The sequence below is a fragment of the Rattus rattus genome, chromosome 1, assembly GCF_011064425.1.
Source record: "Rattus rattus isolate New Zealand chromosome 1, Rrattus_CSIRO_v1, whole genome shotgun sequence".
Classification (NCBI taxonomy): domain Eukaryota; kingdom Metazoa; phylum Chordata; class Mammalia; order Rodentia; family Muridae; genus Rattus; species Rattus rattus.
In genome coordinates this window covers 186,528,143-186,647,791 of record NC_046154.1, presented here as the reverse complement: position 1 = coordinate 186,647,791, position 119,649 = coordinate 186,528,143, and the positions used below count along the sequence as shown (strand labels likewise).

General features: G+C 44.5%; 1 protein-coding gene and 1 pseudogene across 1 annotated transcript; both read right to left on the bottom strand.

The window, feature by feature from the left end:
- Positions 1-16,708: 16,708 nt before the first annotated feature.
- Pawr (pro-apoptotic WT1 regulator) lies at positions 16,709-96,356 on the bottom strand. The gene is made up of 7 exons (XM_032912196.1): positions 96,182-96,356; positions 95,135-95,693; positions 45,447-45,578; positions 37,475-37,509; positions 21,937-22,084; positions 19,269-19,373; positions 16,709-17,847 (listed from the first exon to the last, which is right to left on the bottom strand). The coding sequence occupies exons 2-7, from the start codon at positions 95,624-95,626 to the stop codon at positions 17,761-17,763; spliced, it is 999 nt and encodes a 332-aa protein (XP_032768087.1). The 5' UTR covers positions 95,627-95,693; positions 96,182-96,356; the 3' UTR covers positions 16,709-17,760.
- On the bottom strand, positions 32,559-33,240 carry LOC116908803 (annotated as a pseudogene).
- Positions 96,357-119,649: the final 23,293 nt, after the last annotated feature.

Below are 119,649 nucleotides of genomic sequence, written 5' to 3'. Positions count from 1 at the left end.
TAGACAAACCTACTGATTCGAAGAGTGTTAACGACATACACGTCTGTTACATGGCTTAGAGAGTGAGTGTTACACTCTTGAGAGTTTCAGGAGGTAAGCGCAAGGGATGCGATGAATAGAGAATAAAGACGCATCTTTGTGAATTATTTTTATAGCCGGTGGGACAAAACTGAAATAAGGAACAGTTGACTTACAAACACGGAAGAGGTGGGGAAGGGAACTCCATCGGCAGGGCAAGACTCGTCGAAGAAGCAGCACATATACTCGTGAGCTCGCATGAGCGTGCGAATGCACACGAGTACACACACGTGTGCACACACACACACACACACACACACACATAAATTAAAAAGGAAAGCCTAGTCACTTAAAGAGGATTTAGACACACTCCTTCCACGTTAGGAAGAAGCGTTCCAAAGGCAGCCTGGAGGGCTGGGGGTACTCCTCAGAGCAACTGCACCCGACTAGTGCAGGTAAGGTCCCATGTTCAGAGTTCTCTAAGAAAGCACCGGGTAAAAAAACCTCCACCTACCACATCACAGATGCTGGTCCAGTCATTCAAAAGTCGATGGTCTCTTAGCCCTGACAGACTCTTAAGTCTTCTTGGAGCTCTGGGCTTGTTCCCGTTGTGCCTATCACTAATTATTTAAACTTACTGTAAACAGACATAGACATTCACTTAAACATTGCTTTGGATATCTTAACACAGTGTCCTTCCTCAAGACAGTAGAATTTAAATGACTGATTTTTCAAACTCCAGGTGCCTAAGGCATTGCCAGAATTTGTTAAAAGGACGGGCTGTTTAGTGTCTCACTCCAGAAAATGTTAGTTCATGTGCCAGAGTGACTAAACATTTATTAAGGACCTTACAGGTATTTAATGTCCCTCTGTAGATAAAGAAATAAGAGACATGGGTGTACAGCAGCATTGCAAAATTAATAATAATGGATGCTGCAGGTTTTCTAATGAAAATGCACCAGATGTGGAACTCATAGCTATTCCCCTTTGCTCACAGATGATCCTGCCCTGCCCTTCCCCTCGCACAGTAGTTCTGGAGTCCACAGAAAGGGTAGAACTCAAGTTCTCAAGAAAGAATGTCTGGCTTTATTTCTAGAAAGCATGTTCTGATTTAAGGGTTAGCCTTTCTTTAAGCCTGCCTGCCTGCCTGCCTGCCTGCCTGCCTGCCTTCCTTCCTTCCTTCCTTCCTTCCTTCCTTCCTTCCTTCCTTCCTTCCTTCCTTCCTTCCTTCCCCTCCCCTCTCTCTGAGGCAGGATTTCACTAAGTAGCCATGACTGGTCTGGAACTCACAGAGGTCCGCCTGCCTCGGCCTCCTGAGTGCTGGCATTTAAAGCCTGTACCACCATCCCCAGCTAATTGAACATTTAGTTGTTTTGGGTTTTTTTGTTTGCTTTTGTTTTTTAATTTGCTTGTTTGATGTGTACATTGGTGTTTTGCCTACACATCTATTGTGTGACAGTGTCAGGTCCCCAGGAATTAAGAGTTATAGACAGTTGTAAGCTGCCATGTGGGTAGTGGGAATTGAACATGAATCCTTTGGAAGAGCAGCCATTACTCTTAGCTGCTGAGTCCTCTCTCCAGCTTAAATATTTAGGGTTTTTAAATAGGAAATACATATATATATATATATATATATATATAAAATATTTCCTATAGAAAACACAAAAACACACACATATACACATATATAATATTTCCTATAGAAAACACAGAAACACACACACATACATAAGCTAGGGGAGGTTGGACTGAGACCCATTATTCAGCCGAGGATGACCTAGAACTCATGATCTTTTTGCTTCTACCTGCTGACTGCTGGGATTACAGGCGGCTGGCACTAGGATTCCTGGTTTATGTGGTTAAGGGGTTAGACATCCTACCAACTAAGCTATACCCCTAGCCCAGAAACAGTTGTCCACAGCAGTGGCTCAGCTGGCCCCTTAAATCTGTTCAAAGAGCTGTCCAGCTGTCACATTAAAATTCCCTTAGTTGGCGATCCCTTTCCATTCTAATTGAAGCCCCAAGTATTTTTTTTTTCAGTTTGAAATATTGCATGCCTGTTTTCCCAATAATTTCACTCACCAAGGATGGTGGAAGTCTTATTACTTGTGAATTTAAAAGAGATTAAATTTTATTATATCTCACAAAAATCAGAAGTCCATCACACTTGAGATGAACAGGGCTAGTGTGTAACTCAACTATATTCATTAGCTGTGTAAAGCAGGTGCGGAAAATGGACAACATGGAATCCGGAGTGTTTAAGAGAAAAATACAGGGCTGGAGAGATGGCTCAGGGTTTAAGAGCACTGACTGCTCTTCCAGAGGTCCTGAGTTCAATTCCCAGCAACCACATGGTGGCTCACAACCATCTATAATGAGATCTGATGCTTTCTTCTGGTGTGTCTGAAGACAGCTACAGTGTACTCACAAACATAAATAAATCTTTAAGAGAGAGAGAGAGAGAGAGAGAGAGAAAGAGAGAGAGAGAGAGAGAGAGAGAGAGAGAGAGAAATACAGCACAGAGGATATAGCCTGTGTCTGATTTCAATAGTGCAAAATCCCCATACCACTTAGATCCATTTTCTAGGTCACAGGGCAAACACTACTTTCAAACTTGTCCAATTGAGCAGGAAATACATTTTGTTCTGAACTTTTTTATGTATTGTGTGGCCTTCTGCACGGAGGACAGATCTTTCCTTGTGCCAAACTTCCGCCATTGTTTTTCTTGTACTTGTCCATAAAACAATAAAGAGCTGTTGGCTATACGGGAGCAAGCCGGTCGGGAACCCTGCCTTGCTTTGATCTGCTATCAGAGCACACTGGTCACCAGGGAGGGACAGACAAACCAACAAAAAGCTGCAAGAAGAGAAAGAAACTGTCTTGCTACCCTCATGGATCCAGGCTAACGCACAGCCGCTTGGCTAACGACACAGTCCCAGAAAATGTTTGCTCCATAGCCCAGGCAGAGAGACCTCTCAAGAGTGTAATGGACCCAGATCGTACCTGGGGGATCTGTGGGGAAGAAGTATAAGGTAAAAGGGGGTGAGGGGCTGGGAAATGTGCAAGTTAATTAGCTGGGGGCTCTTTCTTTTTAAGGGTCATTTTCCTTTATTCCAGATTTTCTTCAGTTGTGTCAAGCAGCTACAGTTCCCCAGTGCTGGTGGAGACAGCTGTGCCAAAGTATACTGTGCGCTTTCCCAGCCAAGTTCTGATTTACTTCCGTTGAGGTTTTGTTTATTTGTTTGCCTTTTTGTTGTTTTGTGTTTGTTTTGTTTTGGTTTTGGTTTTTTTTTGAGATAGGGTTTCTCTGTGTAGCCCCGGCTGTCCTGGAACTCATTCTGTAGATCAGACTGGCCTCAAACTCAGAGAGATCTGCTTGGCTTGCCCGTCTCCAGAGTGCTGGGATTAAAGACCTGAGCCACTCTTTGGCTCCTGTTCTAAGGACAGACTTTTCCTAGCAAAGCAGAAACACAAGCCCAAATGGCCATCTTATATTTAATGCACAAGCCTCCTCATAACCATTTTCATTTCTGGAGAAAGTGACACTGTACTATCTTCAACTTCTCTATCGGTACGACCCACACAAGGATGTTACAGAGACAACTTAATTTCTTTCTTCACATTGAAGATGAAACTGTAAGTCACCTTGTGCAAAGTCACACCGCTGAAGTGGATTTGGATTCAAGTGGGTCTGAACAGGAAGTTGGTACCCAAGGTGAGTGACGTAAACTAGGACCACCCTTCACTAAGTAGCACTGAGACACCACATGGCAGCTTATTAGAAACTGTCTTTTTCTCAGTCTTCCTGTCTAACTAATACAGATCCTAGCCGAGATTTTCAGTGCTTGCTCGAAAGCCAGATCCTTACGAATTCTCTTTCAGTGGTTCTCACGTGAAAGAGAGAGGGATAAGGGGTGTTGGCGGGTGGGGCAAAGACAGAGCGAGAATAATCTCAGGTGTCATTCATTAGACTCAGGAGGTCCAATCCCCTTGTATCCACCTGTCATCTCCAGGTGACCCAGGTGACAGGTATATTGATGCAAGGAAGGGAGGAGGGACTTTCATACTCACAGAAACACTGCTCCCAATGGGAACAAATCTAAGCCAGTTTCAGAAAAGGCAATGGATTCAAAGGATAAAAGCCAATTTCCACTGCTTAGCGATACTTTTTAAAAGTATCCTTAAGTATTTTTATAATATTTATAAGTATCGTTAAATCTTTAACTCTCTTTAAACAGGCTACACTGCACTCTAAACTCATTATGTACACCAGGATGGCCTCGAACTCACTGAGATTCACAAGTGTCTGCCATGACAGTGCTGGGATTAAAGGTATTTTCTGAACCTGGCAGAAAACAGGATTTGGTTTTATTATCACATGACTTTTGAAGGCATATGACTTTTGAAGGTGACCACCCCCCATCCCCACCCCGGCCCTTAGCTTTCATTCCTCAGCTTCAAAGAGAGTCATGCCTTTAGTTTTGAAGATGTTATAACCGGATCCCTTTAAAACCAGGAAGAGAACTTTTGTAAGTCTCCCAAGAAAAGGAAACAGTTAAGAGTTTTGGTTGTTTTCACAAGATTCTAAGTTTGTAAGTAAATCCCAAGAACTTCATCTAAAGTTTTCAAATATGTTCTCCCCTCTCAAATCCCTAAAAAACCCTTAGACAATAATGATAACATAATAAAGTATCCACCATGCTCAGTTACAAAAGGAAGAGAGCAAAGGGATAGTTTCAACAGTGGCCAGGGGATTTTGGAAGTGACCAGATATGGAAGGTTTGTCAAGTACAGTCCTTGGTTGTCCTGGGTTCTACTTCAGTTGCAAAGCTCAAACGGTAAGAAAATGCACAAGAAACGCCTTTCCTTTACCACAGTGGCTGTGGGAATATTGTGAACTATATGAACACAGAAATTTGGAAGCTCATTACAAAATTAAGAACATCCTGAAACTACCCCGGCTCTTGAGATGGTCAGAATGTACTAGAAACTGTGGGACTCTGACCTCTACTGAGGCCTTAAAAGCAGCAGCCATTAAAAAACGAGACATCTGGGCAAAAGTAAAAAGTCACACCACAAACTAAATTAGTTGGAAACATGATTTTGTTTTCCAAATCCCTGCTCACTCCTACTTTCTCAGGAACGGGGACATCCGTGTCATGTCCCCACATTACGGCCATCAGCACAATTCTTACAGCACAGATCCAGAACAAGTATTAATGTCGGCTCAATAGTGAGCTCAGTGCTCACCATTTGGAAAGGACCCAAGGATTCATTTTTGAGGAACAACCTCCCCTTATCCCCAGGTGAGGACTCTTTCACTGACTCAGTAAGTTATAAAATGGCGTGAGCTAGGAACTGTTTGTTTGTTTACCAAACGCCTGCTCACTCCTAGTTTCTCAGGATTGGGGCATGTTCAGGCACTGTTGTTCACATGTAGTCCTGAGATTGACAATAAGTGTCTTCCTCAACTCTTTTCTACGTATTCTAGAGTCCGTTCTCTCACTGAACTTGGAGTTCAATGGTTGAGCTAGGCAGACCTGCCTCAAGCTTCCAGAGATCCTCTTCCTTCTGCCTCCCCAGGTACGCATCCGCATGCTGGGCAGGCTTACAATTCCCCCTCACCACCACCACCACCACCACCACCACCACCACCACCACCACCACCACCTCCACCACCAGATAGGGTTCTCTGTATATTCCTGGCTGTCCTGGAACTCACTCTGTAGACCATGTGGACCTCAGATTTCTATGCTTTCATGATAGTTTTTCTTTTTCTTTAAACGATAGTTTTATTTTCTATATGCCTTGATGTCTTTCCATATGTAACTAACTTAGTTGTCTATACATTTTACATAGTTACGTGGCTACCTCCTAACTTGCACACGATTTTATAAAGTGCTTTTAACAATCCACAACAAATGAACAAACAATCCTCGATGTTCATGACCAGTCTCTTGACGCTTGCAATACTCTGGGGTAGATACACATCTCCAAATAAAAATCAAGCTAAGTCTAAGAACGAGAAAATAAAGCAAAGCTGCCCCCAAGCAAACAAAAACGATTTACCTTCATTTTAAAAATGTATAGTAAAAGTACAAGTTAGAGAATGTTTCAGTATCTTGTGGATTTCACAGTGAAGAACATTACCATCACCTGGTAACGTGACCCCTGAGACGGCCAACGAGGCTTTCATTCTCTACAAAAGACGTAGTTCTTGATGCCACATCCTCAAATGGGAATGTACAGGATGAAACTGAACCAGCCAATGCCAGAAAGCACTGGCTAGAACTGGAATGATAACGGAGTCCACTTGAAAGCTGCCAGGGGCTCAGCATCAGACAATTTGGACATTAAAATGACCACAGCTGGTTAAAGCACAAAACCATATAAAACAGACTCGTGACTTAACCTCTGATGGCTGCCAAGACTCCGGTCCAAGATTATAAAACTGATAAATAACGGGGCTGGAGAGATGCCTCTGTGTTTAAGAACATTGACTGCTTTTTCCAAAGGACCGGGGTTTGATTCCCAGCACCCTCACGGAGGCTCACAACCATCTCATTGCAGGGATCAGATGCCCTCCTCTGGCACATGAGAGCACCTGGCACACAACTGGTGTGTGGGCATATAGGTAGACAAAACACCCATATACATAAAATAAAAATAATTTTTCTAAATAAAAGATTTGACAAGCTCTTATCTTGTTCTATTTTGGGAAGTCGACTAGCATGTGCATACACACACACACACACACACACACACACACTTTTTTTTCTGTTATTTTTTTGTTTGTTTGTCGACAGTCTCACTAAGCAGTCCAGGCTAGTCTCGAGACCAGGATCCCCCACCCACTCTCTTCAGTACTGTGAGTATAGGCAGGTGCCATGATGTTGAGCTGAAAACTCCTTCTTAAAAGAGTTCCACCTTCTGCCAGAGTAGCAAATAAGATGTTAGCACTCAGAACGCAGAGGAAGCAGGGATCACTGTGAGTTCCCAGTCAGTGAGAGCTGTATAGTGTGTCTCCCACACCTACTCCCTTAAAAAATGCAACTGCTAGAGTAAATAGAAGGACAGAATTGGAAAACAATCGCTTCACAAAACTTAATAACCACGTGTTTCCTGAAAACATTGGGTTTGGGCTGGGCCTAAGGGTGAGTCCTGTAATCCAGGCTGCTGGGGTAGGCTGAGGAAGAATTGCTACTTAAAAGCTTGCCAAGGATTTCCAGGCCATCCTGTGCAACTTGCTTACATATCCTAGGCCTCAGGTTCAGTTCCAAGAAAGGCAGGAAGGAAGGAAAAGAGAAGGGGAGGGAGGGAGAGAGAAAGGGAGGGAGGGTAGATTAATGAAGAATTTAAAACAGATCAACCGAACTAGTAGCGTTTGAATAAACAGTATATTATGGAAAGACAAGCAGACGTTATGGCTTCTCATGTGACTCAGTGGGAATTGCATGGAATCGACTCAGTCTGATAAAGACTACCTCCATCAACTTACCGAAAATAGAGGTCGTCAGAGGGATCTGTTAAGTAGTACCATAAAGATTCAAACAGTCAAATCCTAGGTGTGGGGAATTCTATGAAGCAAATTCTCCAACCTCTTTCACTTAATACGGGCCATTACATAAGATGTAGGACTAATTAACAGGTTAAAAAAGACTTAGTTATGCCACGTGCCATGGATGATTCTCAAAATAGACCCTTACCAGAGTAATTCCCTTCAGTACCTAGAGGACATCTGAACACACAATATTCGATTGCAGGGCAGCCCATGACAATGAAGTTGTCAGACGCCAGCTTTGAGGTGTGTGACTGAGGGAAGGATCACTTTCCTCAGAATTCAGTATGGACTTCGGCTGGGAGCAGGTTTCTCACAGACAATCAAAACCAGAGCAGAAGTCAACAACAGGTTACTGTGAAAGACTCGGGCTCGACAGCAAGCATCTTTAGCTGGAGGACTCTTCATCAACTTTAAGAACGAGACTGCAGAATAACCCTTCCTAACATGGTCTCTCTCCTCTTCACCAGGTGGCCTCTGACAGCTTCGTCCCCTCTAGCTCCCTCCTCATTTTATGAGGAGAGCTTTCTTCTAGTAAAGCTGGTGTGACCGTTTCTCTGAAAACCCCACCAAAAATATGTACTAAAATACATACTCAGTGCCATGACAGTGCCATGGTTATTATTATTATTTTTTAAGTGATTACTGTAGGAGAGGCATTGGAAACTATTTGTAGTTAACTGAGACTTTAAAACACCACAGGAAAAGTGGGTTCAACTGTAAAAATGAGTGATATATTGAGATTTCTTGTACTTTTGTGCGTGCTGTGCCTAGAGGAAGAGGTGAGCGCTCTTGAAAACTGCTCGGGATGTGTACAGGAAGGGGCATCTAAGAAATAAACGATCCCAGCCAGGAGGAGCCAGAGACATAAAGAACTGAGTGTAATTTACAGCCTGGATTAGCCCTTGGAACGAGCTCGTACACATTCCAGCGAAACAATGAAGAAACGGGAGCTGAGTAATTTATTAAAATGGTTCATGAACAATGAGATTACTAATGTTAAGGAGCAACATGGGAGAGACAGGACATTTAGGAATTCTCTGTACTACTTAATTCTGTGAAGCTAAACATGTCCTAAAGCTGTGTTTATTATTATTATTATTATTATTATTATTATTATTATTATTATATTGTTATTATTATTATTACTACTATTAAATCTTATTTGCTGGTGGTAGAATAAATGCTTAATGCCAGAACTCACAGGCAGATCTCTGTGAGTTCAATGCCATCGTGATCGAGATGAGTTTCAGACTAGCCAGTGATTAAACAGAGTTAAGACCCTCTGGAAATGTTAAGAAGAATTTAAAAATAAAAAAATTAAAATCTTATTTAAAACTACCACTCTTAAGAAACTAATGGTCCAACTGAAGTGTTTCTCTGTACTCATTGGAATGCCAACTGGGACAGCAATCAGCCATTCCCTAGAAAGTGCCATTTGATTTTCTGAACTCCCAAGAAAATTTGAAAACTTTAGACTCCCGGAGAACCCCTACAGTGTCTGCAATGAAAATGCAGAACCAAACCCAAAACCCAGCACCCAGGAAACACATATTTCTTTGTTCCGATACAAACATGTGATTGTTACTAAGCCAGGAAATAACCCTTAAGAAAAGAGAACCAAGATTCTGTTGTCTGATTTCTTGGACTGGTGGATAACAGCTGAGTTCCCGAGATAATAATACTCCGGGAATGGGGTGTGTTGAGCTGCCAGTGCCCTTGTGAGGAGGAACCTACTGATACTGTCGTTTATCAATGAAAGCAGCAAAGAAAAGACCAACACTCACATAGTACTCTCTAGACAATATGCCTACAACAAAAAGAGATAGGAAAATCTTTGCAGTGATGTGGTTAAAATAGCAGCAAAGTTCAGTGGTTTAAAGCTTTCACCCTCCTGGATTACCTGAAGGCTTTGTTAGACAAATAACCCTCGGAGTTTCTGACTCAGGTGTTGGGTGGGGCCAACGACTTTTGTGTTCCTATTAGGTTCCTAAATGAAGCTGATGCTGTGTCCCGTGAGAAACACTGAGAAAACAGGCCAAACAATTTGTAGGGCACTGATTACAGTCCCATAGTCCACGAGTGGGCGGATCCCAAAGTCCTGTAGTCAAATGCAGGAGCTTTATGGCGTTTGGGACCTGCGGTCCGAGCGAGCGAGCATGCTCCTCCGAGCGAGCATGCTCCCAGGGTTTTGAAGAACCAAACAAAACAATCCCTGAAGCCTGGAATGCACTGTGAGGGCACACATGTCTCCGGAGTCATCGGAAACTGAAGCATATAGATCTGGACAGGGAGACAAGCGTTCCGAGGCAGCCTGCGAGCCACCAGCGTGTTTTTAGCGCATTTTTATTCTCTTTTATTAATTTCACAAAGATGTCCGCTGACCTCGCTGGTTTCTGTTTGGTGAGTCTGAACCTGAGTGACGTCATACTTTCTATTACTATAGCTGTTCACCGTCCTTGGACATCTGCTCCCAGAAACTTCCATGCCCCACGGAAGGCTAAGCCTTGCAGCTCACTCTAATAGCAGCTAATGAGTGTTTTCTTAGGAAAGGCGATTTTCTGATTCTTCTGTGTGGATTCCTTTACCTCTGACAGACAGCTTTGCTGACACGTTTCCACTACAAAAACAGTGAAAGAAGCCTGATACCCTCCTATTCATTTTTCTCAACAATTTCCTTCTATAAAGTTAAAACGCCCACCGACGGCAACGTCTACCTTTGGTTAACCACAGGATATAGTTCAGATTTTAAAGGAAGACAAACATGTCTTTGGCTGGAAGCCTGCTACATAAATTGTGCTGTCTATGTCCCGCCGTATGTCCCAGTAAGGAAAGCTACGGACTACTGAGGTGATACAAGCAAGCAACAGCATATTTTAACATGAAAAACAGACATCAGAATAGCTTTTTTATGACTATAAAATAAAAGCTCAATTTTCCTTTTTTTTTTTTTTAAACTGGCTTATAATTTTTTCAAGCTGTAACCCTAACATAAAGAGTGCCTTTCCCTTTGCTTAAAGGCGTTATTAACAACTGTGGGTCAGCTCGCTGCCAGAGTACTCATCCGTATGAGGTACACACATGCACACGCACACACACACACTCGCACACACGCGCACGCACACACATACACGACTCAGAAATCTTCTATGACAGTCAAAGTATATTTAGTCCAAGATTAAGAAAAAAAGTTTTGTTTTCTTTTAGCTTCCTTTTTAGCCTGCTGGCCATAAAAAGTAAAAGCCTGTAAAAGACATTATAACCAGTCCCATGTGTTTGACATGAAGGTCAATTTTTCAGAAAGATGACTAAAAATAAAGTGTGAAGAATCAAAGAAAGTAAAGAAAGGCAGGGCATTAGAGAACTGAGGGGGTCTCAGCTGAGCACTGACCGTGTGTGTGTGTGTGTGTGTGTGTGTGTGTGTGTGTGCACGCATGCACACACAAACACTAACTCTCAAACTAGAAAGCCTGGAGTTTTGGTGAAATCTAAGATAAGGGTTTTCATTTCAATTAAGATTATGAGAGCTTTGAATTTGGAGGAGGGCAGAAGGGTATACGGGAGAGTTTGGTGGGGGGAAGGGAAGGGAAGTTGTAATTATAATCTCAAAAAAAATCGATATCTTGCAAAACTTCTTCATTGGGCATGCTAATAGAGGAACACCTTCTTAGACAAGGATGACATTAGCAAGACTCTAATAAGGATTCCTGCGCACTTGCTCGAGATGTGCCCTGGCGTTACTGAGATTAAGTAGAGTCCTCCAGGAGAGAAGGCTGACGAGCTGTGCAGGTGCCCCAAGAATGGGCACCTTCGCCAAAAGGTTATGTAAACCATTTGCTGAAAAGAAACAAAGACAAGATTTTTACATCCCCAAACCCTATTATCCGTTTTAAGCTACTTAAGATCTAAAAGTCTTTGAACACCATTAGGTCGGGTTGATAACAGTTCCAACTCTAAAAAATCGTTTTCATAGTCTTAGAACACAAAGATGTTTTCCAGCCACACTTAACCTACATGCATCTTTAGTTAAAACAAAACAAAACCACTCTGCACTCCATAGTCAACAAAATACCCCCCGACCAAAAAAACCACTACCATTAATATAGCCCGATGTTTTGGTTTTTTTTTTCCAAGACAGGGTTTCTCTGGTGTAGCCCTGGCTATCCTAGAACTCATTCTGTAGACCAGGCTGTCCTTGAAGTCAGAGTCACCTGACCCTTCCAAGTGCTGGGATTAAAGGCATTCGCCACCACTGTCCAGCTGTATCCTACTCTGAACCCTACGTTTTTATTTCTGAAAGCATCATTTCTTCTTAAATAATATACTGAGGGGTTGGGGATTTAGCTCAGTGGTAGAGCACTTGCCTAGCAAGCGCAAGGCCCTGGGTTCGGTCCCCAGCTCCGAAAAATAGAAAAAGAAAAAAAATACTGAAAATAATAAAGGTTTTTGAAGCATCACCATTGTTTCCACATGAGATGATCAGAATATCCCTTTAAGAACAAACAAACAACAACGACAAAACTACAAGAAAGGATTCTGTGGGGAATATAGAAGGGGAAAGAGCCCGTGTTGAAAAGGAGATGAAAATGTCTTTTTTATTGAGGATTCATACTATCATAAGCAAAGCTCACTATAAAACTGAATGCTATATTGAGCTGTGATGGAAATCCACACAATAGGAAGGACCACAGTTTTTTACATGACGCCGTGTTCAATTACTTAATCCAGACAATCTCACTAATATTTGGGTTCAGAACTACGTGATCAGAGTCAAGCAGTCAGTCATAGCTGTCTTATGATTTCCGCTTGGAGTGATGACCACTTGCTTCTTAAGATTAGAGAAAGAAAATAAGGCGAGAATAAAACCCTCATAGAGGGATGCCAATTTTTTTTTATAAGAGTTGACCAAGACAAAAAAACACTTAATTTGGTATGCAGAGAAGAAACAAGATGAAACAGTGCAATCAATCAATGTCCACAGAATGACTGTCGTTAACATTTTAATTACCAGAGTGACTGCCAACAGGTGACCTGGAGGTTAGACACCCGATGGACTACTCAAAAACAAACCAGTAATTAGCATTGCTTACAGAGATGCTAATTTGAATATAACCAACAATTTCATTTGCATATAACCAACAACTGTGTATGTGACATGCATTGAATCCTTTTCATTTTATTACATTTCTCTCTCTCCCTCTCCTTGCTTTTCAAGACAGGATTTCTCTGTGTACCCTCGCTGTACTGGAACTCACCATGTAGAGCAGGCTGGCCTCGAACTCACTGAGACCTGTCATTGCCTCCTGAGCGGTGAGATTAAAGGCACCTCCTGGGCTTTAATGCATTTCTTAATGCATAATTACATAAAAACACAGCAAGAGACCCTCCAGCATCCCATAGTTCGCTCCCCTTGCTGCTCAGAAACGTTGCCACAAATGGAACAGCAGCTAGTAACTGGACCTAACAGACAACGGCTGCAGAGTGGCAAAACCATTCAGCCATTCAGATTCAACAGACTGGCCAGAGCTGTGCTTCACACTGCTGACTCACACCGAGTGGGCTGTGAACGCTGCTAAATGGACAAGTTAGCGGATGTCCACTTAAGTGTCCGATGGAAACAGGGGCGAGGATCCAGAACAAGCAGACTCATGTCACTATTTTAGTTTCAGTCAGGGTAAACATAACGAACGTGTTAGGAAATATAGCTAAGCAAAAACCAACCCAAAAGTCCCACAAAGCTGAGGCAGGAGGATGATGACTTTGAAGCTGACCTGGATGACAATGTCTCAAACCAGGTTGGGCTGTAGGTACCGTTTAAAAAAATTCGAAGCAAAATGAAACAGACTCTAGTATTCCTGAATAATGGTTCGAGTCTTACGTTTAGTGTGTGTGTGTGTGTGTGCGTGTGCACATTACACATGTATGTATAAGTCAGAGGACGGGTTTCTGGAGTTTGCAGTCTAGGGTTTGTCAGTCAGGAGGAAGTACTTACTTACTAGGTAGGTCAAAGCAAGCACCCCTTCAAGTCTTTAAGCATAGGACCAAACGATCACCACCTCCACAGCAGAGAAGTGTGTGGCACGGAGGGAGGAAGCCTGCACCTCTGGCAGGGACTGACCAGCAAACTTAGCATCCATTAAGGTTCTATTTTCAGTTTAGTGGAACAAAACAGTACCACACCGTGATTTTCAGGTAAGGATCTTAAGTTAAAATTCTCCTGTGGAAGCCACACAGAGCTCAGTCAGTGGCTCAGCACCTGTGACAGTCTCAGTAACAATAATTCTAATTTAAAGGTTAGAACAGGAGGCTTTAGATCCAGCACAAAAGCACACACCAGGGTTAGTTCACAGGCAGATGTGGCTGCTCCAACACCAATCTTATCTTAACACTTGGATCTGGTTCTTTCCCATTTTACAGGTTTCCTCTGACGCAAAGCTGGTACACCTGGGGTCATGCAATGCAAGGAAAACATATATCGCACGGCTAAATCCCAGAGGAAATTAATTAAAAACCATGAATAGTTAAGACAGTGCCACTTCACTTGCCGGCCGTCGCTGCAACTTACTAAGTGTCACCGGCTAGGAGAGGGCAGGGAGGGGGACCTGCCACTGTACCAGCAGCCAAAGTTGTTCAGGTTATCAGATCAGCCATCGGATCCAGGGTCTGTTCAATGTCTGTTACGTGTGTCTTGTGTTAAACGTGCTGATGCTTTGACTCCGCTGACTGGTGCATTTTCAACACACGAAGAAATGGACTCAAACGTTCACATCTTAATTTCTAATTTAAAAAGTCCAGATTACTCCAGAAAACGGACCAATGCCACTGAGGTAGTTTTTCGTTGTTGTTGCTCTTAAATCTTAAGAATGCATTCTATCACTAATTTCTAAAAATTACTACAGGGTAAAAAGACTAGATTGCTTCACTATCTGGCTGGCGTTGAATTTCTACATCTGAAACTACTTGATCAGGTAAAGCAGTGCTAATCTATTATTCAACGTCTCTCAGATTACTTGAGCACACACAGCCCAGCTCCCTTCCTTCCTAACGCAAGCTCATTACAACAAAACTACCAGGAAACCCGGAACGAAATCAACATGGCAATCTTCAGTTAACTCTTGTCAGCATCCTGAAGGTAGGCTGCGCTCATTCAGTGGTAACAAAGTTATTGTTTTAGAAGTGTCCCAAACCTATCAGGACGTTGGGTATGCTTTATTATGTCACAAACTACCAGGAGATATGAGAACTATTAACAGAACTACATTTCACAAATCGTTGTACTTCAGAGACACCAGTCACGTTGTCCAGATCCTCACACACAGACCTTATCTGTTAAGGCCTTCCCTGAGCATTTATTAGTTTCTCACTTTTGAGGAACTGGGAGCTCTAGACTGGGCTAGCTCAAAACTCATGCTCTTACTGCCTCTGCATTGTGAGTTATGGCGTTACAGGGGTGAACCCCTGGGGCTGGCTCTAAATCCCAACTGATGAGTAAAACCTGCTATTAGGGTTGTTTAACATGTCTATAAAGTTTAATTTAAGAATACATTTAAAAAGGGAATTGTAGTAGATCGTATTTTTTTTCAACAGTGTGTAGAAATCTGTGTGTGAAATGAATACAGACTTTAAGGAGTTGGGGGAAGGGCTCTAATAAAATACTCCACTGGGGTTGGGGATTTAGCTCAGCGGTAGAGCACTTGCCTAGCAAGCGCAAGGCCCTGGGTTCGGTCCCCAGCTCCGAAAAAAAAGAAAAAAAAAATACTCCACTTAACTACCACGCTCCTGTGTTCTGCCTAAGTTAAGTGCACCTGCTAGTATTGTTACAACAGAAAAAAACGTGTCGAAAATGTGTCATTAACTGACTTGCACAAAGGTCGAAGTAGTTCAGTTTTTAAAGAACGTTCACAGCTGATGTAATTTCTTTTAAAGTGAAGTTAAAAGTCGTGCCTTTATGTACAAATTAAAAAAATACAAACTATTATCATTGAATTAACATACTAATGTATTCTAGGTGTCTTAGGGTTTTACTGCTGTGAAGAGACACCGTGACCAAGGCAAGTCTTATAAGGACATTTAACTGGGGCTGGCTTACAGGTTCAGAGGTTCAGTCCATTATCATCAAGGCAGGAACATGGCAGCATCCAGGCAGGCATGGCGCAGGTAGAGCTGAGAGCTCTACATCTTCACCCGAAGCCTGCTAGCAGAATACTGGCTTCGAGGCAGCTAGGATAAGGGTCTTAAAGCCCACGCCCACAGTGACGTACTTCCTCCATCAAGGCCACACCTCCTCCAATAAGTCCACACCTCCAAATAGTGCCACTCCTGAGCCAAGTGTAGACAAACTATCACACTAGGGTTGTCTATTGACCCTCTATAGGTAAGCAAGGAATAAGGCAATGGGGCTATTTCTGTCATATACCTAATCATGACCAAAGAGATGAGTTCCTCATAGCTCAGGGTACTGAGGGCGCCTGGCACAGTACCTTGATGGGTGTGCAGCAGATCACGGTTGGGGAGGCCTGGTGAATGGCTAAGTTAAAGGGGAAATGCGGGAAATTGAGTTCGAGCTCTAGTGACTTCAATGGGAAATACAGACAGAAAGCTACAGCAGCCGCTGACTCAGCAGCTGAGAGGCTGGAAAGCAAGCAAGGTCTAAACCATGACTCCCCAGGAGGTACGCGGGGAACCCTGTTTCTGTTCCTCAAGTGATTCCGATAAATGCTCAATCCCGGAACTTCTAACGTGAGGAGCAGGGAAGACACTTGGGGAGAGTGAACACACTTCTGGAAGACGTCCTCAATGTGTATCACTACTCCACACTTCCCACGACTACTTCCCTAGTTTCCCAACAGTGGGTCAATGAATGGGTTTGGGAGTGGAGTAAACCCGCTGGGAGGCCTCCTATTCTGAATGCCGATTGGCTGTCAGTATGTCCGCCAGAACTCCACCTACCCAGGCTGGAGATCAGTTATCCGATCTCTCAGTGGTAGAGTACTTACTTGCTGGGTTCAGTTCCCAGCACCATTAAAGAGGGATGAAAAAGGAAAGAGATTGGAGGACAGGGCATCCATGTGTTGAGAAAGGAGGAGGATTCTTAGATGAAAATACGACGCAAAACTACCCTAAATACCAAGAATATTTAATAGAAGACAACTTTATTTTATAAATCTTCAAATATGGTTGCTTTAAAATCTTCAGTGTTAGGGTTATGGGATGATTCTCTATTGACAAAAAGCATCCCAGGGTGTCTCCAACTCAGGAATTGGCTGAGATATCTGTGTTATCTCTGCTTACACACGCTGACGTATGTGTACATATTTTAAGTGTGGAAAATTTTTTTAGTTCTGATTTTTGAAGCACATGCTATTCACAGCATCAATTTTCTTCTTCAATACTGAAATTGTACAAAATTGAGGCCTGAAGGATAAACAACTTTTTAAATATCCCATTATTTACTAGTAAACCCTAGAGCAATAAAAAAAAAAGAATGATAGTACCTACATAAGAAACTATACATTAACTGTTTTTCAGAAGTTATTGAAATTTTTTTCAATATTCAAACACAAAATAGTAATTTTTCACTTACTATAACACAGTTCAAGTATTCTCTTAAGTTTATATTTAGCCAACTAGAACATATGAAATAACTGCAAAATAGCTTTCCTTTGAACGATTACTGCTATACAAAGTAGTGTATCTGTTACCACTCAGAATCAGGAGAGCCCGTGGGAGGACGAGACGGCAGACACGTCTTTATGAGTAGGCATTAGCACACGGAAGGCGCACGCATTAGTAATAGGGCATCTGTAGGCAACTCCCCCAAGGATTTGAATTCATGTAAACAAAGACTATGCATCTTCCTTTAGGGAGGATATGTGCTAACATAGATAAAACATATGCAAATGGCTGCTACTTCGAACCATATATTATCTGAGTATCACACAGAACCAAGAGGCATCACCTATCATTTTAATAGCTAAAGATGTTAACTTCTATGTGAAAGACGGGGATTTACACTTTTTAAAAACTAGTAATGAGAAAGAGTAAATTTTGAGGAGAAGAGCTCCACGTGTTTTCTAGAAATAAATATACAGTTCTCTCAGCGCACGGAATCACGGGCGCCTTCGCCATGACATTCATCAGCGGTTCAAAAGCAGGTTTCCCACACCGAGGCAGCCTTGCGTCTTCTACCTTGTCAGCTGCCCTACAACTTTCAAAAGAGTTTTATTTTCCTGCTTTAGTTGCTCGTTTTCGTCTTCCATGTCATCGAGGTCCTGGAGGGTACGGAGAAAATACCAGGTTAAGACTACTGAAAACTCCAGCAAAGCTGACGTAAAGCACAAAGATAACTCATTTACCCTATGGTCTCTGAAGTGGTAAGATCAAAAATTACATGGAATGCGCCCTATCATCACGTGAATGGGCGATTCTCCTGAAATCTGTTTCCTAAAAAAACAAACCAAACAGTACACACACACACACACACACACACACACACACACACACACACATCGGGTGGGGTTGCCCTACATTAAATTTCTAGCAACAAATAAATACATAGGCATATAGTTAGTACTAAAACCAGAGTAAGCGTTCGTTATGAGGAATGTCACCTGAAGGAAAAAGCAGGCATGGATAGATTATCTTTGCAGTTCCAACCTGACGAAGTCTACCTCAAGGGCAGCACTGTCGTGAGCTTACACTTTGAAGCTGGACTGTCAGGTATATGACTGAAACTTTAGCACAGTCAGAAATAGTCACAGAATGAATGATGCTAAGAAAGAGATCTGTTTAAACTATTCATTTAAATTAAATGATAAAATATAATCGTGTGTCATCACCAAACTGTATACTTGATAAAGAATCCTAAAATTTAAAGTGTTAACACACAGTCATGAATCATTACTAAATTATAAACTTGGGAAGAGGTTTTTTTCTGATTATTTTTAATGCTCTCGGTGTCTGAGACAGCACAACCATATCATGAGCATCACAAATATTTGCCCGGCCTCTTGAACTGAATTCAGCACAAACAGAGACTTGCTTATACTAGGATCAAGATGACAGATTACAAAAGACCCAAGTCAAACACTGGCTCGGGCAATGACTACATCTACCTGGAGCAAGTTAAACAGGGACCCCCGTCCTCATCTATAACATGCAGTTGCTGCCTTTGAACTGCATCAGAAGAGGCTGGCGTGCGATGAAGCCCCCCGTTCAGTGTAGCATATGGGATCAACCCGTGGCACTGCACAACCAAGGTAGGCCCTTTACCATTTAATTATTCTGTGGTTTGCAGTTAGGATGGGATAAGGGGACTCAGCCTTTTCTTTCTGAAGGACAAAATCTTGTAAAAAGCAGAACAATGGGGTCTTTAATCACCACAATCTCCTTAGTAGATGCTTCTGGCTTCAGGCAGGAAGTAATTCTAGGCATGAACTGAAAAAGGAAAGGCTCCAAACCCAACAGGACAGAGCGAGGGCCTGCAACCCAGAGCCGGGGATGTCCTAAGAACCATTTGAAGAAGCGTGGAAAATACAATGCTTACGAAACGGCGGGATAGGCCTCACCATCAGTGACCATCTCTTAACCAAAGAGCAAACCACACAGGCAATGAACACGCTCACCACCTTTGCATGCTTCCGTCCAGTGACCAAAGAGAGAAACCCAGGGACTGAAATACAGGAACACTTACTCTATTTAACAAATCAATCTCTTCCTTGAGTTTTCCAATCATTTCTTCTTTATCTTGCATCAGCCTCGTAAGTCGAAGGTTTTCTTGCCTTTCTCTCAAGACTTCCTAGAGAATAAATTACAAAGCATCATCAGGGAACCGGCTGATTATAGTATTTCAAAATGGCGGACACCTGTCAATAACAGAGCAAGACTCCAGACATGAGCAAAGCCCCTTTCAGCCGTATCTGACACTGGAGACATGACAGTGATGATGACAGAGACAGACAGACAGACAGACAGACACACACAGACCAACTTTGTAAAGGAAGAAGAGGAGAACACACAATTTTTTTAAATAGCAAAATTGCAAAATTTTTGTGAATTATACAGGAAAAGGTGTAATTTTTCTGCTGTTGTGGTTTTCCTTTAAAAGAGATGCTATGTACTGGGCATGGTGGGCCATACTTAGTGTCAAAGTTGGGAGTCTTTGCCTCAGGGCAAAGGATCCCTTGAACTTAGGAGTTCAAAGCTAACAAGAGCACCATAAACAAGATCCTGTCGAAACAATTTTAGAGGAAGAAGCATTTTCTGTAGTGGTGTAGCCATTGATAACCCAATGAAGCTCACTCTGACAGTCCAGAAGTGGGAAGAGTTGGGAAGAGAATTCATGGAAGTGGCCGGGGAAGATGACGGTGAACACAAGGGAAACACAGTATCCACATACATGAAGTGTCATGAGGTCTGCTAGTATATTTAATTAATATATTTTAATAAAAGGAATCACCTAGGAGATTAATAAAGCACATTCCATGGAACCAGAGAGAGAGAGAGAGAGAGAGAGAGAGAGAGAGAGAGAGAGAGAGAAGGAAGTTTAGAAGTAGAGGCTTGCTTCACTTTGCTCGCTGACAGCCAGGAGGCAAGCATCTCTCCCTTCACGGCCCTGCTTCAGCAAGGACAAGAAACGACAGGGCTGGCCGGTAACAGCTGCAATTCTAAAACTGTGAGTCACAAAAAGAAAAAAAAAATCATCAAAAGAAAAAGAAAACAGCAATAAACCCCCGCAAAGTATCTTCCTCAAAGGACAGACAGACCTAGACTATACTGTACTAAGGGAATGTAGTCTCATAAAGACAGAAGTCGAACCTTCTCTCTCATTCACAGACCCCAGCTTTAAATGAATGGAAACAGGAGTGTGAGAGTTGGCCTAGGTTATAAAACTAGGTATCAGACCACTGGAGAGCAGGAGGTGTTACAAAAGTAGGGGACGATGCCATGTGAAAAGATGAGAAAGCTGAGAAGATACTGGGGTTGGGAGGGTACAAGGGAGAAGGGGGAAGAAAAGTGAGAAAAAAAGGAGGGGGTGCTAGAGAGATGGTTCGATGGCTCAATGGTTAAGAGCACTGACTGCTCTACCAGAGGTCCTGAGTTCAATTCCCAGCAACCACATGGTGGCTCACAACCATCTGTAATGAGATCTGATGTCCTCTTCTGGTGTGTCTGAGGACAGCTAGTGTACTCACATACATAAAATAAATAAATCTTTAAAAAAAGAAAAAAAAACCCAAATTTTGATTGCAACATGCCATAATGAAACATGATGCTTTGTAAGGTAATAAAAATGTTTTTTAATTAAAAGCATAAGTCATTATTTAGAAGTTTTGAATTCAGGGTCTCTAGCTTGTTGTTTTGCACACCTATGATCCTATCCTCGTGAGGAGGAGGCAGGCAGATCAGAGATCCACCATCATCTTCAGTTAACTGGACTGTCTGAGACACAGGACTGTCTCCATAAAGCTACAAAAGATGCAAACTCCGGGGCCTCCTGGGGGAGCTGGCGAGGTATCTAGTAGCACTTGCTTCTCTCCCGTCCTCAGAGAAAGCAGCCGGCTATCCAAAGCCATCAAAGGCTGCCTGTCAGCTCCTCTGGAAGACTTGTTGAAAACTAATAATGCGTATTCACTAAGCCTTCAAATTTAAATAATGATTCTGATCAGAAACAGGGGTTAATGCTTAAAAGCAACCTAAATATCACCGATGTGTAAGCAGCAAGTCAAACTAGATAAGTCTCAAAGTAATCTTTGTATCACAGGAAATAAGGTCCATTCTGTAAAACAGGACAGATTCCAACCAAATAGGTTAGCACCATTACCAGTTTCAGATGCGTGTCCTCGGGACACGCCTCAGCTCTGTGGCTCCTAATTTTACTGCAGTGTTCATTGAGCTGCTGTCAGGACATCTGTGATATGTGTATCCTATTCTTACATGAAGGCAGTTCAAGCTCCAAACCCTGGCCTCACTGAGAATGGCTGTAAGGAACAATATGTTCAGATGATGGAGCGCACAGCACAGGCTGACAGTGCAAACATCTAAGCACTCAGAAACCGCTCCTCCCACCACAAGGAAGACTCGATGGAACAGGAGCGGCTACTGAATCAATGTCAAGGACTTGGCTCAATCCTGAAGTTCTGCCACCACAAGTGGACTGAAAAGCACTGAGGAAGTGGGGGGGACCCAATCACCAGGACCTAGGAGCTAACACACACAGTGAGGAGTCCAAGTAGCTCCTGGAGTAGAACCCGATGTCTCCTGCCTGGGTGCCCCACCTCTCTTTCTGGGCCGATGCCATGAAACTGAGAGAAGAATGCTAAAGTGTGCTAATGCTATTTTGAATAATTCACAATTCGTACCTTCTCAAGATCTTCAATTCTCTTTTCCAGGGAGCTACTTGAAGCGAAGCTAGCAGGCGCACTGGCATCTCTGTTGTGTCTACTGAAGCCACTTCTATCTGTTCGGGGATATCTATTTGAGATTTCTTCTTCTGGGGCACTGGTTGTGCTGTAGAAATAGAAGTGAATATTATATAAACCTTCCTGACACCCTAAAAGAAAAAAATGGCAAGGCTATTTCCTCTTTAGCCTGATCAATGACTCCCTGAGGACACAGGGCGTCTGTTTACAGCTGTGAATTTACTCCTCAGTCTAACACAACGGGGGAGAAAGTATAAAGGCACACGAATTCTCCCAGCTAATTCCCGGGTGACTGTTAGACAGGCACTGTTCTGGGTGCTGACGCCGACAGCAGCCACAAACTCCAGCTGTCCTTCAACAGGTGTGCCACCAAGATCGATACTGGGGACCGGGACAGAATGGATCTGCTGGACGGCTGCGGTGACGTTAACTTCTCTTTATTTTTTCTTCTTAAGAATGTTTTTACAGTCAGGCTAAGGTGGCACACACCTTTAAGCCCAGCACTAGGGAGGCAGAAATCTGAGTTTGAGGTCAGTCTGGTCTACAGAGAAACGCTGTTTTCAAACAAGCAAACAAATAAGAAAATGAAAATGAAATTGTCTTTTACTTCAGAGTTCAATGTCTCATTAAATTCTAAAACATAAAAAACATCAAAAATGTAATTTTTAGGGAAAAAAAGTAAAGAACTGCATAAAGTTGCGTACTTCCAACTGACAGTCTGCACAGGCAACTGCTTCTACTCTGACGCCTTTTCAACCAGCAATTTCTCAAAATGAAACACTACCTCACAGCTGATTAACAGCACGGTCAATATTTACAGTGTTCGATGTAACAGGTGTTGCTCTGCTCTCTGAGTATCAATAAAATTACCCCCAAACTTTATGGCTTCAGATAACACACACTCATCAACTCAAAGTTTCTGCTGTTCTGGAATTTAGAGGCAGCTTAGGGGGTAATTAAGACCGTGGGTCTCTTGTGAGCTGTTTGTCAAAATGTTGGCCATTGCTACAGTCGTCTGTGAAGGCTTGACTGACCTGGAGAGTCTGCCTCTAAGTCCATTGGAGTATCTGTGAGTAAAAACACTCAGTGCCTCCCTGCTGTAGGCCAGAGGCCTCAATTCCTCCTAACATGGATCCTTCTAGTAGGCTTCTTAATCCGTGGCAGCAGGCTTCCGGAGAGACCGAGATTTTGGAAGCAGGCCAGAGGCTGTAGTGTCTCCACACCACAGTCTCAAGGTAGCATGCCACCACACCTGCGTCCTTTTGCTATACATTTGATCAGCCTGGTGAGGGGGTTACAGAAAGCTTAAGTAACCAGGAGGAAGGGCTCGTGGGGGCATCTGGGGACTCATCTACAGTAGATGACCCTAGTACATCTACAGTGAAACAGTTTGTTTTGATAGCACTTAGAAACTAGTCTCGTAAAAGCAGGCTGACAAAAAATATTTTAAAGCAACCTCAGGAAGCTCAGGATACTCACTTAAAAAAAAAAAAAAAATTAACCGACCCAGGCAGTGATAGCGCATGCCTTTAGTCCCGGCATGTGTGAGGCAGTGGTAGGCAGATTCTGTGAGTTTGAGGCCAGCATGGTCTACAGAGTAAGTTCCAGGACAGCTGGGGCTACACAAGAAACCCTGTCTCAAACAAACAAATAAACAAACCAAAAAAAACAAAAAACAAAACAAAAACAAAAAAAACCCCAAACAACAAAAAAACAAATACAAAAACAACAGAAACAAAACAAACTTTCGATCTTCCATAAGTAGCCACCTGAAATATTTTATATGCAAAATAACTGTAAAATCTAAAGTAGCTGTGATAGTTTGAATGTAACTGGTCCCCACAGACCCATAGGGAGAGGCACTATTAGGAGGTGTGGCCTCGTTAGAGGAAGTGAGTCCTTGTGGAGGCAGGCTCTGAGGTCTCATGCCCGGTGACAGTCCCTTTCTACTGCCTGTGGATGAAGATGTAGCACTCTCAGCTCCTTCTCCAGCACCGTGTCTGCCTGGACATCCTCCCACCACCACGGCAACAATGGGCTGAACGTCTGTGATGTAACCAAGCCCCCAGTTAAATGGTTTCTTTCAAGAGTTCTGGTCATGGTGTCTCTTCACTGTGGTGAGGGGAAAAATGGGCTCCTGACTTAGGAAGTTCCCAGTCAGATCTTTTCTTCTTATCTGGTCTTACGGGATCTATGGCAATTTTCAAACACGCAATACCATGGCAACCACCTAGTTCATTGATTGTGCTAATTTTATTATGGGCCCACAAAGGCAAGCTAAAGAACTTCACTGCATAACTGCTACTTTTTGTTGTTCTTCTTCTTTGACCTTACCTGCCACTGAAAAACATCTGACATTCTTTCACAAAATTTTGCAGAAAAAGTTAAGATGATTAAAAAAAGAGAAATGGGGGATGATGATGATGATGTGTGTGTGTGTGTGTGTGTCTGTGTCTGTGTGTGTGGAGGGGGGTTGGGGAGTGCTAGCTAACAGTCAAGTAAATGTAAGGCACATATTTATAGAGCTGGCCACCAAACTTCTTTCTTATCTTGCAAAAACGCCCGAAGTTCACCTGAAGTTCAAATACTTCTAACTGAAATTTTCCCTTTGAAAGCCAACATATAACCACTTAGCATACAAGAGTCGATTAGCCCGACTGATAAGATCAAACCAAGCTAACTTTTTTTTCTTCAGGAATTTCAGACTTAAAGCATTAGTGTTTAGTCCTCCAAGCCTTGAGTGAGCTACTGTGACTGCGGCGGATGGAGTTCAGCTGACACAGCAAGGCGAAAGGCTCTACGGCTCACACTCTGACGTAAACTCCCGGGTCTTTCAAGCGTGGCTGCTTCGTTATTATCAGAGTGCATTATTGCGAGAGCAAGGCGGGACAGCAAACTACACGCAGCCCTTTAAAACGCAGCTCTTTACAGCAAGTTGTGTTTATCTGCAATGAAGCTAAAAGTAACTTGTTCCTTGTGTCAGTAACCAGTGTGTTCCCCATTCTATGCAAGTTCTTATCTGTCTGACAGTCTTTCCACAGCTCTCGTACTAATCTACACACTACGCAGATCTGACCAGTCTATACCCTATGCACAGATGGGACTAGGGTGATGAATGCCAAGTATAGGGACCAGAGGACAAGCTTAAGTGTCATTCCTTAAGCGCTGTCACAAACATTCACTCACTCGTTCATTCATTCACAGACAGTCTCACTAGACAGACCATGCTGAGTTTGTTGGTCATCTCCAGGATCTCCCTGCCTCTGCTCCCACAGCACGGGGATTACAAAGGCTGGCTCAGGCTACCAAGGCTGAATATTTTTACATGGGCTCTGAAGATTAAACTCAGGTCCTTGAAATTTAGGGCAGAGCCATCTCCTCCAGCCCTGTTCCGTTTTAAAGCAATTTGAAGTGGAACCCGGTAAGAGACTCAAGGAGTACTAATCAGTGATTACGATCATCGTAAACGTCTGCTTATGCTGAGGCCAAATGTGTTTCCTCAGTCACTTTGTTCGGAACACATTTATGACATGCATTCAGATACCACATAAATTTTAATGCTCACACTGTTCCGTTAGCCAAGCTTCTTCCAGAACGATGTACTATGAACTTCGCCCCTCTATAGCATCATGGCTAAACCCTGAACTCAGCTACACTGAGGAATAACGTTTCTCAACCACACTGGTGTAGACGCATCCCGGACGTCTCTGGAATGACCTTAACTGTTACCACTCAATTTTCTACTGGTGTCACAATTAGAAAAACGTGTGCCCATATTTTAAGACATCCAGTCAAACCTGCCTTGTTGTTAGTAAGTTAGAATTCAAGATAAATATAAATTCCCTAAGATTTAGGGAACATTTTAAAAAGCAGAAACTTAGGATAATGAAAATGAACATTTTTGGAGTCCCGAGTGACTGGCACAAACATGCCATGTGCTCTAACAACCTCCCTACGCCTGACAAACATGCAGCTTCCACAGTCTTGTGCCCATCTATACACTATGCAGATGTGACCGGTCTATACCCCACACACAGATGTGTCCACTAGCCATGGACCTGGACACATGACCACAGAAAGGCAGCTTGGGAATGCGAAAGGCTCCCTCTAGAATTCTTCACTTAGGTTGTCATGGATTACAACAAACTGTCCAGGGCCATGCCCCAGCGCCCCAGTGCCCCAGCGGCACTCAGCGCACTCCGCTACAGTGTTTAAACTTACATTCAGAAGAATGAGGTACACATACAGGAATCAGAGTGCAGAGAGCAGCTGAGAAGCAGGGTAGCCCAATAAGGCTAAAACATAAATGTGAACAGAAGATAAGATAAGAGGACAGAAAAGCAAGCAGGAAACCTGAAAGCTATTTTATAGAATTCAAACTAATCCAAACTCAAAAGTCTCCAGTGTTCTAATGGCAAACTCATCTTGGAATGTGTGTTTGTTTACTCGCTATTTTGTGGGATTTATGATGATCATATAAAGTAGTATTAACTGTGTTGCCAAAATATAGTATACAAAGGCTTGAAAAAACCTCCCAAACTGTTTTATTTGTGCTACAATATTCGTTCTTACAGGAAATGACTATTTAAATTTTAAAAAACCTTTAAAAATCGTGCATATGCTTCACTCTTCCTGAAGATCTATTTTAATAACTCATGATACAGAAACTCAGAGAAGGATCTATTTGTATATTTGTTTTTAATGGCTATCACAGAGATGTAAAATCTGGACGATGTCTAAGAAGCTTACTTAAAATCTGGAAATCGTGTTTAGTTTATGAGAACAGATCTGACTCTGTGTATCTTACTCTTCAACAACCACGTGGTCATTTTTGCACTTTGGTCATGTTTTCCCTGTAAAGTTCCTGACCACAGCCTTCACCTATTTTGTGATCATTCGTTAAACTAGGTAATTTATAAACTCATTAAGCAGTCTTAATTTCAATGTTGTGCGACAGGGACAAAGCGGACAAAGAATATTGCTTTCCAGACACTTCAGTGTGGAGTGGCCACCGGGTAAGGTGTTCAAGAAGGAATGCCTAACTAAGCAGGCCCAGCGCTGGCTGCTCAACTGCCGCCACTGATCCCCACCCCCACCCGCAGACCAAAAGTTAAATATGACCCAGACAGGAGAGCGAGCGCTGTACTCCGGGCTCCTCAAGGAGGCTGAGATTGGAGGCCCTACCTGGGCCCTGGAGTTGGAAGCCAGCCTAGCCAGCTTAGTGAAACATCATCTCAAAGCAATAAACAAACAAATGTATTGAAAGTAGATAGTAATAATGAAATGTATTGAAAGGAGATAGTAATAATGGACACCTGCACCCTGACAGATAAGCTTACACAAGCCCTCACTTAGGAAATCACCGACTTGGACTCACACGTAAGGAAGACCGGTGACTCGAGAGGCTAGTGGGTCTCAGGGGATTAGAGGCCAGTCTGCTCTACAGAGCGAGCTCCAGGACAGCCAGGGCTACTGAGAGAAACCATTTCTAGGAAGGGAAAACTACCTGGGAATATAGTGGGAGCTGGGAATGTAGTGCAGAAGTAGAGCCCTTGCCTCACCCATGTATGGCCCTAAGTTCAATGTGTAGCATCTAAAACAAGTAAGGGGAATGGGAAGCCATTAAAGCAGGAGAGGGAATAGAACTCCTTTTACCAAACACACTATAGACTGACAAAGACAGCACATGGCCAGCAGTTAGGTTAGGCTGCTGGCCTAACTGGCCTAACACCCAAGAGGATGTGGTGGTGGTGGTGGTGGTGGTGGTGATGGCGGCACATTGAATAGACTTCAGTTCATCTCAGTCAGGGCTGCAGAGCCAGGTGAGATAATGAGAGGAAAAATGAGTAAGAAAGCAGTTGTAGCCGGAGGCCCCAGTTCTCAGTGCCAGAGTCTCGCTGGCTTCAGCAAGAGTAAGCATGCATGTTTACCACTGACGGCTACTGTTCAACTCCTACTTTTGAACGTGCTGAGCTTAGCATGCTTCTCGGGTATCTAAAGTAACAGCTGCTGGTTACTTTTCCCTAGCACAAGAGAGAGAAGAGAAAGTAAATAAATTCTGAGAGTTGATTACTAATCAATGTGCTGAATACAGAGAAAGACAAAGAACCCCGAGACAGGAAGAAAGCCAAGGCAGGGCTGGATCGACGAAGTCACGCCACGGTACAGAAAAGCAGTGTCCTTTAGACACTTTAAAAGCCCACATTCTCTGAAGCGACCACAGACATCAGGTAGAAATGGTAACTTAAAACACTAAACTTATCAGTTTCATTTGCTCATAGAACAAGTTTCAAAGAATGTGCTCGAAAGGGAAGGAAGATCTTTGAACGAAGGCAGCTAGCACTGTCCTCCTCACAGGGAAATCAACACCTCAGGGGGAGTGACAGAAAGACAGGGCAGGACCTCAGTGAGAGACAACATGGAGACCTGGATGGCATCACCTAGCACGTAGAGTACACTATAAATGTGACTCCAAAGCAGGAGTGACTCCATGGTTCTCCACCACTGCTCTGAGCTGCAGGGCCAGTTCTGCACAGCCCCTGGACGTCCACATGATCCCCGGTGGCTGCCCTGGGATGTTCCACGTTCTCTAGTGGTAATGAGTCAGACATCAACACAGACCGCAGCTGCTTCTTTGCCTCAGACCCAGACACGGCCCTCAGGGGCAGCTAGGGCTGGGACTTGGAGGAGGTTTGGTCTATTGCTATGTATTGTAATGCTAAATTCTATTCCCCAAAGTCTAGGAGGAATGACTTCTCCAGTTTACAAGCCTTTGTTGTGCAAACCTTGCTTCTTGATTTAAAACTACTGGGTAAATAAAACTGGCTAGAGCCAATTACTGGAGGGTAGACATAGGCAGGTTTAGAGTGACCTGCTGGGAGGAGGACAGACCAGAGAAAGAGGAAGAAGAAAAATGAAGGAGAAGCTGACCGTGTGGGGAGATAGACCAGGAGCACATGGTCAGGAGAGACAGCAAAGGAGTACACTGCTGGAGAGGGATAGCCAGGCCTGCAGTTAGAAGAGTAAATTAGGAGTGACCCACCCTCACCCGCCCCCACCCAAAACCAAAGAAAATAAGCACAGTCACTTTTATTTGTAAGCTAGTGGGGGATAAGCTTAACTTGTTTGTACTACAATTTGGCTACAATAGGGACCTCACCCGTGGCAGGGCTGGCCACTCACAGCAGGCTCCTCCTCTCCACCCTGAATCTCTCTTCATAAGGTTCAAGCTGTTCCACTTCTCTCTCTCTCCCTTCTGTCCACCACACACTCACACATTGTGGTGGCTCCTGCTGCAGGCTGGCCACAGGTTGACAGGCCCTGGGTGACATCCTCTGATAAGTAGGTGCCCACAGCCCGCCTGTGGTGTGCATCAGAGGGCAGGCCTGTGAGTGGCATGACCGTCTGCCCATCTGTCTTCCTCCTCCTGTGCTGCACTGTGTGGTAGGCAGCTCCACCCTGAGCTGAGGGGTGGAGGGCAAGTCTGTCGGTGTCCACACCACGTGGCACGGTGGAATATAGGTCTCTGTCTATCTTCCTCCTCCTGTCCTGCACTGCCTGGATTTGATTTCTGTGTGTCCCAGGCATAAGGCAGCGTTGGCCACCAAGCCAGGCCTCAAGCTAGAAAGGACAAAGGACTGGCAACTGCTCTGCCTCTGACCAATATAAGCACCACCACCACCACGTGGTCTCTGCCCATTGCTAGGGGGATCACCATGACTTCTGATCACTGCTGCTCTGCATCCTGAAGCATTACAGATCACAGTGACCGAGAGCTTGGTGCCATCAGCGTTTACTTCTGCAGTGACAGAGGGATGGGTCCCTCCATCGCCCTCTTTCTCAGCATCATGGCTACTGCCACTACTACCAACACTCGCTTTTGCATGCCCCTCTGCAAACAGCATCCCAGCCTTGCAGCTTGCCTTTCAGCAGGGCCTGTGTCCCCACAGTCCTGGAGCCCATGCCTCCACAAATACCTGCAGTTAAGACAGCCCAGGCAATGACGACTATAACAGAAAAAGACTCATGTAGAGGCTACACTGATAACCAAAGCCATGGCATCTGTCTAAAATGACCCCCAAATTCATATAAAGGAAAACATCTCCCTCTGGAGAACCTACTACATAAAATTGAAAGGAGGCAGCACAGCAGCTGGACAGGCAACACGGGAACACAGAAGGCACGGAAACATAAGGGAGTATACAGAGACCCTCTTGTGTACTGTGTGGAAGCATTGCCTGTCAATAAAAAGCTGCCAGCCTATTAGCTTAAGCAGGAAGAAGGAGGTGGGAGTTCCAGCAGGGAGAGAGAATTCTGGGATAGAGTCAGGCATGGAAAGAGATTCACTCCAAATGTTGATGGAGACAGTCACTTGAAACTAAGAAGAGGAAACTAGTCACATGGCACTCGCAGAATAGAATGGATTAAATAAGCTGTGAGCTGGCCAGGGAACGAGCCCAAGCTGAGGGCCTAGGCATTTACTCATGAACTAACTCAGTCTCAGAGGTGTTATTGTGGAGAACAAAGAGGCTGGGTTGGAAAGCTCACGGTTATAAGGGAACACATATCTGATAGAACAACTGAATAACCCTAGAACAGCAGTTCTCAACCTGTGGGTCATAACCCCTTGAGGTTGAAGGACTCTTTCACAGGAGTCGCATTTCAGAATCCTGCATACCAGATATTTTCATTATGATTCATAACAGTAGCAAAACCACAGTTATGGAGTAGCAATGAAATAATTTTGTGTGTGTGTGTGTATGTGTGTGTGTGCGTGTGTGTACACATGCATGAAACCATCAAAGAACTCTGATCAATAAAAAAAGAAAGAAAATGCAGCATAGCCACATAAGAGTGCATTACTCAGGACTGGAGAGATGGCTCAGTGGTTAAGAGCTCTGACTGCTCTTCCAGAGGTCCAGGGTTCAATTCCCAGCAACCACATGGTGGCTCACAACCATCTGTAATGGGATCTAATGCCCTCTTCTGGTGTGTCTGAAGACAGCGACAGTGTCTCATATACATAAAATAAATAATAAATAATTTTGAAAAAAAAGTGTATTACTCAGTGTAAGAAAAACAAACGTGTGTCCTTTGTGGAGAAATGAAAGATACATTAGGTAAAAGGCACAGTAAGCTGGTACAAAGGTTGATCTCAGTGATCATAGGAGAACAGAGATCTAGGAAGGGGAAAGGATATGAAGGTTACATAATGGATACAGAATATAGTCACACAGAAGTATTTGCTAGGATGTTCCTGATGATAGCATGGGAATTCAGTCCACAATAGTTTATGATATACTTTGAGTTCAGAGAATCCTAAGTAGGCAGAGGATAAACATAAGGGATGGACATTCCAAGGGCTCTAATTTATTATACTATGCACATGCAGTAAATTATTACATGACTATAAATATGAGCAAATAAACATCAATTAAAAATGACAAAAGCAAGAAGTTTCACTGATTAGCTGTAAGACCCTCGAACGTTAGGAATGTCAATACATAAATAAAACCCTATGCATGTGTGAAGGCAAAGCCTGACTGCTGAAAGTGAAGTCCGACCTTTGGCCCCATACACAGTAGGTCAGAAAGAGTGGGCCATAATCATTCAGGGCCATGTTACTTCATTTTGCTGCCCAATTTAGCTCTTTATCCTAAAACAGAATTGTTTTCCGTAGGCTGGCTATGCACAATGGAAAATATTCAGGATAAAAAACTGTTTCATGAACTCTAAAAGTTTGTGATGTTCTAGTTAGGAATGTTAACACAAACCTAAGATCCAATGAGAAAACTGTCTGCTCTCAGCCACAGGGATATTAAGTATGATGTTCAGTAAAGAGAAAATAATAAGCAATATTATCGTAGATAAATTACCACCCTTTACTGGAAGTTTCTTCCCTTCTGGGAATTTTCACATCTTCTGTGGAAAGACGAGAGGACGGTGCTATGTTCAGGAAAATAACACTGTTATTCTAAAGCTATCATGAGAATGAGATTGGCGGCATTAAGAGATTACGGTCAGAGGAATTTCCCACTAATACAGACATTTTAAAGCTCAGCAGTGAGATGAAATACAAGACTCATGGGTAAAGTCCTAGGGAACAATGGGTATCAAACAGTCGGAGGTGTTGGACGGATCACGACCTTCCTAAGTAACCAGTAAGTACAAGACTGGCCTTCGCCACCCTCTGTGTCCCACGACCTGCTGGAGGGACCTTCCCTTCCCATTAAGTACAAGCCCACACAATGAAGATCCAAAACCAGCACTCGGCCTCTTTATTAAAGCTGGGACACACACTCACTGTAAGAAACAGGAAAGATTTTTTTTACAATTTTATTTTTATTTTGTGCACACTGGTGTTTTACCCACTTCTATGTCTATGTGTGGGTGTTGGATCCCCCCCGAACTGCAGTTACAGACACTTGGGTGGTGGGAATTGAGCCCAGGTCCTCTAGAAGAGCAGTCAGTGCTCTTAACCTCTGAGCCATCTCTCCAGTCCCTACAGGGAAGATCTTTAAAAACAAAACAAAACAAAACAAAACAACTTAAGCAGTCTTTAATGAAAGCCGTGCATGAGATGTCTCTACCCCTGCCTCTTCTCGATCGTTTCTTCCTTGTATTTGCCCTTCTCCTGTCCTATTTGTCGGGACTTGGCTTTCCTCTCCAGGATCATCTTGTCGAGCTTTAGCCTGGTGATACCCACCCGGCTGGGGTGGATGCCCACATGGACAGTTGTACCATTAGCCTCCTCTCGCTGGGCTCCTTCAGTGTACATGGTGCATTTCTTCCTGTACACTTGGACCACTTTGCCAATCTGCTGGCCTTTGTAGTGTCCTCAGACAACCTGAACGTCATCATCCTTTAGAATGGGCATAGACCAAACACTATATTTCTGCCTCGGTTCTCTAGAAAGAGGAGACATGATCTTCCTCCAAATGTGAGAAGGTGCACGGCAATGCCGTTTGCGGTTCTTGCTTTGGTCAAAAGTCACAAAGGGACAGAACTTCATTTTGGCAGCTGTGACCCAGTGATGGCCACAAAAGGAAAGTACGGGGAAGATCTTAAAAGGGAAGTGCTTTTCTCTAAGGGACCCCAGCCCCATCTCAAAGGACTGACTATCTTTCCATATCACTTTTTCATTCAACGGTTTTCTTAGCGCATCCCTGTTCAGCTTCTTCATCCCGTGCTTACATGGTGACTGCTGGTGCAGAGAGGACCAGGTGAGCTAACAGGATGACACCAAGATCAGTTTATCCCTGCATTTCTTCTATACTCTGAAATGGACACATTTAAGAGTATTTGTTCAGGGCCTTGCCGGATGGCTCAGTGGTATAGAGCACTTGTTGAGGTAGAGTCTTATAGAAGACCCAGGTTTGGTTCCCACCATCTAAGCCTCATGCCCCCTTCTGACCTTTGCTGGCACCAGCATGCATGTGGTGGTACACATGCACAGGCATACACAAAATTAAATTAACAAAAATAAAAGAGTGTGTTCGGAGTATCTCAAATCAAATCTTATATAGCAGAATTCTTCCCACACAAACAAAGGCATAGATTTAGTTTATTAAGGCATGTGCCCAGAGGGAAGCCTCGTGGACTTTAGTGTATGCTCGTAGAAACCAGTGCGTCCGTGATACCAAACCACTGAACACAAACAGAAGGATGATGGAGAAAATGGAGCTCAGGACATAATCTCAAAAACTACATTAGTGACACATTAAATATGGGGAAAAGAACTGAAGAGAAACATTCCCACAGCACCGAACATGTTAAAGATTCAAGAAATACACCAATATGGCATTTTATTATACAACGGTGACGGATGTTTATGGAGGCTGGCATCACAAGAATTACATGGAGCACATGAGTCACTGTGGAGTGTGAGGAGGAGGAGGGTGGGGAGGAGTGGAAGTTACGCCTCCCACAGGGAAGGCGGCTGCTGTTCACACTGAGCTACGGACAGATGTCGGCAGCAGACACCTGACTGTGCTTTACCTGTTCCTACGAATAGGAAAGTGGGTGTCATTTTTTTTTTCTTTTTTCTATTTTTTGGAGCTGGGGATCGAACCCAGGGCCTTGCGCTTGCTAGGCAAGTGCTCTACCACTGAGCTAAATCCCCAACCCCGTGGGTGTCATTTTATATGTACATAAAGCATGAATTCTGAGGAAGGGTAAGTCTGTCCCCTAAGGCATCTGTAAGGCGAACTGCCTCTCCAAAGCAGGGTTTACATCAGAGGGGCTGACGCTAAAGAGAATGTTGGCCTTCAAGAAAAAGAATCATGGTCACACTTTCCTCAAGTAAAAATGCAACTGTGGCTTCCCAAACCAGAGGCAGTGGGGTTCTCTGTGGACTCCCTCGCTGCCTATGTTGAAGAGACAGAGATGACGCAGCTGAGAGCAGCCATAGCTTATTCGACTAAAAATTCAGTTGCAGACACCCATGTTACACGGAGGAGCTGAGACGATGTGTAGCTAACTGCGTACCTACTGCCATCTGTATGAGATGAAAAGCCACTTAAAAAAAATCAATCAGCAATAAAAAATAAAACTAGTAGCAATAGTGTTTGGTTTAGATTGTTTTATGAATGCCAACTTTCTATACTTAGCACATTTTCATTAAGAAACACACACACATTGCTTGAAAAGGCAAAAAACAGGGCCTACAGGACGGCCCAGTGGGCAAACCCTCTGACCACACACGCCTGCACGTCTCGTCTCAGCATCCCATGCAAGGTGGAAGGGAAGGCATCTGCAGGTTTCGTACGGTGATGCTGCACTTGCCTGGCCACCCGACTTTAGCCCTTGGAACCCAAGTACAGGTGGAAGGACAGCCTGGTCTGCTACCCTCGCCAAGTCCTTAAGGACTCACCTTCTCGTTCTCCAAAGTTTAACCAATGCACTAGAAACCTCACCAAGTAAACACAGACAGAATTACACACTGGGAAAAGAAAACCCGAGCCGCCCGCTGCCAATCCATCCTTCCTAAACTGAGTGTCAGAAATGTCATGGGCCCCATCTCCAAACGGCTGCGATTAAAAGTGAAAAATAGCGTGTATGGGGCTTTCTAGATGAACGAGGGTCCCCCCCACTTCAGAAGCACTGATAGCCACCCTGCATTCTTGACGTTTGTAAGAGAAAACAGTGTAATTAGTGAGAGGGACGTGCACACTGGGCCAGAGACTTGAAATCCCGAGAGAGTCTTCAGAGTTATTACCATCTGTGTGTCTGTACAAGTCATTTAATTTATAGAAAACCATGTCTAACATGTGATACCGATGTTTTATCTCTTAGGCCATTCCTCATTTCTGTCATCCCCATTTGTCAAGAGACACCCTCGTCAAGAAGCACCCGTTCTCTGATCGATGCTACAACTTGCTGACAGAGTAGGGAGAGTAATGAACTGTTGACAGACCGTGTAAGATAACCCTCGGAGATAAAGAATGGATAATTTCAGATATGAGTCTGGGCTCTGTATCGAGCTTCTTAGACTATATTAAAATGGAGCCATTACAGCTCAATAAAAGAACTATTACAAATTTAAATTTCAGTATTTACTCATTTAAGCAGGATCTCACTATTAGCTCAGGCTAGGTGTAAACTTGCCATTTCCTTGGTCCTCTCAGGTGCTCTGGCTATTTAAAAGTATGCTTAGCAATAATAAACTGGACTAAACCTCTGAAAGCTGAAAAGTAACAAGCCTCCTGCTTGAACAAGTCACAAAGAAAACAATGACTTTCAAACCTTAAAAATAAAACACACACACCATGGGAAACAACTTCTTACTAATTTAACAAAATGGCAGCTTTGTAACCGCTGTGGGGAGGACTGTTCATTTTGTTACTGTTGTGTCCCTGTATGATGTGTGTGTACAGGTATAAATGCACCGTTCACAGAGGCCAGAAGAGGGTGATAGAGACCCCAGCAGCTGTGAGCTGCCTGATACGATATGGGAAGTCAAACCCTAACCCTCTGTAAAGGTCATCCTCATTCTAAACTGCCGGGCCAGCTCCCTACCCACATCCCCAACAAAAAACCTAAACTAACAAACCCTAGGTATTCCCTCATTTAATTCACTTCAAAAACAAAAATTTAAATTTTAACTAGCATTTAGTTTATATAACATAGGTGATAGATTATCAAATTTTGTCTGTTTTCCAAACAACAAAAATACAATGGCAATTTTTTTTTTAAATTTGGAAATATGACACAGGGCTATGGTGACATATGACTTTAATCCCAGAACTTGGGAGGCAGAGGCAGGCAGATCTCTGTGAGTTCAAGGTAAACCCGGTCTACAGTTCCAGGACAGCCGGGGCTACAAAAAGAAACCCTGTCTGAAAAAAAAAAACAAAAACAAAAACAAAAAAGTCAGAAACCCTGTCTGAAAATAAAACAAAAACAAAAACCAAAAAGTCAAGTCAAAGATAATTTGGCCATGGTCTGGCAAAAGAAAATCTATTCTATTTGGGTTATTTTACCTGGTACACAGAAGCTACTTGGTGCTTATTAGAGAAGTTTCATCATACATAAAGACAGACAGGGACATATAAGCTCCAGCCAACAGAGTGCTTTCTATGGGCCTGGATGCTGGGCACACTTGTTCAACTCCTCCCACACAGTCCTCCCCTCCTTCCCCCATCACAGATAATAGAGATAAAAATAAAAGTACAATTACATTTTACTTGTGCTTCCTTTTATTAAAGCTCAGAGTTATTAATAGTAAATGTCTGTCTCACACCTTAATTAGGTTCACGTGGGGTCCTAGCAGTGGACACCCTCACAACGTGGTGGCTAGCGCCCAAGCGAGATGGACAGAGAAGCTGACTCCAACTCTGACAAAGAGCACAGCAACACGAGCATCTGCAAGCCAGGGCTCAGGGACAACTCCTGCCCAGCACGTATCAACGCCACCTCCACCACCTCCATCACCTCCATCCCCACCCCACCTCAGACTGGTTCTAGTCACCAACTCCAGGCCTCTACAAACTTGAGAAAATAAACCTGTTTAAGCCAACTAGCTTATGGCATTCTGTCATTACCCAGGTCGCCGCACGTCCGAGACAAGCGCAGTTGACAGGAGCTGCAACTCGACTATGAGGGAATTTCTTTTTCTTTTCTTTTTTAAAGTTTTTTTTTTTTTTAAGATTTATTTAACCATGTATTCTATTCATATGGATGTTCTGTCTGCAATGTATACATACCTGAAGATCTCACGGGAATGCAATCAAATGGGACTACAGTCAGAAACCATTGTGAGCCCCCCTGTGGTTGGTGGGAATTGAACTCAGGACCTCTGGAAGAGCAGCCAGAGCTGAGCCATCTCTCCAGCCCCAGGAATTTCTTATTTTAGAGAATGTAATATTAAAGTTCTGAGTTTTTCGCTTTGACAAATTATCTGAAGCAGCTCTAGGTAATTCAGTCCGTGTGGGAGAGGCACTATCCTTGAGCCTTCACGTTACAACACAGAGGTTCTTACCTTTTGTATCTGCCTGGGACTGTTCTCGACGGGTCCTGTAAAGCAAAATATGAGAAATCAGCAGCTGTGCACACGCGTCAGTACACAAAACGCGTGTCAGTACACAGCGAGAGCCTGCAGGGAGACAGAACAGCGCCTGCCCCGAACTATGGAGCGCAACCACCCTCAGCACCGCACACTGCTGATCCAACAAGAAGAACCTATCCCTGGCTTTTCAGCCCAAACCAACCGTGTTGTAAAGTTGAATACTGAAATATCTGGTTACGAGCTTAGCCCTGAATGGCTGAGTCATCCCTCCAGCCAGAAATAGCTTAAAAGCTTAGAAAAGCACTCAAAACACATTTCCTTCCTTCCTTCCTTCCTTCCTTCCTTCCTTCCTTCCTTCCTTCCTTTTCTAGTTAGGGTTTCACATCTACAAGGCTGGCTTGGAATTAGCTGTGGACCTGATGCCGTGCACTCACAAGGCCTTGATCAACTGGTCTTTCTGTGTCCACTTCTGAGTGTCAGCATTGATTATGTGCACCTCACACACACCCTGATTCCAGCAGAGGCTCAGGCCCACGGACTGGAGAATGCTAGGTAAGCACTCTGTCAGCTTCGTAGGAACCTCTCCAACCTGACAATCATGATAGGCTTAACACTATCACCCTGGCTTTTATTGTGTTCTCATTAAAACAAAATGAAAAACAAAATTAAAAAAAAAAATCAACCCCTCCTCCCCGCAATCTGGATTGGCCTGGTGGTGCACACCTGTAATCCCAGCATCAGAAAGTTGAGACAGAAGGATCTCTGTGAGTCTGAAACCAGGCAGGAATACACGGGGAGACCCTGCTTCAAAAAACAAAAACAAACTAACAGTGGGCTGGAGAGGCGGCTCAGTTCAGAGCACTGGCTGCTCCTGCTGGTCCTGAGTCCAAATCTCAGCACCCAAATGGCAGCTCATAACCACCCATATAGTCCCGGTTCCAGGGGAGTGGATGCCCTTTTCTGGCCTCCGTTGGCACTTCAATGCACACATACACAAATAAAAAGAGTATAGCTAAAAATAAGACATAGGAAAAGTACATACTGCAATGAGCCTAAGCCACAGACATAAAAAAGAAACACAGATTTCTGAACATTAATATTAACTATAAGGGTGGACAATTACTGTGCAAATAAGTAGGCAGTAACTGTGATCAGTCTGGGCTGTAAATACTATCATCAAACTTCAGTGATGAGCCCTTCTAAAAGTGATAATAGCATTAAGTCCAGGGGGTTTATATAATTCAGTAATCTCAGGTCCCATTAAAGTGAGGGGATGAGCTCACTTCCTAAAGTGGCCAGTTCTACAGCAGACACTGAAGACTGACTTCGGCTGACGACCCAGCATAGGCATAGCAACCTGGGCAAGAGTCCAGCGCTCTGTCAGGAGGAACAACTAAGCCACCTTCCAATCTTCCAACCAGACATGCCACTGGGCAGCCGAGACTCGAGGCTCAGGTTTCTTGCCATGCCTAACAGGAAGCAGCAGCAATGCCCATTGTACTGTGGGATTACCCAGCAGAAGTGGGCAGAGCCACGGGCACAGCAGGCTTGCCATGTAAAGTTGGTGGGATATAAAAATCTTTATCAACTTCTCCCATATGTACTAACTATTCCCATATAGTCTCACTAAAACAGTGTAAGCCACCAAAGGTTGATGGCCTTATCTCACTGTCTCATTTTTTATTCCTTGTTTCTTAAGTAAAATATGAGCTTCTGGAAGCTTGTCCCCCGCCCCCGTCCCAGAATCTAGAGAAATCACTTTCCTAGCAATCTGATGATACAGAAAAGAAAATTAAAACCAACTATAACAATAAAACCCCAAGCCCTTGGGAAGTTACTAGTGCTAAAAATAAGCAGGTGACACGATCTAGGAGTGTCTGGGTGGGCTTGACCCCAGGAACAGAAAGAATTCTGAGCTACTTGTGCAGGCGTCCCCTGTGGTGGCTAATGTGACGTTAACTTCCCTTGCCTTGGTGTCAGCATACAGAGAGAACAGCAAAACCTTGGCCAACAAATGTTTGAGACATTCCTTTTCCCTCTGTTATTAAAAAGGCACCGTCTGAAATGAAGAAGGCCAGGGTTTGCTTTTATGCAGTAATTAAGGAAAACAGATTCTCTATTTATAAAAGCACGCTTATCTCCTGAGGGGGAAAACAGAGGAGAACAGATTTGAAAACTCGAGCTACCCGTGTAAGCACAACATGATTCTTTTATAATTGGGGGTGGGGTGGGGTGTGTGTTCACGGTTCCTCCACATACGACTAGAACGCTACAAACATGTAAACTTCTTCCCTAGAATTCCTAGCTAGAAATCTCACTGCCATGGCCACCAAAGAGTCCCACGCAAAGGAGCTTACTGTGAGGGACCTTGGTCAGTAACTAGCGGTGAGTCCTGCTAAACTTGACAAGTGCCCTCTATATGTGAACTAGTCTTCCGGGGCTTGTATTTCTCTGATTTTATTTCACATTTATTCCCATCTGTTTACCTCAGGATCTCCACCACCTCTGCTTGTGAGGACTGTGTTCATGAGATTTCTGGATTGGCCCTTCTGTTTCCACAAAGCAAGGGTTTTACTAAACTTACACAAACCAGTTTGTGCTTTGCCGAGTCTTTGCAGCTCTGCACAGTATCCCTGAAGCAGCAGATACTACCCTTGCAAGGAAGATTACCACAGAACAGTAGACTTTAAATCTGTTGTGTAGGAGACCTGGGGTTTCAAAGGATCTCGTTACATAGTCCCTAGGACTTCCAAAACCAGGATCAAGTTCAACCCCACTTGCTACCAGCAGTTTTGATGGAGACTTTCTCTGCTTTTTACACACTCCGGCTTCCTGTAAGTAAACAGGGCACAACCCAAAATGTCGGCCAATTCCTCTGTCATCTTTTCCTCTGTAGTCTTTAAAAATCCTCAAGCAGATCAGGAAAGGGAAAGGTCGGGAAAGGCTACAGAGGTTCAGGCTGAGGAGAGTCACGAGCAATTGCAGCGGTCGGCCATTTTGAATTAGACTCCTCTGCTCTGCCTTGGGACAAATGAGGCCTGAATGTGTGCTGACTTTGAACCTTGTGACTTTCCAGTGAGCTGAGACTGGGAGTAAAATTTACTAATGTCCACTCAGGAGATGACACTGAGGAGAAACAGGTAAATCCTGCAAGTGACTTAGGTGGTTTGCAGCTGGGTACTTTTTCCCTCCTTTTAATCTTGGAAATGCTGTGTGCATTTTCAACCCAAAAGCTTTTCTCTGAATCTATTCAAAGCAAAGAATTCAAAACAAATGGTTCAATACATACACTGTCATCACTGTTACTTATGAGAGTAGAAGACTTTAACCACTGATGATTAGCATTAATGGCTAATTTGTGCTAATTAAACGTTTAGAAAGAAAATTCTGTTACTGAAAATGGGTTCGTTGTATTGTTTGTTTGCTAGCTTTAGGGCAGAGTCCAGTGTTTTCTAGGCTAGCTTCTAACGGTCTGTATGGAGACTGGCCCTGAATCCCCAGTGTGCTGGGACTACCAACCCTTGCAACCATACTTGACTTGAAATTTTTAAATATCAAAAATAAAAAAGTTCACACTAAAACATCTACAAAGGTTATTTCAGAAATGTGAATACTCCAAACATAAGCTGGGTGGTGCTGGCCCACACCTTTAATTCCAGCACTTGGGAGGCAGAGGCAGGTGAATTACTGAGTTCTGGGCCAGACAAGCCTACAGAGTGAGTCCCAGACAGCCAGGGCTACACAGAGAAAGCTTATCTCAAAAAAAGAAGAAGAAGAAGAGGAAGAAGAGGAGGAGGAGGAGGAAGAGGAAGAGGAAGGGAGGGAGGGAAGGAGGGAGGATGGAAGGAAGGAAGGAAGGAAGGAAGGAAGGAAGGAAGGAAGGAAGGAAGGAAGGAAAACCCAAACACACATGGAGTAATTCCCGCAGTAGAATTTTATCACGTATGTGCAAAGTAATGTATTCAAGGCTTCAGGGTTTTCCACTACTGCATTGTTTTTAACAGGAAAAAAAGGTAAGAGAAGCAACCTTAGAGGAGTCAAAAATGGAATATTCTGCATCTGTGAAAAGCAATGCAGATGCCCCGTGTGGACTACTGCAGAAGTCTGTCTACAGTGTCAGTTGAAAGAGTGTGATATAAATAGCCCAGACACAATACTTCAGGGACAACAGTGTTAGGTGGCCTTTCATAAATGTGACAAATACCTGACAACTCCAGAGGCCCTGGACTTAAACTCATACCATTCTGGAAGTTTGGGCCCCTGGTGGGCGGGCTCCATGCTATCAGCCTGTGGTGAAGCAGAGTTTCATGGGAAGAGGGCATAGCTGCTTACTTCGTGGTAGTCAAAGACAGGGCTCCTTTCGGACTAGAAACTATATCCCATCAATGCCACTGAATCATGTACCCACCAACAGAACAACCAAGCACTGCTGTGGGACAAGCCTCTAGCGAGCATGCTGTTTATGAAAAACATTTCATACCCCAAAGAGGCCGCTGGATGGATGGGTGGATGTATATAGATGGACAGATGAACTGACAGAGACAGCTTTCATTTGTAGCTACATGTAGAAAAGAAATACTGACATAAACCCCACATTGTTGTTATGCCTTTTAAATTCTGGGCCATGTGATCATATACCTTCAAAAACTAAAAGAGTAAGATCTAAGAGTTTATAGAAAACAGCAGGCCATAAAGGAATCTATCAACCACATTTTGCACCTTTTTAAATGTTCTATCATTTTCTAAATGTAATTAAATCAGAAAATGATCACTTAAACAGCAAGCAGGACCATATTTAAAAGCTGTATACAGCCATTATCTAAAAATAAGAGCATCTGAATCTTCATTTTCAATTGCCATCATATGGGCTACATTAAAAAATTAAACCAGAAATAAAATATTCTAACCACTCACAAAGCCAAACCCAGACTGTATTTGCAGCCCTCGTTTCAAAAGACCCGCTTCCCTGAGTGGCTCAGATCTGGTAACAATGCTAAGCATTTCTCTGTGTCTATTAAAATAAAACCAATGATGTTAAGACTGTCCTTCTCGCTCCCGTCTCCCCCACACCACTCCCGAAGATGCTGGTGTGGTAAATAACTATTCTTTAGGAGTAACGGGGACAGTGAATTAAGACTGTAGCTCAGAGAGATATCAACTAAGGGGACAGAGCATTTCCAGTTCTCCCTGACACCTCTGATGAGGTGATTAGGGGGCCCATGGAGAGGACTTAGCTCCACTCTCATGCTAAGCAAACAGCCTGGCAAAATACATTTGAAGCCAAGGTCACCAGCAAGCGACCAACCTTTAATCCCAATTACTAACAAAACAAACAGACAGACAGAAATTGAAGAAACAAAGTGTATGCCTGGGAAGGGCTCAGAATGGTTAAATGAAGACAGATGTGTTGGGGCAGCAAGCTCTTGGAGGGCCAGCTCAGCCAGAAGTCCATGCTGGTGTGCACACACTGGAAATAAGTAGGCTGCAGCAGACAGCCTTTTCCTACAGAAAGAAATCAGCCTCTGTCTAGAGACACTGTCTGAGGTTATGTTAGTATGCTTCCCTTCTCAAACTGTCCAGAGCAGAAGCGCGAGGACTGAAAACCAGGTCTAGACTGTCAATTAAAATGGTGTATTTTCTTCATCACACCACAGTGAGTTAAACCTTCCCAAACTGTTGGGAAGCCACCATTGAAAGAAGGTCAGGTTTAATTTCAATTTTATTAAACACAAAGTACAGAGGTACTTGTTTTATGACCAGCACAAACTGTTGAGAGCAACAGTGCTGTTAGTATTATAACAGGCTCTGTCTTCCACAGAGGCACGATGGTCGTCACAGTAACAGCAACTTGGAGGACTGAGGGGGAAGATGAACCTCATCACTGAATCTCTGTGTCAGTGACTTGAGCCTTTGGGAAGAGAGAAGTTTGTATCTGGGTTTCTTAGCCACCTCAGGTCAGTCTGCCTCCCTCCGTCACATGTCTCTGGAATGGTGCAGAAGAGCAAACGTGTGTGTGATGGTCTGAATAGGCCTGGCCCCCATAGACTCATTTGTGAGTGCTTGGCCCATAGGCTGTGATACTATTAGGAGGTGTGGCCTTATTGAAGTGGGCGTGACCTTGCTGGAGGAAGTGTGTCACTGTGGGGGATTGTGTTGAGTCTCCTTTGCTCAAGCTACACCCAGTGTGGCACACGGTCTCCTTCTGCTGCCTGTGGATCAAGATGTAGGACTCTCAGTTCCTTCAGCACCGTGTCTGCCCACATACCACTATGGTTTCTGCCAAGGTGATGATGGACTGAACCTCTGGCTGTAAGTCAGCCCCAGTTAAATGGTTGCCTTTATAAGAGTTGCCGGGGCCATGGTGTCCCTTCACAGCACTAAAACGCTAAGACAGTATGTATTCAATCCTTTTGTCAGTTAAGACTGTGTGCAGTCCTCTGAAATGCATTATAAAGTCATGTAATCATAAAATTAATGCAGAAAATCAAGCTAGGGGCTGGAGATGTGGCTCAACTGGTAGACAGCTGGCTTACCAAGCCTGAAGGCCTACGGTCAATTACCAGCACAGCAAAAGCTGGGCGTGGTGCTGCACACCTGCAGACTAGCGCTCAGCTGTGAGGAAGGAAGAGCAGAGGTTCAAGGCCATCCTTGCTATGGGGGAATGGATGGGAGGGGAGGGGGAGGGAGGGGAGGAAGGAAAGGAAAGAGACTGGAACTCTGAAAGGACATGATCTTGGGATAGCATCTGTGATGATAGCACTGGAAAGGCAGAGACAGGAGGATCACGACTTTGAGGCCAACCTGGGGTTACATGGCAAGTTCAAGGCTAGCCTAGGCTACATAGCAAGACCCTGTTCTCCAAAATGAATAAGGTGGGTAGGGTGGTACATGCTTATAATCCTAGTCCACGATCCAGCCTAGTCTACTTGGCAAATACCAGGACACCGAAAAGGCCTGTCTCAAACAGAAGTGGACATCATCTGGGGTGAGCTACGTATCTTCTGACCTGTGCAGGAATACACAAGTGTGGAGAGAGAAATAGAAGGGCTGGGAAGAGAGGAGGAGAGGGAAGACGGGAGAGGTAGGGAGAGCGGGGAGTGGAAGGATAGACAGGCAGACTTAAAAGGTCACAAAAAATATCAAGGCTGGGACAAATTATAGCAATAATATTTCAAGATGCACTTCACATAACTGATTCCAGAGACAGGAGACACATCAGGACCATGGATTCTGTCCTTAGAAGCATGAAAAATAATCTATGGGGTGATCTGTTTCACAGTCAGTGAGCAACTAAAGGAAAACTGAATCAGGATTTACTTCCAGAAGTACTTTTAGAAAGTATTTATACTTTATGACGTTACATGCATTGGTGTTTTGACTACATGTGTGTCTGTGTGGGGGTGTCAGATCCCCTAGAACTGGAGTTACAGACAGTTGTGAGCCACCACGTCGTTGCTGAGAATTGAAACTAGGACCTCTGGAAGAGCAGTCAGTGCTCTTAACCACTGAGCCATCTCTCCAGCCCTCCCAAAATATTTCAAACTACACAGAAATGCAAGTGTTTCTGGGAACTCTTAACATGACACTGTTGACAGCACTGCACTATGTATAATACTGTATCCCGTCTCAACAGCTGGCGGGAGAAACCAGGTCACTCTCTTTACTCTATGCAGTTACGATCCAAAAGCCAGCCTAGGACAGAACGAGACACTCTGCTCAACCATTTAATTCTTACTTTTTGTAACAAGAAAATTACCATTTTTCTTGGTTATTTTTACAACCCATGTTACCTAAACCCAGTCAGTCAGTCAGTCAATAATAGTCTTTTTCTCAGGGATGGGTCAGTAAGGAATTGGACAGCAGGAGATCAGTGGCTAAACCCACAGGAAATGATCAAGAGCCATCTAAATAGCCTGGGCCTTCCCCGGTCGTTTTCAATGCTCACCTGGGGCAGGTAGGAGGTTCCTGGATCTGGGAGGCTCGCAGCTTCATTCTGGATGGTGTTCTGCTGTGTGATAGCATCCTCTCGCTTCCGCTCCTTCTGTCCTGCTTCGTCATCTTCGTACTCATCTAAGCACTGAGAGGAAGAACAGTCTCCGTCATATTCTCCCCCAGAGCAGCGTATCTCCTCTCGAAGGTCTAATTACACATGGCAAGGATATGGCTCAGTCGGTCCCTGCCGTTCATTCCACATGGGGACCCAGGGTTGCCTTAAACAGGGGTGTTCTGCAGAGGGCAACACTATAAGCACAGAATTTATAGTTCAGTAAGGTGTGTGTGTGTGTGTGTGTGTGTGTGTGTGTGTGTGAGAGAGAGAGAGAGAGAGAGAGAGAGAGAGAGAGAGAGAGGAGAATATAGAGAATATTTTCACATGGGAGTGTAGGAAGGCTCTGGAACAAGCAGTAATTTAAAGATTGGCGTAATGTGGAAACGCCGATCTGGAGAAGGTTAATCTCACAGGGCGAGAACCACATACTGAAGACTTTCTGAGGGTTGCTAAAGAGCTGACTCAGCAGCGGCAATTATCCATCTCCAAAGCTGTCACGAGGAAACAGAACCAAAACAAACCCCTATCTACAATGCTACTACGGCCCTGACTATGAGCTCCTCATAGCAACACATCTAACCCATGTGTGGACCTCATTAGGTCCTCCATGAAATCCAAAAGTCATCTCTGCAGGTGCTGCCCACAAAGACACTAAGACACTGACAAAAACCCACCATGACAGGGAGACACCAGGATCTACATGACAGGGGAGACACCAGGATCTACCTGCAAGATCAGAACAGTCCACCATCCCAAACGAAGAAGACTGCTGCAAGGCATGGAGCGAGAACATGGTAAAGAGGAGGGCACAGTGGGCTGTGAGAGACTCGGAAAGGAGTCTATCTGGATGAAGAAGAGTCTGCCAACAGACCAGAAGGACAAACAAAAGGAGCTGGCGGGCTGAGGCAGCCGGGCTTGTTGGGACCCTTCTGAATGCTTGCTTACACAGGTATGAGTGAGCCGAGGCTCGGCGGCCTAGCTGGCCAGAACTCGGGTGAGAGAAACGATGATTCTGTGCTATCATGAAAGCAATGAGTGGAAGCTGCTCTTGACTCAGCCTGGAGACCAGTGGGTCCTGCTAGGACCCACAGACGAGCCTGGAAGTGGGATAAAGTTCCAGCCCCACAGCTCGTGAGGTGAGGACTGGAAAGGCAGACACTCTGATCTACAAGAAACACAGGCAATAAATAAGTTGAGAAGTCTGAACAGAAAGGTGTTATAGGACTTGGAACAGCAATATACTACCAAAATTTGGGAAAGTTGGGGGTGGGGGCAGGAATAACAATTAAGTACAAATGAACAAGAGAATAAAAATGGAAAGACTAAGAAACAAAATCAATAATTTGAGTTCAGAAAATAAAACATAAATCCTAGGTAAAGAAAAAAACAAAACAAACAAACAAACAAAAAACACCATCAACAAAAGAAACCCAGTAAGTGGCACAAAACTGCCCATTAGTCCTAATGGGGGAAAGACTCTAAGGAGTTAAAGGGTTAAAAACTTTTCTTAAACCAACAGAGACTGTCATGTTTAGTGAAAACCAACAAGATTCAAGAGTAAAACCAGGGTTGGGGATTTAGCTCAGTGGTAGAGTGCTTGCCTAGCAAGCGCAAGGCCCTGGGTTCAGTCCCCAGCTCCAAAAAAAAAAAAAAAAGAGTAAAACCAGACTCAGGATAATGAAGTCCTCCAGCATGGCTGTTCTGGAAGTGCTGGGTAACAAACCAGCTCAGAAGACTACAGGGCTCGAGTGTGAGAAAGGGAACAACTGTCACCATTTTATTTATGATTACTTTTAAACTGTAAATGAAAGATGTTAATCATTACATTCCTTAAGACTTCTTTTCGATCAGCATGAGGAATAAATACTCTCCCAGTACAACAGCAGTGTACTTGAAGCACTGTCAACCCTTCAATGGACAGATGAGGCTAGGAAGTGAGAGAAAGAGAGTCAGGGTGAGGCCCGGCACTATTGGCGCACACCTTTAAACCCAGCACTCAGGAGGCAGACGCAGATGGATCTACAAAGCAAGTTCCAGGACAGCCAAGGCTACACAGAGAAACCATGTCTTAAAAACAGAAAGAAGGCAGGAAGGCAGGAAGGCAGGCAGAAATCAATCAATCCATGGAGAATGAAGACTCACTGTGGTCTTCTGCTCTGTTAGCATCCACGAGGCTCATTCTCCAGATCTAAACAGCCAACGTCCCTGAGCACTGATATATCATATAGCACGGAGCTTAAGACCTTGTCCTTTGTGCCACCCCCTCCCCTAATAACTGACGACCACCCTTTCCCTTAGTGACCAAAGACCATTCCCACCCCACCCCTGCCTGCAAATTAAAAACAAAAGTGAAGAATCCAGTACATGCTTGATAATGCATCACCAAGATGCACCAAATTGAGAAGGCAAGTAACCCACACTGAGGCTCTTCCTGTTCTCCCCTTGGCCCAGCTTTTTACCTGCTGCCCGGGCACCTACTGCACCACACATGGCATCTCTGTGGGAGAACGCACCTCACATTACAGGTTTGCTGGCTGTCAGCCTAGCTTTGAGGTCAGAAGGACACAGGGAACCTAGGAGAGATCCTCTTCTGGGCCTCTGTGTACATCCACACACAAGTGCCACACAACACACAGGAAGTAAACACAAATGAAATTTCACTCTTCTCGAATTTAAATCACCCTGAAGTCTCATGAGTCCATGACAAGTACTTCAGCCGTGGTCAGTGTGTCCTGTCACGGACAAAACTCATCTCAGGGCAAAACTCTAGCAAGTCGTCTAAACAACAACATTCAATGATGAGAACGCTCTATTGCATGTTTCAACGAAAATAATAGACTTGAGTCAGGTAGCTTTTGAACAACGAGATGGCATTTCCCCTAATTATTAAATCAATCAGCCACGTTATAAAAAGCCTTTAACAACAGAGATGAAAAACTCTTCCTCTGCTTAACCTTCTATTCGTGTGCGACAAATCTTCCTACAGGATTCTCTCGAAGCAGGCGACGGGAGCTCTGCTTGGCGCTGTGCTTACATGGCTTGTAGCACAGATCCTGCCTACTGGGCAGCACAGACTGCGACTACAGACACTGGGACTACAGACACTGTCTCCTGTCTGGCTGTGACTATAAGCAGCATAGATAGCTCTCTCTACCCACTTTTGGGTGTATCTGTAACTCTGATGGCTGTTAACTATGTGAACCATTTCTACCCCCCAAATCTTACAGAAGGCTAGCTGATGGCAGCAGCGTGACTGTTACTATGACTATTTTACCTTCCTCTAAACACTTTAGGGAAGTAATTGTTTCAACAAACCTCAATCCGTAGGGTAGCATCTCTCACAATTTCATGGGCTTTAGGAATCTGTTTCCACGTCTTCATTTTCCTAGCCAGGATCTTCTAACGTTTGTTGTTTACATTCTGAGCATCAAAGTAGCTCCTTAGATAATGTAAAGACAGGCGTCTTTGTGTATGGTTACGATCCGTTCCTAGTTTGCCTTCCAATCTTCATTATGCATTGCTAAATCTTCCCTAGCCAACGTACTTTTCCCATTTGGATGCCTTGGTATCTTTCAATTAATGTATAAATTATTCAGAGAAAATTCTTGATGACACGTGTCAGGGTATAACCTTGTAAAACGGGGACCATGTCAGTGCCTACAATGGCGGGTTATAGCTCTACAGGTTAGCAGTGAATTGAAACTAAAAAAATCAAAGTTTGGGTCATGGTTAGACTTATAGCAAACACAGACAGAACAGACACGGTAAGACGGCACAGCAACAACACAGCTCCCACTCATCACTAACGTACGTGGAATGCTTAAACAGGAAACTGAGGGAGGGGCACACAGGTCTGGCAATACTGATGGGACACGATGTAAGCAGAGGGACCCCAGGGACATAAGAAAGTTCTGAAGACTAATCCAAACTGATTAATGTAGACAATCCAGGCACATAAGCAGAGGGATCTAGCAGTGGTCTCTATTGTCTGCTGTGACATACCCTTCTGCAATCAGAAACAGAAAAGGGCTAACATACACCAGAAGCTTAGAAAAAATCCTGGAAGATTAAGACGGATTAAATAAAAATGTGGAAGAATTTTCCAACAAGTCCTGAAGGTCTGGGACAGCAAAACATCCCTTAAGACTTCGATGGCACTAATTTATAGCATTTCTATTTTATACACACACACACACACACACACACACACACACACACACACACACACACACACACTAGCTGTTACTAATTAAATCATATTAGTGTTAGTACTGCAATTTTCCTTTGAAAACAAATTCACATTCATATTTCAGCAAGTTTACTTATTTGTTTGTTTTTATTGTCTGCTCATTTTTTGAGGCAGGATCTTGCTTGTAGCCCAGGCTAGCCTTAAGCCAGCAAACTGCCTGCTTCAGCCTCCCAAAGGCTGGTATCCTAGACACGCACTATCAGGCCTGACTGTCTCCTGGTGTTTTGGAATGTGGAGGAAGGTCAGTGCATATCTTTTTACTGTTCAGACAAGTTACTTGGAAGCAAGTCCTGACAGGCAGGACATTAAGTATGCAATTATCTCTGAACATACCTTTCCTAACGGCGTCTTCCAGCAACATCTGACTTCTACCCCTCTGGCAGTTCTAAGTTACTGAATGCAGTGCTGATTTTAGGTTACATCTCTCTCTTCAGTGTTACATGCTTCATATGCTGCACGATAATACCCACAACAAACATGCTAGCCTAACAGACCTGTCTCGGTGCTTCCCAGTTTGGAGGTAAGTAAGCCTTGGTATTTTCAACCCCCAAATTCCTCCACATGAGCCACACAAGCAGATAAGACAGCACAGTAGGTGTTGCAATAAGGAAGGGGACATCTTAAGAAGACACTAGTGCACACACAATATGCAGAGGCACTCCTCCCTCGCATCTCTGACAGCTTTACCACCCACAGTGGACAGTCAACACCAGATGACTTCCACAGGGAAGGCTGCACTCCCAAAGCAGGAGGCTCAGGGCCAGCACAGAGAGTAAAGGCCCTAAAAGTGCATTTAGCTCTCGACGTGACCATACTGACACAGTCCAGCACACAAAGCCTTTTTTTGGCTATTCCGATGATAAAGGTGAGACACTCACCAGTTACTCTGAACTCCCCAGTAGATTGGGCACATCACCTAAGCTGCTGATGCTTCAGCTCTCTCAGCTAGTAAATGGAAACAGCAGCAGCTACCTCCCCACACCCTTACAGAGATGCACTCAGGGCACACTCAGCGTGACTGGTCCACAGCGCCCCATCAACGTCGCACTGCACGTGCTGTAACTCCCAGCAGAGAACACTGAGGTCCACAGAAGTGTGTTCACAGCAATCCTGCTGCTGTTTTTCAACTTCTAGACTCGTGTTCGGTGCATTTCAACAGGAATCACCCCTTAACTTCTCTGTTAATCACTCGACCAATGTCCAGTTCTTCACAGAATAGGCACTTTACATTAATTCACTTAATGAAAGCATGTCCTATGGTTTCAAATGTAAAATGTAAACCACGCCCCCCCACGCCCACTTTAAGAGTGATGACTCAGCAGATTCAGTGCCTGCTGTGCACGCCTAAGTTCAGGTTCCCAGCAACCACACAAAAGCCCAGCGTCCAGGCACATACCTGCACCCTCGATGTTGATGTGTGAGTGTGTCTCTGTGTGTGCGTGTGCGTGTGCGTGTGTGTAGGGTACAGTGGGGATGGAGGTTCTTTCGAGCTTTCTGGACACTCCAACCAAAACCAAGAAACTCTAGGTTCAGCCAAAAAGTCTGAAGTCTGTCTCAAAAAATAAGGAGGAGAGCAACAGAAAAAAAACTTCCGTCCCAGCACGGGCTCCTAAGTGCCACACGTGCATACAGATACTGTCTGCACACGAACATAAAATTGTATACTAATTTTTCCCTTTCTTAGTTTTCTACAGTTTGACCCTTTCTCACAGGATCTCACCATGTCCCCAGGGCTGGCCCTGAGATCCCCCGAACAGGCCAAGAGTAGAGAGCAGGCCACAGACCCAGCTCAGGTGTCTACACCCTGACAAGTCCTCCCTGTGCTGTTTCTAACCTCACTCTGTCAAAAAGAATTTAATGTTCCCAAGGTAGAGAACTGACCCAAGGTTCATGTAGGGTTCTTTAGTCTCTACTCAACAATCCCTAAAGAAACAGGAACCTAATAAATAAAAACGGATAAAAGTGGATAGTCCCTCACTTAATATTTAAGATATCAGCATAAAAATAAATGACTTTAAGAGAAAATGTTTGCTTATTAATTCTTTCCTTTGGCCTCAAAATACAAAGTAAATTCCTTCTGTACAAAGAATTCCTTCGGAACCTACCTCAGCATTTACCCTGGGCAGTTTCACTGAAGACTCTCCGGACAAACAGACCTGCAGCCTCTCACACACAGCACGTGCATGAAGAAAGGACACACACACACACACACACACACACACACACACACACACACACACCCCGTGCAAGTGGTTAGAGTGGTCACTGCAGCACAGCCCTCCATCACACTGGCTGCCTTAAGTCAAGCTGTCGCTTAACACTGGCTGTGGAAGCCCTGAAACTTTAAGCCTCGTCTTGCCACTTTGGGTGGCAATGTTTGGGGAAAGAATCTGGTCACATTACATCTGCAGTCAACAGCAGAAGGCAGTGAATTAATGCAAGCTGATGCTCAGCTCAGCATTCTCCACTCTGAAACAGTCCCGGATCCCCAGTGCAGGGAATGGTGTCGCCCATGGTGTGCAGGTCTCCCCACTAATGAACTAACTCCCCACAGATGCACCCCCAGCCCAACCTAACCTCCAACGCCTTGATTCTAGATGGTGTGAAGTAGTTTACAGTTTGAAATTGTCACAGGGACTGTGAGCGTGCTTCAGGAATGAGCTAAGACTGCCCATGTGGTGGAGGCAGAGAAGGTTAAGCTGCAGCCTGAGGACCGCATGCCGAGATTTCTCCAAGTCCGTATGTTTTGCTGAGGATTCAAAAACATTTGAAAACCCACTGGCAGGATGATTTGTATACATACTTGGTCAGAAGGAATGACAGCTCAGAATCCGAGGGAGCTTAGCAATCACCCTGCAATCACATGCATGCTTCTGGAAACAAATCCAAACAGCTTCTGACTCCTTTGGGCAGAATTTTTGAGAGAACACCATCATTTGGTAAGTATTACTCAGGAAATTGCTACAGGAAAGGGACTCTGTGGGCAAGCACAGCGTCTGCTCTTTGGTTTGGTGCCTATGCATCTCTCCTCAGTCTTTCTCCCCTTACTCCGGAGAAGCTTTACTCTTGTTTAAATTCTCTTTTCCTGTCCCCGGACACATTCATCTGACAGTCAGTGGGACCTGTTAAAGCAATTGTTCATCCTAATGCATGCTCCTACTTAGTTTAAAGCAAACCACAACGGGCTTAGATGCAAACCAACATTTAGCAGAGAGCTGAACGGGCATGTCTGCGATGTGAAGTAAAGGAAGGAACAATGTCACAATTAAAATAACCTATTGATACTTTACAGCTGTCCTGTCCTGGTGAAGGAAAGGTCCTCCTGCTCATTTCAATGCACAGTTCCTCCTACAGTTTCAAACTGTAAACTACTTCACACCATCTAGAGTCAAGGAGCTGGAGATCAGGTTGGGCTTAGGGAGTTGTTTTCATTAGTGGGGAGACCTGCACACCGTGGGCGACACCATCCCCTGCGCTAGAGATCCGGGACTGCTTCAGGTGGAGAAAGCGGAGCTGAGCAGCATGCATGCGTGAATTCACTGTTCTCTGCTCTGGACTGTGGGTGTAATGCGGCCAGTTCTCTCAAGCTCCAGTCACTGTGACTTCCCAGTCAATGTGGAACTGTGAGACTAATAAACCCTTGCTTCCTGGAGTTGTTTTTTTTCGGAGTCTTTTATCGCAATGGGAAAAGATGATGAGTTCTAACCCTCCCTTCTCCTCATCCTTGCTCCGGCAGAGGCAAAGACTGGTGTCTGCATTTGCTTGCTCATTCTTCTCCCAGGCCTTGAACCAGGCTGAGACCAAGAACCTAACCGCGGAGACTCTGCCCCTCTAACTGGCGCTTCTTTGGATACATACCCCTGTGACTGTAGAGGAGAGAGAAGCCTAGAGGAGGCTGACCCCTTAGAACTCCTAGAGTGTTTACAGTGGGGCTCTTTGATGAGTGCTGTGTCTGCAGGGCCAGTGAGTCTGAGGCCAGAAAGAACTAAACTGTGTGTCCTATTACGCTATCAGGAACCAGATCCTAAAGGAAGTGAAAAAGGAACTGAAATTTTCAGTCCAATGCTCTCAAGTATGATACAGCACGTCCATTATTTGACACCAAGTCTTCAGTTTACCCTCACTATGTAACATTAAACGTTCTCTGCGGCCTTCATTCTTAAGCAAGGCAATTAAGTGACGAATCTTTTTATTGTGTTACAATTTCATCCAGGAATATAATGGGTTTTGATCAAACCCACCTCGAATCCCTCCCTTTCAACTCCTCCTAATGTCCTCACCATCCCTGTTCTGGTCCAATGTCATGTACTCTTAGTGATGCCAGTAAACACATGGATGTACCACCATGTGTAGGAACAGAGAAGCCTCTCAGGGCCACATCTGAAGAAAATATCTTCTCCTTCCTCCAGCAGCCATCATCTGTCAATACCTTGAGGGACTTTGTGAGTCCTGCCCTCTATCTATCCACATTAAAATCATGACTGACTTGAACTGTGCTGGCCTTGAGCATGCAGTCACAGCCACTGTCAGGTCATGTGTGCACATGCACTGTCATGTCCGGATAGCTGTTTTGCAGATGCCCTCTGTTGTCTGGTTCATAATCTTTCTCCCATGACCCTGAACCTTGTGTGTCCACTTTAGAGCTGAACACTCCACATTCTCTTCTGTTCTGTGTCTCTGAATGAGCAGTCACTTGATGAGGGTTGAGGACTATGCGATCGGCAAGCACACAGATGAGTATTTGGAAGCATGAACTAACGTTAAAAGAGAAAGATTTTTAGAGAAACACTATTCAAATACAGGAAAAGCAGTGACAACAAAAAGTTAGTCCTATCGCCGACATGCTGCGCACTGTTTGAGAGGGCTTTCAGGGCGTTAACCCTCAGTCCCAGCTGCCCTGCGTGGAGACATTGATTACTCTTCTGTACAGACATGGGAGGAGCTAGACACATCACTAATAAGCATTGGGACTGTGACTTAAAGGCAGGGCCACCTGGCTGGAGGCGGTACTTAACTTCTAGACTGTATTTACTGTTTTTTGAGACGAGGCTTGTTCCCAATCCAGCAGAGTCCCAAGCACGGCAGGCGGTTTATATAATATGCCATTATGTAAAGTGTGAAGAAAAGCACAGTAGCTACGGTGTAAGATAACCGTCACTTAAACCTCAGTGCACAGCTGCATAAGAAAGGAAGGAAAAAGAAAAAGGAAATGCCTGACTCTTGAAAACTGCTGTCATTCTCAAAACCTATATGCAATATGGGGGGGGTGTCAGAAACTAAAACAGCCTACTAAGCAAAGCCCGGGGTCCCACATCAGTAACCAGAACACTGCAGAAGAAAGAACAGGAGGGACATGAGTTCGAGGCCGGTCTAGGCTACAAAGCATCAAGTTAGATGACAGCTTAGGATACAGTGAGACCCCTCACGAACAATTTAAAACTGAGGTTTGGTGGTGGTAGACATTTTTAATATGAGACGCTGCTTTACCAACCGCGAGCATAACAGAACATACGCAACTGTTTGCCGGCACTGCCAAAACAAAATACCACAGGTATGAAGTAAACCACGGATATTTATTTTCTTGCAGCTCTGGAGGCTGCAAGTCCAAAATGAAAATGCTAGGTGTGACTTCTCCCCCGGCCTCTCTCCTCAGCATGTGGCCTCCCTGCAGCTGGCAGGCTTTCGCCATTAAGTATGTGCGTCTTTGGGATTCATAGTCTCTTTCTTTCCGCCTTCTGCCCCCTCTCAGGACTTAGGGCATACAAATCTGGGGAACACACAATTGAGTCTATAATGACTCAGTAACAGGGCTGTTACTGGAGCCCGGTCCTAGAACATGAATATTTCATCTTTCATTAGCCACTGCAGAGCTGACAGTGATGTGAAGTTATTTCCACACTAGGGAAAAAAAGAAAAAGAAAAAGAGTTGTTCTTCATTTGAAACTAAATGTTAGTAACTACATGGGGTGCTCAACATATTTGTAGGGCCCAAGAAATGTCCTTAATTAGTTCTTGCTAAATAAATTAGACCGGGATCAATCCATGATCTGCATTAAGAAGTGGTCTTCTCCAGTAGAGTTAAGAACAAGAGCATTGTTTATGTTTGGCCCACTAACGCCTTGGTAACAGATCTGCATACAGCACTTGCTCAATAAAAACCAGGAGGAGGAAAAAGACAGAGGTAAGCAAGAGGGAGTAAAGGCGGGGGTGGGGGAGATGGGGGGGAGATATTCATCCTTTTACAGTACAATACTTCATCCTTAGATATTTTAGTTTGGTACTCTGCAGACTGACACAAAGCAATATTCAAAAAAGGTGTGAAAATACCCAGAAATGTAAGGTGTACCATAAGCCTTGATTGTTTCTTGGCTCCGTGCCACAGCTCATTAGAGAGCAAGACAATCTTCTGATCAATCCAACAGACACACACACACACACACACACACACACACACACACACACACACCCTGGCCAAATGATCCACCAATGAATGCCATTCAAAAGCAGAACTGTTTAAAAGCCTTCCACCGTTCACAGAAGCTGTAATCGCCAGGAGTCCACAAGAATTCTTTTTCAGGGTTTAGTTACTAGGGATGGAACCCAGGCGAAGGAGTCACACATCCAGCCCTAGAATAGGTTTGAAGGCAGCTAATTCTGCTGTTTGAGCAAGTCAATTATATAAAAGTGCATCTCCCCAACAAGAGGCCGTCCTAAAACACAGCATTTACATGTCATATCTATTTCTAAACCCTAGATACCCAGGAACCATCCTGCGTATGCTCAGTGCAAGTTCATCTAAATCTGTGCATCAAATCTACAAAGGCAAAAGAAAGAGGAAGGACAGAGGCAGAGGAAGTAAGAGTCAGAGGTAGGTGCTTTCCTGAGGTCCTCGACCATCAGGAGAGGCCATCATTTGTCATAGTAAAAGGAAAGCAGGGCCTTCGGGTACAGCCAACCGGTACCCAACCATCGGAAAACGTCTACTGGCCCCGGGCTGAGAGCAGATCACAGTTGGTCCTTCCTCTCCCACAGTTGACTCAGTGTGAAGCAAATGACAGGCCATTGCACTGCTCATCAGCCCACTCTGTCCAGTCAGACATGAGAACACAAGAGTCATTTAGAAACATTCCTTTGACGCAAACTCGCTCCTTGTGTGCATTCTCCTGTCTGTGACTGAAACTTAAGATCTGTCTAAATTGCCAGACTCCTGTTACCCTTGGGTTTTAGTTTGTCTTCAAAGTTCCTGATGTCATGTCAGAATAACAAAGTAAACTTTTATCTTTTATGAGAGAGAGAGAGAGAGAGAGAGAGAGAGAGAGAGAGAGAGAGAACAAAATGTCTTTAGAAAGCAAGTTAATTCTGTCTTAATTTTAACATTTTTTGGAAAATACTCTTGCATAGCATTCTTTGCAAAGCCCTTTAAAGAATGATAATAATATGCTTTTCACATTATACAGTTCAGATCAAATTATATGCCTAACAATTACAACCATGAAGTATTCATTTGCATACCTTCCCTCAGTGTTCAGAGGTGTTCCCCTCCATTTGAGGTCCCTCAATGGGAGACTTAACTGGGACACTGGGTAACACTGCAAGTCTTCATACCTCACTTGCTTTCCTGTGGCCTTTATCAAATAACCAGTAGTTAAATAATTCCTTTCTTCAGAAACTTAAAAAAAAATCCTATTACTTAAGGTTAAAGACAGCAGAGGAGGGGTGGGAAGAGAGAGGCAGCTGGAGGGAGAGGGGAGGGAGAGAGAGAGGGAGAGGGAGAGGGAGAGGGGAGGGAGAGAGAAGGAAGGAAGGAAGGCAGAAAGTTATAAACAAAGATAAGCTTATTGGTGTTTTCATTTTCACTTTAAACATCTTCACTTAAAAATTTACACACACACACACACACACACACACACACACACACACACACACATTCATTTTAAAAATGAAAGAAGGGTTAGATTTAGCTCAGTGGTAGGCGCTTGCCCAGCAAGCGCAAGGCCCTGGGTTTGGGCCCCCACTCCGGAAAAAAAAAAAAAAAAAAAAAAAAAGAAAATAGTATGTGGTCTCAAAATGATACTTAAAGTTCCCTAAGATTATAAACTGACAAGTCCACTTGTCCCAGGGCTAACAGTTCTGAAATAAAGATGCAAGTTCTAAATCTGGGCCCAAATGTGCACTAATTCATAGGCTTCTCGACTGTTTTGTGAGAAACAAATTCAGATACCAACTCACTAACTTAGGGCAGTTCTGTTTAAAAAATCAGACAGTGGGCCTGGAGAGATGGCTCAGAGGTTAAGAGCACTGCATGCTCTTCCAGAGGTCCTGAGTTCAATTCCCAGCAACAACATGGTGGCTCACAACCATCTGTAATGGGATCTGATGCCCTCTTCTGGTGTGGCCGAGGACAGTGACAGTGTACTTACATACATTAAATAAATAAGTAATTGTTGGGGGAGGGGGAAGCAGATAGTCTAAGCACCAAGGCTTTAAAAACAAATTTCTTTATAAATTAAAAAAAAAAAAAAGACCCCTGTCCTGAACCACTGTGAAACAGAAAATGAAGGTAGGGGTCCCGATTTGATTTCAAGGATTAAGAAGTTCTGCAGTACATATCCAGCCACAGAGAACTTCTGCTTGGTTGACACACTTGGGCTCTCTGAACAGAAGCAGTAAACGAACGGAACACAGTGACGCACGGCAAATGACCTTCTGGCCGGGTACGGTGGCTCATAGCAGTCCTAGGTATTTCAGAGGCTGAGGCAGGAGGATCCCAAGTTCAAGGACTTAATTCATTCCACATCAGCCTGGGACCTTGCCTCATTTTTTTTAATGGAGTTTTTAAATTTTCATTTAATTTTTACCTTATCAAACAAGATAAGGGGATCTTTTTTTAATTCATAAAGAAATTTGTTTTTTAAAACCTTGGTTCTTAAGAGTATCAGCTCTTTTTAATTCACAACATTAATTTTATGCATATGAGTACACTGCAGCTGTCTTCAGAAGCCGTCTACTAAAACAAATGTGCTTTAGTAGAGGCAAAGTGTGGCTCCCAGTACTGGAGTGGTGGGACAGAGATCACAGATGCATTGTGCCATGTGCCTCGCATGTCGCTGCCCAGACTCACACACAGGCAGAAAGTGTATACACAGAGGACGGGGCTGGAGACGGCTCGGTGATTAAGAGGACCGCTGCTCTTCTGGAGCACCTGAGTTTGGTTCCCAGGACCCATAAATAGCTGTTGGTAACAATCAGTTCCAGGAGACCCAATAATGTCTTCTGGCCTCTGCAGGCCCTGCATGCATGTGGTACAGATATAAATGCAAGCAAAAAACACACACGTGCAAAATAAAAACAAATTTAACAGGGAAAAGAGATAAACCAGATACTAATAATCAACAACTTTATGAGTTTATGAGCTCACTGCAATGTGATTTTTATCATTAAGTTCTACTTAAATCTTAAGTTCACTATAAATAAAGGCACGTCCTGTTGTGTCAGCAGGAGGCTGGTCCAGTTTACACAGTCCACTCGTCACGAGGTCATGCTGACTGACTTATATACCATCCAGGTTTGTGTGAATATATTTTACAGTACTGAAAAGGAATTATTTACAGTTTGCCTAAAGATATGTTACTAAGAAGACATCACCATCACTGAACAGTGCACCTACGGAGATGTGGGAAGATGTCTGGACCACTAGTGATAGTAAACTGGGAACATGCAGATATGGCACACGCTGAAATGCCACTGGGAATAGAACAAAACAATGAAACATGAACGAATCTGTCTTATTTTATAATCAAAGGTCTGTTAGAGGGTGGATGGGGAGGTGAGTCAGTCTGTAAGTGCCTGCATGCAAAGATGAGGTTTGCCAAAACCCACGTAGAAAAGCCAGGTGTGACAGTCTCACTTGTAACTCCAAGAATGGAATGGGGGGGGCTCCCTGGGGCTGCTGGCCCGCCGGCCTAGCCCAGTCAGCAAGCTCCCCATCCCGAGACCCTGCCCCAGACACAGGAGGACTGCGCCTGAGAAGGAAGGATAGTTAAGTTCTTCTCTGGCCTCCACCCATATGTGCACATCCACAACACACATGCTTACACACACACACACACACACACACACACACACACACACACACACACACACTACAACTGCTGCTAGAGCTATGTGACGGCTACAGTAACATACATAAATGCCCCTGGAGTCTCACCCTTTTTAAGAATAATCTCCATTGCATTCCCTCTTGGCGCCGCTCAAGTCTCACTGTGGCTTTAACAGTCTGGTTCTGCTGTAGTCATCTCTGACAGAAAATGCCCCCTTGTCCTGCAGTCATCTTTCTTTTTTGTTTGTTAGGAAAAACAAAAAGGGCACTTCTAGCTCAAGACTCTTCAGCAAGTTAACATGGATCTTAGCAACAACTATACACACACACACACACACACACACATACACACACACACATATACATACATATATATACACATGTGTGTATATGTATATGTGTGTATATATATGTGTGAATGTATGTGTGTATATATATGTGTATGTGTGTATGTGTAGGTATGTATGTGTGTATATGTATGTTCATAATATAATCACCAATGGAAACATTACTTTATATGGAACTTTTCCAGAATACTGGCAATACACCATTTCTTTATATCCTGTGGCGGCCCTCAATGCCAGCACAATGCAATCTGATAATTAAGCAATGCCCTAAATGTCAATAAAGAACGGGTTGAGCTGGATCCATGTTCTGCCCCCATAAACCTTACGGAGCTCCTTCAGCCTCCCAATCCTGCCCCTTCAACACAAGGAGAATCATTTTTCATAACTAAAGGTTTGATGCTACTCAAATGGAGTCGCCATTATTATGAAAGCCACTTGTAAAATGTCCCAGCCTGAAGTCCTCTCAAGTCACTGTCCAAGAGGCACTGTTAGCCAACAGAGACAAAAGAGCAAAGGAGCTCTCTGCGTGGAACCTCAAGTTACTTGCAGAAAATTAACGGGTTTAATAATAATGGGATCAGAGTGAAGAAGTCTTAGAACGCATGACATCATGGCATAAACCGTAGGCAGGATGGGACGGCAGCTTAATGTAAAAGCACGTAAGGAGCAGGTGAACAGCGAGCTGCCCAGAGCAGGGAAAACAAAGTAAATGTGTGTTCCAACTAAAATCGAGGAAACTATGGGTCCACGACTCAGAGAAAAGGATGAGGAGCCAAAACATCTCAAGTCCCCACAGCACAGGGGAAGGAGAGTTAGCAGCTGGAGAAACAGTGAGGACCCCACCCTGCCCTTCTCATTCCCCAACCATACCCTCCTTGTAGGAAACGTTTGTTCTTCCCAAGGATCAAACCATAGGGTTGCTGAACTGCGCCACCTGCTCCTGTCGGGAATAGGGGAAAAGAAAGGAGTTCTGCAAGGAAGCAGGAGTTAAAGTCCACGCACGAAGCAGCGGCTCTCGCAGCCTCTTTCCTGCACGGACATCAACTTGATAAAGAGTTTAAACACCCAGGCCTCACTTTCCGATGCGTCCACCACAGCGTATTCAGTAAGTATCCATAATGGTTCTTGTCCACCACAAAGCCATGTTGCATCCTCACATCGGGGAGGAGGAGGGAGGGGCCTATGCTTAGATTGGCTGGCCCACCTGAAGGGCCCCACTAATGAGCATGGAGATGGTTCCATACAGCTTTAGATATATAGATTGTGTGTATTTCGATAGGTATTAGGAAAGTCTCCTGAGCCTGTAATGTCAGGCAACGCTGCTCAGTCAGGACTACATTTAGGAAATGGTAGGTGAACACCCTGGGTGCTCTGCACACAGCAGCCGTACATGCATGTCCAGGACGATGCTCTTACAGAGGCGGATGCCTTTACCTTGGCTGAGTGGTCAGGTTAAAGCCAGACAGACCCAAAGCCTGCCCAGGTGGGTGATCCCTTTCCATGTCATTCCAGAGACTTTTTATGAGACTTTTAAATTTTATCATTTGATTTTATATCTACGGGTGTTATGCCTGCCTGTATGTCTGTTCTCCACATGTGCACTTGGTGCAGAAGAGGGAACTGGATCCCTGGACCTGGAAGAACAGATGGCTAGGAGCCATGGTGTGGGTACTGAAATCAAACACCAGTTCCTCTAAAAGAGTAGCCAATGCTCTGAACTGCTGAACCATCCCTCCAGCTCGAGTTCTAGAAACCTTTAAAGAGACTTAAGGATGTAAACTGGATTTATAATGACAGCATAAACTGACCACAAACAGTTTACTAATGGAGTAAACACTCAGGGAAATGAGGTCCTTGAGCAATGCTACTTTAAAGTACCTCCTTGGTTACTGTAGTCACAGGGGTTGGGTGGGGAGAGAGTTCAAAGTGGAAAAGGAGTGAAAAACCCTAGCCAAATTCCCATGTATCTTTCCAACATTTCTAACTTTATGACTCCTTATATAAAATCTGTAAGGTATATACAATGACTTTAGATCCATAAGCAAGCAAATGGCCAGCCAATACGTTAGGTTTGCTGACTGGGCATCTCAAAGAGGCACTACTATGCCCAGGGTCAGGGGATCCCAAAGCTTTCGCTTGATACGCACACACACATACACACCCATCTCTTGGTTATATGCTTTATACTTTTACTCCTATGGTTTGTGTTCTTACAAGCCAAACGATGCTTGACAACTTTAAACTTAAAATTGTTGTGATGGTTTGTATATGCTTAGCCCAGGGAGTGGCACTATTGGGAGGTGTGGTCTTATTGGAGTACGTGTGACACTGTGGGCGTGGGCTTTAATACCCTAAACTGCCTGGAAGTCGGTCTTAGAGGCCTGCAGAAAAAGATGTAGAACTCCAGCTCCTCCTGCGCCATGCCTGCCTGGATGCTGCCATGCTCTCGCCTTGATGATAATGGACTGAACCTCTGAACCTGTAAGCCAGCCCCAATTAAATGTTGTCCTTGTAAGAGTTGCCCTGGTCATGGTGTCTGTTCACAGCCATAGAACCCTAAGACAATTCTCTACAATTCCAGAAATCCCTCCACACTTACATTAACATAACAAGAAGGGATTTGGTAAAACTGAAAGGAGACCCAGCTATTCATGTTTTCAGTGTCCCTTTTAATTTCCCTATGACTAAGGGCTCAAATAATGTCACTTGGGAAACAGAAGGCTCGGTGAGCATCTGGGGGAAGAAAGGAATGTTTTCACAGGCACAGTTGGTAAATACTACTGCTCTCGATGAAACTCCTTTCTCAACTAGAAGCCAAGCAATTAAACTTTAAAAATGTCCTTGTTCTACAAAGTCTTATTCCTTCCATTATTTCTCTGGTGACAGTGATAGGTTAAACCTTATGTTAAGAATGATTAATATCCACTCTTGTCTACTGTATTTTCACCTAAGTCCAACAAGTCATGTTGAACTCAACTAGTAGTCAAAATGTTCAGAAAGTGAGCCCTTCCAATTAGGCCCTCCAGAGGCCTCTAGTACCCTGCATGCATTCGTTCTGATTATGCAAACATGCAGTTTACAAGTTACCACACATGTGTTCTAAGGAAGAACAATGTGTGAGCCCCAATCCAAAGTACTAAGGCCACCACACAAATACCATCCACAGTCCGAAAGAAAAGCAAGCTGTCATCGAAAGAGAGAAAACTTGCTAAAGGAATAACAGTGCAAACCTTGGATTCGAAGCTTTACCTTATAAGCCCAGACCTGGTGCCAGATCATATAGTCTTCCATGTTTTAGCTCAGAGCCTGTGAACAGAGCTACCTCATCAAGCCAGGAGACTAAACTACTCCCATGCATAGGCCAGGCATCAAAACAACGATGCTGAAAACATCAACAAAGAATGGTGCCGTCCCTGCCATCACTTCCTCGGCACTCCTATAGGATCACAGAAGACACAACATGATCAGCCTTTAACATTTGTGCTATAAAAGGAAGGAAGTGGAATCAACGCTGTGTCTGCCAACCTACGGTGGCACGGGTGAACCATACCACAGCGTGGACGGCGAGAGGCACTGAAGAAGAAGGGAGTTGTGGCATGTCACCACGTGAACAACCTTAGAAGACACTGCGCTAACGAAACAAGCCAGCCATGGGAGGACAGAGAGTGGCCTTCGAAATCGCATCGGCAAGAGACACAAAGTGGGGATGGTGACTGCCCGAGGATGGGGCTGGGGAGCCTTAGAAAAACACACGGTTCTTGAGTTCGTGGATCCCCAGCTTGTTTGAAAAGCTGAAAAAGTTCCTCAGACAGATAGTGCGGTAGCTTCACCACACGCATATGTACTTAATGCCCCAGTGGTGTACTCTGAAGGGCAAGTTCCACACTACGTATGCTTTGCAGCAACCAAGTGAATGAAAGCACAGAAGCAGTTAAGCCTACAACCACTGCAGAGACCCTGCAAGTCTTTCAAACGTATGCGTGGAACATTTAAATACTTAATTTGCCGATTCAAAGATTCTCGTTGGCTAAATGTGCCACCTTGCACTACAGACTACAGAGTAAGTGTGAGAATCTGAGCTCATTAACGAAAAGCTTTCAGCGGCGATCAGTGAGGCTTTTCTGTGAGAAGGCTTCAGATGGCAGACTCGGAGGGTGCATGTCTTTTCAAAAGATCCTTGGAAAGAGTTCAGTCATCCGATGGATAAAAACACGCTGTGGATCACGAAGTTACTTAATTTTCCAACCTCTATATTAACCTATGCTTGAAATGTATTTGAAAAGAATGCATGTTTGGCCACAGATCTTTCCATCAATCACCATCTGAAGACCTTTGGCAGGGACACTATGCATTCCTGGGAGGATTTAAATTAGTTTGTGAGGGACTGAAACCTGGCTTGCAAACACAGGGTTTGCACTTAGGACTTGACAAAGAGGTTCCTTCCAAACAGCGTACACTACTCCATCGTGAGTGTTCATACTTAGGTTCTTCCACACTCCAGTGAAGAAAAGAGTCATACCGAATATGACCTAAGAACATGTACTGACAGTTGGCTATGCATTGCTTGTGCTGGCCTCTTCTGTCTCCCAGGACATAGTACTTTAAGTCACTTTTCTCCCTTCAGCCAAAAGGTACAAAGAAGGCGGGGTGAGGATGAGCAGGGAGGGACTAGATCACGTATCTAGCCATGCACTGCATTAAAAAACCTAACTACTCTGGTCTTGAGAACCAGTTCTCTACAAGAAAACAAGATAGGTTCGGGCTTTTCATTTTGTTTTGTTTTGTCTTTTTTTAACTGCTGCAATTTCAAACCCCTTAAGTGTTTTTCATTTGAGCATTTTTGTTTATTGTGAGAGAGAGTTTCATGCTATAGACTGGGCTAGAACTCACAAACACCCCAGTTCTTTCTTCGATTAAGGGACATAGTGTCCCAAAGAGGTGGCGATCTTCTAGCAATGCTGGCTGGCATCCATGTGCTTAGCACACATATCTGACTACATTTGATCACATTTAAAATTTGATCCCATATGCATGTACAAATACTATTTCATCAAAAGAAGGAGAGAACATGGTCTAAGCAAACCAAGGTTAGTGACGACTACTGATGATGATGATGATGATGATGATGATGATGATGATGATGATGATGATGACGACAACGACTGGGCAGAAATATAACAAGCATGTTTTTCAAAGAGAAGGTGTATGCTTCTGTAGAGGCAAGTTCCACACCAATTCTACGACAGTGGCTCATGAGACAGATCTTTTGTCCCCTACACAAAAGCCATGTGTTACTCTTTACTACATGGTCAAACATGGCTTTCCTTCTGGACAAGTGCTTCGGTCCCCAGGGAAAGAGGAACTCCCAAGTGGGGGTTGTACTGCCTTCTGCTCAGAAAACCTCTTTCAGCTGCTGCAGTGCCCGATGATGGACTCTGAGGGAAAAGCTGAGGAAGCAGAAGTAATTTGATATCGAAGTCACGGTACCTTTTATTAATTTTCCACTGAGTTGTCCAGAAGTTTGATAAAATATGAATCAGATCTTTAAATAAACTCCAGTTTAGTAAAAATGTGATTTAAAAAATCTGCATTTTTAAAGCAGACCCTGAACTACAGTAGTTCTGCCTGGCAACCCTCAGCGCCATCCAACCACAGGCCTACCTCTCACCGCTAACAGGCACGAGAAAACAGCTCAGAATCTGAGTTACGGAGGTGAGAGTCCAGGAAGACCCAGGCATTCAGCAGAGTTTGTGGGGCAGGCCAGAGTCTCTCCATACACAGTCTATGGTACTGACCAGCATATGTCACATGAGGACGTACTCGAAGGCTGAGAGGAAAAGGACCTGCAAGCATGCAGGCTTGCCGGAGCAGTTAGCATCGTACTATCTGTAAAGTCCATCTTCTAGATTGTGTGATCAAACTGCAAACACACATACACACCCTCAATTTTATGTCAGGTCACAAATTTTACATAACTGGTATTTATAATTATCCTAGAACCCAGAGGCCAGGGGCTAGCTACACCTTTCACAGAGGTAACACAGATTAACCTCAGATGTGTGAAGCCAAGCCTGGGGGTGGAGGCTGTAAGCATAATGTGGAAATGCATGATTGCATTCATGTAAAACTTTGGACACTATGAAGTAAGCTATTGTAGCCAATCAGAAGGTCAGGGCGCAGAATGAGATGCTGCAAAAGAACGCAGGAAAACCTTGGGGTGGGACTGTCTCTTAAATATCTCTACTGTACGGATAGCTTTATGGTTTCGTTTAAGTGCTAAAACTAGTCAAAGTGCACTTAAATGAGAGCAGGTTGCTGGGTGCTAATTGTACCTCAGTGAAAACCTGGAGACACTTATCAGCATACACAGTTATGGAGGTGGCTAAAATCCCAAGAAATACTATGCAGCTTGAATCGGAGGGACTAGAATAGGATGGTTTAAAACAGAAACAGATACAAGACGCCACCACCATTTTAGAAAGTAGCAAAGAGATTAGGCAGGAACCTCAGAGCTAGAACTGACGCTGAGAGACTGGTATCCTCAGAATAAAGGAGAAGGTGGTTTGTGGGTATATGGGTGGGGCGGGGGCGGAAGGGGGAGCTATCTGGTGTCAAACACGAGGTGAGGGCCAAGTTCAAAGTATAGGAAGGAGACAGGAGGAGGCAGGGCTGAGGCAGGAAAATTCTCACCCTTTATCTGATTGTTTGGCACTTTTCCTAAATGCACAAGAAACCACCAGGATTGGGGGTTGGGGAATGAAACCCAGCGCCTTGCCCTTGCCGAGAATGTTCTCCTGCCAAGCCACATCTCCAGCCCCACGGAGGAATTTCTAATGAAGAAAACCCAGAACTCCCAGATACCAAAAGCTTCCTGCATTGCCCTTCTAACCTTCATGATATATTCAACATAAACAAGAATTAATTGACCTTAATTGAGTCTTTAAAAGAAATTATATCAGAATTAAGCAGAGTTATTAATGCGCACACTCATTAAGCATGAGGAAAAGTTCACTCTGGAGAGCTATCTTTTCATCTAAATGTGATAGGAAACTAAATACTTGACATCCTTCCAGTTTTCCTTTTTAATGAGTAACAGGGATATTTATTTTCCTTCAGACAACCAAAGACAGAAACTTTTTTTAACTCCATCTGCTATAGTAAAGCCTGTTACATGTAGCTGCCCGTCACCCATACCTGTTACACTATCTCCACAGACCGAATGAGATGAGCATGCAGATCCTGCTGTGGAACGCATAACCGTCACGCGCACAGGCTGCTCATTCCTTAAAGGAGAGGTGGGAAAGTGGCTATGTCCAATGCCTAATTTTTTTCACATTCAATTTACTAAGTATCTCAAAGTGAATAGTTTTATAAAACAGATTATCTAGTCTCCCGAGTCTCTGCCATCACTTAGAAAAAATTAAACTTAAAAAACATCATATATCCTGAAGCAATGAATAATGTCATTTTTTATAGGGGGATATTTTAGACTGATTGAAATAAGCAAATATGGAAGGCAAAAATATAACCATATATAGTCACAAAGACTGGCTGCATTTGCTCATGTCCTTAAAAACACTGCCTTTGTCGTGTCCCCATGACTGTCCCCATGTCAGTAGCTAACCCTCCAATTGTACAGAGGTGACACGGGAGAAAGGCTACCTACCCGCGCACAGTGTCCCAAACAGCCAATAATGCCTGAATAAGATCTCAACGTTAACAAAAAGTCACAGCAGGCTGCTTCACAACTGTGCACACTTTTATCTTCCATTCCTCGGAATATTTACTGCATTCTTGTGCAACTAAAGAGGGAACCGCATCGCTGAGAGGCCACATTAATAAGAAGCCTATCCGTGATTAAACGGGCAGTAACTTTTGAAAAGTTATTTTGTTGTATTCAGAAAAGATTTTGTCTGTGGTCCAACCTGTTCACATTTCCCCCCTGGCTACTTAACAAAAGAAAAGTATTTGTGTTTAAAAGACCACATACTCCCCTAAAACAGTTTTACGAATTGTTCAAAAGGAGATGAAAGGTGGGAGAGTAGGAAACAAGCCGTGGTCGGAAGCTTCACTAGTTATCATTATTTTATTACACAAGGCTGAAAGAAATTATAATAAAAAGAAAACACTTAGAACAATACATTGCCTGCTCTCCTGAGTGCCGGGCTCCACATTAACAGTTCAGGAGATACAACGTCAACTAAAGCGTACCCAGACACGACGTTAAAAAAGGTATTTAGAGCCGGGACTAGAGCTGGGACTGACGTAACCCTGACAGTTTTACTCCAGGGAAAATGAAACGAAAGAAACAGCTAAGATAGGACGCCTGATGCTCTTTCCAAGGAGAGACCTCATAGGCACACAGACAGGAGTCGGTATGGCCTTTCCCTGATCAACTCGACACACTAAGCGAAGAACCAAAGGAATCCTGAGGTTACACATTGATGGTAACATGACAAAAACAAGCAACAGACACGCTCAGAGGCAGCATGCGAAGGAAATGTACAGGGAGTGAACAATGGAGGCAACCACCCCCACTAACAGTACCTCTCCTTCTCAAGGTCGGAACCCCTGCCTCTGTTACAGACTTGCGTAAAAGCCTGCCCCAGTTCTTAACTACAACATGCATCAACAGGGCCAGGAAAGTTTGCTAAAAAGTAGTTTTGGGGTGAGGCCAGAGATTTTGCTCATCTACCGAGCTCTCAGCTGATCGTACACCAGGAGCAGCGCACTGAGAGGTTCAGCTCTATACGTGCCCTTCTGTAACCGTGCCCAGCTCATGACCACTGACTAACGTCTGTCTTCTCAGAGAGAAGTCACTGTATGGACTGAAGCACAGGTATGCACACATTTACTGAATGAAGACCATGGCGAAACACATGGAAGGTGAGCGGAAGAAAGACACAGGAAAACGCAAGGATGCCTGAGAAGAGGTGATGCAAAATGTATGAGTGTTTTTACCAGGAACCACCGGCGCCGTTAAGAATGATTTGTTTGTTTTTATTGTATTTAGGACTATGTGAGGGTGATGGATCCTGGAACTGGAGTTACAGACAATTGTTAGCTGCCATGTGGTGGCCGGGAATCAAACTTCGGTCCTTTGGAAGAGCAGCCATCTTAACTGCTGAGCCATCCCGCCAGCTCCCCCATTACCTTTACGTCTGAAGCAGCAGAGCACTAACTGGATACCTAAGTCAAGGGGAGACCCTAGGTCAGAAGCCGGAAGCAAAGGTTAGAAGAAATGTTAAAAAGACACATCCGGGAAAAGATGGCCATAGATGACCTGCATTTGATCTCCAGAACACACACTTACAAAAATTAAATTAAAAAGAGCTAGAAACATGGTAGTGAGTATTCGGAATCCCAGAGCTGGGAAGTCAAAGGCAGGCAGGGCAATGATCCCTGGGATTTAATGGCTGGACAGCCTATGGAACTGTGTGACTTCTAGGCCAGGACGAAACCCTCTGTTCAAATTAGGGGGCAAAGAGCTACCCAGGAAAAAACTCAGGTTATCCTCTGACCCTCCCCATATATGTGTTTGTGTGTGTGTGTGAGTGTGTGTGTGTGTGTGTGTGTGTGTATGCTCACATGCACCCACACAAATATCAGCATGCATGTGTACACACACAGGCATGCACACCCGAGAGATTTTCACAGTGGAAAGTTCTGTTAATTTTAAAGTATGTGGCTATTATTTGGTGGATGTGCTGTCTGTTGTTGGCTATCTTTACCTTAATCATCATCACTACAGGTCATTGAGTGTCTACAGGTTGCGTGGACACAACATTAACCAACCGCTCCCTCCAAGAAAGCGATTCGCTACCGTGTATAGATGAATAGCCTCGGCTATAGTGGTCAAATCATGCCCTTGACCCTAAGACCCAAAACTCTAATCTGGGGCGGCAGGGAAGGCTCAGCCCTTAATGTCTATGCTATCAACCAAAAAGTCTAATTTGTTTTCCTTTTCTACCCCATCCCAGTAGAATGACCTGGGGCAAACCTTTCGCTCTTTCTTTAAATGTTATTTTTTTTCCCACATGTTATTTGCTATCCTTTCTAGTAAACGTGTTATGTTGTAATGGTTTTATTTGCATTTAGTTTAAACCTATTATTTAGTGATTATGAAGGAGGGGCCTCACAGATTAAATGACAGTCCAAGGTGTAGAGGATAAACCCCACGAGCACAGCAGTTCACAGGTCTGAATTCCAGATACGGCTCCCTCATTTACAAAGCAGGAATACTGCACGGGGGCGACCACACTGGGCAACAATGCTGGCAGCGTCTGCTATTACTGTCAGCACCATACCCAATACTAATGCACACATCAAGACACAGAGAGAGGCTAGCCCCATTTTACAAGTGAGGAAATCAAAACTGGGAGCCTTTAGGTCCTGAGATGTACAAGTCAGTTATATTTACTTACTTTTACCTAGTGAGCTTAGGGTTTTTTTTTTTTTTTTAATCTATATCCCAAATCATGTCAATTCAAATCAATTCTCGACAAAAGTTGAGGAATATAAGAGAAACTGGGTAGGCCCTCAGGACAGACTTGCTCTGACAGAGCTCCACTGGACTTCAAAGCCATGCTTCTGAGTCTAGGGAACCTATATGTACCTAAGATTACAGCCCTGTACCCTGGTGTGCAAAGGCATAGTAATGACAGATTCCCACAGCACTGAGGTACTCAGAAAGCAACAGGTCAGGAGACAAAGACCTAGGCCACGACACCACAACTTGAGTGCCTTAGGAAAGTTACCCGTTCCTAGATAGAAGTAATTCTATAACTTGAGAAGCACCAATTTGTACTACAACAGAACATTTACTCTCTTTCTACAGTTAGCAGAAATGAGGTTCGTATGATCAAATTTATACAATATGTTTACATTGTGTCACAAACTGTTGGTTTCTCTCCAAAAAAAGAAAGAAAGAAAGAAAGAAAGAAAGAAAGAAAGAAAGGAGGGAGGGGGAGGGGGGGGGAGGGGAGGAGGGAGGGGAGGGGGAGGGAGGGGGAGGGAGGGAGGAGGGAGGAGGGGTTTGGGGTTTTGTTGTTGCTGTTTGCGTTTGTTTGTTTGTTTGTTTGTTTGTTTTGTGGAAACAGTGTCACACTGTGTAGGTCTAGCTGGCCTGGAGTTCATTATGTGGTCGAAGGTGGCCTCCAACTCACAGAAATCTGCCTGCCTCTGCCTCCCGAATGGTAGGATCAAAGGCATGTGCTACCCCGCCCAGGCTAACAAAAGTCACACTTCTGTTGTTTTATTTTGTTTAACTGTTTATTGATTCTTTGTGAATTTCACATCATGCACCACAATCCAACTCATTTCTCGTCCCTTCATATCTGCCCTGTGCCCTTGCTCCCTCCCCCTAAAATAAAACAAAAACAAGTAAAACAACAGCCATCACCCTGTGGAAGCTGCAGTGTGTCACAGTGTGTCCCACAGTACACCCTTTGGTCCACATATCTTTACTTGTGAATGTTCATCTCAATGAGTCATGCTTTTGGTTTGGGACCTCTGGCTTCTGCTATGCTAGCAATGCAGGGTCCTCACTGGGACTCCTCTCGGATATCCTGTTGTTTCCCTGTGTCATGGAGATCCTGCGGCTTTGGATCTGTAAGGCCGGCCTCTTCACATACCCCAGCAGTTTGTAGATGGAGTAGATGCTGGGGTGGGATAACTCAAAGCCCTGAGTCAGTCAGTGGGCCAGCTCTCCAGCACTGCCCCTGATGGCTCAATCAGTGCTGCAACTGGCAAGGGGCGAGCCAGCTCTCCCACAGTCACAGCATTGCCAGCTCACCCGCACCCATGCCACCAGGGCCAGCTCTACTGTGCTACCCGGACATAGGGTGCAGGCCTCTGTAGAACCTTTGGACATAAGCATGGTCCCCAGCGGCACCCCAGACCAGAGACATCTGGATGGCCTTTGGTGGTGATCTAAGCCACACTGACACAGACTCCTGTTGCTGCACAGGGATGACCCAGACATGGCCCCTCAGCAGCAGAATTGGCAGGGTCTTCACCATGGCCTCAGGTGGCAGGGCAGGCTACTCCTCTCTAGCTCTCTCTAGAGGAACAGGCTGTTCCTCTCTAGCTTCAAGTCTCTAGTTCCATCTCTCCTCATAATGCTCAGACCTTTCCACTTCTCTCTCTCCCATCTCTGCACCACATACTTGCACATCACAGTGGTTCCTGTTGACAGTGGACCACCTGGCTGGCAGTCCTCTGGGTGTGGGCCACACAGCTGGTGGGCCTCTGGGTGTTTTTCCCCCTTCCTGCCCTGTCCTGAAAAGTCACTTTTATAGTGGAAACTTAGAGAAGATTCTCTACCACTCTGTCTTTAAAATGTATGTGCTGCCAAGAGGTGGTGGTTCATGCCTTTAATCCTAGCACACAGGGACACAGGCAGGAGGATCTCTGAGTTCAAGGCCAGCTTGGTCTACAGAGTAATTTCCAGGATAGCCAGGACTACACAGAGAAACTCTGTCTCCAAAAAATAAACCACAGAAACAAAAACTGTATTCCAGTTACTTCTGACAAGATGACTGACTTTTGTTAACTGTCTTATGACACTGTACATTTCACTGTCCAGACCGCCTTTCCCTTCCACATAATGCTTTTTATCTATTGTCAAAGTATAAAAGCTTATGCATTCACTATGGCTTTCATGTCTCTAAATCATTGGGGTTTAATAGAAGTAAATAACTAAGGCAATGGACATGTAGCTCAGTGGTACAGCATGTGCTTAGCAAGCATGCACACAGCCCTGGAACAAAAGAGCAGCATGCCTGAGAGAAGGGGGTGGGAGGGAGGGCATACATACAATCTCAAATGTTTTGGAAGCCACATTTAAAAAGGAAGAAGAAAATAGGAGGAGGAGGAGGAGGAGGAGGAGGAGGAGGAGGAGGAGGAGGAAGGAGGAGGAGGGGCAGCAGCAGCAGCAGCAGCAGCAGCAGCAGCAGCAGCAGCAGCAGCAGCAGCAGCATAATGACTGGTGTCTTTAATCCCAGCACTCAGGAGGCAGAGGGCAGATCTCTGAGTTGGAGGTCAGCCTTGTCTACACAGCAGTGTCCAAGCCACACGAGTCAGCTACACAGCAAGACTATCTCAAAAACAAACAAAAAAAAAAGTGAAAGAAAAAGTAAAATTACCCTAACCATACTTTATTTAACTCAATATATAAAGTATTTCGGTGTACAATTTGTAAAATATTAATAGAATTTTAAAACTCTAAAAGTAATTGGTTGTTACTATTAGTTCACAGAAGACTGGTGCTGATTTTACAGTTACAGCACGGCTCTGCTCCAGACACTCTGTATTTCAGGTGCTCAAAGGCTACAAGTGGCTCAGGAATCAGATGACAAGTGAGAGGGACAAAGGTTTCAATGAACTGACTGCAGGCTCCAAATCCCTGGCATTCGTAATCTGCTAAGAAATTAGGACAGACAGAAGGCCTTTCTTCACCTCCTCTTCCGTCGTGTATCAGAGCAAAACTGACACTGACTGTATTAGCAAAATCAAAATGTATCATCAAAGGAATTAACCTTTACTAGCGAAGGTTATCTGGTGAAAGTAAAAATGTATTAATGGAGTGCCTAGTGCCTACCATTCATTCATAAAAAGCGCTAACAGTCTCTTTCCAGCAGCGACTCCTGAAGACTCAAATTCAAACACGAGGAAACTAGCTTCTAACCTGGGAAAGTGCTAGAAGCTTTTTGTTGCTAACAGGTTCCTTTGGTCATAGATCCAGATGATATATATCCCTTCGTGCACTACCACCTGCCACCCCCACGTCTGCAAGCCAACCTTAGAGGGGAGCAGTGTGCTGGCTACAAACCTTTCTTGCTGCTCTCCGGGCAGCGACAACATAGTTTTACTTTAAACCTTTGCTTTCCCTTCCTTGAGCCTTCAGACCCTTCAGTATACTTGAGTAAATTCTGCTCCTCCGGGTCAGGACTTTGCCACTGACTCGGAGTGTAACACACTCTGCCATCAGCTTTTATATCTAAGCTTCTCCCTAGGGATCTCTCATCTCAGGTGGCTTAAATAATGTATTTAGTTCTCCAAGGACATCCCGGAGTAACAACAGTTATTACTGGGGAACAAGTCAGTTATGCCAATTGTCAGTGCACATCAGTGCTTACTGAATGGGGAACTGCTTTCATATCAGGTGAGGCTGGTATAAAATATAAAGCAGAAAATGTCTCTAAAAGGTATTTAAAATGGTAAAGAAATGGTGTGTTTGAGTAGGTATATTTGAGATCACAGATTATTTTGGAAAAAAAGTTTTAGATCATCAACATTTTTAATGTAATATTACAAATAAAGTCATGAATGTGATTCAAGGTCAGAGTATCTTTATTTTGGAGCAGGGTCTCATACATCCTTGGCTGGCCCAAAACTAATTACGGGTGAGGATGAAGTTAAACTTCTATTTTTTAAAAAGATTTATTTATTTTTATTTATGTGAGTGCACTGTAGCTGTCTTCAGACACACCAGAAGAGGGCACCAGATCCCATTACGATGGTTGCGAGCCACCATGTGGTTGCTGGGAATTGCACTCAGGACCTTTGGAAGAGCAGTCAGTGCTCTTAACTGTTGAGCCATCTCTCCAGCTCGAACTTAAACTTCTATCCTCTTGTCCCCACCTCTGGAGTACAGGCAGGCTCCACCAAACCTCGCTTGTGTAGTGTTGAGGGCTGAACCAGTGTTTCTTGCATGGTAGACAAATAAATACTACCAACTGTAGTATCTCTGGTTCCAATGTACCTGTCCTTAAGCTCCAAAGTTTATGAAGGGAAAGAGAGGGGGAGAGAGGGAGGGGAAGAGGAGAGGGGAGGAGGGAGGGGGGAAGGAAAGGGGAGGGGGAGGGGGAGGACCTAAAGGTTGGTACTCACAATGACATTTGTCAGTCAACTCATGTGCACTGTTGAACTTAGTCATAGCCTTCATCGCCTACACGGGATGGTAACCCTTCAGTGTCCAATATGGAAGGAGGAGCGATTCAAAAGTCAAGAAAATTTGTCCTTGAACTGTAACATCTGCTCTATACCCTAATAAATATGAAACAGACTAAAAACAATGAAAGAGAAGATTTCATTTCTTCTCCAATTTAAGATGTATTTCCATGGAGTGATTATACTATTTACAGGCTTCTCAAAAAACTCTAACTCTGTTTGTTTGAAACATTCTCCTGCCTCACTCAGCTGAGATTGCAGGCATAAACCATCACAAACCAGATCCATTTTTTCCCAAGAATATTTTATAAATACAAAATCTATTTCAGTTTTTTATTTGCTCACAGTCTACAAATATCTAACATTCCTCCATCCATAACCGCATTATTAACTTCTTATCTCTCAAACGATTTTTCACTGGGTCCAAAAACAACAGAAAGCAAGTCTGACTGGAAAAGATTTATTTTGCTGACAGATTATTATACTTGGTCTAGCTTCCTTCCATCCTTCAACCCATATTCTCCCCACTGCTAACCCACATTAAATAGCTATTTAAACTGCCTAATAGCTGAAGATCTATATATAATTAGCTCAATAAACTTGTCTCCTCTACTGGATCATAAAAATTCCAGAAGTCAATTAAGGTACTGATTTTGAGTACAGGAAAACTGATTCCACATTTCCTCCCAAGTATACACAAGTAAGCAATTAAGATGACCCCTTTCCATTCGTGGCTAACAACAAGAATTGAATTTTTATTATGCCTAATTAATCTACTGCCTACCCTGTTCTGACTCGCACCTCCCTCTCTTTATTCCATTCCGAGTTTCAGTGTCTGAGTTTTATCATGTATGCCTTCTTACAACTTCCTGTCTTTACTCAGGAGTACTCGAATCTGGGAAGTAATTCTGGAAGCAGATTAAACAGTCAGATTTTTTAAGACCAAACTAGAGCAAAACTCTACATCCTGTAACAGAGTCTGTATTTTTTTCCTCCTATGAAGTTAACAGTGATCTATCCTATAACAAAGGAGCTCTTTAAACCATGCGCATACATTATCTCCTTAGACTTTACCACATTTCTATAAGGAAGCCGAGAGCTGACAGCATGCAACTGTGAAGATCCTGTCCTGTCCAGGGTCCTCAAGCAAGGTTCTTAGATTATAATGTTATTTGACACAGTACTAAAACACACAGCCTGCGAAATGCAACTCCATCTTAATAATTCAAGAGAGCAAAGCAAATGGACCTGGAGCCTCCCTCCACCGGGAGAGCACTCTGAAGTGTTCGTTTCAACATGTGGTCAAACAAATCTCTTGCTTCTAGCTCCCTTAGAAACTACCTTAACTTTGAAAACTGCAGCACCATAACTAAATGGTTAGTCAGAGGAGATCACTGATGTACAGGAGAAAAGAAATGAAAAGGAAAGAAAAAAGAAAAAACTGGGAATCAGAATAGCTCCATTTTGTTACCACTTGGGAGGGAGAGGCAAGCATATCTTCAAGTTCAAGGCCAGCCTGGTCTTACAAAGTGAGTTCCAGGACAGCCAGAACTACAAAGAGCAACCTGTCTTATAAAACCATAACAATGGATGGATGGATGGATGGATGGATGGATGGATGGATGGATGGATGGATGATGGATGGATGGATGGATGATGGATGGATGGATGGATGGATGGAAGGATGGATGGATGGATGATGGGTAAATGAATGGATAGATAGAAGGATGGATGGAAGGAAGGATAGATGATGGATGGATGATGGATAGATGATGGATGGAGGATGGATGGATGGATGGATGGATGATGGGTAAATGAATGGATAGATAGAAGGATGGATGGAAGGAAGGATAGATGATGGATGGATGATGGATAGATGATGGATGGAGGATGGATGGATGGATGGATGGATGGATGGATGGATGGATGATGGGTAAATGAATGGATAGATAGAAGGATGGATGGAAGGAAGGATGGATAGATGATGGATGGATGATGGATAGATGATGGATGGAGGATGGATGGATGGATGGATGGATGATGGGTAAATGAATGGATAGATAGAAGGATGGATGGAAGGAAGGATGGATAGATGATGGATGGAGGATGGATGGATGGATGGATGGATGGATGGATGGATGGATGATGGGTAAATGAATGGATAGATAGAAGGATGGATGGAAGGAAGGATGGATAGATGATGGATGGATGATGGATAGATGATGGATGGAGGATGGAGGATGGATGGATGGATGGATGGATGGATGGAAGAATTAAACAAAAATGGAACACTAAGTGCTCCAGAAGCATAGCCTAAGAACCACATGGATCCCAAAGGCTCATCAGAGTCTGCAACATCAAAAGAGTTTCCACAACACCACTATGTACCTGGCCCTCTGGCCCTCTCTCTCACTCTCAGGAATGCACATCAAGCCACAGGCCCCATGACACACGGTTTCACAAGCAATGATGGGAGTCCAGCTGTGCTCTGCAGCTGAGGAGCAGACACAGAATCACAGAGAGAGCATTCGTCTCCTAAGCTCCTGCCTTATGAAAGTCTTTACAAAGACATTGACTGTGTACATACACAAGACAGTTTATTCCTGTTATTTCTAAACAACAGAAATATCTGAAGTTTATCCATCTTAAGTTTCTAATCAGACAAACATTTGTAGATACGGTTAAAAAAAATCTTTGAGAGCAGTCGGTCATTTTTAAGACCATGAAGGGATCCTACAGGTGAAGTTTGGTGACAGGTGTACATTCAGCTCCTCAGTCACATCCCTGGAAGAAGTGGGCTGGCCTGTTACGCCTCCCACAGGAGCAGAGACCCACCCAAGAAGCATTCTTCCCACAAAAGCAACGACCGAACCTGAGCTTAAATCTAACCTACAGTTTACAGGAAATAATGAATTCCAACGGTTTCGTTAAACTTTAAACACTACAGAACAAATGACCATCTGTCTTCAACAAATAAATTGCAGAGACAGACTGGCAAGCGGACCTGCAGTATACAAGACCTTATTTGGTTAATATATAAAACCACAAGACACAATTGGAAATTTGACCTCTTGGAATTATTTATATATAATATAGTGTAGTGGTTATCTTAAAAAATAAGTTGGTTGGGGATTTGGCTCAGTGGTAGAGCGCTTGCCTAGCAAGCGCAAGACCCTGGATTCGGTCCTCAGCTCTAAAAAAAAAGTTATATCTTTCGTAAGCTCAGTCTATTTATGAGTTACATGTTAGGACCATATGGAAATAATGTGGTTAGGAGAATGGGTGAAATCAGATTGGGCATAAATTGATTAATTATTGAAGATCATTGTATAATTGTGTACAATGGCGCATCTGTAGTGCATAGGTGTCTTTATACTATCTTGTTTTCTTTGCTTGCTTGTTTTGCTTAATAAGAGTGTGGGATGTTTTAATGTTTCCAGCAACAAGGAAATGTATTTCCCTAGGGTAAGAGAAACGGTTCAGCTTCAAGCCTGGGGCATTAAACCTGGGACATTAAACCTGGGGCACAAAGCAGCCAAGGTTCCAGGAGGAGCTAGCTATGTGCTTCCAGGGTCCTGGGAGCTCTGCATTGCCCTTCTACACTCTCACTACCAGCATGTGACATTGGATTAGAGGCCAGGGTGGGGAAGGGGCTGGAGAACCAGGACAAGGGTTGTGGGGATGCACTACTCCCACTGAAGGCACACAAGCAAACTCACACAGGCTTCTGTGTGCTACTGCCCAGACCACCAAACAGGAAGGACTCAGAACAGAGAAGCCCAGGGATGAAGAATGTGGTGTACTTTTAAGATGATTTCTCCCATCTTGACTTAAATACTTCAGACCCTGACTGATTTTATGAAAAATGAACTCAGTCTTTGAGATAATCAAGGGCTAGCCCTAAATGCTGGTGACCAGAAGTATGAACAAAATTCCCTGTACTAGAGCATGGAGTCGAAACTAGAGAGGGCCAATAAACCTTAAATTTAGGATCCCTACTCATCCAAATTGCCCACACCTCATCAGACAGTAAGTAATTTAGAAACACAATAATCATCTTAACAGGTACTCTTGTCACCGACCCTTAGTTAAGAGACTCTCAGGTATTGCTTTGTAAAATGTCTAAAGATCCCCCCGGGGTGGGGCACACTCAAACTGTTACATACATTATTAAAAATGATAATCACTGTTCCTTTATTTTTACCAGGATGCTCACCTAAGGAGGAAAATGTCGACAGTTTTAACCTAAGAGTCCACAGAACGGCAAAAACTGGTGTTTATCTGAAAATGTCGATCACACTTTTCATTTCTTAAACTGCAGCAGGAGGAGGTCCCCTTCATCTTTAAAACTATAAAGCTTTTGTTTTATCTTTCCTGTGTATGAGTGTTTTGCCCGCACACATGTCCGTGCGCCCCTCGTGTGTCTGGTGTCAGAGGCCGGAAGAGAACGTAGCTCCCCGGAGCTGGACTGACAGCCTGCTGTGAGCTGCCATGTGCGTGCTGGGAGCTAAGCTCCAGTGCTCTGCAAGAGCGCCCGGGCTCTTTACCACTGAGCCTCTCTCTAGCTCCTGCTGGTGTTAGAGACAACACAAGCAATACACTTTACCATCGTTCACATTAGCATCACTCATTTCTTAAAGGGCAAGTCACATGTCTGTTGAATTTTTTTCATAGAAAAGTTTTTCTTGATCAATTATCATTTAAAACAAACAAACACTCTAACTAACCACCACCACCACCACCACCACCACCACCACCACCACCACCACCACCACCATCATCATCATCATCATCATCATCATCATCATCATCACATCGCCATCAGGCTTCCCAAGACAGCATACATCACATGGGATCAATTTGCATAATATCAAAGTTAACAGGAATGGCTGTAACTGTCCAAAGAAAGTGTTAGCAGTTGTTTCCTAACAGTGTTAAAGCTGAAGCCTGCAACTTTCAAAATTGGATATATCTAAGTTTGGCTACAAGTTTTAAGTCTATTTCTCAATATTTGTTGATTTTTAGACAACTCTAGGAGAAAAAAAAATAAACTTAAATAAAATCATCACTCCATCTGAACATACTATTCTTTTAAAAATTTTTTTTAATTTTGTATTGCAGGATCTTCGACCACACTGCGAGCCCTGGATTGTACTGTTTACTGGACAAAGCTGTTCCTAGTTGTGGTGTGCCTTAGCCTGAGCACACACGCTTAATCCCTCTGGCTAGAATACAGACATGCCCTTAGGACACCTTTAATACCAAACGATGAAGGTAAAGTTGGTTTGTAAAAGGAAGCAGCCATGTTTGAAAGTGATATGCAATTGAGGGGCTGCCAAAGTGAGGAATCAGAGAAAGATATGACAGAATAGGATATGCCCAACTCTCACGAGAAGAGAGAGGAAAGGGAAGCTACTTAAGAGAGTAGCAAGGAGACAGAAGCCAGACTGAATCAGTCAGCTTGAAGAAGAGTTAAAGCCAGAACAGCTGAATTGAAACAGCCAGCCAGAGTTCAGAAAGAACTAGGAAGGAGTAAGTTTACTCAACAGTAAGTCCCAGAGGCTGGAAACATTCTATCTAGGCCTAGATTAGATTGTATGGAGGCTAGAAATTTCCATGGCTAGGCCTGGGTTAACAGACAGGCATTAAGCCTCACTGGCAACAATTAACAGAAGAATAAGAGATTCTATCAAAATCTTACATGAAAAACATATGTGCTGTAGAAACCTTGGTTTCCTGAGAAACTAACAAAAACCTAACAATAATTACCTTCCATACCTTTAAAGGTGTGATCACACCTTTAAACTATAATTCAACAAATGAAGTGATGGGGGATGGAATGAAAAGAAGTAGCTGTCTGGTAGAGCTCGCCCAGGGTATCCTGGTTCAACTGCAGCACTGCCCCATGAAAACCAGGATCAAGTCAACTTCTAGTCACTGACTACGAAACTCCCTGTTGCACTTTACCTTTCAACACCCCGAGCCTTCCTCTCTCTTTGCACATAGGCCTCAGTCCAGATATGCGACCTTTCTAATACAATGCACACGGCAAGACCATTCCCCTGAAGCCAGTTCTGTACTCTACCAGAGCCTTCCCATTCCGCTCCATCCCTCAATGTGTACACCACTGGTCCAGTCTCCAAATTCAGATCTCAATTCAAAAGTCTGGCTTCACAAACCCTTCCCTGCCAGCCTTGAAGTACGGCCACTACTCTGTAACCCTCTCTCCTAGTATCGCCTTGCTTAGGCCTCTCCACAGGACAATAACCAGACTTTACCATCTGCCTTTGATCATACACATACCCTTGTATCAGATACACATCACACACATGCGTGCACACACACATGTACACACATACACCCTTAATTTTTCCCTATAAAATTGAAAACACATAGGCAGTAAAGAATTATCATAATACGTGTCGTTTGTCCGTCATTAGTTTTAACTTTAAGTTTCATTTATTTATGGACTCCACTTGCAGACATAGTTCATTTAAACCTAGCAATCATTATCACAACTAAAAACTGGACCAATATTTCCCCAACACTGTGAAATGCCCACTTAGGAGCTGGAGAGGACTGGCTGTTCTTCCAGAGAACCTGGGTTTCATTCCCAGCACCCACATGGAGGCTCACGACCACATGTAAGTCCAGTAACAAGGGATTCTGACCTCTGAGAACAGTACACACATGTTGTGTAGACATACATGTGGGCCAAACAACTAAATGTCTTACATACACACACACACACACAGAGACAGAGGGAGAGGGAGAGAAGGAGAGAGAGAGAGAGAGAGAGACAGAGAGAGAGAGAGAGAGAGAGAGAGAGAGAGAGAAGAGAGAGAGAGAATGAGAATAATTTTCTCACTCTGGCCAGTGTTACATGAGTCAACTTAATCCTGTTTCTGTCCATCTCTGTCCACCCAGTGCCGAAGGGGAAACCCTGGAAAAGGGATCTGCCTCTTTGCCTCGGTTTCCTGGCCTGGCCTGCCTGCCCCGTTCCCATGGCTGTCAGCTGTCTCTTCAGGGAGCATCAGAGATCAGCATTCCAGTGCCCCTGTCCCTCAGGTACCCCAGCAGCAGATGATGAAGGCACCATTCAAGGCCCTGAGTACCGGCACCTCTTTGACAGGCCAAACAGCACCCTCTTCTCAGAGATCTGCATTTCGGCCCACAGGCCTCTGAACAAACCTCTAAATGTTTGCACCACTTTAACTCTGTCCCCAGGAAAGGTGCAGAACTTTTTAACTGCGGTTTGCACTCCTAATGCGGAAACTGTTCTCCAGCTACTCAGTCGCCTGCCAGCGATACACAGGTCATTTCTCCTGGCACACGGTTACAATTCTCTAAATTAAATCCTCTCTTAGTAACAGGAGCCATCTCTCTCTCATACCAGAGACTAAAACCAAGCCTATTCCCCGGCTCATCAGTAAAGATATGTCAATATAAAGCGAAACAACTCAAGCACTGTGATCTGGACTTGACCTGGGAGTGCTGAAACTCAGGGCTAAGAACAAGCAGAACAGTATGCATGCGCACTCTGGTTTTCGTACAAGCATCTCAGAAATTAGGGTGTCTAAGGTCTTGGGTACATGGAAAAATAAAAATAAAGAAAAATTAAAGAAAATTGGAAAGAACAAAACCAACTGGGACATCAAGTAAACAAATAATACCATTAAAAGCCCGAAAGCAGGAATAATATGAGGGTGTCACATTTGCTCGGGTTTATTGGAAAAGGTAACAGTCATCCTGGGGTGAAGCTGGACTCTAGAAAAAACCGAACGGAGAAGACAGGCCAGGGGTGGCAATGCATTTCTTAAATCAGAAATGTTGAATAGCTTCTTTTTTTCTGGGTCTCACTACAGTGTGGGTGATTTTTGTTTGTCTGTTTTTGTTTTTCGAGACAGGCTTTCTCTGTGTAGCTCCAGCTATCCTGGAACTGTCTGTAGACCAGGCTACCCTCAAACTGCAAAGATCGACCTGTTTCTGCCTCCCAAGGGCTGGGATTAAAGACATGCCCACTATCGCCCAGTATGTGAATTACTTTTTATTTTAATTACTGTCTTTGAAATTACCAAAGATACTTGATAATCCTATACTTATAAAAAGAGACGTACAATCTGTCATATGTACTCCATCCAGTTGAGGACATTAGCAGAGTTAAAGACACAAGACTCAGAATGTGGCAATAAACTGCATTCAGCTCCAGTGTGCCGGTTTCACTGTCACCCCAGGCAGTCTGACAACAACCTCTGGGACAACCCCTCATGTTCCTTGTTCCTCCACTCTGTTCTGGTCACCAAAGAGCAGCAGCTGAGCTCAAACAACCTAAGGGACAAGCCTGGGTCCAGGGCTCCGGCAGCCCTGAAATCCTAGCAACAGTTTTAAGGTTCCCCCACTTTTCTTCCCTAACATCACGTCTACCTCAGCCAGGCGTGCTCCTCTGGCCATTCTGCACGCCAGGCCTAACCCTCTCTTCTTCACTGAATTCTCTGATCAGTTCTTCAAGAGACGCCTGGTCCTTATGCTTCCCTGGGTTCTGGGGCACCGTCTGCCTGACTCTGCCTCTCACATCTTCTCTAAGGCTCTGAGTCCCGTGACTCTGGGCTAAGAACCAAATGCAAACTCATCCCATTCCCCACTGGATCCAGACTTGGCAACAGACGTGGGTACAGCTCCAGGAGAAGACACCGGAAGCTGTCTTCTCTTATATATTTGGTTGTGAGCCTAGCCTTTCACGGCTGAGCCATCTCTCCAGCCCCGGAAGCTGTGTTCTCAAAGCGAGGTCTATAAGGAAGGATTCACACACAACAGTGTCCGACAGCTTACGCTGAACTGTAGCCATCGATCCCACCAGAGGAGTGAGACATTCATCATGTTTAAATTGGGAGGTCTGACTTGCTATTATATGCTGCACACCAGCTAAAAAACAAAACCTTAAGAAAGAAAGAAGAAAAGAAAGAAAAAAGTCTCAAATTACATGTCCCCACCACAAAACTTCCGGAAGGACCTCCCATGCTATGTTTCTGTATTAGCAACACAGCCTGACAGTTTACATTTGATTAGATACATCTTCATCTTTTTGCTTCGTTTTGTTTAGCTGAGACAGGGCCTTAAGTGGAACCCCAGCTGTCCAGGAACTCACTGTGTAGAGCAGGACGCCATTCATCTCAGAGGTCGGCCTGCCTCTGCCTTCTGAGAATGGGGATTAAAGACATGGACCACCACGCCCGGCAGGGACACAGCTAGTGTTTCAGAATCTTAGGTACGTATGAGGCCCCCGCATGCATGATGGCAAAACGCTCATACAGACAAAATATGTAAATCTAAAGCATCTTTGAATGTTAAAAAAAAAAAAAAAAAAAAAAAGGCGGGAAGGGTGGGTGGCTGGGGAGGGGGGAACACCCTCATAGAAGAAGGGGGTGGGGGGATAGGATAGGGGGTTTATGGACAGGAAACCGGGAAAGAGGATAATATTTGAAATGTAAATAAAAAAATATCCAATAAAATTTTTTAAATGTTATAAAAGTAAAAAAATCACAATATAATGTCAAACTTAAAAGAAGCTTATTAAATATACACATAAAACTTAACATAATATGTAAAAGGAAAATATATCAAACTGGTAAATTTTAATCTATAGGTGTTCTTGCACAAACCTCATTTTTTTTTAATTTAATACTTTGTTTGTGTGTGACACGGAGTATGCGTGGCAGTCATAGGACAACTGTTGGAAATCGTTTCTCTCCTTTCTGATTACTTCTGTGTCAAAGAAAAACAGGCCAGGGAGCTGCTCAGTGAGTAAAGGACCTGTTGTGCAAGCAGGGGGAGCTGAGTTCAGATCCACGGTGCCCAACTAAAAACTGGGTCTGCTAACGCACGTCTGTGACTCTAGCACTGGGCTTGGGGAGGAAGCAGATACCTAGAGCAGGAGAGCCAGCCTAGTCTACCCAAAAAAGGAAAGTTCTTCAGTTCCCTGAGAGATTATCTCAACAGATAAGGGAAGGTGGGAGGCAGGAGGCTGCTCAGGAAATAAATGAGCGCCTGGTATGCAAGCATTCTGTGGAGGCTTGGAAATGCTTGCCCAAGGGGAGTGGCACTATTAGGAGGTGTGGCCTTGCTGGAGGAAGTGTGTCCCTGTGGGGGTGGGCTCTGAGGTCCTCTAGTGCTCAAGCTCTGCTCAGGGGTGAAGGGAGTCTCCTCCTGGCCGCCTTTGGACCAAGATGTAGAACTTTTGGTCCCTCTAGCACCATGTCTGCCGGCACACTGCCCTGCTTCCCGCCATGATGGTAATGGACTGAACCTCTAAAACCGTAAGCCAGCCTTAATTAAATGTTTGCCTTTATACGAGTTGCCTTGGTCATGGTGTCCCTTTACCTCAATAAAACCCAAAGACACAGGAGGACTTGAGTTTGGATCAAGAGTACCCACACAGCAAACAACATGGCCACATACACCTCAGTGTTGGGTCAAAGGAACAGGCAGATCCTGGGGACCTGCTGGCCTGCCAGCCTAGCCAAAACCTTGGGAGCTCCAGGTTCAGTGAAAGACTGTCTTTGGGAACCGGGTAGGGCAGTATAGAGCGGATATCTGACATCCTCTCTCGTTTCAGTTCATGGATGTGCAAGCGCTCTCTCTAGCGCTCTCTCTCTCTCTCTCTCTCTCTCTCTCTCTCTCCCTCCCTCCTCCCTCCCTCCTTCCTCTCCCCCCCACACTTTTCTACATCTTGCACTTGCAGACAAGAGACAAAACAAGCATCATTCCTAAAACCAGGATTGAGAAAAGCACCAAGTTCCTCAAAGATCACAAACGGGAAACAAAGGGGAGGAAGGAACACGTGGAGCAGCTGCATGAGGAGTTTCCCGGGTGACACCTGTCCTCCAAGGAGTCATATTTGAAGAAGAATGAGAAGCAGCTAAGAAGGCAACAGATACCTGCCTTCCGCAGCCCAAACTCAAGAAACAACAGCAAGCTGTAAGCTTCTGAGTGAATGACACCCAGGCCATATTGTAGCAAAAACAAACAACAAAAAAGAGGTATTGCATGTTTTTATTTTCAGACTTGGCCGTAGGCTCTTCTCCGGCTGAGCCCTCTCACTGGCCCAGATTCAGGACGCTAGCTATCAGCAGAGCTTCCTCATCTTACCTCATTCCACTCTGCCCACCTCCAAAGTCACTCACAAACTTATCTGTTACAAAGTTTCATGTGTTGGAGTCTATCACTGAGTTATTTACTTCCTTTCCTTCCTTTTTTCTTTTGTTTTGTTTTGTTTTGTTTTTTGAGAGTGTCTTTGTGTAGCCCTGGCCTTCCCAGAACTCACCCTGTAGACAAGGCTGGCCTTGAACTGCGAGATCTGCCTGCCTCAGCCTCCTGAGTGCTAAGATTAAAAGCATGCACTACCACCACCCAGCTGCTGGCTACTGTCTAACTCGGAAATTTGAAATTCTTTCTTTTACTACACACCTACTGTTTGACACTACTTTACACAGTTCATTCCTCTTCAGATTTATTTGTTCCAGAACAAAGAGTCCTTTTAGTAAGGATTTCACATGAGGCAGGTAACCTTTTCCTTTCCAGAAACTGATGAGAGTTATTGTATAAACAGGTATGGACAGAGGAAGGAAGCACCCAGCCAAAATACTCATAAAGAACAACAGATCAATTGGATTCCCTGGCTTGCCACTGGGATCTGTCCCAAGCTGAGCTGGTCATTCCTCATTAACCGTTCTCTACTCCCTCCCCGACTTAGATTCTCTGCACATAGAAGACACTGCTGATAGAACAGACCCACCCAAGGTGTTTCCAACAGGGATAGCCCGGGTGTGAGCTCAGCCTCAGATCGAAGTCACGGCCACGTTCTGCCAGGACGGCCTTCGGGCAAGACACAGCTTCTTTGAGGCTCAGATTCTTTGTCGTGTACAAGGGTGGAAAAACCCCACCTTGTGAACGAAGGTGAAGACACAATTCAGGGAACCCCTGCTCTGAATGGCACAGACAATAATTTACATACGCAAGAGCAATTATCTCCTTGTCCCGCCCTACGCTCCTGCTTCAACATCGGTCAGTCTGACTGGGTGTCGTAGAATATCAAGACGGTTGTCAGAAACTTAAATCCTAAAAGCAACTTCTGTGCCTGTTTTGGTGAGTACAGCCCCACTACATCTATTAAAATAGCGGGGTCACCCTGGTTTTCCTTCTGCTCAGGGATCAAACACGGAAACTCAGCTGTACTTTCAACCCCTATCTTAAAGGAGATACTTTAACTGTACACACACATATGTACATGCACACATGAGTGTAGTATCCCTTGGAACTAGAGGTCCAGGTAGTTTTGAGCGAGGGTCCTCTGGAAGAGAGGTTTGCCTTCTCACCCTCAGGGCCATCTGTTCAGCTCCCAAACTGTGCCCTTTAAAGGGATACATTTATTTTTTTTTTTTTACTCATATCCTCAAGCATCATCTTCTGAATAATTCTGTTCTTCACAAGGAAGATTTGCAATCTTTTCTAATACTAAAAATATTCCACAACTCCAAAAAAAATAAAAGAGTTAATCCGCACATCATACGGCAATTTCTCAAAGAAGTACTAGTTTGTTTACATGCCCATAGGTAAGTTTGGTCTTAAATTAGATTGTAATACATTAGTCATTGGTTCTATCTTTGTCCTATTTTCGGGAACCCTATATAATTAGCCTGCGTGTTGATCACAGATCTGTAAACAAACTGATCTGCAGCATAAACTTTCATATCCAACCATTCCAGCAAACCCCTAACTAAATAATGGCTTTCAAACCCCAATGGTCTTGTTTCTTGATCTTGAACACAAAACAACAGTGTCTGAAACTTGTTTCAAGCATTTGTTTCATATGAACATATGGGCTTATAGTGCTTGCCTATGATCCCTGCCCTTCTGGATGCAGAAGCAGGAGGATATCTGTGACTTCAAGTCCAACATGGTCTACATAGAGGCCTTGTTGTCTCAGGGGAAGGGAGGGAGGGAAGAAGGGAGCGAGGGAGAGAGCGAAGTAGGGAAAGGAAGGAGGGGGAGGGACAGGAAGGGAGGAGAAGAGATAGGGGAAGAAGAGAGGGGGGAAGGGGGAAGGAAAAGAGGAAGGTGAAGAGTGGGAAAGTGGAAAAGAAGGGGGAATTAGATGAGTATTTCTGAAAACATCAAATCCTGACCAACTAGCAGCAAATCATATATTAAGATTTGAACGTGGACTATTTCTACCTTTGAGAGGTAGTCAGTGTTTTGCACTTTTACAGATTCAGTGTTCTCACAGATCACATGTGTTGAGACGCCAGGCGTATAGGTAAGCTAAAGGAACAAACAGATGGCCGAGGCTGACCCTCTCTCTGTCAGTTGGTGTCATGGCTCTGAACAGTTGGCTAAAACAAACAGGAAGATCCCTCTTCTCCAAGTCTGTAAAGGATCAGCTGCTAGGAAGGCAGCAGCCTAACAGGTTACAGTAGGAAGCAAAGAAAAACTAATCTAATCTAAGACATCTGCATCTAATACAAGCTTGGATAAGAAGGCCAGAAAACCGTGACAGAGTTTGAACTGTCAGCCACTGAAGGTATCCATACATGTATCGTGTGCTTTGCCCTTTTCCTATGTAAAACATGAGTGACAGCTAAGTTCCAGTTACACATAAACATTACATATATTTCTCTATGGTTTTGGCTGTTGACAAACGCAGGACAAGAAGCAAAATAGAAATATTTTGCATTAAATACTTGACATTATATAAGTACTTAAAGTGACCTAAATTTCCAAGGATATCAAGTTAAACCTTGAGTTTTAAGAGTTTCTTGGATTGCCCTCCGGTATCGAGTCCACAACACAACAAGCAGTCATCAATGTACTTCATATAAATATCATTTGAACATTTTTATAACCTTTTTTGTATAACAATGTCTCCCTGTAGAGGTCAGGCAGGTCCCAGACACCCATCTTCCTACCTAAGCCTCCCAACTGTGACTGTCTGTCTCTCCCATCCATTTGTTAGAACCACATAACAATTCTGCACGATAAGCAATATTACTTAAAGTAGTAAACTAAAGGCTATTCAAGCTAGGTCTTCTCAAACTTACAGTACACACACACACACACACACACACACACACACACACACACACGCAAATCCTTCAAGAACATGTCAAAACACAGTCTCAGGTGATCCCTTTACCCAGGTGGGTCTGGGAAGTCTGTTGAAAACAACGGGTAAGTGTCACCCAGGTGGCCGGTCCCCCTCCCAGGTCACAGCAGATACCGCTTTTAGCTAACACGGTTCAACTTTCAAGCACTGTAATGTCCGCTGCTTTCTCCCTAGGCATCAATGCTCTCAAGGTTTGCAGGCCTCCATGAAAAACCCAAAACAAATGTAAAACTTTACATCCCGTCAAATACCCCCAGCACCTAATTCCAGTAGAAACCACTGGTGGGTGGCAGGTGCCTGCCCAAGTTTTTAAAAAAAAAAAAAAATGTAAAAATGGAGGAAGTTCATCAGAAGTTCTTTTCTCTGAAAGGCGGGAAGGATTGCTATTAAATTACTTAAAATCACTACCTTGTCAGTTTGAATGCCATTGTACTTTACTGAGTGAAGACTAAAGCCTAGGCAACTACAGGTTCCAGAACATAAAGGAAACTCCAGACAAAAGTAGGAGCCTGTTTATAGAGCGCGGCCTGGGCGTACAATGAAGGAACAGAACTCCCCATTCATTTCTTGTTCCTGGGAGTCACATCGGCGAGGGCCTCATGCATGTTAACAAGCACTGTGGCGATGAACAATGGGTCCCCAGCCCTATAGTAGACACTGTTAAAAGGATGGATTTTACGGTATGTGGATCTCTCCGCTTTTAAAGGAGGGGGAAAAAAGGACCCCGAGAAAATTGCAAGCCCCGACATTTACCAACAATTTTAAAACAAAACATTTTCTATCAGCATTTCTCTTTTCTTTTTTTTTTCAGTTTATTAATTTTTATTTTCTGTGCATCGGTGTTTTGCCTGCATGCATGTCTGCATAAGGGTGTTGGATCCTGCAGTTACAGACCGTTGAGAGCTGCCACATAGGTGCTCTGTTTTGAACCTGGATCCCCTGGAAGAGCGGTCAGTGCGCTTAACCACCGAGCCATCAGGTGGATTAAGCCTCCAGGTAGATTAAGAAACGCCTCTTGGTATTCCCATCGTGGTCCAGACTGTCTACCTTCCTGTGTGATGAATCAGGAGAGACATTACCAATGACTCAGATGGAGAAAAGCTGACATGTGAATGGGGGACAGCACAAACACTGAAGCCACTTAGGACACTGGGCTTGCTGTGTACTAAGGACATTTCCTAATCTACCGGGGTTTGCAAGGTTTACTAAGTAGAACATGCCCCGAGCAGGGTTCAGAGAATAGCTGCTGTCCCAACGTACTCCTACGAAAGTGCTCTCTGCATTAAATGATCCTCCAGCCTCACCTCCGAAGGCCTGAGTTCGAATGCTGCAGTAGCAACACAGTCTTGTCAGGGAAAAATAATAATCACTTGAGCAGTGTGAAAGTATATATTTTTTAATTGCTCACAAAAAAAACCAAAAAACAAAAAACAATTTCACGTTTTTTTCATTTTGATAGCACCCTGGTGTTAAACACCTTCTGAAGCAAACTGGAGCAGACCAGAAAGTGATGTCTGAGCCTACAGATTTGGCTTAATCTCTATTCAACTCCAAACTTTTACAGGCTCCGTCTTTCAAAGGCCTAACTATCGATGACGACTTTAATAAACCATGAAGGGAGAAAAGATAAGGAAGTATGCTAAATAATGCAAGGCTTAATTCCTTAAAAATCCAGGTTTCTTCCCCACACGGACACATTTAAACTACTGCCCTATCGCTTACTGTGTGCATTCCTTTTTAATCCGTATATCGTAACTGTTATGTTTATATCTATATAATCTTGAGTCACTTAAAGTCTAAGCCTCTCCCTGCTACTCTGGCTATGGACAGGGAACAGCAGTGCTGCACTGCCCTTTAAGCACGTCAGCCTGGCGCTATGCAAGTAGAAGGTTTAACTAGACCTTGGCTTTTAACCTAAAACCTTCAGTGCTATCCGAACCCATGAGTCCAGTTTTCTGTGGTAACTGTCTTCAGGCAGTACCTCTGTCAACAGAGCACACAGACAACTCTGTCTGAGATGCCCTCAGTGCTGCTGCCTCTTCGGCAGTAGGTATCCCACTTAGGGGTGAAGATACACTCATCTTTCTTCCCATGTTCCCTTATTATATTTGGGAGTGTCAGTGGACAAAGCCTGTGTTCTAGCCACTTCTATATGCCCAGACTGCGACCCGGTGATTCTCAACCCTGACTCACAATAGAACTACATGGGGAGTTTGCAAAAATATTAAGGCCTGGGCTCCATTCCCAAACCCATTAAATCACATGGGAGTGGGAGTGGAGGACAGGAAGGGCCAAGCATCAGCAGGGGGAGCATTTATTTTTAAGTTCCCCACATGATAGCAACAGGCTGCCAAAGTTAAGAACCACAACTCTTTGACGCTTAAAATGCTGCATGTGTGTGCAAGTGTTCGTGAGAATGTGCAGATGGATATGCACGCACAGGAGTAGGCACGAATCCACCCAAGAGCCTCGTCCTCAAGTTGGTCAGTCGCAGCTCAATCGTCTCTTCCCTCTAGATGGACAGCATGCCAATAAACACCAACAGCGGGCTGTGTTTCCATGCCTCTCACACTGGTAAGTCAGTGCTAAGTCTTACCCTTCTTCTTAGAGTCCAGCCTTGCTCTCCTTAGGCAACACAACGAACACAGGCACCTAATCATCTGACTTGACAAGCACAAACGCTAGTAACAGGTGACATGCCATGTCCCAATTATACAACTTACAGCCAGTTACTACCACACCGGAAGGGTAACAAATGGTAAAAAAGTCAGAGGAAATTTCAAAAACCCTCACTAATGAAAATTATAGTTTGCCTCATTAAAGGATATCTGGAAATGTGGACTTTGATGCTCCCCTCCCACAGTATCTATCTGCCCTGTGTTCCAGCCCTCATCGAGTGGTTTTGGCTTCTAACCTGTTTCCTCGATAAACTGTCTCCTACTTGATACGGGAATGTTTAGCTGCAGCCTCTGCAGCAACATAGCTAGGACAACAGAATACTAAAGTGAGCTAGTGAAGGCCAGAACGCACTCATCAGGCAGATGCTTAAAGAGCACACATTGGGGGATGGGGAGCAGGCTGGTTTCACTTGGTATTCCAGGCTGGCCCCCACCACAGAGAGATCTGCCTGTCTCTGCCTCGGTGGTGGGATTGAAGATAGGCACCACCCATACAGACTTCTCGAAGGAACAATGTTTTTCAACCCCTGACAAAGGTCCTCTATGCACACTCCAGGGCAATATTTCCGGAATAAACGTGGTTGGGGATATTGCGTGAATGAACATAAGCGTCACTCGACAGTACACAAAATATATCTTTGTTTCACTACTGACAGGTCAGGTTGGGCACCTAAAAAGTCTATTAAAATAGAGCTTAGTGGAACAGGAAGTGCTAAACTATGTAGCCCACAGAAACCCTTCATCAAGTGGACTTCACTGTTGGACTAGAAGAAATGGCATACGATTCTAAGCCAGCAATGACCTCTAAGTCAGCAACAACCTGAAAGACGGAAAACTGGTGCAGCTTCACAGTTCTGCAGCCTATATTCTGCAACTGTTAAAGCAATCTGGGGGGGGAGGGGAGACGTCTAAAATTCTAAAACTAAGGGAAGGAGACAGTGGAGAAGTATGCCTGCTAATTAGATACTGCAGTAAAATATGACTTTGTTTTGTTGGGTCCTAGAGCTCAAAATGGAGCCATGGTTACCATTAAAAGAAAGCAATCCTCAATTCCCTATTCAATAAAAAAGGTTCAAATTCCACAGACAAAAAAAGAAGGAAAAAAAAAAAAAAAGAATGGTACCCTGGGTTGTTTGTTTTTAAGGAAGATTAAATTTAGGAGTTGCCAACACCCGAACGAAAAACATTCCAGAGTATTAGGCTCAATTACAGTGGGGAGCCATCTACATTCCCAGCAGTAGGCTCCCTCACCCACAGGAGGACCCACTAACAGAAGATGTTTCTTACACTCTCACAAGATACACCCTACTTATTTTTCCTGTTTTTTTTTTTTAAGTAATTAAAAGAATATAGAATTTTAGCACAAGCAGCCAGATCAAAAAAAAAAAAAAAAAGTCTTTAACATCTGCCAACATATTTCCCAAAATAAGACCCCTGTCAGATGAACCCTGAAAGAAGAGCGAAAATGACAAGTTCTTTTATTTGGACCATAAGCTGCTTTTAAAAATAAAGCTGAGGAATGCAGCCTTTCCAAAGCTTTGTCTTCAATTCCCCTAATCTTCATATTTTTACATTTAAAAAAAAAGGAAGAAGAAACCTGGAAATTTGATTACCATTCTTATGAATTCCTTTGAAAGCAATTTTAATGAGTAACAGATATCTTGAATAAATGGTAAGCCACCAGGATGGTTGTTCTGGCTGATAAAAATCTTGGAGACATTAACATAAAAGTACAAAAATATACCCTACAGAGACATACTGATTCTCTAGGTATGAAAATCATATTAATACTTTAAACTAAGATTCTAATACACTCATTACTACAAATTACCTAAACTATACGTAGTAAATTGGTGGGGGTTAGGGGTGGGTACTGACTCCCCAACACATAGCCCTGACTGGTCTCAAACTCCCTATCTTCCTGCCTCAGCCTCAAAGGGCTGGAACTACAGGTATGAGCCTTAATGCCGGGCTTTGAATGTGGTTTTATGTTTTGTTTTGTATTTTCTTTTGTTTAAGCAGTGCTAGGGACCAAACACGGGGCCTTAACGGGTGCTAAGCAAATGCTCTACCACTGAGCTACAGTCCCAGAATTAGTAAATAGTTTAACAGTCCGTTAATGGATAACAAGGCCAAGAATAAAAAAAGTTGTGGGTGGAGAGTTAAAACTAAAAGGCCATCGAGTAAAAGATGTGGCTTCCTCTGGTGAAACACAGTGGTTAAACCACTTCCCCCAAACAGTTTTAGAACTGCTTCCTTTCAGGTAGATGGAGGTACGATCACACACTTGCTTAAAAAAATCTTTCCAATGGTTCTCTAATAGAATGCTGCCCGAAGAAATGATTGGTGACATAACATGAATACTACCCCCCACCCCCCCACCCCCGTCCCAAACAAAAGGGCACACACCTCCCACAAATGTTTTCCCGACCGCAACTATTAGTTCCTGAACCTCCAGAAACTTAGTTGCTACAGCATCTCTACTGTCCAAAGTATCGCTGGGGCGGGGTAGGGGGGTGGGGGTGATGTATGATGCTGCAGTACAGACTTTTATTTGGGTTTACTGCTGAGGTAACGCTGTCTTAGATATTAGCAAGGCTACGCTTTCTTTACCGGTGCTTTCCTTGTAAACACTGCTAGGGAAGTGGAGATAAAACAACCTGATAGCCGGAGATGGACAGGTGGGAAACCAGAAGACGTCATCACCTCCACGAATCGATTTCCCTACTGATCACACACACACACACAGAGAGAGAGACAGAGAGACAGAGAGACAGAGAGAGAGACAGAGAGACAGAGAGAGAGACAGAGAGACAGAGACAGAGAGACAGAGACAGAGACAGAAGACTAGGCTGCCAAATCGTGGGGAACACCAACTGCCTATCATTCTAAAGCAATAACCCGGTTCCAGGGACCGAAAAAGAGCACGTGTCTAACCAATCTGAGTCGGGGGAACTTCCCAGCAATCATTTGCTCCAAGTAAAACTCCATCCCCGCTGCAAAGTATGGAAGGGAACTCCGGGCCCCGGACCAAGGGAGCTCCCTGGTGGAAGACACTGGAGGCGGCCCTGAGCCCCGCACCGGCCCGCCCCGCCCGGCTCACCTCCGCCGCCGGGATGTTGACCACGCCGGTGGAGCGGCGCTTCTCCCGCAGCTTCCTCTTCTCGATCTGCCCTTTGCCTTTCCTGGCGCTGGGCCCCGAGCTGCGGCCCTTCTCCGGGGCGCTATCCGGCTCCTCCTCGTCTCCCCGGGACGCGGGTGCTCCCGCGGCCCCAGCGGCAATAGGACACTCGTCCTCCGGCCGCCGGGAGCCGGGAGCCCCGCGGGGCAGCGCGGACGAGCCGTGAGCGCAGTTCAGAGCGCCCGGCCCGGGGGCGGCAGGTGCGGCCGCGCCGGCGGGGCCGTGGGTGAGCTCCGAGGTCCCGGCGGCTGTAGTCTGGGCCAGCGGTCCCGCGGGGGACTTGGCGGCTGGATCCCCGCCGCTCGAACCCGGGCCCACGGGGTTCTGCTTGGCGCGCATCTTCTCGCGCTTCGCTTTCCACTCCTCCAGGAAGTCCGTGGTGCTGCCGCTGCTCCGATAGCCGCCGGTCGCCATGTTCCCAGAGGGGCCGGCGGGGGCGCCCCTCACGCCGCGACTCCTGACTCCCGCCGCCGCCGCCTGCCTGGGAAGCGAGAATGAGATGGGGACGGCGCGGGGAGAGCGCGCTGTCCGACAGACGTTCTGCAAGGAAGCACACGGGGCGGAGGGGGTGCGCGGCGTCAGGTCCCCGGACGACCGCGGAGCAGCGATCGCCGCGCCCTCGGCGTGCCCGCGCGTCCCAGCCGCCAAGTTCGCAGGGCTCACCTCCGCAGTGCACCCCGAGAACTCCGACCCCGCGGGAGGGAGAGAGAGGCAGGCCCCACCCTCGACGCCCTCCCCGTCCCACCCGGGTCCGCGACCCTGCACCGGGACACCCGCGCCGCTGCCACCTGTGTGCACAGCTCCCCGCGACTCCCATTCGGCTCGCGCGGGCCTGAGCTCCGCGCGGCGGACGCCTCCCTTCCGAGACGGGACATGGAGCCCCCAGCCGGCTGAAACCGGAGGGGACGTGTCCAGCGGAGAGCGGACCGGTGCGCGCGTCCCGAGCTGGCGGCCCGGTGAGCCCCTTACCTCCGAGAACTTTTAGGTGGGACAAGGCGCGGGGCGGGGAGGAGGGTTGTCCAGGTGAGCCGGAGAGCCCGCGACGCGGACGACCAGCAGCGGCAAGCTCGCCGGCCGGAGCTCGGGGGCAGTCCCTGGCTGGAGGGAGGGAGCGAGCGAGGGGCGGAGGGGGGCGGGAGCCGAGCGGGGCCGAAGCGGGGCGGAAAGGGCCGAGTCCCTGAGGCCAGAAGGGGTGGGGGAGGGAGGGAGTGCCGCCGAAGTCCCGCCCTCCGCGCTCAGGTGCGCGGCGCCCCGCCCCTCCCGCCTCCCTGCCTCCTCCCTCCCGGGGCGCGGCTGGGGCGCTTGCGGCCGGGACACCTCCTTCCTAGGCTCGCAACTTCGCAGCGGGCGGCCTTCCAGCTCGTCTGATTTTGGGGCGGGAACGGCCGATCCACGCCCCTCTCCTCACTCCTCTTCCCCGCCTCTCTGGTCTCCCACCACTCTTCCTTTTAAGTACAAGACCGTCTTATTGTAGGGAAAGTTGTGACTTGCCGAAGGAAAAGTGCTACCAGCTAGGGATGATTCAGGACCTGGCTCGCCAGGGTGGGGAAATACCCACACAGTCCCTTCCCCTCGCCGCCCTGCACCTTTTCAGATGCAAGGAGGGTGGGCAGGTAGAAGACTGAGAAACCCAGCAAGCCCCTTCAAAAGCAGAGAGTGTCGTAGTAAAAAAGGGAGTTAGCGAAAAGGGGAGGCTAAAGTGATCGATGAATTACCAAGAGTTTGTTATTCTTTCAAGCTCATCCCGTCTTCACACCGTCTCTACATCGCTTAGACGGATTTAGCAGCAAATCGTAAAGCTGGACAGTCTCTATTTTTCCATCTTTACTGCGATCAGGGCTAAAGGGACTTTATCTCTCACATCCAGGCAGTAGAGTGTGCATTATTTTCGGGGGCTATGAAACCATGCCTTCATTTCCCAAACAATAAAAGTCTGGCGGCATACAAGCTGACCTAACAAATCTTCATCGTTTTGCTCAAGTGGCATAATGTAGGTAAGGAGGCAGCAGGTGCCATGCGACAGCAACGGGCACAGGTTATAATGACTCACAGGCTTGTGTTTCTCAGAAGCAGTTCTGGTCTTCGGTCTGCGTGTTGGGCTGGACACACGGTTAACTTGGAGAAGGTTTTGAAAGTTGCTTGGTAAAAGGCATCCCCCAGAGAAGAATTTTATAAATAAATAAACAAATAGATAAATAAATAAATAATAAAAAAAAAAAACAGGGTGACTGCGAGCCTAGCTAGTACCAACTTAGGTAAGCTGTGTAGGTTTCTCGGCCTTGTTTTGTTTTCTGAGCCTGACTATAAATGTTCACACTCATGTGTTACTTACCTGAGGATGCTTGCTTTGAAGGATTGTAAACCTCTCTGGAAAGAGGACAGGCTCAGCCTGGATACGCATACGTAAGTTACCACACAGATCTTCCATGTATGTTTAAGTTCTCTGAATTCAGTAGCTTTCTTTCCTATGAAAAACAGTACCACATGTTTGAAAGCTGTTTCAAGAGCCAACTCTGATTGTGGTGTACTTGATTCAAGGACTACTCCTGATAATAAGAGTTCAAACAATCATAGGTTTCTGTCTGGGAAGTAAAAGAAGGGAGAAAAAGACAAGGTGAGGAATATATATTAACTTGAAAACAATATACCTTGAACGAACAAGGGTTATACTTATAAATACAAATTTATCGCTTAATTAATCGTCTCTGAGTCAGGAGTTGCTGGCTTGCTTGGCTTTGGGCGAGTTGCTTAACTTCTGCCTCTGTTTACCTGCATATAAAATGGGATAATGATACTTCCTCCGTCGTAGGAGCATTGTGAAAGCCCCTCGGGTCCTTAGATAAAAGGTAATATGTGGGAACCAGAGCAGTCACTAGTCTATAAAGTGCCCAGGGAATCGTGGATGAAAGAGATGATTAAGGTACAAAGCACTCCATTTTGTTATTGTTAACGCTTATGATACCCTTTGTCTTTCGCATCCGCAGTGTTCCCAAAGATACATTGCACAACCAGACTTCTTCCAACAGTATAGCAAAGTGCTTAGCTGAGTCAAGCCTCGACTGCAAGATGTTTGCATATCATCTTTATGTATAGACTCCTGGTGGAATAATCCTCAAAGGCTGGGAGCTCGGTTCCTCAGCCTCCACACTATTGACATTTGGGGCTGGGCGGATCCTTGTTCCGCAGTTTGCTTCATTCATTGTAGCAGGCTTAGCATCAGCTCGGACTTTGGCCTTCAGGATACCAGAAGCACCCACCACCCCCTCTGTGGCATGGCCAAGTGCTCCCAGTCAACAGTATAACCGTCGGAGTTGGTCCTAACACGACCCATTTGAATGAACCACTTGTACTGGTAAGAGAGGAGGACATGATAGTGCTAACAAAAGAAGCGAGATCTTATTTGAAAGTGTCAGAGTGAAAAAAAAAATATTACAAATGCTAACCCTTGCTTATATTTTCCAGACAGCAGGCCAGCTGTATCTCGAACTAGCCCATTTGTGTATTGTATAGAATTGTATGTTGGGAAAATATCCATTTCTTTTTTACTTCAGTGCAGATATCTCTAGGGCATAGAGTCCATTCCCAAATCAAATAGACAAGGAGAGTGTGAAAGCTGAATACTTCAGTTCTACAGGATTGTAACAAGTGACAACAATCCCCCTTACCTCCCCCCCCCAACACACACACACTAAATGAAGACAGTAAAGTCTTCATTGTTTCTGGCAATGTAAGCTTTTGTGCTCATTGTTTAAGTAGGCTAACCTTGTCTCCTACTTTTTGGTTTGCCTTTTTTTTTTTTTTTTTTTTTTTTTGGGGGAAATAATTTTTTTTGGGCTTCCCTTGCATTGGTTTTTTTTTCTTTTAAACCCACAACTGTACTTAGATTATGATTCTTACTGACTACCCATCCCGTATTTGTAGAGTTAGGACCCCACGCTGCCACCCTGGTCTGTGTTTTGTGCTGGGATGCCATTTCGTTCATTTTTACAACTTCACTTCCTTGTTATAAAACGATTCCTTTGCAATGAAAGGTCGCTTTCATTTTCTTTCCTAATTACTGGTATATCTTTCTGTGTGCTACTTACGAGTCGACACCCAATTCTTTCCCTTCTCGATGCAGTTTAGAATGTTGGCTAATTTATTGACTTTGCCTTTTGCCTTTTCCTGGGAGATGTGACTCCTGGGTCTCAATGTGGCTGCAATTCTGGAGTTGGAGCACTCCTGATCCAACTTCTGTAGACTAGGAATTTCTAGCAGTCTCCTCAGAGAGTCTGGAAAAACAGCCTCCCTGATACGAACTTTTCTTACAGAAGTTGATTTTACTTTCATTCATTCTTTCTTCCTTTTTCTTTTTCTTTTTTTTTTGTTTGTTGTTGTTGTTTGTTTTTGTTTTTGTTTTGGAGACAGGGTTTCTCTGTGTGGCCTTGGTTATTCTGGAACTCATTTGGTAGATGCAACTGGCCTTGAACTCAGAATCTCAGACTTTTGAGTGTTGGGATTAAAGGCATGCACCACCATTTGATTCTCAGCTAACCCGGTTTCCTCACAGAGGTGTATACTGTCTCTAATTTTAATCTCTGTGTGCATGATGTATGTGTGCATGCTCTCGCATGCAGTCATGTGTGTGAATGCGGGCCCTCGTGAAGACCCTCAGGTATCAGGGCATACCACACACCTTGTTTCACATAGGACCTCTTCATGGTTTACCACTTGATATAAAAGTATTTCTTGGGGACGGGGTGGGTCTACAACCGCCTTGTTCCATCAAATAACCGCCGGACATTTCTACACCTGCTGTAGCCCATTTTAGCTCCAGAATAAAGACACAGACCACGTATTTTATCAACAGAGTGGAAGCCTAAGTCGGGCAGGTTCTGAGCTAGTCTAACCCTCTAAGGCTGCCTATTTCCCAGCCACATGGTCCTTTACCTCCAGTCTGAACCTTCCCTGACTCCCTGGTCCGCGTGTGTCCTCACGGAGACCTCCTTGGCAACCTGCTTGTGACAACTCATGGTCTCCCCACACTTTCCTCTCCTTGTGGTCCTTTTCTACTCTCTGATTGCCTCACCACCGGGATCAGAAGTCTCACCCTATTCTTTTCTGCCCAGGTGGTTGGCTGATCACCTCACCTATTAACCAATCAGAGTCGATGGAAAACTATTTTTCCCTAACAAAGAGACCGGAGATGGTCAAACAGCCATCGGCCCCACTGCGACCCGGTGTCTGGGCTTAGAAATCAGAATCCCAGTACACAGTGCACAAAACGGTCCTCCAATAGCTTGGAGCCTCTCTCACTGGCCCTTGATCTTTCAGGGGGTCTCCTGTCTCTGCCCCCCACCTCGCTGCAGGAGTACTGATTTTACAGCCGCCACATCTGGTTCTGTATGTGTTCGTGGGGTTTTCCAACCTAGGCCCTCATGTCTCTTCAGTGCTTTACCCACTGAGCCACCTTTCCAGCCATGTTTCCAATTTCTGAACCTCCCCTCAGGGAACCGCAAGTCAAAGATCACCAATTCCTGCTGCCTTTGTCTCCTGCCCAGCATTAGAATTCACCGTTTTGTGTTGAAGTCTATCAGTTTGCGTCGCTCATTGGCTAAGCCTTTGTTCTTAAGCCTTTGCCTTGACTTTTCTGGCATTTTACGTTGGTTTCACAGACGTGACTTGAGGAAGTAAAGGTGAATGTGTGTTCACTCTGTTGTTTAATAGGAAGTCTGGTTCACCCACCTCACAGATTCCCAGATACTTGGAAATCTCCATATTGAGTCTAGATCAGTCCTTTTCCTTACTTGTCGAACTACATCGAAAGCCCAAACTGATGAGTGGTAATTAATACTATAACAAAGAACTTCACAAAATGTTTTAGTTTCTTACACACACACACACACACACACACACACACACACACACACACACACACCTACTCACCACAGAATGTTATCACACAGACCAAAGTAATGACTTCATCCAAAGACCAACTTGAATAACCAGTGAGGTTTTTGGGGAGACTGCTGGCCCGAGTGCGGACCAGGATGGTTGCAGAAACAAAAACAACTCAGAAAAGCAGTTCCATCACCAAAAAGCCCATCCAAACCTGAGTGGAGACTCGCAAAAGCTGTATCCCTGGAGCTTCCAGCACAGCATTGTGGGTAGCTCAACGGCCCCGAATCTCTCTGATCCACAGCTCTCTCCGTCTTAGCGTCAGTTGACTATCAATGTTAGTTTCCTCCTCCCATGCTACTTCACACAACCACAAGCTCCATGAATAGAGGCAGAAAATCTTTGAGAGCCATACCCTACCATCCCCCCAGACTCTAAGATCCAATCTTATCGGTGTTGTATTTCTGAGTCCCCATGTTCCCTATCAACAGTCCTGAAAGGATTGTCCCCTGCCACTGCCGTCACTCTCGTTACAGTCACTCTTGCCATTCTTCCTATAATTTCCCAACGGTCCTTGATTCCTCCTACTGCGCTTAGGGACTCACTACTTGTCAAAACCGTCAGCAAGCTTCATGTTGACAAACCCAACACTTCCATCGCTGAGGAATCCCTACTTAGCCTCTCTCTGTCTGTCGTTTGGCAATAACGATTCTTTCGTTCTTTCAGTGTTCCCCTTTTGTAATTTAATCGCCAAAGGGATGTTTATGTTCTCCACCAACATCACCAAGAATCTTCTTTGTCTTTTCTACCCAGTCCTCTTCTGCTTGGCCTCAGGAAGCCCGGGTCAACCCAGAAAATAGTTGTTATTCTTGTTCCCGTTTTTTTTCCTCAGGCAATGTTCTCCCTAGACGATTCCATGGAATCTCGTGGTTTTAGAAATCACTGCCAAATTGGTGCCTTAAAGTAACCTTTTTCTCCCTAAATTCTAGACTTCCGTGATCTATTTCCCTGGGTGACATTTCCAAGTAGCTGTCTAAGCATCCTCCCAGAGGGAAACTGGCTTCTCTATCTGATCCAACCCCATTCCTCTCCCTTTCCTTCCCTATTTTGATAAGTAGAGCTGCCATCAATCCGGTGGTTCAACCAAAAGCCCCAAAGGCTTCCTTGCTTCTTGTGTTTCCCTTACCACCTAAATCCATTACATCATCCTCTCGGCCACCATTTCAAAATTCAATCCTTAGAGCAACCAGAATGATCTCCAAATACAAACAGATGTGTGAGCCCCTCGAGATTTCTTTCCTGGTGTTTACTCCCGCAAACCCTCTATGTCGTCAGTTGTGGCTCATGCCGGTGGTGGCATCCCTCGTCAGCATCCATGTGGTACTTGTTCTGCAGGCATGCGGAAAGCAAAGGGATAGAAGATCCACTGAGACGTCAGGGTCTGGGAGGCAAGGCAGAAACTTGCTGCTGGGCTGGAGCCCCAGCAGACAGCACCTGATGGGTAACGAATGATGCCTTGTAGAACTACGAGCATGGTGGTATAAGGGGGACCCCAAGTGGTAGACTGTTAGGAGAGCTGCCCACATCAGTGTGAGAGAGCAACCAGGCATCAGCTAGCAGAGTCATAGGGTCAAGGCCTGCAATGGTTGGGGCTACCACTTACCTGTACTATGCACAGGGTTAAGCTACGAGTCTGTGTTGTCTACCTTGCTGGCTTTTGATGTTATTGTTGTAGTTACTGTTCTATTGCTGTGAGGAGACACCATGACCAAAGCAACTCTCAGAAACTCTTTCACTGGAGACTTGCTTGCGGCTTTAGTGACTTAGTCAGGCCGTGAGCTGGAGCAGTGTGGGACTGTGAAAGGCAGCCTTGGGCCTGGTGGAGCTAAAGCTAGAAACCCTGCTGACCCTAAAGGGACGGTAGGCGTTTTGCCTGACTACTGGCCACCAGGCCTCTATCACTAGCCTCAGCCCTCCACAGATTTGTGACCATCAGTTACATAAGGGCAATGCCCCAAGCCCCTCCACAGGTAGAGGACATAACCACAGGTCACGTAGGCTCAAGACAGATCCCCATTATAATGAGGTACCTAAATGCCTGAAGGCTTAGCCAATGAACTTTTCTTCCCAGACACTCCTCCGTGCAAAAGGTATTTAATCTCAGGCCCACCCTGAGAAGTGGGGTATGGTTTTACTCCTCCACTTTTCTCCATGACAATAAATGCCTTAAAACCACGGACTGCCTCTTTATTATTATTTTTTATTGGATTTTTTATTTACATTTCAAATGTAATCTCCTATCGCAGTTTCCCCTCCAGAAACCAGATATCTCCCCCTGCTTCTATGATTGTGCTCACCCACCCACCCAGCAACTCCCTCCTACCTCCCTGCTCTGACATTCCCTTACACTGGGGCATTCGGCCTTCACAGGACCAAGGGCCTGTCTTCCCACTGATGTCCGACAAGGCTATCTTTTTGCTACATATGTGGATGGAGCCATAGGTTCATCTCTGTGTACTCTTTGGTTGGTGGTTTAGTCCCTGGGAACTCTGGGGGTGTGTGGTTGGTTGATATTATTGTTCTTCTTATGAGGTTGCAAAACCCTTCAACTTCTTCAAACTGCCTCTTTTCATCAGAATCCGCAGTGGGGAGCTACAGAGAAGGCCTTCACCTACAGAGTTGTTCATTTATAATCTCCAAAGGCCTCTCTGCACTCCCAGTCGCAGCCACCACCAAGCCTGCAGCCCGCCACTGTCTCAACCAAGCCAAGGACTCAACACCCCCACCATCCAGGACCAGCCAGAGATCCTCCTTCTTTTCCCCTTTGGCCCCAGGCTAGATCCAGCCTCACGGGCCCCCACTCCATTCTCAGATCATCCACAGCTTCCAGCGGTGCCTGGATGCCCAAGAGCCTGAGAACCAGATGGCCTGACCTTCTTGCAGAAACTTCTTTCTTGTAAGAAACTTCTTTCACTTCACAGGGGTTTCCATCTGAGTTTCCCTTGAGGCCCAGAGGAGGCTTCGGACTTAGACTTTTGAGTGACACTGGAATAGTTATGACTCTGGGACTATTAAGGGATTATCTTTTGCATTGAGAAATGAGCATGAAGCTTAGGGGTTCTGGTTGAATATAATGATTTGGATTTGAGGTGTTCCCTAAAGATTCATGTGTTGGAAGCATGGTCCATCTTGTACTGATGGATAAGGTGTAGTGAGATGGGTAAGGCATTGCACATGACTGTGAGACTGCAGACTCTGACTTCCTGTTTGGTTTGAAGATTGTGGTGATTTGAATATGCTTGGCCCATGGGAACTGGCACTATTGAGAGGTGTGGCCTTGTTGGAATAGGTGTGGCTTGTTAGAGGAAGTGTGCTACAGTGTAAGTGGGCTCTGAGGGCTTCTAGGCTCACGTTCCCCCTCATGCAGAAGAGAGTTTCTCCTGGGTGCCTGTGGGATGGCAGAATCCTTCTGTCTGCCTTCGGGTCAAGATGCAGAACTCTCAGTTCCTTCTCCAACACCTTGCCTCCATACTGCCTTGCCACCCCCTGTGATGATAACGGACCGAACTTCTGAAACTGTGAGCTGTGGCAGTAAATCTCCAACCCCAATAGGCCCACGTGAAAGACAAACAACCCAGTTATAATATTTATAAACTGTACGCCTACATTTGACAGCTCTACCACCACACTGCTCTACTCCCCAGCCATGAGATCCCTTCCTACCTGCAGCTTCCCCAGACCATGTGGTTCTGCTCCCTCTTCCCCCTTCTCTTCTTCTCCTCTCTAAGACGTCCAGCCCCACCTTTCCCTTCCACTGCCCAGTCAGACCCCAGCTTTTATTTAACCAGTTAGAATGGGGAGAAGGTTGACCTGAAATCAGTTGAATAAGTGATCAACTCCATCAGGGCAGCCCCCATGGAGGAAGCAGAATTAACATCAAAATACCAACAGCACCAGGGCAACCCACAGCAGGAAGCCAGCCCCAATTAAATGTTTTCTTTCATGAGTTTCCTTGATCTTCACAGCAATGAAGCCCTAAGGAAGACAATGACCATCTCTCCCTTTTGCACGCACTCTTACTATGTACTCTGAGATCCCCCTTAGCTAAACTAGTGCCAGTGCCATATACTTGAATCTCCACACTTTTAAGCAAAACAACTCACTTTTCTTTATAAAGTTACCTTGCCTCGGGCATTTCATTCTGGTAATGAAAACCTCACAAACACAGACCCTAGTTCATTTAGTTCCTGCCTTCTTCTCTGGCTTTAAATCAGGTGACTCCCTTTTGCTTTAAGTTCACCTTTTAAAACTATTCTTAAACTATCCTAACCTCATTCCTGTCTCATTACCTAGTGTAGTGGCTATTCCTAGTTGTCAGCTTGACTATATCTGGAATGAACTATAATCCAGAATTGGAAGGCTCACCTTTGATCCTGATCTTGAGGCTGGGAGATACAAGTTTCTGACCTGGATCTTGGTATGGAAATCTTGAGGCAAAGTGGCTATGAATCCCAGGAGCTTAAGGCAAGGAGATCTCTGAGTTCAAGGGTCACCTGGGACAAAGCAAGTCCCAGCCCCAGGCCTGGTGGTACACACCTTTAATCTGGAACACACCTTCTGCTGGAGACCTACATGAGGACATTGGAAGCAGGAAGAGTCTCTCTCTCTCTCTCTCTCTCTCTCTCTCTCTCTCCTCTCTCCTCCTCCCCTCCCTCCCTCCCCCCTCCCTCCCTCCCTCCCTCTCCCTCCCTCCCCCCCCCTCTCCCTCCCCTGCCTGCCTTGTGGACTGAGCCACTGCTAGAGCCTTGGACTTCCATTCACAGCTGCTGCTGATCGTTGGGGACTTGGATCTACCACCAACTGTAAGTCATCAACCAATCCTCTTACTACAATAAGGCTACCCATGAGTTCTGTGACTCTAGAGAACCCTGACTGAGACACCTAGATATAGCCATATTTTCTGGTCATTGAGATCTCAGCTCAACTTTCACCTCCCATGCAAAGGATTTCCCGGATCGCTCAGTCTGAAAGAAGCCAAACTCTACATCATAAACCAATATTGGTTTATAGTTCATTATATTGTCACTATTGCGGGTCATCCATGCGTGTTTATTGTGTCTCTCCCATTCTAGGATAAACATCTGAAACAGACATCTTGCCTGTTGATGTCAACTTTCTATGTCCAAACGCCAACAATTTCTAACAAACACTAGGGATTTACTAGAGAGTAAGTATTAGATATCAAATCTAAGTTCTCTGGGAGATTTGGAAAGCCCTACAAACCAAATAAAATACACCCCACTGGTTGGCATAGAATTTGTATACACGCAAAGAAAATTGCTTAGAATGTCCAATTATGGGGTGGTGGAGGATGTTTTCCTGCACTGTGTATTCGAATGCTGATTTCTGTATCCAGAGATCAGGTTGCAGCCTGGACTTTGGTATTGTCATTAGTATGAAGCATTTCCTGACTCAGTATTTGTAGAATACTTTTTTCCATCACCTTCTGGTTGTCTAAATAAAGAGCTAAACAGCCTAGACCCAGGCAGGAGAGGAAAAGGCAGAATTTACTGACCCGGAGAGAGTGAGAGAGGAGAGCAGGGATGACACCTTCAGGACAAGAATGAAAAGGAAGCACTAAAGTGAGACTAGAAAGACAGATTCTGGGCCATGGGGCTGGGAAGTAGGTTGGGAAGTAGTCTAAGGCCAGCAATGTGGGGTTAGCCTAGCTCAGAACCTGCCCAGCTATGGTGCCCGAAGCTTCTAAACAAATATGAAGGTCTCTGTGTCCTTATTGGGAAACAAAGGCAGGCACAGAAGAGCCTCTACTTTTACAATGGAGTTAGGTAGCATACAATTTTTATATTGTGTTATCCATATATTGTTAGATATTGAGCACATACGGCTGTTATAATAGAAAGCACCCTACCTCCACATAACGTTAAAGATATGAAGGAACTATGTGGCAAGTAGAGTTGTGGTCAAGAACAAGAACTTAAACATACCCCTTCCTGTCAAGTCATGCAACCTTGGAGAGTGTGTTTAAGTTCTTGGTCAAGTCATTTACCCCATGGGATTATTGGGAATATTAAATGAGATTCAGCCTCTAGATTGTGTCATTGAAGTAACCACTGAAAACACACACACACACACACACACACACACACACACACACACACGTGTAATGTGTATGTGTGTGTGTGTATATATTCTTGACAATAAAACCCAAATTTCAATAAAGTTGAAAGAGTACCTTCTACCTTGTAACTCTTCAGCCTAAAGAAGAAAATGTAGGTTACTAAAGAGATAGCTGAAAAAGATTCAGTATCCTAAGACGAACTTCAACCAGACAAAGAAGCCAGTCATGATAAAGTAAAAAGACAGACAGCAGAGTGGGAGGTAAGAATTCAGGGGCATATTGTATGAAGAAAATTATCCAGAGTACCAGGAGAATTATGACAACATATTAAGAAAAAGGATAACCATGAAAAAGAGTAATCCATTCAAAGCATTCAAATCAACAAGAAAAGATGATCAAAAAGAAATACCCAAATACACCAGAAGGCATCATCTTGTACCCTTTGTATTGGTACAGCTCAGGTCTGAAAATGGCAAAGGTGGTGTGAAGTCAGAGAACAGTTAGTGCAGAGTTGTGATGGATCCAATAGTTTTGAGGAAATTTGGCAAGAGCTAATGTAGGTGTGACTTCCCACAACACTGTATTTGCTTCTAGGCATCTATCCTAGAGACATCTCGACTCCCAGGTGTGCTTTGTAATACTAATAGTAACTGAAACTGTGGGAAACTACCTCTTTATTCATTGTCAAGTAGACTTACAGGTGATAGTATTTTTTTCTCCCACATCTCAGCAGGCTACAGCAGGAGGATGGTGAGTTTGAGGGCAAACTGGGATTACATAGTAATGTCCTGTCTCAAAATAGCAAAAGACACGTATAATAATAAATTATACTTTCTGTTTAACACAATAGGATGTTTGATAGCACCTCAAAGTTAACGAACAAAACCATTCTTAGGCTGGGGGTGGTGGCGGCTACCCCTAATCTCGACATTCTGGAGGCAGTAGCAAATAGACATCTAAGCGTACAAGACCAACCTGGTCTACACACAGAGTTCCCAGTCAGCCAGGGCTATACAGTAAGACTGCCTGGAAACCAAAACAAAACAGTTTTTATCCGCTGGAGTGATGGCTCAGCAGGTAAGACACAGCTTTTGCAGAGGGCTGTACTTTGCTTCCTACGGTCTACATCGGGTAGCTCACAACCACCTTCAACTCCAGCTCTAGGGCACCGGACCTTCTGCCTGTGCTCCCTGAAGTCACCTGTATTCAATTCACTTGTTCACACACAGCCACACAGAGACACATAATTAAAACTGATGGAGATCTGAAGCATTCACCTACTGAAAACTTACAAGACAATACCATAGACTGTTGACCAACATGTACTTTGGTAACACAACTTACAATGTATTAATTACTTCTAAGAACAGATGGAGAGGAAAAAGAATAAGGGCCACGGTGCCTGGCGTGGGTTTTTCCTGACTGCTATAATGTGGAGCAAACTTGAGGCCTTGCACACGCTGGGCAAGGGCTCTGTCATAGCTCCATCCCCGGCCCCAGTAAAAACTCACTGATTGGGCTGGAGAGATGGCTCAGTGGTTAAGAGCACTGACTGCTCTTCCAGAGGTCCTGAGTTCAATTCCCAGCAACCACATGGTGGCTCACAACCATCTGTAAGACTTGACATCCTCTTCTGCTGTGTCTGAAGACAGCAATAGTACATATAATACAATTACATATAATATAATTACATATATAATTAATAAATAAATCTTTAAAAAAAAACCTCACTGGTTATTCAAGTTGGACTTTGGGTGAAAGAAATCATTACTTTGGTTTGTGTGATAACTTTCTGTGGTGTGTGTGTGTGTGTGTGTGTGTGTGTGTGTGTGTGTTAGAAATATCCTAGAATCTAAAACAAAGTTTGAAGGAAAATATTTGGACTTACAGTAATCTTTCCATAAGTAAAGCTTGATTTTTAAAATGACTGCAACTTTAACCAACTTGGATATGCCCCAAGTTGTCAGGAGGCAGCTTTACCCCGACCCCACCCCCATCCTTGACAAGTAAATTCTCTGCAGAGTTGGAAGGAACGGAATGAAACCATGTGCCCTGAAAATGTTTAAAATGGTTTGCGGCTTGGAGCAAAGCAAGGGAGCAGAAGCCAGGCCAGTTCAAAGTCCCCGTCCCCTTTAACATCATGGATTTTTCCCTCCCATGTCACTGATCTTGCTACTAACATCTAGAACAGACCTCAGAGCTGCTTCCTGGGCCTTGGCCTGAGACTTCCTGTGTCTTCTGAGCAGACATAATCCCCGTCCTTTATTTGTGTTCCGATGACAATGTCGTGGAGGATCTCGTCCAACTTTTCTGAAATCTCTTTTTGTTTTGGAACTTGATGAATCACGATGTTTCCCTTTGTTTGTGACCATCTTCATCAAGCAAAACTGTATGCAGACGATGACACAGAAGGAGCCTGTAGAAACTCCTGGACAAACCACTTGCCGACGGTGTTCCTCATGCTGCTGTTGGCTCTGTCCTCTTCCTCAGACAGAGGTTGGGCTGTGCAGCACTTCTGAGTCCCATCTGCCATGGGAGAAGTCGTGAATTTCCTGGGAGCCCAGTCTTCAGACCTTCAGCTTTTCAGAGAAATTTTGCCTAGAGAAAAAAGAGTCAGAATAGAAAGATGCACAGTGTCCAGCCAGCCTTTCCATGGGGTAGAGCTTGAAATCTTTGATAGAACCTCAGTAGCACGAGAGCACGGAAAACCTGTTCAGAATGGTTTGGGACACATCCCTGTTTGCTAGACTGCGAATAGCTTCTGTTCCTGAGAACTAGGGGTAAATCTTTCAATCCTGGGTCCTATACAGACTATTATAGAGGCTACTGAAGGACGCCATAGTATTTCTGAGGATCAACCACCATTTCAAAAGCATAGGAAACATAAAATTTCCTTTCAGGAAGTACTTTCTCTGGCCCGAATCCCAGGGGGATTCTCCCTAGCTTCTCTTCAAGCAGCAATCCTCACCACTTAAAACACAACAAAGAAACAAAAAACAAAACAAAACAACAACAACAAAAACCCCATCAAATTCAGTCCAGTGGTTTCTTCTACCCAGCTAAATTTAAAATTAAAGAATTGATTTAGCATCCTTTTTGACCAACATTAACAACAAAAAAGTCTTCAAAGCTATATACTTCACCAAGGCATACTCACAAGAGTGAAGCAGTTACAAAGTCTTTTCAGGTTGTGTGGACGTTGTATTGACTTACATGAATCAAGTCTCTCACTGCTTTCTGATGTCAACTAGATAGCATTAGTAACATAACACATCTGGGCAAATCATATATCAGTCTCCACCCGCTGCTGATGGCTAGTGAGCAAAATTAAAAGTTGGCTTTTAACCTTTTAACATACTTGAATTAAAATTGCTAAAGATAGTATTTTTTTCATAATATGATTATTTTATAGATCATAAACCCTGAGCACACTCATTTCTCAGTCCTCCCAGGTTCACCCTTGTGACTTCCCTCAAAAAAGAGTAAGGGAGAGGAGGAGGAGGAGGAGGAAGAAGAAGAAGAGGAGGAAAGGTGAAGAAGAAAGAAGGAGAAAGAGGGGGAGGAGGAGGAGGGGGAAGAAGAAGAAGAAGAAGAAGAAGAAGAAGAAGAAGAAGGAGAAGGAGAAGGAGAAGGAGAAGGAGAAGGAGAAGGAGAAGGAGAAGAAGGAGAAGAAGGAGAAGAAGGAGAAGAAGAGGAAAGGTGAAGAAGAAAGAAGGAGAAAGAGGGGGGAGGAGGGGGAAGAAGGGAAGGAGGAAGACAGGGAGGAGGAAGAGGAAGAGGAGGAGGAAGAGAGGGGGGAGGAAGAGGAAGAGAAGGAGGGGATAGAGGAAGAAGAGGAGGAAGGGGAGGAGGAGGAAGGGGAGGAGGAGGAAGAGGAGGAATCTATTCATATTGGCCTTCTACTCCCTGGAGCAAGGTCAAAGCACCCGGTGGCCAAGCACTTAAAACTGAGCAGGACTTGTTTACTACAAGTTGAGCACCTTGGTACCCATTTTATATACAGTGCCTAGTTTCACTCTTTAAAGAGTCCCAGGAGAGAAGCATCTTTATCCCGTCGACTAAGTCAAACCACGTTATTTTGGTTCATCTAAGGCTCTGGCTTTGCCTGACCATGTGACATTCAGCAGGTGTTATAGCAGACAGTATTTGTCAGACAGAAGCTCACTGTTTTCTGGGACTTTACTTGGGAAATAAGGACAGAGCAGCTTTGGAGAAAATTCTATGAATGCATGAACATGAAGCTAACAAGACTGGGACCATGGCTACGCACGGGCATATTCATCCTTCACATGTGGCCTGCGTACCGTCATCGTTGATCAGACACCTTTCGGGTGAGTTTTCTTATTTCTAAAAAGGTTACTTTGTTTTGAACTTTAAAAATTTTTAAATTTATCTATTTATTTTATGCATGTGAGTACACTGTCAGACACACCAGAAGAGGGCATCAGATCCTGTTACAGATGGTCGTGAGCCACCGTGTGGACACTGGGAATTGAACTCGGGACCTCTGGAAGAGCAGTCAGTGCTCTTAACCGCTGAGCCATCTCTCCAGCCTCTGAACTTTAAGTTTTTTATTTAAATTTTTTAATGCAGTAAATCTTGAGACGGTTCCTTTTTCTTCCACCAAGATTTTCTGGTTTACCCAACTTCATCTCTCTCTCTCTCTCTCTCTCTCTCTCTCTCTCTCTCTCTCTCTCAAAAAAAAAAAAAAAAGGAAAAACCAACAAAAAATGACAATCAGACCAAAGTGAGATAGAGAAGAAAATCAACAAGACAAAACAAAACAAAACAAAAGGCACACACATGCACAGATATAGAACCCATTTTCGGTTGTTCAGCTAGTGCTGGGCCTGAAGTGTGGTTGTTAAACCTACAGACACTCCATTGGCTAAAGTCTGTGTTTTCCTTCCCAGGTCTCAGCTGGAAATAGCTTCTTGGTTAGGGGCGGGACTTTGTGTCCACTTCCCTTTCTCGGTGCTGGGACTTTGGGTTGAGCCTGTGCAGGTCCTGTGCATGATGCCCCAGTCTCTGTGAGTTCACATGTGCATTAGTCCTTGTTGTTTGTGTCTGGAAAACACTGTTTCCCTGGCTCCGGCTCTCATCTTAAATTCTGCTTCCTCTGCAACACAGATCCCTGAGCCTTGAGCGGAGAGGTTGAACTTTTTTTTAACGTTTCAATTTCCCAGAGAAGTTACTCGTGTGTTTAGGTGGTAGGTGGTGTGTGTATGTGTGGTATGTATGTGTGTGGTGTGTTTGTATATGTAGTTTTGTGTGTGTGTGTGTGTGTGTGTGTGTGTGTTATAGGTGTGTTTGCAGGTTTGTGTGTGTGTATGTGCACTTAAGCCTACCCATGTGGACACCGGAAATTGGTGTTTGGTGTCTTTCTCCACTGTGTCTTTGTTTTTTGAAACAGGTTCCCTTATTAAGCCTGAAGCTCACTGCTTCATCCTGTCTGGCCAGAAGGCCCTGTGTGACTGTTTGACCCAGGGAGGGGCACTATTAGAAGGTATGACCTTGTTGGAGGAAGTGTGTCACTGTGGGGGTGGGCTTCCTCCTCCTAGCTGCCTGAGGATGCTCAGACTGTTCCTGGCTTCCTTCGGGTGAAGATGTAGAACTCAGCTCCTCCTGCACCATGCCTGCCTGGATGCTGCCATGCTCCCACCTTGATAATAATGGACTGAACCTCTGGACCTCTGAGCCTGTAAGCCAGCCCCAATTAAATGTTGTTCTTATAAGACTTACATTGGTCACGGTATCTGTTCGCTGCAATAAGACCCTAACTAAGACACCCTGAGCACGGTGGTTACAGGCATGCATTGCCGTATTTGGGTTTTACTTGAGTGTTGGGGATTTGAACTTGGGTCTTCTCGTTTGCACAGGAAGCACCTCCCTGCTAAGCCTCCTCCTCGGCTCCCTCCCAGGGCGATTTTATCAGTGACCATTTTACTCTCACTTCAGAGTATTAGGAACTAATATTTTCAAAGGCCCTAGAAGGAGGTCTGACTCCTTTATCTTTTAGCAGAAATTGTTTCTACTTTTAAGACAATATGTAGGCCACATAAAGCAAAGAAGCATGGTTCTTTACTCAAGGAATGTTGCACCATTTCTTTTCTTTTTTTTTTTTTTTTACTAATTGTCAAAATATTACTGCAAACTTAGTTATAAATCAGATGGGTTAGTCGCACACAATAGAATGGCGTTCCCACTGAGCAACACAGCCCTGTGGGTTCTCTGAGGTGGGGACAGGGAAACCAAACAATAGAGGAACAACTGACAGTTAACATCAGCTTCTGTTTTGCAAGGATTAAGGCAGGGACTTGTCACTCTACTCTGACTCAGGTAGGCCGAATCTTCAGGGAGTCTTCAGGAAAAACAGGTCTGTTTTGGGATCTGCTTCCTTGAAGTCTCGGGTGTGGATTTCTGTGGCCAGCTGGTGCAAATGATGCCACTTTGATTTAGTTTGATCCGCTAAAACCCGTAGCGAGACCTCTGCTCAAAACATTGTCCTCAGAATTTTCAGTCAAGCCAAGTTGCTGTAGGCAAGTAGATACAGGAGTGACAGCCCCACCTTTGGAGTCCTGCAGTTATGGTAATGAATGCGGACCAAAAGCAGGTGTCTGAAGAAAATCTAAGTTAAAAGACAGGGTAGTCATTGAACGTGATTGTTGGGGGAGGGCGGCAATGGGGGGAGGATGGGGAGGGGAACACCCATAAAGAAGGGGAGGGGGAGGGGGAGGGGATAGGGGGATGTTGGCCCGTAAACCGGGAAAAGGAATAACACTCGAAATGTAAATAAGAAATACTCAAGTTAATAATAATAAAAAAAAACCCCAAAAAACAAAAAACAAAAAACAGGGTAGTAGCCAGCTCTGAAGCCAGAGAACAAGGAAAGAGATGATTCAGCAGGAATGAAGAGACTCTTCAAGTAGACCAGACTGGCACTGAGGATTGCCACAAGCTCTCGGATATTAATTCTGCCTCAGAACCTTCTATATTCTTCAATTCATTCTCTAAACCAGCTGGAGTTTCGTTTTGCTTTGTCTTTGTTTTTTTTTTTTTGTTGTTGTTGTTGTTTGTTGTTGTTGTTTTGTTTTTGTTTCTTGAGACAGGGTTTCTGTGTAGTCCTGGCTGTCCTGGACTCACTCTGTACACCAGGCTGACCTTGAACTCATAAAGATCCACTTGCCTCCGCCTCTTAAGTGTGGGGATTAAAGGTATATGCCACCATATACTAAATCACGAGTTTTTAAAAAGTGATTTTTTTTTTCTGTTAAGTGCATTGGTGTTTTGTCTGTTTGTATGTCTGTGTAAGAATGCCGGATCCCCTGGAGCTGAGTGCCATGTGGGTGCTGGGAATTGAACCTAGGTCCTCCGGGAGAACAGCCAGTACTCTTAACTGCTGATCCCTCCCCCCTCCAGCCCCTTAAAACAGAAGGTTTTACAGTTAGTTTTTAATGTGTTTAATTTTTTTTTTCTTTTTTTTTTTTTTTTTTTTTTCGGAGCTGGGGACCGAACCCCGGGCCTTGCGGTTGCTAGGCAAGCGCTCTACCACTGAGCTAAATCCTCAACCCCGGTGTTTAATTTTTTAATGTTTTATACGGCCTGATATTCAAAGCCACAGGGAGAAAGTCGAGGCCAGGGAATGCCACTCCTGACGGCCAGGTATATTGTTGTGTTGCCTCGCGTGAGATAACGCGCCAGCCACTTTCCCGTGTGTCCTCTCAGAGAGTCTCTGGATGGCCCCACGTGCACGCGTTCAGACTCGATGTGAGTGTTTATGCACTTTGCCCATCCATGTTTGCACGAAGGAGAGATTGCCACTGAATGTAACATGGATTGTTGGTGTTCTTTCGTCTAGATTCATTCCGTATTCGTTTGATACGTTCCTGTGTAGTACAACCACGCGCTAGATACTCCCAGGTCCTAAGGATGGAACATTGGACGGAGTCCATAAAAAGTTTGCTTGCGGGGTTGGGGCTTTAGCTCAGTGGTAGAGTGCTTGCCTAGGAAGCGCAAGGCCCTGGGTTCGGTCCCCAGCTCCGAAAAAAAGAACCAAAAAAAAAAAAAAAAAAAAAGTTTGCTTGCACAGAGCTTACATTCCAGGAGAGGGGTGCACAAAAGACCATCGGCAGCCCATGAAAACTATGTGGACAAGTATCATATGGCGCCAAGGGAATTTCACTGACAAAAACTTCACTTTATCGCCCCAAAACAGCTCACTGATTTATGGCGGACACCCTTCCGTGATGTAATTGTCAACCGCCAAGCACAGGAGGGATTCGATACCCTGTTAGCCAGTAGCACACTAACTTATCAGTCCTTAACAGGCCCAGACTCAAAATTCCCTGTTGAGAGAAATGGCCCTGAAATTATGCAAAGACTTTCATTTTCGTCCCCGCAAATGCCTTAAAAATAATAGATGTTAAAACAATCTGTTGAGTGGGTGATTGTTAGGTAATTAGCGTGCCCGGTGTGGTTTTTCTATCAGTGAAATGTTGCAACGTCTGCGGAGTAATGATGGGTTTCAGTCAGTCTGTAAGTTCGTGAACGTGGATAGTTTCAAAATGCCCTATTACTACTGAAAATATCATGTTTATAAATTGCTAAAAAATTTGGATTTATACTGAAACCCTATCAACCATCATGGTTAAAATTTATTCTATCCTCTGCAATTTATTTTTTTTCCCTTCTTTTAAAACATTGCAAAGGCAACGCAAACCTCTAAATCTGTTATTTATTAACATGCTGAGCTAAGGACATTTCTAATGCCCCAAATTGCTGACTTTCGGATGTTTGGGTCTCCGTTTGACTCTTCTTTGAAGTTTTGGTGGAGGGGTAAAGAACTGAGTGCATGTGACATTGTATGCTCTACACGTGACAGCAGAAAACATAGAGAACCTTAACCGTCTGGAAACGATTATTCGGAACAATCCCTTTAGTTTGAGTCTCCAACACTTTAGGTGTTCACTGGATCTGATCCATCCCAAAGAAAAGGGGTTCAAGCTTCATTCTACAAACACAAGCAATAAATAGTGAGTCCTCAGTCGGATTGGCCAACACTGCGTAATCGACAGTAAATGAATAGACTGAGTGAAGGCCCCCATTTCCTGCCTTGCCTACTATTATCTATGAAGCTGAATCTGTAGGTTCCAACTATTGATATCTGACTAAGGAGAAATATTTCCCAACATCCGACATCTCCCCTTAAAACAAGACAGCGTTCATATCTGCTTTCTTAACTTCCTCAACCATTTAGGAGAACTTCAACGCCATCAAGAAATAAGATGAGAAAACACAATAGAGCTTTATGAGTGGCACACATCACATTGGTGATGCTGGTCATTAATATTCACTTAAGGAAAACGCCTAACTTCTCCCGTAAGTGGGAAAGGCTGGCAGAACACAGGAGTTACCTAACACAGGACTCATATAATCGATGGCAAACAAGTTTCAAGCTCTGTCTTGACTGGTCTATTAGTGTTATTATTTTGGTGTGTGGGTGTGTGTGTGTATGTGCAATACACACATTACACCTGGAGCATGTTTGTCTATGTCCGCGTGCGTGTGTGCATGTGAATGTATGTATACAGAGGCCAGAACCAACTTCCCATGTCTCCTTGCCGCTCACTGTAATCTCAGAACCAGGAGCTGGCTAATTTGACTTGACGGGTCAATGATCTCCAGGGAGCCTCCAGTCTCTGCTTGCCCAGTGCTGAGATTCCAAGTGTGTATCACTACATCTAGCTTTTGCTGGAGTGCTTAGGATCTGACCTCAGGTCCTGCACTTCTGTGGCAAGTACGCTACCAACTGAGCCATCATCCCCCATCTCCCCAGACTTTTGTCTCTGTTTCGCATTAACAGTCTGAATCCTTCTCGGGGGGCAAGCACTTGATAGTTCTGTAGGTCCGTTCCTAAACTATTTTACCTGCTAGGCTTTTCAACCAGCTGCTGCAAATACTTTCCCCTACCTAATTAGATCCCACAGTCCATTTAGAAAAAAATTCTAGCCCAGTGATAAGGTCCATGGTGCTTAAGGAAATATGACTTTCCTGTTCCAGTCTACATCAGGCAACAGGTCTCATAGTGAAACAGAGTCCAGGGGTTTATTTCTTTTGGTTTTATGTGTGCATGTGTGTGTGTGTGTGTGTGTGTGTGTGTGTGTGTGTGTGTGTGTGTGTGTCTGTCTGTGTGTTTGGTTGAATGTGTGTGTCTCTATGTGAGTGTCTGGGTGTGTGTGTGCATGCATGTGTGTGTATTTGTGTGAGTGTGTGTGTGTGTGCATGTGTGTGTTTGTGTGAGTTTGTGTGTGAATGTGTGTGTCTGTGTGTGTTTGTGAGTGTGTGTGTACATGTGTGTGTATTTGTGTGAATGTGTGCATGTGTGTCTGTGTATTTGGTTAAGTGTATGTGTGTGCATGTGTGTGTTTGTGTGAGTTTGTGTGTGTCTGTGTGTTTGTGTCAGTGTGTGTGCATGTGTACACATGAGTGTATATGTACATGTGTGTGTATTTATGTGAATGTGTGCATGTGTGTCTGTGTCTATTTGGTTGAGTGTATGTGTGATTGTGTGTGTGTCACTACATGAGTGTCTGTGTGTGTGTCTGTATGTACATGTGTGTGCATGTGTGTGTGTGTTTTTGTGAGTGTGCGCGCATGTGTATGAGTTTGTGTGAGAGTGTATGTATGTGTGTGTGCTTGTGTGTGTGTGTGTGTGTGTGTGTGTGTGTGTGTGTGTGTGTGTGCGCGCGTCTAGACATCTAGAAACCCTCAGAGGCTGCTTTCTCCCGTTTTATAAGGCAATGACCAGAGTTCTGGGTTCTTGCTGGTTGCCAGGGAGAGCTTTATATTCAGCGTCTGTCAGTGGTGAAGATTTAGTAAAAGGAAATGGGAACGCCAGGGAGAAAGGAAGCCATGGCAGCGATTACCAGGCTCAGCTTAGAGGACCACATCCAAGTAAGCCACAGCAGCAGATCAGTCATCTGCCAGTTCAGACTTACTGCCTCCTCCCTTCTGCTCTCCCTAGTTTTTCTTCCAAGCTCACATCTCATGGTATGCATTGCACTAAAATTTCAGGAGAAGGATCTGACTGACTTTATAGTCACAATTCAGTATCGTTTTCCTCTAGAGGGTGACCCTTAACTCCAGTTCCAGCTACTCTGTGGGTCAGAGGTGCCAAATATTTTGACCATAATATGCAGTTAATAAACAAGTTATTTAACACCAATTTAAATAATGCTTACCTTATTTATATGGTAATATTTACATTGTAATATTATAATATTTCTGTTATTAATCAATCCTATCCTTTCCTGCTCCACCATACACATTTACAAAATTGATGGCAGTGACGTGCCAAATGGATTTCCCAACTCTGAAACCCTTGCTCGGTATCTCTCAGACTTCAATATGCGTGCAAATACCTGAGAGATCTTGTTTAATGTGCACAGCCTGGGCTGAAGCACTTCCGTGTAAAGCACAGTTGAGCAAACACAAGGCCTTGCCTTCCATCTCCAATATAAAACAAACAGCAACGATGAGATCCCCACCCCCTTCCTGCCTCTCACAGTTGATGACTTTCTCCATCTAGTCCAAATCTGATTGGCTTCTTTGAAAATTGTTCATCTCCCCCAAATTATGCTGTACCAAAGGTCTTTCGTGTGAATGATGTGACCCACGGAGGAAAAAAAAATCAATGAAGGAGACAAACCATCAAACGCTCTATGCACTCAAGTTTGGGCATGTATTCAAATCATGACAAAGATCTACCTAAGATCAATAAAATGTGTATTGATATCTCTGTGTATTTAGTCAGCATCCCAGGGGTTACCATAGGCTGCCCTCCTCAACACCATGAAACTCTCACATCTTACCTACCGGACCCTTGTCTTTCATTTTGAAAATTCTTAACTGTTCTAGCCAGGATAGCTCTATTGATGAGTAAGTCACCATCCACATGAAAATCAAAAAACAAAACTATCAGGGTTGAGTCCACAGTAGTTCCATACACCCCCATTTCTATAATCCTCCTGTTTTCTCTCCCATTTAAACTTTTTCCTCTATACTTCTTCTTCATTTCCCTTTTTCTTCTATATTCTACTCACTCTCCCTACCATGGCCCTTTCTAATTTCCTGGTGTTTGGGAATGCTCTAATACAAAAGAGAGGTTGAAGAGAGTAACCCTGCATTGGCTAGATGGCTGATCCCAGCAGGCGTGTGTTAACAGACAAAACTCCAAGACCTAAGTGTGGAATATCTCTGTTAGAGTTGGTTTAGGCAGCCCCAGAAAACCTCCAAAACAAGTCAGGCTCTTAGCTGTCCACCAGAATTAGAGAACAATATCCTGTTACTGAAGACAACACATGGGCTTGCACGATGCAGAGAAAGTAACCTGGAACTGAGCTGAAAACTTCTTGGCTAGTTG

Coding starts and splice junctions, on each gene's coding strand:
- Pawr (XM_032912196.1), bottom strand. CDS start 95,626: ATGGCGACCGGCGGCTATCGGAGCAGCGGCAGCACCACGGACTTCCTG. Junction 37,510..45,446: donor GAACCTCCTACCTGCCCCAG/GTGAGCATTGAA, acceptor TTTGCTTTACAG/GACCCGTCGAGAACAGTCCC. Junction 19,374..21,936: donor GAATTGAAGATCTTGAGAAG/GTACGAATTGTG, acceptor TTTATTCTCTAG/GAAGTCTTGAGAGAAAGGCA.